General features: G+C 39.7%; 2 protein-coding genes across 3 annotated transcripts in view; both read left to right on the forward strand.

Annotated features, from left to right (window-relative positions):
* The first annotated feature begins 1,241 nt into the window (after positions 1-1,241).
* Positions 1,242-81,416, forward strand: XRN1 (5'-3' exoribonuclease 1). 2 transcript variants are annotated; one of them, XM_075201938.1, is made up of 43 exons: positions 1,243-1,413; positions 8,419-8,651; positions 16,672-16,769; positions 19,342-19,451; positions 19,577-19,687; positions 20,330-20,415; positions 21,517-21,604; positions 21,695-21,863; positions 22,433-22,500; positions 24,501-24,635; positions 25,738-25,798; positions 26,384-26,486; positions 27,322-27,411; positions 30,760-30,916; positions 31,008-31,127; positions 36,257-36,426; positions 36,929-37,049; positions 38,734-38,832; positions 38,941-39,044; positions 39,183-39,314; positions 39,618-39,780; positions 39,903-40,016; positions 40,292-40,390; positions 42,064-42,179; positions 47,565-47,711; positions 49,395-49,484; positions 49,564-49,699; positions 49,985-50,041; positions 50,290-50,422; positions 50,639-50,708; positions 50,802-51,027; positions 56,565-56,648; positions 57,835-57,921; positions 59,280-59,391; positions 59,788-59,831; positions 61,859-61,957; positions 62,097-62,225; positions 65,986-66,106; positions 66,505-66,680; positions 67,179-67,292; positions 68,050-68,167; positions 70,355-70,497; positions 77,662-81,415. In XM_075201938.1, exons 1-43 carry the CDS (start codon positions 1,339-1,341, stop codon positions 77,953-77,955), a joined length of 5,202 nt encoding a protein of 1,733 aa, XP_075058039.1. In that variant the 5' UTR covers positions 1,243-1,338; the 3' UTR covers positions 77,956-81,415. The 2 variants fall into 2 exon arrangements, with proteins under 2 accessions (XP_075058040.1, XP_075058039.1); XM_075201939.1 differs by lacking the exon at positions 56,565-56,648 and having other exon boundaries at positions 1,242-1,413; positions 77,662-81,416.
* A 50,914-nt stretch (positions 81,417-132,330) lies between these two features.
* Positions 132,331-144,179, forward strand: part of LOC142143792 (guanylate cyclase soluble subunit beta-2-like) — a 51,734-nt gene continuing 39,885 nt past the window's right edge. The window contains exons 1-3 of the mRNA XM_075201940.1: positions 132,331-132,434; positions 134,801-134,874; positions 136,442-136,536. Coding sequence (XP_075058041.1) covers positions 132,432-132,434; positions 134,801-134,874; positions 136,442-136,536 — 172 coding nt within the window. The 5' untranslated portion in view covers positions 132,331-132,431. The remainder of the gene's footprint in view (positions 132,435-134,800; positions 134,875-136,441; positions 136,537-144,179) is intronic.

The following is a 144,179-nucleotide window of genomic DNA, read 5'->3' on the forward strand; positions in this document are numbered from 1 at the left end:
GACCCAACAAAAGCTCTACAGGCTCTTCTTCAATACATCGGCAGTCCTATTTAAAATCTTAAAAGAAAATTACATTTAAATTATACTTTCTATTTGACACCATGTAAAATCTACTGCAGGAAAGACCTACCATATGTCTTCCCAACTTTAAAATCTTCTATCTGAATTTGGCAAAATATCTACTTTGAATATAATTCCCTTCAGCACTCGCAAGACATCTCCGAAAAAGGAGCATTATTATTTGTAGAATTTGTGTCTTCCCTTCGTCTCTTGACCTCCATCAGCCAACTGGAAATCACAAAGCACAGGCAGACAAAATTCCAAATAAATCAGGCTGTGCTCTGGTCCTCCACCTGAAGTAGTTCCTAAGGGCAGCCCCTGTGCTTTGCTGTGGCCAAATCAATCTCCTGAAAGTTTTGGGGGCTGCAACACAATATTTACATAGGGATACAGCCGCAGTACCCCCCTCCCCTGACAACTGCTGGAATAGATAGATATGGGGTATGCATCCGACTCATGTAAAATATAAATCACATATTTACCATGTAAAAGCACAAAGTGCTGCATAATTTGCTGACACTTTATAAAGGATAAGTATATTGACTAGTAGTTTAATTACAAAGAAATTAAAAATTTATTATACTTACTATATTGGGAAAGTATGCTTTTGTACACTTAGGTTTTCTTTAATTATAAAAGAAAACAACAAAGAAACACAGAAACCAGTTCACAATATTTCATTACTCAAATAAGAAAAAGGCGAAAAACCAATTCGTGGGAAGTTTACGAGGTTGAATAAGAAGCTAACTTCAGCCTTGTGGACGTTTGACACTGTGAAACAATGCACTGCAGCTAAGCCTAGAATGATACACAACAACACACTCAGAAGTGCAGCTGTAATGAATTACTGAACTTAAAAACAAAGTCCGATGATAGTTTCTATAAGATTTCACAATAACACATCTGTAAAATATACAAACAAAATCACTTCATAGGATAATAACGTTTACGAACCGTACTTAATAGAAAAGGAAACTTTGGCATGTATTAGTAATGATAAAACAGCACATGACAGGGTTTGGGGAGTCTTGCTAATTTTGTTGACTTAATCGCATTTTAAAATCAGCAGCCTGCGCATCTCTGCGGTAGCCGGTAGGGTGTAGAAAGATGGCGGCTGTACACGTGACGCCTTATTCTCCGCCCCGCCCCTCGCGGCATGACGTGGCGGCATTATGACGAAGGGTGATTATGACGTAGGGACTCGCGCCGGACGTGACGGTTGTGTGTTCGGCTGCTGTATGTCTTGGATGTGGCAGTTCGGTCCCGTCTAGTAGCATAATGGGTGTCCCCAAGTTTTACCGCTGGATCTCGGAGCGGTACCCCTGCCTCAGCGAGGTGGTCAAAGAGCATCAGGTAAATGGTCCAGAGTGACAGCTCTTATCTCTTATGTTATCTGCCCCCACCCCACCTCCTGTCTTGTGCTGCCCCCCCACCACCTCCTGTCTTGTGCTGCCCCCCCACCACCTCCGGTCTTGTGCTGCCCCCCCACCACCTCCGGTCTTGTGCTGCCCCCCACCCCCTCCTGTCTTGTGCTGCCCCCAGCTTTCCTCTTCTAACCATATAGACTATAGCAGTTTATTCTAGTGGCTATAATATGTCATCGTTATTGTACAACAGGAACATAGCAGTTGCCAACCGTGCTGCAATATTTTGACAGACTACTGTGACATTGCATTACAATAATAACTATGTATGTTACACAGCTTATTTCAATACTTTAACATTAGCTGTTGACAAAGTATCAGTTTTCTATGGTTTTACTCATTAAATTGGCACTAGCTCTGATCTATACAGATCCCTTCAAAGTGGACACATTCAGTGCATGCTTGCACTTTACATGGATGGACAGATGTTAATGTTACAGAGCTACATTTCCCATTCTGCTCAGCCAGCCCCTGCACAGAAGTAGTGATATTAGCAGGACATACTGATTATTATGGATAAGAAATAAAACATATTAATTAACTTTTATTTATTTTTGTGCCAGAATAAAATAATACATTTGCTCCACTAGTCTTTATAGGACCTAGACAATACTCAATAAAATATAGACAGGGCTGGAAAGTCTGCAATAATAACATTGATTTTATTATTAGGTTGACATTTCTAATGTAGACCTCATTATTAGGTTGACATTTCTAATGTAGACCGCATTATTAGGTTGACCGTTCTAATGTAGACCGCATTATTAGGTTGACAGTTCTAATGTAGACCGCATTATTAGGTTGACAGTTCTAATGTAGACCGCATTATTAGGTTGACAGTTCTAATGTAGACCGCATTATTAGGTTGACGGTTCTAATGTAGACCGCATTATTAGGTTGACGGTTCTAATGTAGACCGCATTATTAGGTTGACGGTTCTAATGTAGACCGCATTATTAGGTTGACGGTTCTAATGTAGACCGCATTATTAGGTTGACGGTTCTAATGTAGACCGCATTATTAGGTTGACGGTTCTAATGTAGACCGCATTATTAGGTTGACAGTTCTAATGTAGACCGCATTATTAGGTTGACAGTTCTAATGTAGACCGCGTCATCAGGTCATCGATAGTTCTAATGTAGACCGTGTCATCAGGTCATCGACAGTTCTAATGTAGACCCCGTTCTCAGGTCACGGACAGTTCTAATGTAGACCCCGTTCTCAGGTCACGGACAGTTCTAATGTAGACCCCGTTCTCAGGTCACGGACAGTTCTAATGTAGACCCCGTTCTCAGGTCACGGACAGTTCTAATGTAGACCCCGTTCTCGGGTCATGGACAGTTCTAATGTAGACCCCGTTCTCGGGTCACGGACAGTTCTAATGTAGACCCCGTTCTCGGGTCACGGACAGTTCTAATGTAGACCCCGTTCTCGGGTCACGGACAGTTCTAATGTAGACCCCGTTCTCAGGTCACGGACAGTTCTAATGTAGACCCCGTTCTCAGGTCACGGACAGTTCTAATGTAGACCCCGTTCTCAGGTCACGGACAGTTCTAATGTAGACCCCGTTCTCAGGTCACGGACAGTTCTAATGTAGACCCCGTTCTCAGGTCACGGACAGTTCTAATGTAGACCCCGTTCTCAGGTCACGGACAGTTCTAATGTAGACCCCGTTCTCAGGTCACGGACAGTTCTAATGTAGACCCCGTTCTCAGGTCATGGACAGTTCTAATGTAGATAGTTTAAATTCTGTTCTTTAAGATGTAATAATCATGAAAAGTTGAAATACTTATTCTGCTAATTATTAACCTGTAATGTAACAGTCCGTGTTATTTTACAAATAATTAGAAAACCCCCACCTACCTCTTTTCCTAATATGGTTATCCTGCAACGTTGTACAATCACATTGACCTGCTCCTCTCTGTCATTACATTATTTTGATATTAGTGGTACTATATAAATAATTGATTATGATATTAGAGAATTCACATTGCAAGTCAATTATGTAGAGATTTTCCTTGAAAATATTTTTTTGTCTACAATGTTTATTTTAATGCTTCCACAACAACTAAGTAAAAATTTAAATTACTTTAATTGACTTTCAAATGAACACTTTGTTCACTTCAAAATATGACAGAATAAACGTTAAGATTACATAGTTAAAGCAATTAAATGATCATGTTAAATCTAAAAAAAAAAAATTTCCTTGAGGAAAATAGACATTTTAGTAGCAGTTCTCTTCAGATGTGATCATTTCCTACTTTTTTAATATGGAGTGATGATTCAGTTAGATAAAAATACCTTTTAAAATATTGGCATTACATGTGTTTTTGTTTTGTGTTTTTTTTAAAAAAAATAAAATATTTTATTAATTTTTACAAGCGAAAAAATATAATGCCTACTAAACAATACTTGTTATTAATAGAAGGCAATGTGTTTTATAAAAGTGACATTATCTTTTCACATGAACTAAACCACGTCTACTTTTTACTCATTAACATCAAGAGGCAGAAGTAGTAGAAATAATATAACTTCATAGGCCACTTGTGTAGGTACACCTGCTCGATAATGCAAATATCTAATCAGCCAGTCACAAAAATCAAAAGTTGTGTGCAAAATCTCTTCTGGATATCGCATATCCCTGAAGGATTTAGTAGATTGCTAGCTTGTGTCTGATAGTTAGCCTCTGTATTCCCATAAACTGACCATTTGATATATTGTTGTTCCACGGACCATAATGATTACTACTAAAACCCCAATGCAGTCAACTTTTTTGGTGTCAATATACCTCATCTTCTGTGATGACAATATTCAGGAAGTCAATCTTTGTGGGTTGAAGGTTCTCATGAAATTCAATTAATGTGAGTTAGAGTTAAGATAATTTAAAAATAAAAGTGTTTTTTAAATGCGTATACCCATCCCAATGAAAAATAATCCATGTACCAGCCATATAGTACTAGGTTCATTTCAAATTGCTCTTCCCACATGTACTCAAAACTGGTCCTATATAGATCGGCAAATCAAGGAGGCAACACAGTGCCCATGGCAGTACTGGCCATCTATAAATAAAAAAATAAAGTTGTCTATCAATCACTTCCACTCTTATCTGTGAGGTATGCTGCTGTAAAGTGACTGACTCTACGTCTCATGTCAAATACTGTATTACATCCGATCAACATTATTGGTCAAATTTAAGATTTTTGGTCCTTAATGTAGAACTTTAGACACAATACGGGTTTGTAAATAATCAACATGACATATTTGTGATTGAGGACCGTACACTGGGAATAATAGGTTGATCCGCTGGAGTGATAAGTGATTTGTGTAATTTTGGTGAATTGTAATATGTGGGTATATTCGGGTGGTACATAAAGAAAATTCCTTTCCTCTCTGAATATTGCCTCCTCAGCCAGAGCCTGATCTAATAATGCTCTTATTTATTTTTAAAGTCAGTTGGATTTGAAGATAACTTGAGATAAAATGAATCATTATTCAGCTGTCTATAGATTTGAATATAATCTTCCACATTTTGAATCCCTATTGCACCACCTTTATCTCTGGGTTTGATTGTTAGCCCTGAAACCAATTCCTTAATCTCTTTCGTTTGAAGAATAGACACGTTGCTCTTTAACCTTTCTCTCCTTTGACACATGTTCTTAACATCTTCCAACGTGGCCTGGTAATAATCCTTCTAGAATTGTATTCTTATTTTGTTGTTCCTTATAATACAATTTAATTTGCTATTTGAGAGTGCAGCAGCTGTGAGATATATCCTTATCTTTGACACATGCCCAGAATATCTTGCACAGTATATACACCTATTCTACTCACTGATGTATTATAATGTTATAGAATAACTACCCTAAATAAGGCCATATTTCAGTTTCTAGTTCTCATTCATCCTTATGGGAAACACTAGGGTAAAGAGGGCGATGACAGGAGCTTGGACACTGTAAATATACAAGCTCTAGCTCCTCCCCCTCTATAGCTACATGACTACATTGGACTTCAATCTTTCAGTGGCAGACTCTGAACTTTTAGTATGTTTTATTTTATTTCTGACTATGCTATTTTAGCTTGGAATAAGAATTCCGCAGGTGAGGATGCCTGAAGGGGCTGTGAATGTTTAGGCACATTCTGCTGCCTACACCACGCTCCCAGAAAGGAATAACAGATAGTGACCGGGATCCTTGTGCCAGCCAGCTTCATCAGGCACCAGACTGTGGTCTGTCTTCTTGGGGCTGCTGTTTGACACCCAAAAACAGAGGATATTCCTGTCAGAGGACAAATTCTTCTTTTTACAGTGACTGGTGAAGTCCCTTGGCTCACTGACTGGTGTCTGTTCACTCCTTGCGTAAGGCGTTTGGCAGTCCCTAAGCAGAGCGTTGCAAGGTTGATTACTTCCATAATTCTTACATTGGGGCAGGACATCCTGTTCCTGAAAATGTGAGAACTGCTATTTTGGTGGGTACCTCCTGGGTGGTGCAGTATGCGACCTCATCTGAACACCTGTGCTTGGCAGCTACCTGGTCTTCGGTGCACACTTTTACAAAGTTCTAAAGATTCAATACTTTTGCTTCTAAAGATGCCAGTTTTGAACATAAGGTGTTGTGCACTGAATTTCTCAGCGTACCCTCCCTTATGGACAGCACTGGAACAATCAGTGTTTCAATGACCCCTTTAAGATGAATGAGAAAATTGGATTTTTGTTCTTGCGTTAAATTATGCTCTCTGTTTGAATAAGTACTAAAATCCCATTTGTTTTGTTTTTCATTGTTACAATAACAACAATTAAGTGTTTTTATTTGGGGCTTTATTTTTTTTCTAAATTCTTTATTTTGGTTGGTCATATAAGCAAATACAGGGAATGACACTGTGTTATTGTTGTACAGATGTATAGAAACAGAGTCAGAACAGTCGAATCAACATGTCGTACATAGAGGCTTATAATGAAAGGCAACCATTTTTACAATTTTATATGCAGTATCAAAATATATATAACTGTAGTGAGAGTGTGAAATATGGGAATGGGGTGGGCAGAAGGGAGTCGGAGGGGAAGGGGGGAGACCACAGAGCAGGGATATGAAAAAGCTCAGGAGGTGGAGAGTGTGTAGATGACTCGGGACGGTAAGGGAGCAAAACGTGTGAGGGATCCGATTTTACCACGCATGGGTCCTCATCACAGGGCTAAATGTTAGGGGGGCGCGAGCTTTCTACAAACTGCCATGGAGCCCAAACCTGGTTAAAAACATGGCCTCTATCATGGAGGTAATATGTAATCTGTTCCATGGCTGCTACATGCCAGATTTGTTTTTTAAGGGCTGACAGAGAAGGAGGGGAAGTTTTTTTTCCAGTTTAGCGCAATAGGGGATTTAGCCGCTGTCAGTATGTGTGAAGCTAGTTTTTTGGAAAATTTGTCGAGCTCTGGAGGAGGATAACATAGTAGAAACACCCAGGGGTCCTTTGCAACGGGAGCCTCAAATAGAGAGTTTAGAATGCCACATACCGCATCCCAGAAGGAGGCGATAGTTGGGCAGGTCCACCATATATGGAGCATAGTTCCCCTGTGGCCACAGCCTCTTCAACAATAAGGTGAAGAGGAGGGAAACATGCTGTGAAGTCGAGTAGGAGTATAATACCAACGATAATAGATTTTATAAGAGGTTTCTTTAAGTTTGGTGGATATGGAGCTTTTGGCTATCCCCAGTCTCATGTCATCCCATGCTTCGTCCGGAGGGGGACCTAGATCCCTTTCCCAATCAGCCTCATGTGCCCTAGGAGTAGGAAGGACAGCGGCGATAAATATACCATAAAGTTGGGATATCATGCCTCTGTCCCTAGGGTGATTTGTACAGAGATCTTCAAAGGGGGTTAGGTCTCGTAAAGCATAAGTAGGTGGAAGGGACCGCAGAAAATGGCTAATTTGGAAAAACTCAAACGGACTAAGTATGCGGGATGGGGAGTGACGTTGAAGTTCCACCAGTGGGAGCCAGTGGTTTACTTTGGTAAAGTCTATCGGAAATTTAAGGCCAGCTTTAGTCCAAAGGCGAGCTCTCGCGGCTGAGAGTCCAGGAGGGAATACTGGATTGTTATTTGGGGCTTTTTGACATTTCATGGTTTGATATTTAGGGCAGTGATTGCTCAGGTGATTTCTTTTTTGTTATTTCTCCACCAACTGGGATTTCCTTTCTAAAATTCTGACAGACCTAGGTCTTTGCATAAGAAATTGTGTGTAAATTTATCTCGGTGCCTCTATATTCCTAACTAATTTTGTGGTTTATTTGTATGCATACTGGCACAGTGAAATGATTTAACTTTAAAGATTCTTAATGTTTTCATATTTCAGAAGCCTAGGTAGAACTAGGTGCGTGTTTCCATGTCACCAACTTGTGCTCTTCCCAATCGCTCTGCTGACATTGACTTTATTCTTATAAGGGTAATCAAAACACTACACTAAGCACTGTTCATTGAAATATCTCCAGGTACCACTTCTGGTGCTGGCATCAGTGAATACTTGGGGGATCCTCTAATGTGATTATTTAACATGTTTGAACCTCTAGTGGCTAGATCTTGGGAATAAAACTACTACTACTACATAACTACTACTACATAATAAAAACTACTACATAATAAAGAACTGCATAAAAATATTGTTCTTTATTTATATTTAATATTCATGTAACATGTTTATTTTTTCCCTTTTTATATTTTGGTCTTTTCCTTAGTTTGACCATCAGCATTATATAATTGTGGAACACGCTGAATGGATAAAGGGAGATAATAGCAAAGATAGCATATTTCATGCTTTAGGCTGGCATACTCGTTTATAGAAGCCACTAAGTTCTATATGTAATCAGCTATTTTTTTTTTTTTCTTCTAAATTCTAATAAAATACTGAATGTTACAAACTTTTGTTTTTATTTCCCTCTTCTAGATCCCAGAGTTTGACAATCTGTACTTGGACATGAATGGCATAATCCACCAGTGCTCTCACCCAAATGACGACGATGTGCACTTTCGAATTTCAGAAGATAAGATTTTTGCCGATATATTTCATTATTTGGAGGTGCTTTTCCGCATCATAAAGCCAGGAAAAGTTTTTTTCATGGCAGTGGATGGTGTTGCTCCCAGAGCGAAAATGAACCAACAGCGTGGGAGACGTTTTAGGTGATTACTCTTCATCAAAAATATATATAGATGAAATTTAATTAAAGAAGTATGTTGAATGTAACCCTGTAAACTTTGATTTAAACCTATGTATTTGTTTATCTATGTTCTTCTAGAAGTGTTTATTTGTTTGAAGTGTATATTTGATTTTATTTATAATTGCTTACCTCCATAATAAAATAAGACTCAAGACTGCTGCATCCATATACAGCTCTGAATATCCTTTCTCTTGCTTTCAAATTAGAGGGGCACAGGCCTTTACTAATTTCAGGAGATTGCTATATATTTATCACTGATGGAATGGAAGTCCCTACCATTAAACCAAAGCCACACTTACAATTGTTCTGTTTATTTTGAAAGCTAGTGTATCTTCTTGCTTGAAAATTTCCTTATGCTTCACTTTTGTCTTTTTGTTTTTTTGTGTTTGTAATAATCAGTCTATGCAAGTTCCATATATTTGTGCAACAATATCTAGCTTACCTGACCTGGGACCCCAGCATGCGTGACCCATTATCTTTGCACAGCTGCATCATCGTTGCTAGGCTCAGTGTCGTGTTTCATGGGTTTGACATCAATGCGCAATGACAAAAATAAATTCTCTTGACTAAAATAAATCCTACTTGTCTAAGATCAGGCATTCCAGTCTGCTTTACTGTAGGATATGTGTTTTGTTCTTCTTTTTCAGGATGGAAAACATCAGCATAAGCTTAGTTTTCTGTTTTTAGGTTCTTTATAAGCTAAGATTTTGGCTGTATATATTCTGTAGGTGCCATATCCTGTATTTTATTTTGAATTGGTGCTACTACACTGACTTATTTCCAGTCTCCTCTGTTACAAATAGTAACTTGTAACCCACAGCTCTTGGACATTAGCTGAAAGGATGCAAATATAAGCCTAAAAGACCAAATGTCAGTTATGTTTGCTGGGACATCACTGATAATGTCTCAGTTTTGCTTCAGGTGTTTTAGGCAATTGAAATGCTTAGTACAGACTTAAGTATTAAGTCATTAACACCCTTCTAAACAAATATTTTAAAGATATCTGATCACAGCAAGAGCATGTAATAGATTACTTATTAAAGTCTGTTAGTAAGCAAAAACATACAGATTACAACTGCTGTACCAGACTCTGATCCCTATACTTGACTCCATGATTTGCCTGAGAGTGGGTGTAATATTTGATCCCCACACTGCAAGCCTGTTCAGGGGAGTCTTATTGTGGAGTGGTCCGGAGGTTTTTGCAAACTGATGTGGTTGATGGGACCCTCTCCAAGTGCTATGATAGTATACTGCAGACCTACAAGCAGAAGTTTCAAGGGCAGCTTCATCACCAAAAGGAATTCAACACAAACTGCTGCATCTGGTTGGCGAAGTGTAATCACACACCTGGGTGCTTCAAGCTACTGTTCTGCCCTGTCCCTGGCAGCTATCAGAGATGACTGGAGCCCAGGCTGGAGAGAAAATGTTATGGCTCTGACAGTTCATCCTCAGGTGACCAACCTTCCCAGACAGCCACAGCCCCTGCTCTCCTAATCTGAGTCCTGGTGCTTGGCTTACCTGACCAATGGAGATGAGTCTGATACTGCTCCCACTGTAATCAGCGCAATGGAATGGGGTGTGGAAAAAAGCGTGTTAACACTTGTAGGGGAAAAAGGTCACCACCAATTAAGTGGAGGCACCTGCAGCTGGTGTAAGTGGGAACCTTGCAGGGAGAAGGACTGCGAGACTTTGGGCCTCAATCAGGATGGTGAACCCCCACCTTGTTGAGCCTGTAGCTGTATTCTAGGGCCACAATTCCAAGTTACAGTAGCATTTGGACTCCATAGAGAAGTGCTCTTGGCAAGGGTATGTCTTGACTAAGGAGCTAACAAGTAGACCTGAGACCTGAGTCAAGCTGCCAGACTACAACCTCCAGGAGGAGCTATGACAACATCACATAGCCCAGAGGAGAGAAGACCCAAGCTGTCAGACGGCAGGCCTCAAGTGGAGTTACCACAGCATCAACCAGCTCTGATGAAAAGACTTGAGCTGCCACACCATAAGAACTAGCCAGGAAGCACTTTGCCTCTGGAGAGACAATGTTCCTTAGCAACGCAGAAGGTGTTATTTTCAACCAGCCTGATCCTTTGGAGTTGCCCAGTGATGCCTCTGTGTCTAGTAGGAAGCCAGCTCCAGCAGAGAGTAGTGATGCCCACCATTAACTCCCTATGACTGACCCTAGTCGATCAACCTGCAGAGGTTTCTGACCTAACAGAAAGGAAAGTTCATGGAAGCTCATAAGGAGTTAGTCTATCCAGAGATAGAAGTGGGGAGTGTGACCTGAGGAAAGGGCTAATGTACAGGAGACCCAGGAAGGTAAAATTTGATAGGCCTATAAGGTAACCATGTCCACCTGTGGTCACACTGAAGCACCTGATACAGAACTTTTTTTGGCCTGTATGGACTTCAAAACCTGCTGTAAATCTTGTGATGTGTGTCAGTAGCTTGGTAGCTTTCATGCTTGTGCTACCCTAAGCTCCTTGCCAATAGTTGGGGAACCTTTTCACTTACTGATCAAGTGATAAACTGGTCTGATCTTGGCAAAGTGCAGAGTAAGTCAACTCCACAATCCCTAAGCCCCCCCCCGGCTACAACCTGATTGACAGATTGTAAAAGTAGTTAAATAGAACTCCACAAGACTTGTTATGATGAGAGTGTATAATGTAGTTTTTGAGGTCGGGCAGAAGGTGCTTCTGTTGATGTCCATATGTTAAAACAAGTGCTAGGCTGCCTATGTTGGACCATACGCCGTCTTTAAATGCCTGAGTGGCATCAACTATGTGGTGTCATTTTATAGCAATGGAAGACGGCAGTGCACATTACCATCTAAACATGAAGTGAAAAGGGGAAACCCCAGGCATTGAATTCACTGAACAGCAGCCATAACAGAAATCAAAGTACCTCCTACTTGTAAGAAACCATGAATGGATCTGATATTGATGCTAATCAAAAAGATGTATACAGAAAAAACGTCAATACAGAAAAGAACAATATCTAATATATGTGTATATAGAGAAAATAAAACCATATAATAACACATAACTTATAGCAGCACCAAAAATCAATGTCGAAACAAAAATTGTTGTCTGTATCCACAGATATGTGTAAACTGTATACCTAGGGTTCCAAATGATGAATATTTGTCTACAACTGAAAAATAAATGGGGGAAAAAAGCATATAGTTAAGTTCTGTGGTGGAGGGAGTATAAATGATAAGAAAAATTGCTCTCATATGAAATGATGCATGAGCCTTGTCCCACTCAACAGTGTGGAAACTTCTGTCCAGGTATTAGTATCTGCTATGGGTCATCCAATAGGTTTTTTCCATGTAGTTATCCAGCATGAAAATGTGTAATAAGTGAGAAATATAACTGTGAAATACTGTGAGGTTTTGAATAGGTTAATGAATTACCATGAAATAATGTCAATGCACACACCACTTTTTATAAAAAATGAAACAAAAAAAACCGGCAATCTCTAATTTGAACACTCTAATACCACTTTCACATCGCCGCCCCTGCAATATTCTCGTTTTTCAAGCCGGGTTTTTGCCGAGTCACAGAGCATCCCCGCTGCAGCATCCCATTCATGCTGCACCTTGGACCTGGGAATTTCCCTAGTCGAATACGTTCATACTGAACCTGGGTCTGCCCTGAAAATAAAGTATCAGTCATCACAAGAGGAGTTTTGATTGGCTGAAAATGGTGAGGCTGAAATCCAAGACCGTGAGGAGATCCCAGGACACATTATTAGGATGCAGCTTATCCCTTTGTGGCAATGGTTGATGAAGGGCTTCACACAGCAACATCAACTTTCTGCACAACAAATTTGATTCACCCATACCTTCAGCTCTGCTCGGATGGCGGTGGTAGAAAATGCCTTTGGACGATTGAAAGGATGTTGGTGGTGGTTATTGAAGCGCAATGACGTTGATACCAACTTTGTGCCCATTGTAGTTGCTGCTTGCTGTATTTTACACAATATTTGTGAAATACAGAAAGAGCAGTTTCTACCAGAGTGGAACGTACAGGACTCTGAACTATATGTGCTGTCTGTGGATTCTACAACTTATGAGGGAGAGCGTACAAATACCTCTGCAGAACTCATTCGTACCGCCAGTCTGTCATTAATAATCGAGTAGAGAGGACAAAGGGTTACATGAACAAAATATTTTTATTCAAAGTGTAAAAAATGCTTTTTAAAGGGTACACATTGCGTCATATTTACTAATATAAATACATTATAAATATTTATTTTTTTCCAAAAGGTCACAATACTATTGTAGTTTAGTTTGGACATGTGCTAATACAGTAGTGCAAAATTAAACTTAGACTCCGGGTTATGGGGAGCCATTTGTGGAAGATGATGGATGATTAGTGGCGTACCTGGGTTAGGGGGAAATATTTGTTGCACTCTGTTATAAGGGTAAGGGCCCTCAATGTGGTATGAAAGTTGTGCATATCCTTGAATTCTTGGCATAAAGCGATCTAGATAAACCACCATGCATTCACGGTTCTCCCTCAGAATCTGCTCCTGCATACCCATTATTTGCGTTATGAAAGAGTCCTGCAATTCGCGCTCATTGTCCATGAAGCATTGGAGACGTGCATCTTCTTTGGCCGGCAAAGTCCTATCCATTTTCTTGAGCTGTTCTACCATTACTGTGGTCATGGTTTTTGTTGCTTGTTCCATCTTATTTAGCTCTTTCTTACTTTTAGGAACATTGTAAACTGCAAATGGGAAACAGAAAGGAAATACATTAGGGGCACTGAGGATGAATGAATATTGCTGCAAAATTAAATAGCATTGTTGTAAGCTGATGTGATCTTGAGGCCTCCTCTCGCTTACACAGTAGCTTAATGCTGCAAGAAAACGTGTTCATGTTTTTAGGTTTAGATTTGGTGCTTTGCAGTTTTGGTTAGTTTTTAGTTTAATAATGTTAAACTTTCATATATTTCATTTACTTTAACATTATTAAACTCACTGTTTGAACTTAATGTTGGGTTCTCTGATGATGTTGAAGGTTGTGCCGCTGGCAAAGGTTGTAAGTCTGCCAATTCCTCAATGATGTCACCCTCAAGTGTCCCTAGTCTCCCAATCAACTTCTTTATGTGAGACCTGGGTTTAAAGACATGGGAATAACCCTCAAAGTCCTGGGTCATCAGACCCGGGATTTTGCACTGACCCCCTTTCACACGGAGTCTCGACCTGGGTCTTCGGAGCTCGCCCCTGCAAAAACCCGGAATTTTTAGGCAGTGTGAATGGGGTATAAGACACACAAATTGAAATGTTAAAAACGAAACATCTATCCCCAACTAGGGTGTTAGGACTCCTACCAGAAATGGGTAGTCAAGAGGCAAGAGATAAAGTGATATGTAGATGTGCACACTCATTAAAGCTAAAAATCTGTATACCTGGCACTGAACTCTATAGTATGTACCGGTATCCTACACGTTTACATACATTGTATATACAATGTCATATATTCAAATTACCAGTTAGAATAAAGATATACATTCCCATGATCATGTTTATCGCAGTGTAGACAGATTATTTGTAGAATGTACAGAGTCACTATTTTTTCAGCAGATGATTGAGAGATGCAGATCTCAGATCTGATGGAAATCATGTAGGTGTGTACGCATGAATTAGCATGCTCATCAGGTCTTTCAGTTGTTGGTAAAATCATTACAGAAATCATGTCTGAAGTAAGATTACAGTAGTGTGTACCCAGTTTAAGGTAGTATAGATGGGACTAACATTCTAGGGAACACAAGGCCATGTGACGATCACTGACAAGTTCGGAGGAAGTTTGTTAAATTCTTGACATAACCCCTATTTATATATGTGAATGTATGAAGTTGTAAAGTAGCATTAATAAGATTGGAAGAAACCTTTAATAGGCCGAGAAGGTATCTTTACCATGAAGAAAAAGAAATCTCAGGAGAGCCTCCTTCGTGTCAGAGGGAAGTGAATAATCAGATTTATTTGGATTATTCTGAAATAATAGTTTTGATGTGAGATGCAACCTATAATTGTCTGGTGACGTGAATGCTGCCGACATTCTTTTCAGGGATCCATTCTTAAGAAAAAACATTGCAGCAAGTTTAATGGGAAATAACCAACTTGCTCTCCTGTACTATATGTATTTTTACAATGCAAAGCAAGGGGAGACTGCACCATATATTTTTGTAAATGTTTTATATATGAAAAAATATTTTTTTGCCTTAATTTGTTTAAGTATTTTAGAAGGAATTGCCAGGTAAAACATTATTGTGGTAAATGTGTAAAAAACCATCTTTCTCATACAGTGTATTGGAAACAATACTTTCCAAAAAGTGGTATTTAAGTTCTCCTTTTTTGTTTTTGGTTCTCCTTTATCCACCAGAGACACACAGTAAAATTAAAATAAAAGTAGTCTAAGTTAAGAGCTATTAGTAACATATAAAATATAATGTGATAGGCAATAGACAGCTCTATTAGACAACCAATTGCTTCTTGCTCAAATAGAATCACACAGTTTAGTGGCCCTTTTAATCTCACACACTGGAGACAGAGTAGATAATATAAAAAACCTGTTTCTTTAATATACTTTGACTATTGTATGCGTTCATTGTATGTAGTCCATTATTTCTCCAGGTGCCTTTAAAAAACATTATTATTTTTATTTTAGTACTAGTCCCAACCATGTTCTAATGTCACTTCTATGAGTAATCCTTGATTGGTGCATAAAGCAGGTCCCAACCTCGAAAAGTGCAAAATATTCAAAGCGGAGAATGCAGACATAGCGGTCTTACTTGGGTGCGAATGTATCAAATAGGAAGTGATGTCATTAGATATGTGCTTTCATTGCTGCCTTGATAGACTGTATCCAAGTGTCCAAACTGTAGTTCCTGTTTAAGTAGTGAATTCATTTTTATCACAAGAGCCCAGCCAATCTTTATTTGGAGTATATTTGACTCTTAATGGCTGGTTTTTGCATTAGGAAGCAGATATTATTTCTTTTAGGAATGATAGGTATTTGGGAGATGCCTGGTTAGCATTAGTTAAACAATAACATGTACTCCCCCATCCCCATAGAATGAGGAGCATTAACAGTCTATATCATCAGTTTTTTGTTGTTGCTGAATTGTCTTGTAAGATTTTCTATTTTACTCATAACATTGCAGATTCAGCCTTGCATATTTTGAAAAAAAAAAAATTCAAACCTCTCTTTCTGCATATTGAACATCAACAAAAACATTTCTGCATTTCTTTTGTTACAAATCCCATACATAATGCATGTTCTGCCAGTACTTGGGGAATTAACAGAATGTGGATACTCCAATTAAGGAGTTTTTAGCTCACTGCTCTCCCTTCACAACTTGGCTGCGCTTTTTAAGATTCATATATTTTTATTTATTTTTTTCATTTCTTTTCCTTTATAATTTATTTTGTAAGTATAAACTTTATATAGGAAGTATATTTTTTGTGCGACTGTAAATTTTTTGTCTGGGCTTAATATGTGTCATGGACGTTGACAGTTGCACTCTAACATACCATGGCTATTTTGCAAGGTTCACACTGGCCGAACCAATAAATTTGTGAGTTTATTGGAAATAAAATGAGTTTTGTAACATTACTCTTAATAGTTTACAGTATATAATGCTTTCATTTAAAAAGTAAAGTACTATCTTTTTTGAAATGCATATGTAAATTATTGCTTTATTCAAAGATAAGTCAGCCTTCAGTACTCCAGTTGTTGCCAGATGAGCTCTCCCTTGATACTCAGGAAGCAACACAAGCAGGATTGCTGAAAGTTGCTATCTTTACCCTGGATACTGCTGCAGTGCTGGGATAGAATGGATTGTTTGTGTTTATTCTTTATTTTCTGCGCTCCATATTGGGGACATGTAACGTAACATAGGCGATGCTCACTAATGAAATAATTTATATGAAAAGTTAGTGTACACACATTCATGTGATTTCTTTTTGTAATTTAGATCTGCGAAAGAGGCAGAAGACAAAATAAAGAAGGCTATAGAAAAGGGTGAGGTCTTGCCAACAGAATCCAGGTTTGACTCCAATTGCATTACTCCTGGTAAGAGAATCCTTAGTACAGCTGTAGCATCAAAAATGGTCCAGTAACTAACATTGTGCTGTGGCTCCTTTACTGTTGCTGTAATCTCCTTTTTTATACCCTTAATTTCTATAAATGTTTACCAATTATATTTATTGGCGTAAATAGGGTTTCAGAGCCCCTGTCTTTATATGTTTTAATACCTCTCATTTATATTGTATATATTTTTATTCCTTACCAATATGGAAATCTTCTGGGTTTTTTTTCCCTTCTTCAATTTCATCTTGAATACTTCTTAAAACTTTTCAATACCTTTTTGAGGTATATATTATACGGGTGTAGAAACCCATAAAGTAGATGTTTGCATATGTGTGGAATCATTCATGGTTGGTGCAGGTACAGCTAAGTTGTGTTCTGATAACTTGACAGTGTTCTGTGGATTTAGTAAAGGGAAAGAAAAAGCACCTGGAGGCACAGTCTCTCGAATCAACAAGGTTTAGCTCTGTTACACACTCTTAATTAGTGGTCCCGTTTACATACACTGCGGCTGGGGGCTGACATTGCGCCTGTGAAGAGCCTCAAGCCAGCGGCTGGTATATGCTTGTGGTCACCGGCTGCCCAGGGCCGGGAACGAACACCGTATTGGTAGCTGTGGGATATTTGTGTAAGCAATCCTGGGTGGGGCTCTCAAGAACTGTATGTCTCTACCACTAGGCAGGTAAGGAGAAGTGTGGCTACAAGCTCAGGAGATGTAGACAGTAGGATTATTAAGTTGGAAAAGGCAGCATCAAAATAAGCGTGCAGGGGACATAAAGTATCACTGTAAATTACATTGGAAACCTTTTTTTACTAGAGCGATTGATCGCCTGCTAAAGCTGAATGCAGCCTGTGCAATGATAGCGGTTATCTTTTTAAAATACATTTTTGCATTCTTTACAATCATGTGAAATCCTCATTGATTAGTTGTAGTGATATAGGCCTATGTCGCTGCTAGAATTCACCATTATTTTCTAGCCCTAAATATTGTAATAAACTGTGCTATGTTAATCCCATTAAATATTGAAACATTCAAAGTATAAAACATTAAAAATATGTTGTTGTATGAAAACAACGTTACCTTGGTAATTGTCTGCGCTAAGTCTTGCTAGGTTCTGCCTCCCCTTCCTCCTTCTTCTTTGCTCTTCCCCTTACTAACATCCCCTCCTCCCCCCCCTCCCAAACTGCCTCCCCTCTATGTTCCTCTTCCACTATTTCCTCTCCCTTTCCCCCTCTCCAGTTTCCCCTCATGGTACTCCGGATATCTCATAACCATATCTCTTGACTCTCGTTTATCTGCATATTACTAATCCCGCGGACCATTAAGTTTGTGGTGGCTCCGAGTTCTATGCCTCACCTGTTTTGCAAACTCTTGTTGTTAATATTGTTATGAATTGTTTGAGCATAACAAATACTGTACCGTTTATACTTGACAAAAATCTGAATAAAAATATATATAAAAAAAAAATAAAAAATATATGTTGTTGTAGCCATATTGTTTTGAGTCACAATATGTTGTTGTTTCTCAACAAAAATGAGTACATATTATTGCTTTTATGTCTTGAAATGTGTTTGCATTTACAAAATCACTTTAATTGTTTACTAGTTATCAATTAGTGGCTCTAAATTGAGTAAAACTTTTTATAAACCTTAAGACGATGTAATAGCGAGTGCATTTCAAAGACAGATATTTTTCCTTAATACTACGTGTACCCTTATTTTCGCAACTTCTGCTTATCTGAGAGTATTTACCCATCCTGTACTATTTATCTGTTAGAAAGTGAACAAGTGACTGATCTTCATTATATTAGTCAATGTATGTGCACCTAATGTGCAGATTATTGTTTTATAAATCACGTGCTAGAAAAGGTTCCCTCTATTTTACTTTAAATTCTGCCAATGCTGCACACAGGTACTTCCCAGTAATGGGTTTGTTTATTGATGTAAGCACAGTAAAGGGCAACACTGTGCTTTCTGTGTTCTTTTCAGTGCTTGCATCAATAAACCTGTTTCTCATGGGAATGAATCGGTAACTGGTACTCATGTGCAGCCTTATGTAGTTTTGCATGTTTACTTTTGGATGTTCTATTTGGGGAAGAACTAGTGTTTGCAAGGACTATGCACAGAGTTTACTTGTTGCTGTGCTCTGTTCCTGACCTAACTATTGAATGACTTTCCATTCTACACATTGCTAGGTACAATACAGCTGTAGTAGTTGCATGAAACAAATCTGTAAATTGACATTAACTTCTTTTGCTGTTTATTAAAAGAACAGTATGTCTTACTTTTTCATTTGTATTGTGCATTTTGCTGAGAAAAAAAATCATCATTTTAATGTTAATGATGGAAAATGTACAGGTTTGGAGAATGCAATTGTCTTTGGAGACTGTGCTAGTGACAATAGTCGTATTTCATGCCCTCATATGAAAAGATACTGCAACAGTATTCAGGGAAATGTCTGCATTGATCATTTGGCTATAAATTAGGTATTCAGGAGGGTGTCCTCCTTAAAATATGTTATATAATTTAGAATTTATTTCTCTTTTTTTCACTTAAGGAACGGAATTCATGGTTCGCTTGCACGAGCATCTGAAGTATTTTGTAAATCTAAAGATGTCCACAGACAAGTCCTGGCATGGAGTGACTGTCTACTTATCTGGTCATGAGGTCAGTTGGTGCTTCCCGCACTCATGAAAAGTTCTCTTAAAGTACATTAAGAGCCTTTTTAAGACTCTGGACATCCTAGGACATTAAGGTACGATCCTAATGTCTTTCTTTTGATCTGTTTACAGACCCCAGGAGAAGGAGAACATAAAATAATGGAATTTATACGATCAGAGAAAACCAAACCACATCATGATCCAAATACAAGGCACTGCCTTTATGGATTAGATGCCGACTTGGTATGTGCTTGTTTGTTTTTATTTTGTGCCGTTTGTCATGGTAGATACATTACATAAAGCTAAATGTTACAATATGTTTCTCCAGTTACTTCACACCAACAAACCTAGAACATTCATTTAAAAAGGGAAAGTAGACCATGAACAAGTACATTAAGAAAATGAGGGAAAAAACTGAGTTTTAATATATTTAATGCCAATATGAAAAACAGGTTATTTTTTATGGTCTTTTTACCCCTTTGTGCTCTTTAGTGTGTGAAGTATGGAACAACTGGAGAGAGGGGGAGGGGTTTTAAATATGTAATTCTTCATTGATCCAGGGGAATTATGTGTACCTCACTGTCACCAGAACATGGAATTCAGTTTATGTCATGATTTCAGTGCTAAAGTTCTTCAATTTTGTGGTTGAGATGGTCTTAATGTGGTAGGTTCTTGAAAAAATCGACATGCAAAATTAAAATGGTTGGATTGTGTGGTTAACATTTTTAAAGTGTTCATTTCATTGATAACTGTTCACATCTACAGAAGCTCTTGTTGCAGCATCAGTCTGGATAAACAATCAATTATATTTTTGTAAAAACAAGCTAAAATGTAGATAATAAACAGTGTGCTGGACTGTAACTTTAATAACTGTTGTTTTTTTAGATAATGCTCGGTTTAACAAGCCATGAAATTCACTTCTCTCTTCTAAGAGAAGAGGTTCGCTTTGGTGGGAAGAAGAATCAAAAAAGGTAGACCATCATTGTAACCTACATTTCATTTTTGGCATATGATTTCCCTGACTTAAATCTCTTTATTGTGTTTAAATGTTTTGCTTTCTTTATAACCACACAAGTGTAAAACTGTGCTCATCAGTTGATAATTTATGTTAATGGCTCTTTGGACCTTTAGCCTGGGCTTTGAGGCTCTAGAGACATGGTTCTCCCTTTTAGCCCATTTGTTCCAGCCACCTGTGCTTTCTCACTTGGAATGTAACCTTACTTTCAATGTTGTAATTTCTGGGTTTAACATCAACCAAGAGTTGGTGGTGGCATCCTTTGTGCCCACATCCATCAATACCCTAAGAAGGTGGTGCTTGACTGACTGGATGTGCTACATTGGCTGCACATGTACTTGTCCAAGACACTGGAGATTCATTGATTGAATCCTCAGTTAGATGTTTTTGGTGGCATAAAAAGGAATGTGGCAACTCCTTCTTCTCAGTTGATTTACCACTGGATTCAGATGATAACTTGGCAGCCCAGTTCTGCAAATGGGGCATTGGTCCCCTCTGGGCTAATGGCACTAAACCCTAGTGGTTAGTCTCATCTGAGCTGTGCCTTACAGGGCCTTAGCAGACCAGTCACTTGCTTAGTCAAACATACTTTTTCCACAAGGCGGACATTACCACTTTTGCGGATGCTGCTTTTGGAAGGAAGAGCCTCCATTTGTATGTTCTTTAGGCATTTCTCTCCTACCTTGTAGTGGGCTTTTGTGCCCCCCTTAGTGCAGAAGGAGAAAAGGGGATTTTTTTTATTTCTTATTGTCTGTCCTACTGTGCTCCTTCTATTGTTCTTGTCTCCATTGCTGGGCTGCTGGTAAATGAAGAAGGAGCAGGACAATAATAAGGGAGATGAGGGCTATTTTTCTCAGTGCCCTGCCTTCTAAGGGGTGCATTGTCTGTGTTCCAATGAATACTTTTGAGAAAATAATAAAAAGTTCAAAACAAATCCTTTCTATTCTTCAAAATGACCCATAAGCAACCCCAACCCCCCCCCCCTTTTTCTCTTCTAAAATGTGGCATTTCGTACAATTTGATTAGATAAATTGTGGCATTTCAATTGTGTTTTCAGAGTTTCTGCACCAGAAGAAACCACATTTCACCTGCTACACTTGTCTCTTATGAGGGAGTATATTGACTATGAATTTTCCTCATTGAAAGTAAGTGGTATAGAGTTAAGGTATTATAAATGCAATTGAAGTAGTACAATATTTTATGCATAATAAAATCAAACCCTTTCTTCGTTTCAGGAAAAGATCTCATTTGAATATGATATAGAAAGAATAATTGATGACTGGATTTTAATGGGATTTCTTGTGGGCAACGATTTTATTCCTCATCTACCTCATTTGCATATTAACCATGATGCACTGCCTCTGTTGTACAGAACCTACATTAGTGTCTTACCAGATCTTGGAGGTATGTTACCCTGAAATATAGTGTTGATCTGTTAAATTCAACAGTCTATTAGTAATGTACACTTGTGTGGGTGATTGGAGGCCGGTTGGAGGCCTTATTCTCATATATGTGTGGATCCCTAGAGCTCTCACTAATTTTTCAAACAGGTTAGGGTATCAAGACACAGGCGCTTGCTATGCATCTACTTAATGGTTTGTCTCTGCTTCATGCAGGCCAGTTTAAATCGCTGTTAGAATAGGGATAACTGTTAGCACACAATGCAGTTCCCAGCACTTCATAGACTAAACATAGAGCAGTTGCTTTCCTGGTCCTTAAGTGTTTTGAAAATCGCCGTTGTTTACGGACAATCCTGTAGCTCTTGAAGACTGGTGTTAGGATTATTGCATTTTGTAAAGAGTTTTACACTTTAATTATTTGTTTTGGGTAGTAATATTGAGTTTTCTTGCATGAAAAGAGTCAAAGAAATTATATAAATATTTCTTAGTAATGATTCTGTAACTGAATAACAATAAGCTTAGATAATTCTAACTAGTTATATTAAAACCTTTCCTCCTCTGATTATCCCATAGGTTACATAAATGAGAGTGGTTATTTGAACTTGGTTCACTTTGAAAAGTATCTGGCAAAACTTTCAGCTGTGAGTATTTTTAGATATTTGAATTATAAATGAAATGTGATGAAAACAGTCATACCATTCAACCCAAGGCTGAAGAGATAAAACGGCGGTATAACTCCTTCCTACCTTCTGCCATGTGTGAGATGCTCACAACTTCTCAAGCAGGAGAAGTGTGAAAGTCAGGTGTTCAAACACTATTCTGAATCCTGTCCATCCACACACTCGACACAAGAAAGCCGCATTGACCATGTGGGTGCCAGGGGAGAAGTATCTCACAAATGGCTAAGGTTCCAGGCACTGGTCTCCACTGTTTTGTTAAAGGGGTAAGGGAAGTTGGGGGTGGGAATGTTTTTCTGGGTATAGTTCTTATTTAAAGAAAAATAAATGCCTACCCATTGTCATTTGTAAAATCTACCCTTTTAACTTAGTTTGTGTTTTTGTGACAATAAATAGTAGACAAAAAGAGAAGAAGAAAAAAACCTAGGCTGATGACTAGAAGGATCAAGGCATGGGAGGAACAATGAATTTAGAATGGGGGTAATGAGTAGGGCCAGCAATTAAAGGACAGTTTCTATGCAGCACGGTTGCTGTGTGGTTTTATCTGTTTACATTTCAAACAGATATGTTTTACTTATCAAGGCCCTACAGGTCAATAAAGCTATTTTAATCCACTTCTTATCTATGAAAGGTCTATGGAAATTCCTGTTTCCCAATATTGCTTTCCTCCATGCTGACAGATTTAATGTACTACAAAATTCCTGTGCACAGGTCAGCCCAGGACTGAGTGTAAAATATGGTAACGTTACCAGGGATAATATTGGTGATCAGTAACTGATCTCCGCAGTGAATAACAATATTTTGCACACCTAGAGGAATGAGCTGTGGTCTTATAAAAGGTCAAACGGTGAAGCAATGAATGTTTGTTGGGAAGAGATGATAAAACTGACTGGCCTAGTAATATCACCAAATACTGTAAGGAGTTATTAAGACTTGAAGGTAACCCTTCAAGTGGTACGAATTCCATATATGTGAGCAAGCAAAATTCAGCTTAAGGCAAGACCTATGACAGACTTAAGAGACATGAGACATAGGGTAGAGAGGACCCTATCTATGAGAGCTTATATTCTTGACATTACATTGTCACCCCTGCCTTATGTGAAATGAGCATGTGTCTGACTAAGCAGAGTGTGCATGTCTGACCACAGTGGACTGCAAAACTACCTCCTACACTGGCACTTAAAGGATATAATGTATAGTAGTGCCAAATAATATATTACCTGGTTGTTGAAACCATATATTTCTGGTGTCTGTCTTTCAGTAACTACTTATTAAGATGTATTTTAGAAAGCGAATATGTACATTTGAATTACTTTTAAATATCACCACTGTATTATTCCAAATGGAGAATAGATCTCAAGCAGTGTCTGTTCCCTAAGACAGGCTTGTAGCCCAGTGAGAGTTTGTGGAGAAGTCTGTTCATATTAAGAATAGAGGAGTTGCCTACAGCCTTTCCTGGCTCGAATTATATTGCCTATCTTGTCATTGAGGAAGGGCTATTCCATGGTACTATACAGGAAGGGAAGAGAGTATTTTGCTTACTTTCTGTATAGAAAGGGTACTCTTCGTTGGACCTTTTTTGAATCCGAGAAATGGTGGCCTTGCTCTCTTGCATATTTGAAGATGCCAGTGCCAATCTGTCATTCTATATGGGCCTCTCGCCAATGTGAAGGCTATGTTATTTGCTTTCTAAATCAAGAAATGAAGGGTGCTCCATTTCCATTATATGGTATGGTGCTGCTCCCTTCTCTAGAGGGTCCCTAGATGAAAAATATCTGGATGGAAAGGCAACGTTTACAGTTAAACCACACAACCAGACCTATGTAAGTGTGCGGCTTTAACATCTTTTTTCTTTTGGTTAAAAACGTAACTTGGCAACCAAGACATGTGAATGCCGTTATCAAGTTTAATTATTCACATCTTTGTATACTGTCTCTGAATCTTTTATTGTCCTTTATTTCTAGTTCGATCGAGACCATTTCAATGAAATCTTTGTTGATCTAAAATGGTTTGAAAGCAAAGTGGGTAATAAATACCTCAATGAAGCTGCTGGCCAAGCTGCTGAGAAAGCTCGAAACTGTAAGAAGAAAAAATCCAAGGTCAGTTCTGTTCTAGGAAACTGTATTTCAAGAAACATCAGTGCTGGTTTACATCAGTGCTTACATCACATACATGCTGCCTTTCATTTCCTTGTTATGTCTAACTTATTCAGCAGTCCAAGTGAATGGCAGAAGGTGAAGACCAGCAGACCCATAGAGTTATCATATCACAAGGATGTCAGGCTGCACTTATTTCTGGGTACTATGCTACCTGAACATCATGGTGTTTCCTGTGCCTCTATGGGGTGCAAGGAAAATCTGTGAGGTTACATCACCACAGATTGCCTTCATGAATGTTACGGAGGCACTTCACGGCACGTCACAGGGAATTGAATTCCTCCCTCTTATCGCTTGTTCTAATTTGTTATTGTAGCATTTTCTATATTTCAAGTGTAAAATAATAAACTTGTATCACTGGAAATTTGGTCTAAGCATCCTCCACTCCTGTTACAGTAAAATCATATTTTCTAGCTGTTGCTATTGACTGTCTTTAAGCTGCTTTGCTTCACCTCCCTTGCACTTCACTGAAATATATAATAGTTCAGTATTGAATATTTCTGCATCCACAGGTGTACTTTAAAACTTTATATTTTAATCTTTGTATTTGTTTGTCTTTTATTCTTAATTTAGGATATGATTATGTATGTTGCTACTTTGTGGTGCTGCAGTTATTATATTTGTAGTCCCCTAACCTCCTCAGTATCAATGCCTTGTTGTTTTATACTGATGATGTCTGCATTGTCAGTAATAGACTGGGTGGTTTGTAGTACATATTCTGCAGCAAACCCCTCATGTATGCAATAAAGGTACCAGTGGCCAGTTAGTCTATTATAAATTAAAATAATTTTAATTAAAAGCATTATTTTATTGATTATTTACTTGTAGGTATTTTAAGTCTGTTACGATATGTTTTATATTTAAAGCTGATGCACAATTTGTTTTTGTTTATACTAGATGGGAAATATGGTTCTGCCAGAACAATTCAGATAGTTATTCCATGGTGGTACATTACTTTTGAGTATTGAACTAGGAATACAGTTGACCTCTGCTTCTGAAGTTAAGATTGAAATGATTCACACATTTTGTATTTGTGTCTCCACAGGGTTTCGATGACTCTCTCTGTTTAGGTGCGTTGGAGAAAGATAAGGAAGAAAATTCTAAGTGTAAGTAAATATCTTTTCTTGATCTTGCCAGTCTGTTTTTATCGCTATAATTACAATTGTAAGGTCCTTTTGTGCCAGTATGCTTTATCTTAAAAGGGAATGGCCAGTTTTTCCTCTAGGCCAACTGCTTTCCCATGCAGCAATTGGGGATGACCCTACCCTGGGATTCTCTTCATGATGGGGAAATTATAAAGTGGGAGGGTCCAAAATTAAATATGACTTGTCAGCTCCTGTAATGTTTGCATAGGACATATTTTTTTATAGGTTGAAAGCCCTATACTGTTGCACAATGTCTTGATACTGAACATGCTAGATGAATTTGTTCAATTCCACGTACTATTACAGTTACTATGGTAATTTCAATGCTGATTTCTGCTTGCAGCTTTGTGAGCCGCGACCAGAAATCCGGGTTAAAATTACTGTGGTTACGGTAATAATGCGCACTATTACCATAGTAACTGTAATAGTGCGCAGCTCTCCTTGTTCTAAAGAGCAGTGAGGAGAATTGAATCTACCCCTAAATGTCTGATTACTTATTGTCTTTTCCAAATTTAATAGATTCTACTTTTTTTTTACTTTTTTTAGGTTTGGATGAGGACCCAGAAGATGATGATATTTTTGAGACTGAGTTTAGACAGTACAAAAGAGCTTACTATATGTCAAAAATGGGAGTGGAAGTCGTGTCTGAGTGAGTATCTCAACTCATCCGGTATTTGTACCAGTATGCATAAATAGTATTCGGAAATATTTATTACATTAAAATATTACTAAAGATTAGATAATTAAAATTTAAAATAACCAGATAATAGTAATTTTTTTAATTACCTGTTTCATTTTATATTTCTTCCACATGTGGACTGCACTGTGGTCTGAAGCCTTATTGAAAAGGTGACTTTCTTACAAGTGGCCTTTCCTTGGTGACCGTGACATATTTTTAAATTAATTTTGGTTATCTAAAGTACATATAACTAGTATATTTACTATTATCTTATAATAAAAGAGACACTAGTTATTTGCTCTATGACTGTAGTCTTTAAGTGAAGTGAAGACTTTTCAATTGTGGTCTGAATTGTATTGAATTTGGGGCTTTTACGGAATAAGAACAGTAGGGAAAGGGACAAAAAGCTAAACTACACTCCTAAAACAAAATGATGTTCTAATTAGATTGTTTTCTTGTTTGATTTGGGTTTCATTTTACCATTAATGAAAATGTATTTATATAAAAAGAAATGAAAGATAAGTGAGCTTTGATCTTATCTAGTACATGAATGTTTAAAAATTATTTCAGTTTAGGATATTGTATTTGTGACTCTCTTGATATCTTTGTACCGGTCAGCCAACTTTATAGTACAGTACCTCAGTATCTAACACATCCTAAACATTCTACTCATAACATAATTAACAGAGAGGCAGGATTTATTGTAATTACACCCATTTGTGTTGAATGTGAAGATATTTTTACTTCTTATTAATTCCTGAATTTTCATTGTATTTTGTTTTCTTTTGTACTTTCTCCATTTAAGTGAGTTTCTGGCTGATCAAGCTAAATGTTATGTCCAGGCTATACAATGGATTTTGCACTATTACTACCACGGAGTCCAGTCCTGGAGCTGGTGAGTAAAATGTGTTCTTTCTCCGAGTAATATTCTTTATTGAAATGTTTTTTCTTGGAAGCTGCATTCCAGCTGTTTGAAGGCATCCATGTGTCTTATGTATAGAAGTTAGTGAACCATTCTCCATGGATTCCTAGTCTGTTAGAAAATAGGGCAAGTGGCTCTCCAGACTGCTGTCCTTTCCTTGACAGCAGCAGTATCTTCAGCGTTTCACATCTGTTTCCATGGAGAGATTGTTTCTGCTTTGCAAGTAGGTTGTTGAATGGGTAATGTGCTCACTCGTAGAATATTATGTGAACAATGACTTGCTTCTGAAGTAAAAGGCGATTATGTTAAGCATATTATAAAAGTGAAATCTGTCTAACTTGCCAGAAAGGCATTAACCATGGAAGTATCGCATGTGTGTGTATTAGTGTTGGTGAGTTACTGTACAGCTATATATATATATATATATATATATATATATATATATATATATATATATATATATATATATATATATATGTATGTATATATGTGTGTGTGTGTGTGTGAAATATTTTGTAATCACAAACAATTTTTGGTGTAAAAAATAAACAAAATACACACTGTTTTATGTATGTAGAGGCTAGTAAACTCTGTGTGCTGTGCCAGCCAATGACAAATAGTGTGTATGCTATGGAAAATATGAATAATCTGAGCATAGCTATGTTTTTGTGGATGATGTGAAATATAAAACAGTGTTTGCTATGGTGATATTACCCTAAATATAACTGCGTCAGGCAGGGCCATTTTAGACCCAACGGAGTCCTCCTGCATGTTGAATGCTGGGCTATCATTTTTACATGCCTCACTGACTTTATGGCACAGATGAAATGCCCTCCATAATACAGACCTCCCCCCATCGTGGTTTAGTTTTAAAAGTTGTTTTATTACAACTGCTCCTCCAATGCAGTTAGACAGCAGGCGCATTGCTGCATTAAAGTAAAATGATCTGCAGAGCTGGTCATACTGTAGGAAGGTGGATTGTCTTGAAAACTACTGTCAATCTTTTTTTTTTTTTTTTTTTTTAAAGTGGAGGTGGAAGAAGCAAGAGGGATCCAGGTCCCCAGCTAATTGCCATTTTTCTATCCACACAAACACCAGTCATGGACTGTACCAATACATTTCTGAACCTTAATGTTAATGAGAACTATTTCAACTACAGCCCATAGTTAATTGTAGCAGTATCATGCTTCTCTCTCTGGGACACTGCTACCATGGGGTTGTGAGAGTGGAGGTGGAGTTGGCACTTAACAGGTTAACTTTGTTAATGTATGAAAGCTGACAAATCCCTCCCCTCTGCAACCCCCTGTAGCCTCTCCAGTCTTAGTGAAGTGCCCAAGGGAGTTGGGCTTAGTTTTATAATAGTAAGAAATTATTCTATTTTTTCTCCCAAAATGTAACTTGTTGCAGCAGTGTGCTCTGCTAACAGTGCTCTTTGGATTCTTACCACCTTCGAATCAATCTCCTATAGATATTGTATGCATTATAGTCCCCCACTTGACTCTTTACTCCCTGAACAGAGCCCTTACAAATTGGAATGGGAGAGAGACTGTGAGGTGGGGGGGAGTTAGGGGATATGACTCACAATTTTCTTAATATTATGATGGAAGCTCCAACCACCAATGATCAGTGACTCTTCATTCCAAAATCATAAGAATTATTAAAGAAAAAAAATAGGCCTTGCGTATTTTGGCAGATGCAAAGTGTCCCAACTTGGATTTAGAAAAATCTGCTTCCGTCTTAATCACAAAAACGTAAAAAAATTAAATCTGGCATGGAAATAATCAGATATTACCTAGAGGCCATTTGTTCAGACATGTGTGATCCATGTGGCTCTATAGAGTGAACCACATTCCCCATAACTTATATATTCATAATATTACTATAACCCGGTCCATTAGCTGGATCATCACATTTCTCCTATCCACTTCAATATAAAAATTACTTATCTCACAATATAATAACTAGTAACCTGTGATCCTTTTACACAACTATATTAAAAGTATTACTTCCCTTATGGTTCTACAGAAACGCCTGCAATACCCCCCCATCTTCCTCCCCTCCCAACCATCCTTCTCCTTTCCTTGACTTGTGTTCCCCATTGAGGTAAAAATGAGACACACTCAGAATTGGTTGATTTCAGAATGTTATGGTTATTTGATTAACTTTAAAAGTACTAAAACAGACTCCATAAAACATGGTCCATTATGGCATTTATTTTCTTTATTTTTAACATGTTCTTGTTGACCTAATATTATTATTATTATTATTATTATTATTATTATTATTATTATTATTAGTAAAATATGCAAAAAAACAAACAAACCAATACATGTAACATTCTTGTGCATATATCTCTTTTTATGTAACTGACTAGCTTTAACTTTCTCTGTCATCCATTGGAGACTGTGGGGTGTATAGTGTGGTCGTTGGACTACTGGCACTTTCAAATTTAGCACTGAAATGCAGGCTACTTCTCCTCTATACCCTATCAACTACTTTCTAACCTCAGTTTTTGTTAATGTTTCAAATGCACATATTCAAACGGCTTTACGTATATTTTCAGATTTGCACAAGCATAGCTGATCTTACAAATGAGTTGTGAAATTGTAATTACTTTTAAAGACTTGTATTACTGTAGATCCAGAACCAATAAATTAGCAATTTTCATGTTTGTCCGCCTTTATTATTTACTTCTTTGTGAAAGTCTACAGAGGCAGCAACAATTTAAATGTTCTGGATATTAGCACTTAAATATTAAAAGTTGTCCCTAGCTTTCAAAATGGGAAAAAGCTAGAGATTTAAACCAAAGGGATTTCCTCTGTGGTTAGCGTAATTTTATAACTATGTGACCTCAAGCAGAACTTTATTTCTGGCATTTTATACTATCAGTTTAAGAAATCTGCAGATATTTGTATGGGTATAGGCAGTGTGAGTTTTAGCTTTTTTACCCCGTTATAAATATTAGTACTGTGTTTTTTAAACCAGTATGAAATATTGCCAGATGAAATTGTGCCATCACCAAGCCCCTTAAGGACAGGGAGGACTGAATAATAAGATTTATAAGATCCTTAGGGCAAGTAACTTTTTGTGTTTTCAATTGTCTGTCAATGCATTTTTTTTTTGCATTGTACATCCCTGTAGTCTACTCTATACACAGGGATACTGTATACCCAAGCTTGCAAATTAATTTAGAGAGGAGCGTTTCATGTTTTACTGTAGACCTCACTTTATGTATTGATGTATCTACCTTCAGATATCGCACAAGTAGCATGGCTAACCTGTCCTTTGTTCTAATACTAAAATGTCTGATTTAAATTTTAGGTATTACCCCTACCATTATGCACCATACCTATCTGATATTCAAAATATCAGCCACCTGAAATTGACTTTTAACTTGGGGAAGCCCTTCATGCCATTTGAGCAGCTACTTGCTGTCCTACCTGCAGCTAGTAAAGACCTGCTGCCTCAGGCTTATCAGGTAAACCTTTCATTGCATTGGACAAGACTTCTCATGAGATATGTATATATTATATCATTCTTATGTAATAAGTATATTTCTCCATCTTCAGAGCTTAATGACAGGTGAAGAGTCTCCAATTATAGATTACTATCCGCAAGATTTTAAAACTGACCTTAATGGGAAGCAGCAAGAATGGGAAGCTGTGGTACTGATTCCTTTAATTGATGAGGCAAGTTGTATTCTAAGTATATTTTCATGCTTATTTGTTTATAATGCCATTCATGTAGCTATTCATGGTATACATAAATAATCACTAATGTTTGTACTTTTAGTTTGACAGCTAGGTTTGTCCTAACATTTTGTTAAACATGCAATATATTGCAGTTGTTTTTTAAAATAAAAAAAAAATCTACCATCCATATAGTACAGACTTAATAAAACCCTAATTGTAAAGTACAGTTACCAAAGTACATACCGTTGTCGAGAAATTTGGTCTATAAAACTGCGCCCCTCCCTGTTTGTGTGGTAAGTTTTGTAATGATGCCTTTTGGCATTGTTTAAATAAGCTGTTGGTGTAGGTAGAAATTCCTGTGACCCTAATCATTTATGTGATCCTTAAAAGCCAGTTCTGGCAGGTGGATGGCCGTTTTTCTCAAGATAGTGGGCATGCTTCTGCTAGTAAATTGGATGATCACAAGCTCATATTAATACTCATCTTTGTATCTGCCCAGAAGATGGCAAACATCAAGTTGAGATGTAAAATATCAGCTCATATCTGGCTGTAGTAACCCTTTGGGCATTTACATAGGTGAGTAAGCATGTTGTCAATTAATATTTTCCACACCTGCAGTATGGGGTGGGGTTAGGGTACATCCAAAACATGGTGATGGGTTTGTGAACAAACAAAGATTTCTGTATAATTTGTTAGAAAATGCAGTTATGGGGGTCGTCTATTACACCAAGGATTCATGATAAAGGGGAGTGGGGCTGGGAATTCCTGGCACAGTGTCCAGTGTGTCTAGAATCCATGAAACTGGTACATTGCTAGGGGTAGTGTTCCTAATTCTCAGGCTGATATGTAGCAGTACAGTAAATGGGGGGGTGGGGTGATTTGGCTAAAAATTCTGCCTAAGCTTTCATATGTCAGTTTATAAATCAGATACCCCAATGCCATCTGGAGCATTCGTGAACTGACATTTGGAGCTAGGACTTCTGAAATAATCTGCACATGCTTATATTCTTTGGCTACTGTGCTTCAGTATTGGCTGCGACCTCCACTAGGTCTTGCAGTATGGCCTTGTCTGCACAGCATTTCTCAAGCTTGGCTGTAAACTCTGGATCGGAGCAATATTCTGTCTGGGCAATGTTGGTCTGTTAGCTAACACAGGAGGTGATTTTGGAAGCGGCTGTCAGTTCTGCAGTGCACAGCTCGGGCGGCTATGCACTGCTAGGAGCGGGGAATCGGAGGTACAGAGGGGATGCCTCCACTACTGATCTTCCACCAATGGGCACCTCCGGAGAAGCCGGCCACTGTCTTCGCAGACTGTGCCCGGCGTTCCTTGGCTATGGCTGAAGTTGAGCACAATGTTGCAAGAGGAGTACTTAAGAAGCTGCGGTGGCCCCCAGGTACTTCTGTCTCTGTTGGTGCGGACTTCAGTACACGGCCTGGTTTCGGTTTCCACCTCTTTAGAGAGGATGTGGATATCCACTATGTCATCTTACTCGAAAATTCACAGGAGGGTGGTGGCCTCCCAGCCGGGGAATGAGTCAGATTCTGACTGTTCTTCCCAGGAAGAGGGCAAGGTGCTTGTTGGGTCAGATGTGAAAGACTCCTCTTTTGGGTAGTCAGTCCCCTCTGAACGTCAGGGGGTGGAGGAATTTACACAAGCTTTGCACCAGGTGTTAGTCATTCCAGAGGTGGTAGTCCCTGAGACTGCAGAACCTTCTCTGTTTACACAAAGGTCAAAAAGCTATTTCTCTCTTCCCACTTTCCCCAACTGGAGGACTTGTTAGGTGAGACCTTGTCATCAGATAAGAAGTTTCATGTGTTCAGTCGGCTGCAGTCCTGTTATCCTCTTTCCCCCCGAGGTTATCGCTAATTATGATGTGTCTCCCAAAGTGGGTGCTCCTGTTGCGAGGTTGTGTAAGACAACTGCCATGCACATTCCCAATGCAGCTACGCTTAAGGATGGGGTGGACCATAAGGTTCAGAGCATCCTTAACTCCATTTTCGTGGCAGTGGGTGCCTCCTTAAAGCCAGTCTTGAAATCTACTTGGGTGAACAAAACTTTTGAACTCTTCTGGTACAAGCAGTGTTCAGAGGGTTTGTCAGCTGGCAAACTGGGATTTGAATTGCTTTTTTTGGTGGAACAGATTCAGAGGGCTATAGACTATTTGGGGGAGGCCGCCCTGCATGGATTTCTGCCTCTGTAGTTTTGGCCTATCTGACTCTCTGGCTTAAGTCTTGGGAGACTGATGTGGAGTATAAGAATATTCTTGAGTCACTTCCTTTTTAGGGGAGTGTTCTGTTTGGGCCAGAGCATAACAGCATTATAAGTCAGGAAACTGGAGGAAAAGGTGCTTTCCTCCTTGTTAATACTCCACAGCTGAAGGTGTCCAAATTTCACTTCTTTCGCTCCTCATGCATGTCATGGATTCGGCACTCCAGAGGACAGTCATCCGCCCCTAGAGCATGGTCTGCTAGGCATCTAGCAGCCAAGTCTGCCAACAAGTAATGACTGCATGATGGGTGTTCTGCCCACCCAGGATCCGCTGTTGTGGGAGCCTGTCTTCACCTCTTCAGGGATCAGTGGTTTCAGACCACCACACATGCCTGGGTAAGAGACATCGGGGATCTGGGGATACATGATAAATCTCCTCAGGTATCCCCCCAGACGGTTATCTTACACAGGACTACCTATAGATCGGACAAAGCGTTTGCCTCTGCCAACGACCATCCACTCCCTGATTTCTTCAGGGGTGGTTATACCAGTTCTGGAAAATCAAAGAAGTTTGGGAATTTATTCCAACCTGTTTCTGGTTTCTTCAGCCTGATTCTGAACCTCAAATCCTTGAACACCCAGCTGCGGGTGACCAAATTGAAAATGGAGTTCTTGGAGTCGTTAATTCACAGCATGAAACAGGACGAGTTCATGGTGTCACCGGACATTAGGGATACATATTAACATGTTCCTATCTGGGAGGGCCATCAGTCCCCTCTCAGGTTTGCTGGTCAATCGGAACATTACCAGTACAGGGCTTTTCATTTTGGTCTTGCCACAGCTCTGCGGGTCTTCATCAAGATCATGACTGTAATGGCGACACTGTTGAGGTCAAAGGGGGTTATGATCATCCCTTCCCTGGACAGTCTTCTCAAGGCAGAGTCTGTGCTTCTGGCCCATGTCCAAATCCTCAATTCAAAAAGTCCATATTGACTCCGGATGATCTCTTTGGGTCTACTCTGACACGCAAAAACAGAGAGTGTTCTTGCCACCCGACTATTTTCAGGCCTTAGATAAAATGGTATGGTCTCTCTATTAGCTGTCATATAGGCTTCTGTACACTTCTGCATGAAGTTTCTGTGTAAGATAGTATCAACTTTCGGGGTGGTCCAGTTTGCTCAATTTCATACGAGAGTGTTTTCTGGAACTCCTTCCAAAGTGAAACAGATCTCATGTGACCCTTTCCAGTCAGGTGTTTGTCTTTACCCTTGGGCGGGTCAGTTGCTCCTTTTGGTGGCTGCAGAAGGACAATCTCTGCAGGGGTCCTCCTTTTCTCAATCTGGGATTGGACCGTGGTGACCTCTGTGTTGGCAAGCTGTATGTCTTCACACCCAGTTTCAAGGTCTTTGGACTCTTATTGGAAGCTTGGATTCCTTCCATGTTCTGTGCTCAGGTCAGTACGAAACATTTGATGAAGGGCAGGTGTAGATACAGTCAAACAATGCCATAGCGGTGGTATACCTCAATCACTAGGGCTGCGACAAGGAGTCCTCCAGACATGAGAGAGATGCACATGATCTTTCAATGGGCCGAAAAACATGCTAGGGCAATCATGGTGGTCTTCATCCCATGGTTGGAAAATTGGAAGGCCGACTTTCTGAGCTGGCAAACTCTTCACCCCTGCGAATGATCTCGGGTGGGGTCAACGGATGTCGACATTATGGCATTTCAGTTGAACCACAAGGTCGAGATTTTGTTTCAGGGTAAGAGGTCCTTGAGCAGTCTTGGTAGACACCATGTCCGTTCCTTGGCGGTTCCACCTGGTTTATCTGTTCCCTCTGGTAGCCATGCTTTTGAAGGTCTTGAAGAAGCTGAAGAGAGAAGGTTTTCTGGTCATTCTGGTGGTGCCAGATTGGCCTTGTAGGCCTGGTACACCAATTTTCTCTCTATCAGTCAGTTACTGCATCTGCCACTGCAGCCAGACCTACTAAGTCAAGGACCATTTTTTTTTCATCTCTGTTTAGAATATCTGGCTTTAACAACGTGGCTGTTGAAGCCATGGTCCTTCTGGCAAAAGGCTTGTCTGAGCATGTGGTTTACATCATGCTTTGGACTCGGAAGCCAGGTTCAGTCAAAACTTATCATCTGGTGTGGAGGAAGCATATTGCCTGCAAATCTATTCTTCTAGTTTTGCATGATGATAGGATGGTTCTTTGGACCAGACCTTCCTTCCTAAAGTGGTTTCAGTTCCACATTAATCATGATATTGTCATATAATAGGAGAGGAGTATAGAGGGGGACTAACTATGGACAGCTGTTTAGATTCTTAAAGTGCCCAAACGCCTGGATCCCCTACCTACAATATGCCCCAATGTACCCGGTGTTTCCCAGTGGACTAAGATAAATGGTATTAACGGAAGTATAAAAATCCTATTATTGAGAACCTGTTGACTTTTTATTCCTTTTTCACTTATTTTTGAGATAAAGTATAATATATTGAGTGTAAAGATACAATTAAGCAAATAGCTAGAAACCACAACACATTGTGCTTAAAAAGCAAAACAAAACTGCAGCATTGTAAAGGGAAATGGCATTAACCACATTTTTCATCCATGAAAGTAATTGATTGAACAAACAAACAAACAAGAAAAAAATGATGGAAGTAATAGCCATTTGGCCTTAAGACCAGCTGAGCAGAAGATGGCATTTTGCATGGGGTTATGAGTTAACTTGAGATGATTGGATGGTTTAAATTAAGATAAATAAAAGCATGTTTATTGAAATATGGGCACACGAAGTTGTGTGCTGTGCTGAGCACATCTTGAGGGATGAAGCTGGGTAATTGTGTCTGTTGGGTTATTACATGTGAACTGTGTTTTGTAAAGTCGAACTGCATGCTAATGCTCCTGTCCTGCAGACTCGATTGCTGGAAGCCATGGAGCCCTGCAACAAGTGCCTGAGCGAGGATGAGCACAAACGGAACAGACATAGCGAGTGCTTAATGTACTTGTATGAAAATGGGATTGACTTCAAATTAAACTCACCCTGGCCAGATAAATTTCAGAGCATTGAACGCTGCCATGCAAGGTAAAGCTAAGGTTATATAATATTGGTTATGGACGGAATATGTTTGTCTGTGTGTGTGTGTATATATAGATAGATAGATAGAGATAGATATAGATATAAACAGATATATACACACGTGTGTGTGTGTATATATATGTGTGTATATATATATATATATATATATATATATATATATATATATATAATCTCGTGTGTGTGTGTGTGTGTGTGTGTGTTTATATGTGTATTTATATATGTATGTGTGTATATATGTATGTATAATTAATTCGAAAATACCTGGTAGGATGAATAAAAAAAAATTTCTTCAGAGGCCTGGGGCTACGCTGCTTTTTACTGTTGAGTTGCTATATCAGTTGAATGAGTACTCTTCTTTATGATGGACCCTATTCCTCTTTCTCATATTGCATTTTTTATAATCATAAATATGTTTAAAACAACATGAAACAAAATTAGCTATTCTCAAAAAGTAATAAATAAATCTGTTTATTTACTTTCTTGACAGATGTAAAACCATTTCACTGGATGCATGGCATGTGGATATGGTTGATAACAAGATCACAAAAGTGAACAAGAGCGCTTTGTATTTTTGTGGCTTTCCAACTCTGAAACACATTAAACACAAAGTAAGTTCTGTCATATATAGGCACTGCAGGTTACAGTAGTTTGGTTGTATTGTACCACCTGACATGTTCCTATACTATTATCTACAAAAAAATTAAATAATGATTTTGTGTAAGCGGCATTGTATTCTTTCATGCATTTGATCTCCAGTATCACCTCTTTGCTGACAATGCCCAAAACTACATGTCCTCCCCTGCCCTCTCCCCTCCTCTACTATCTCTTGCGAACCTTCATCTCTCTGCTGTCTCCACATGGATGTGCCAACACTATCTGAAGCTCAACATGTCCAAAACAGATCTTATTACCTTCTCCCCTCCCAGAGTGGCCACCTCCCTTCAAATCACCTTTTCCATAAACACCACCACAATTTCCTCATTCTCTCACTGCTGCCTTGGGATGACATTTGACTCCTCCCTGTGCTTTACTCTTCACATCTGTCTCACAGACCGTGTCGCCACCATCTTCAGAATATTACTAGAAATATTTTGTCAAGGAGGAGCAGTTTCTGGTATGGGGCCTTTTCTTATCCAAGATACAACCAAGATTCTAATTGATTCGCTCATCTCCTGTTTCCACTTCTGCAGCCTCCTCCTTTCACTTCTGCATTCCTCTCACCAATCTCTCTCTGCTACAATCCATCCTAAATGCTGTGGCAGGACTGGTCTTTCTCATGCTCCATATCTGCCATACAGCTCTGCTTATTCCCACATCCTCCAGAATCCAATACAAATTACTTACCCCTATCCTACAAACTCTCAGCAACACTATTGCTCAATACATCTCAAGCCTTATCTCAAAATACTCAAGTTATCATCATCGTCACCATTTATTTATATAGTGCCACTGATTCCGCAGCACTGTACAGAGAACTCATTCACATCAGTCCCTGCCCAATTGGAGCTTACAGTCTAAATTCCCTAACAAACACAGACAGACAGAGAAAGAGAGAGAGAGACTAGGGTCAATTTTGATAGCAGCCAATTAACCTACTAGTATGTTTTTGGTGTCTGGAAGGAAACTGGAGCAACTGGAGGAAACCCACGCAAACACGGGGAGAACATACAAAATCCAAACAGATAAGGCCATGGTCGGGAATTGAACTCATGACCCCAGTGCTGTGAGGCAGAAGTACTAACCACTTAGCCACCGTGCTGCCCACCTCGTATTTACCTCTGACCTTCATTTTCGCTCTTTTGTTCTCCACCTCTGACTAGTACCTACAGCTTCTCCTGTGCCACTGCCCACTTATGCAATTCCCTAACCTGATAAGACTCTTCACCTAGCCCTCAAATCTTTAAACTCTCTCTGAAAACCCACTTCTTTATTGGAGCTCACCCTGCTCCCACAAATACAAATACGAATACTAGTACACCATAACTGTGACAACCTCCACTCTGAGCCACACTCACTCCTCTTGTCAGCTATGCTGTAGTCCCACTAGATTGTAAACCCTCTCTATCCTTTGTTTTCATATCTGCATTTATTTTGTGAAGCTTGTATGTCTCTGTTTACTCCGTTTTCACCACTGTCCAGTATTATAGAGCACTGTAGCTACCTTACAAATCTCCAACTGTAATAATATTTGCTTTATAATGCCAGTCTGAAAACGTTGACTAAAATGTTTGTTCTATGTATTTTTAATTACTCTTTGTGACAATACTGTGTGTACTTTTGGTCTTTTATTAGTTCTGTATGAAGAAATCAGGAGTTCAGGTTTTCCAACAGAGCAGCCGAGGAGAGAACGTGATTTTAGAGATTTTGGACAATGAAAATGAGGAGCAAACTGTAAGTATCTTTGTGTTGTCGATTGGACATCCAGTACATAGATGTCTGTCACATTTGTTGTATTATGTTTATGCATTCATATTTGTCATGTGTCTGCTTTGTCTTCAGGAAGTGGAATCTGTGGCCAATGCAGTGCTTGGGAAATCTGTATTTGTTAACTGGCCCCACCTTGAAGAAGCACGTATTGTGGCAGTGTCAGATGGAGAAACGAAGTATGTAAATTCTTCCGATTTGTAACAGAAACGTTGAAATGCAATATGGAGAACACTGTCTTAGGTGTAGAGTTACTATAATACATTTGTAGTATCTTTCTTTATTGTGTGGATAATGTTACATTTTATGTGTTTCAGGTTTTATTTGAATGAACCTCCTGGAACCCAGAAGCTCTACACTGGTGGATCAGTACCACCTACTAAAGTAGCTTATGTCGGTGACAAAGAGCGAAACCTCTGGGTGAAGGAAGTGCAAGGAATCTCTGAATAGTGAGTTCACAACACAGGGAAAATAAGTCCATAAGCGGTTTTGGTCACCATTCAGTTGTAATCAATGGTTGAAGTGGGCTGGTATACAGTGGTTTGCCATACCGCCATTTCTCATCCTACCTTCATTGTAAAACTATTAAACTCCATTCACCTACATTTCCATGACCACTGCTTGTAATCCCATTTCCCTTCTCCCATCAAAGATAAAGAAATCCCAGTCCAACCGAGTGTATATTATTGTATTCTATCTTGGTTTTTTATTAAGATTTCATAAGAAGTTTTTTTTTTTTTGTTTTCTTAAAGCTACCAAAGAAGAAAAGGAGTGATTATCAATGAAACATCAATAGTGCTAAATGCACAGCTGCTTACTGGTCGTCGATACCAGATAACACAGAATGGGGAGGTCTATCTGGAGAAGCAGTGGTCCAAGCAGGTTCTCCCCTTCGTGTATCAAGCAGTTGTCAAGGTGGGCAGCGCCCTGTTAATAGCGAATGTTGCAGCAAACAGCTAAAAACATTCTGGCATTATATCATTGGTACGGTGTATAAAACCATTCATATTTAATGACTTTTTTTCTTTTTTTTTTAGGACATTACTGCTTTTGAATCTGACTTTTCGAAATTCAAGACTCTCTGTGAACTGTTCTCACCTGGGAATACAGTCTTCATGCTGAGCATACCTTACTATGGTTGCATGGGAGAGGTACAGTAGATTTTAAAGGATTGTGTATGTTGTAATGATTCTTAACTTTATTAGAATTTCACATGGGACTTGAAAGCCTACCTAAAGGTATATTATCACTATGCTGATTTTATTCCCAATTGCGTTTTTTTTAAGTTTTTTGTGTTTGTTTTTTCTTTACATTGAGATTGAGTCTATATTATCATGTATTTCTTTTGAAATGCTTCTTCTTTGCGATGTTTTCACACAGCTTTCTGAAGAAAATTCTATTTTGTCTAATTTTTTCACACCTGTAGGTGCAAGACTCATCTGATATTCTCAGTGAGAACAGAATCCGTATTCTGTTTAACATTCCCTGTGAGCCTGAGCTAGATGCCTTAATACAGAACCAGCATGTAAGTTGGCAGAACTCCCCTGCTTATTATTCTAGTGTGTGGTGGCCCCTCTTGTTGCATTCATTAATAACTTTCATAGTATCAATTTCTTTGCTACTTATATCCAATCATTGAATCTTTGATATTAAATTCATTATAACAGATACCATTTCCCCTTCCCCGCCCCTGTCCCACTATTCTCCCTCTCTCCCCTGCGTCTCTCTGTCTTTCCACCCCTTCCCTTAGATTGTACGCTCCTCTGAGCAGGGCCATCTTTCCTCCTGTTTCCACCACTTCTAACTCTGCTCTCCATCTACTTTGCCCTCCTCCTTCGAGGACCCTCCTCCCCCCGTCCCCTCTGGGGGTCTCCCTGTCTTCCGCGCCCTCCTTCTTGGGCTCCGTTGTTTGCCGATCCTCCCTCCCCCTTTCCCCGCCCTCTCTAGCTGTGCATTGAGCTTACTGAGTTACTGTGCTTACTGTTTACTGTACTGTGCTGTCTCACCTTGTATTGTAATTCGTTTTGTCCCTGTACGGCGCCACGGACACCTTATGGCGCCCTATAAATAAAAATTAATAATAATAATAAAATAGTGTTCAATGTGACCCTTTTTTTTGTCCTTGCTGATTTATACCTTTTAATATTCCTTGTGTATGTCATGGGTCTGTCTGAAAATGTCCACTAAGACACTCCTAAACAAGGATTACATGCAAACTTGAACATTTAATGTTATTATTATTAGTAGATAAGAGGAAGATCTATTGATATTTGCATGAAAAAAAGAGAAAATATTGTTTTTTACTTCCTGTTAGCAGCATGATGCTTGATTTGTAGTATTCATAGTAATGCTCAGCATAATTGCTGTGACCCATACAGACCTGTCTGCTTATACTGCTAACAGAAAGCGATATTTGCCTCCTCATAGCCTGCAATTGCAGTGTTTGTGCTCTTTTAAATGACTGTGCCAACTGTAGACCTTCGTGCTTGTCAGAAATAATCCCCTCCTTACCTTACTCCTTGATTGCGCAGCACTGCTGTGTAAATAAGTTCTCTTTGGCGTTATTAGCTGATGGTGTTGGGTATATACCCTACGTAGCCTGAACCAGATTTATATGAATGAAAGGAGTGGAAGATATAGTGAGACCTGGGTGCTCTTCTAGAGCAATGTTGGTGGATCTTTGTGAAAACTGTTCTACAGGTAACTGTGCAGGGGGTGTTGCCAATAGCAGACAGTCAGATTCTAGCTGCCATTCTTCTAATGTAGCTTGGAAAATAAAAGTGATTGGTATGGGGAAAACTAGATTTTCTATAGAACTTTTTCATAAATGTCATTCAGTGATTCTAAGTAATAAAATGGTGTGACATTCATAATGAAGAAAAAAAAAGTGCAGTGTCCCAAATGTAAAAATATAAAAACTTTTTTTAACAAATATCCTCAGTTAATTAAATTTAGTAACATGTTACAACATAATTTGAAACTAGATGTACAATGATCTGTGCAGTTTGTCCTTAGAATGTCTCTAAATCCAGGAAAGATTTCACAGAACATGTTTAATTACTGGTTCCTCATGCTATATACCTCTGATGATAGTACACCAATATAATTCTGTATGAATGTGAAGCCTGGATGGTGATATTGTAGCAGGTTATACGATTAACGTTATTCAATTTTATTTTATTTTTGTCTTTTCTGTAGAAGTTTTCAATAAAATATAATCCTGCATATGTCTTGGCAAATCGCCTAGGAGTCAGCTCATATCTTGTTTCAAGGTTTACTGGAAGTATTTTCATTGGCAGAGGGTCCAAACGAAAGTGAGTATAAATTACTTTTACAGGAAATTTTATCTGATGGATAACTTCTTCTTTACATTTTGTTTTTCACCTTCAGATGGCTTTACTTTAAGACTTTTATATAGCCTCCTGCAACTTTTACAAACTATTTTGTTTTATCTTACTGGTTTACAGATGATGATGATGATGATGTATTTATATCATTGAGCAGGGCAGCCCCCCTCCTTCCCCATAATGTTCTTTGATATGATGCTTTGCTGTGCTCTCTGCATTGTATACATTGTGTCCATAGAGCAAGTTATTTTGTGTGCCTTGGATATAGTTATAGTTAATCACATACTCAAGTTTCTTGTCCACTTACATCGTTGACCCGCATAAGAAGCTTTTTTTTATTACTAAATTGTGTGCTTGCCTTTACAATCCATAGGTTTACATCTATGTATTGGTACTTTTACCATTTTTATTTTTTTGATTCATCCCAATGTGGGACACTGAAGCAACTGCAGTGACAGAAGCTTGGACACTTAAAATTTACTGGCTAAAGCTCAATCATTTCTCCCTCTACAACCCACTGACTTCCTGCTACTCCAGTCTTTTTCATTGCAAGAGCTGGGTGCTTTTACTGTGGCTGCCTAAAACAGCCTGAATTTTGGGTATTTTTTAATTTTAGGGAAAAAAAAGTTTTATGTGCTATTTTATCTTGGAATCTGCATTCCTCAGCTGCAGTTGGGGATGCCTAGTGTGGGCTGTGGATATGCTCCTAGCTGGTAGTGCCTTCATCTGGGGATCTGGTCACTGCTGCCACTGGTAGTGTCTTGGATCTTCATGCAGGCACTGGGAACGGTACCAGACAGCGAACTTAGACACAGCTTATATGTAAGTAGCTCCCCTCTTCTCCTGGAATAGTGGTTAGCCCCTGGTGTCGAGATCTGCACAGGAGGAGTGGGGGATTCAGGTGGTGGTGGTGGGGGGGGGGGGCATCCATTACAACACCACACTAGGCAGGGGGCACACATGGGGCTGTCTTTATGGACGTTGTTGTCAGCCTCCCTATTTGCTGGGTCATGGAGGGAAGTGCTATTCCTGCACAGGAACGTCTCTTCCCACACTGGTAAGTCCTCCAAAAAATCAGCATAGGACCAGCAGCTTCTTTTCCTTCCCTTTTGCTCTCTTCTCTGCAGCAAGCTTCCCTCATCTTCACTATGTCTGGGAAGTGGAGTGCTTCCATGGCTTACTGTGGAAGAGGAATGGTGGCAGAAGGTTTTGTCTGTTCTCTGTGAAACTGTAAATTGCCCTGTGCCCTGTTTGGACTGGATGCCCTATGCACAGCATGTATAGCAGAGGACTATCGACATTGTTCGCTTTGGGGTGCCTCCATTGATTTGGGAGAACCAGACAGGCATAATCTTTGACATTGGCCATTGCAGAGCTCACGCAGCTTGTTGCAAGTTCTAGGGAGTTGAGCAGGGATCCTCACTTCTCAACCCCTCCCTCAGGTGCCACAGGGAGTGACCCTATGTCTCTGGATCAGAGAACTTTGGGACCCTCCCCTGCAGCACCTGGCTTAGTTGGTGCAGCGTCTGGTAAGGTTTCCTCTTTCTTGGAAGGAATCTTTGATTCCAAAAGCACCTCCAAACCCCGAAAATGTCAGCCTCCGGCGATCCATCAGTCATGGCAAGGATGCGACTCCAAGATTTCTCCCAAGTGGCTGAAGAATCTATGATATTCGACCCTGATCTGGGCAATATCATTTCCTCTGACTACAGGGGAAAATTGTACCTGACAGGCCTGACCTCTGTCTACAACTCCAAGGTTGTTGTCGGTGTTCTCCTTCTATCTTACCATTCTATTTCTCACGTGTACAAGTCAGAGGAAATAGGCTGAAATAGTAGGATCAAAGCTCAAAAATCAGGTACATCCTGCGGACAGGGTTAAATTACCACTTATTCTTTCCCACAGCACACAGGTGCACAACATGGGTGCGCTTGCTGTGGTATGTGTATAAAAGGATTGTGGGATCTGGTTGTAGGGACTTCCGATGCTGACAAGCAGCCGGACAATAGTGAGAGCTCACTCACATGATTTGGGCGCTGAGAGGTTATAGATTTATATTTATAACCACAAAATACCTGAACCATCTAAAAAAGAAAAAAAGACCAGTGTACCCAGGTTTATCTGATAGGTCTGGGTGCGATCTAGTGACTGTGTAAACCACCTGAGATTCACCTGATGAACCTATCCAGATTTACTGTGTGTGTCGTCGTCTTGTGGTGCAAGGAGGAGTATAGCTTAATTTAAGGGTGGTGCAGGGGTGTATTATAATAATTACAGGCAACTATCAACTAGTAAAGCAAATGTAGTGCAGCGTATCTCATGTGTGAATGACAAAACAATGGGAGTCCCAGAGTGGATGCAGAAACATGATCATGTTTAAATGCCTGTAGTCTTTCTTATGTCCAGTTTAATGGTTGAGGCTTTGTAGACCGCAACATCTCGCGCAAGGGATGTATAAGTCTAGCATACACAGGGATCCACTTAGTATGAACACAGTTTAGACTTATTCCTGATCAATGGAGCTTGTGTTATAGTTGTTGTGTGTGAGTACTACAACTTTGCCCATATGAAAGATTGTGAACCTTAGAAGACCAAAGCTGTAATTTATCCTTAGACACCGTTTGGTTATGCAAAATGGTTATCCAATAAAATTGTGTATTTCTTACACATGCCTGGATCACAAAATAAGATAACAAGTAAAGCATCCATGTACTAGGCCAGGAGAACAGAAATTGAAAAGAAAGCCAAACCTGGTTTCTTAATGGGATGCATCATGGTGCTAACAGTACTGGAGATAGGTATAACCACCTTTTGTTATAGTTGATCTGTAATCACAGGTAATATGCCTTGTGTCACATCTAGCTTCAGGTTATATTATGGAAACATGGGCAGTTGTTTAATTGGATTAATTTTAACCTTCACTGTGTCACTTGTCATCTTACCGTTATCATGGGGACCTGTGGTCCATTAGAAAGTACGAACATCGACAAGGGTGCATTGCTGTTCTTCCTTTCAGACAGAGGGACTGCTGAGACAAGACATTATAGACATCATCAGCACAGGTTTCAGGAATCTGCAATAATGCTTCATAAGAAGTAAAATGCACAGTTGCTCCTACATTTACACACATATACAGTTTTAATCTGTCTCCTGGAGGATTAAGATGTTATATTATTGGTAGAGTAGATTCCAAAGTACATCTTATGTAAAAAATTATACTGTTAGTACTTTATTTTAAAATTCTATATAACTAAAGTTGGTTCTGCATTAACAGTAATGACTTCATTAATGTTCTTGTATGTACTTCTAACAACATTGGATAAGGTTGGGGCTGCATTTTCTGCAGCTATGTTGCATCTTGAAAAGTGCCCATACAGAAGGGGGGGGCGGGCCTGTTGAAGCGGAATTCTGATGTTTTAATACATAGACCTGTTTCAAACATTTCAACCAGCCACTAGCTAAAACATATCAGATCTTGCCTAGTATTTTCAAACATAACGTTTTCTTTTTTTTTTTTTTACAGAACACCAGCATAAAACATTCCAGCACATGCATACTTCAACACACTTTCACCATATTACCAAGACAAAACATATATTTTTCCCTGATGACAGTCTGGGAGAGCAGTGAGGGGTCTTGCACTTATTCAGTTCTTTGTAATTGTTAATTATTCAGTCTAAATCAACCATATGCAAAGGCAGGTATGTTTATATAAATATATAATCACAATCTGCTGTCTCCCAGCACATTGCAACATTGTTGGCAATGTGCAAGTTTGTCCTGCTGTAGATCAGTGTTTAATGTCAGCTTCCTATCCCCCTTCCTTATTCAGCATGTAAGTAAAAAGAAATGTCTTCAACATTCAAGGGAAATTCAACTAAAGTTATTGTCACAGAGAGAGCCTCTTTGGGACATCCTAAACTTTATCACCAAAAATGATAAATCAAATCTCCAGCTATTGGTGAAGCATTATCCGTTTATTGCAATAAGGTGTGCAGTCAACAGTGATGGCACTACTGGGCAGACAAAGCAAGTACTAAGATGCTTTAACATTCTGTTTCTCTTCAGCTAGAGACTATCAATGAATTCATTGTAGAACATAGCTCGACTGATGGGAGGCTTTGGTGCCAGGAGCAGAAATCCCCTCACCCTCAGAGATTTCTGTAACACACAGATTCCACCAGTTTTGCACACTATTGTAAACATTACATAAACACCATCAATACCAAAGCTGTTCAAAAACGGGTATCCTGTAATTGTTTTCTCTCAACTGTCTTAAGAGGGCCAAGTTTTTTCTTTCAGTAGTGGCATCCACATAGTATCCATGTAACAAAAGATTTTAAGCTTTTTAATTTAAAAACAAACACACTTTTCCCTATCAGCATCCAATTCTGTGCTTATGCCAGCCTTTTCCACCGTTTGGGTGACAAGGGCGACCTACAAATGGAAACAAATGTTGAGCGGGTACTTCAAGAACTAAAAAGTCTTGGCACTGACCGGCAGATATCACAACCAAAAAGAAGTCACTCTCAGCCCCAAAGTGTCACTTGGTGTCTTCAGACATGTGATAAGTGATTGCCTATTACTCTTGGTTGTACTTGAGCTGTTGCTCAATATAATCACCCGGAATTTTGTGTCGCCATTTCCCAAAGACAAAGTGCTCCATCCATGTGAGCTGTTCAGCATAATATTACTTTTGTTTTCCCACAAGGGAAGAGGAATTTCTGGCTTTCTTGGGCAAGGAGCACCCATGCTGCCTCAGGTTCACCTTCCATGGGATGCACTCCAACTTTGGGTGCACCTCTTTGGCCAATCACCAGATCATGGCAGCGAAAGTAGTGCTTCTTTGTTACCAAAGTATTGTGAATATTCCCTTAACTTGGTTGATTCAGTATCTTAGGTTGACCATTCTGACCTTGATAGCACATGGCTGGCCACTTATATATTAATCATTATTTTGTATAGTGTCGCCACATTGCTTTGGCTTTCACATCTCATTGCTGTCCTCTGCATTTGGGGGGAGGCACAAATAGGGATTTTTTTTTATATATTTGCGATTAAATTCTTGTTCTTATGCTGCAGAGGGAATGCTGAATCTTGTTCTTATCTGCTTCTCTTTTTTATTCTGGTTACCGTTAGTGGTAAACTGAGGAGGGACAGAGTTAAAGAGGAGTTGTTGTTTTTCCTTACTGGAACATAACCCGTTGTTTGTGTCCCACTATCAGATAAAAATTTACTTATTTTTTTTATTTATTTACCCCATACTTTCTGTTGTGTAATACTTTTGTATGCAGTTTAGGTAATATTGTGTTTTAAGTGAGATAACTTTGTTCAATGTGCCCTTTCTTTCAGTCCCCATGGAGAACAAAAAGCAAATGTAGGCTTAAACTTGAAATTCAATAAGAAGAATGAGGAAGTTCCTGGCTACACCAAGAGAGTCGGTACTGAATGGACATACTCCTCTGCTGTGGAACAGCTTTTGAGTGAATATATAGAGAGGTACGGGATGTCAATTGGAAAAATCGAATCTTTTAACATAGCAACTATATGCATGATACCCTCGTAGTCTTCTAGAGTCATTCAGTGGGAGGGGCTTGAATTTTGGGTAAAACCAGATGGTTGCATCACAAAATATATGTGTGTGTATGTATGTATGTATGTATATATATATATATATATATATATATATATATATATATATATATATATATATATATTATACAGCAATAAACAATTGGCGCAAACAACAGTATTGTGTGTATATATATATGGTATTTCAAAAGAGTCCACAAAAACACCTCTTCCACGTATGGAGGCAGCCTTCCTTAAAATGGGTGGTAAGTCCAGAATAAATATATAGGTATAGTGCAGGAATCGGCGCTCAAGGTGTGACAGTATTGGCTAATAAGCCATAGTTCAGTGGAAAATATAAGTCATAAATAGATAGATCTTTCAAGATTCTGGATAGTCCTCTTGGACCAAAGTTATAAGTCCAGTCTTGTATATATGTAAAAGACAGAAAAACAGAAAAATCAGAGGACTAGTGTGTGTATATGTGATAGCCCATCACCATAATAAACACCAGAAAATTAATAAATTAGCTTATCTGCATAGACTGCTCTTATTCAGAGGCAGGAACCGTTTAGCTGTGTAGCAGCTTCCAATATAATAATATAACCAGCTTCTCCGGTGTCACGATGTTCTCCAAAAGTCTGCATAATCAGCACATCTGTATGTCTGTTCCTCAGTCATACACCAGTCACAAAACCTCTCCTCCACTCATCAGATATGGGGAAACAAGATAATGTACCATATGGTGTAGTATTTCAAAAACGGATATTTAATTAACAAATCATATAGAGTGTGCACTCACAATAAATCAAGTTACACTGATTGCTGTAGAACCAGCCCCTCGGGTGTACACAGGAACTTCCCACAGTCTCCGCACAGTAAATTACATTCCTCCTGAAGAAGTCATTAGACAAAACGCATTGAGGCCCTTCCACTGACTGTACATCCCTGTACTGAGTTTACCTGGAGTATCTGACCATCGAGTTTTCTGTGCGGAGACTGTGGGAAGTTCCTGTGTACACCCGAGGGGCTGGTTCTACAGCAATCAGTGTAACCTGTACAACAGATAAGCTTGTTTTTGAATGATTTATTGTATTGATTGATCTATCTATTTATGACTTATATTTTCCACTGAACTTTGGCTTATTATCCAATACTGTCACACCTTGAGCGCCGGTTCCTGCACTATACATATATATATATCAGAAGTCTTTTGCTCTTCTTAGTTGCACAGACTCTCTCTCCTTAAACATCCAATCAATTTGGGTTGTTTGCTCCACTTGTCCAAATCTCTTCCTGTCCTCCAGGCCCTCAATATTTTACTGATGTTTATGCATTTAACACCACTGAATCCAGTCATGTCCTCATAAGATTTCATGGCATTGATAGACTGCATGAATGTCTACCTTCCTAATCTCATATGGGCTGGACACCAGAGAGGTTTCTGTAGTTTGCTGTGCTCTACAGCTAGTGTCTTTAGGATAGGATACTGTTTTTCTTTTTTTTCTTTTAGCAAATGTCTGCATAGAGTGTATGCTTAATATTAAAGTTGGAGTAATGCAAAATAATTGTATCTGCACATTACATCAATTGCATTGTTTTTTGTTCTAGTTACCATGAACTTTTTCAATACATTTCAAAGTGCAGCCAAGATGATGTGTTCTATGAGGATGACATCTGGCCAGGAGAAAATGAAAATGGGTAAGAGATCTACAGTTTTACACATGCTGTGCCAGTATCTGTTTCTCTGCTGTGTAACACGTTCTCTCCTTGTGTACAGTGCAGAGAAAGTTCAAGAGATTGTCTCCTGGCTGAAGGCTCATCCTGTCAGCATGTTGTCACGCTCATCATGTGATTTGCAAATCTTGGATACTGCAATTGTGGAGAAAATTGAGGAGGAGGTTGCAAAGGATAAGGTTAGACTCATTAATCATAAAAAAGTGATATTTTATCAAATATATGTGATTATATATTATATATATTATCAAAGTTTAGAGATTAATTTTTTTGTGCATATATTAGATAGATATATGTATCTATTGTGTGCATGTATGTGTGTACATGTGTGTATATATATTATTGTATATACAGCAATGTATACCTGATCTTTTATTTACATTTGTGTTGTCAATGAGTGTTTGAACAGTGATCTAATATAATGTTGCATCATTTTCAAGAGGTAATATGTTCATTCTCTTCAGACCAAGATGAGTAATAAGAAGGTGAAGGTGACGGTGAAGCCACATTTATTGTTTCGGGTAAGTTTTAAGGTTGAAATATGTTTACATGTCATACATTTCAGGCTACATTGATATTGAGTGAAATTTACCAGTCAGTATATTTCTATCTCATGCACTGCTAGATATAAAAAAAAAACTAGTTGTTTTATAGTCGTCAGTGTAGGAATTTTAGCTGCAAACATGTATTTTTTGATTTTTTTTTTTAAAATTTAAACAAATATATATGGTTATTTATTTATATTATGTGTCATGCTTCCTTTTGTCAGCCTCTTGCACAACAGCATGGGGTAGTTCCAGACAGAGATGCAGAGTTTCGACTGTTTGATCGAGTTGTCAATGTGCGGGAGAGCTTTTCTGTCCCATTAGGCCTTAGAGGAACCATTATTGGAATTAAAGGAGGTAAGGGAAATATTTCCATCTGAGGATTTTAGTCTGTAGATGGCTGGCTGTGGCTGGGGATGTTTTTTTGTTTTTTTTTATTGATTTTTTTTTTCTTTTCATTCTGATCAAAGATTGCCGAACATGCAAATCCACTTATTTAGAAACATCTCAAATAAGTGTTGGTATTAGGGCCAATTTAATAATATGCCATTGTTGTGTCCATCTATTTTGCAGCAGAGCGTGATGTTGATGTGCTTCTTGAAGTACTGTTTGATGAGGAATTCCCTGGTGGTTTGACAATAAGGTACTGATATGAAATACTTATTGTGCTGTTATCTGGTAAATGAGTAAAGAACACTTCTCCTCATTGCGTCACTTTATACCTTGGTTCTTACAGGAGTTCCCAGTTCAGAGGCTACCGTTTACCAACAAGTGCCTTAATTAACCTTTCTCACGGTATTCGTACAGAGAATGGAGGACAGAAACTGACTGCTATTGTAAAACCACAGCCAGCCATCAATCACTATGCCCCTTACTCCCCTGAATTATCTGCAAGAGGATCACAGAAAGGCCACCTTGGTGCCCTAAACCACTCTCCACGCTCCCTCTTCATTCCCACTCGGGTAAGACCTTTTTACTGGTAATAATCGGCAAATGTAATGGACAGCTGTAGACAGTGTGTGTCAATTTAAATTATACTGAACAAAAGGAACATTTTCAGATGCTACATACCTTATGTGTTCTGAAGAACCTTATACTACAAATCTCTCTGCTCCAAATTACTTGTTTGCTTCAAAACACAATTTATTTTAAATATATTTCTTTGTTTGTTTGCAAAATTCAGAATTTCTAAAGTATCACACTTCTAGGACTCAGGGGATGATAGAGGACAACAGGGCCGAAAAAGGGACAGTGTGTTTTGCGATTAACCATTCCATATGGACACAATTCTTGTAAGAGGTCACAGGCATTGGATTATGTTTCATTCCTAGGTAGCAGTGGAGGGGAAAGAACGTGCTCCTTCTCCCCCTACTATTCCCCTGCTCATCCTCAATGCTCTTTGCATGCCCTGCATTAGAGATTGGCACATGGGTTTTTTTGCCGTTCAATTTATTTTCCTTGCTTACTTAGGAACAGGACTACGAAGGTAACAGTGTCCTGTATTCAACACAGGACAGCCAGGGGTTCGCTCTTTTCTATAGATCACATGAATTCAGTACATAATAGGCATTATGCAAGAATAGAGCAAGGTATTATAGCTTAAACGTTATACATCACGACAGGTAGTGTCGATAATACACATACAGATGGAATATACAGAAGATATGCAAAACATGGGGTTTTAGTGCCCAGATTTTACTTACGCTGGCAATTGAAATCTAGACCTCTATTCATTTAACCAGTCCAGCTTGATTCACTTATCTTGCAAGTGAATCATCATCTTGTCTCTGGTTCACACTTTTAACATTGTGCTTGTGGGGATGGGGACTTTCTGGGATGTACCTCGATAATCAGAGGACCGCAAGGGAGAGTTAAAAAAACATTAGGTGCTCTGTGCCAGACATTTAACTAATTAATTTAACACTGAAGGCGCAGTAGCACTGAACATCAACCTAAGCAGGTCCTGGTCACCACTTGTTCTTGTCAGAAGGGTGGGAGAGATCAGAGAGGGAGAGGTACAAGAACAGACTTCCAAGGACCACTCATGACTGCCTATTTTATGTGAAAAGTCCACTCCATTCTGCTGCATAATGTGCCTCATTAACTGCTAACATAGTAGGTAAAAGCTTTAATACTGGGGAGCGTAAATGTATTAAACTGCAAATTCGTCAGTTGCGCCATGTTTTGGCTACTTTGACATCCATATTAAAAACGGCAGTTTTTTTAAAGGCAAAACCTGCTGAGCTTTGCCTTTGATAAAATTGCAATTTTAAATATGGCTGTCAAAATCTGTGTTTTGACAAATCCACAGTTTAATACATTTACCACAGATCTATATTTTTACATGAAAATGTTGCTGGAAGCATCACTGTTCCATTGACTTCCATGGCTGTTGTTTCATCAGAAAATAGACAGGGTGGCAAGCACCCTTCATGGTTAAAAAAAAAGGATTATCTGTGTAGTATAAATTGTGCCATTGTCTTTACCCCATATACTTTTGAGAAATGGGTTTATTTTGCAAATAAAAGAAAATATTTTTTTTTTCCTATTTGAGGGACATGTCTACCTTGGGAATATAGAGGGCTTGTGCTGGAGGAAGCACTTTAATTTGAATATCTTCAAGGTTCTGAAAGTGCCTCCCCTTCTATGCCCCATCTCCAACAGAAACTCTGCTTAACTTACAGTGCTCATAGGACACTTTTATTATGTGCTGCTTATAGCAGCAAGAAGATTATTCCTTTCTCTTTTCTTTTTACATAGTCAATGTTGCTTCACAGCATGCTGAGGTCTGGAGCAGGTCACAGGCGTCAATCGCCATCTCCCATAATTTCAGTTCCCAACGTGGCCTCATTGAAGTACAACATGAATAGGAAATGTGACGTATTTCTAAAATAAGCTGGGGCTGCACTCACACCTATTATGGCATCTCCATGGATAAACAAAGCTGTTGAGAAATGGGCTGAGCAGATTGCAAAGGGCTTTCAATCAGGTAAACTAAGATCAGAGGAGTTCCCCATGCTAGGTCGCTGGAGGGAAGCATCCATATATTTGGGCAAGGTGGCCCTGGATGCTGGTCTGATTCAGTCCAAAAATTCAGGTTCTAGTAATTGCCACCAGGCGTACACTTTGACTCAGATTCTGAAAAGTTGATGCAGTGTCTAAGAGTACTCTTGTGTCTCCCTTTTGAGGGAAATGTTCACTCTGGAATTAGATAAAATGATTACCCAGGCCACTGGTAGCAAAAGCTCTTTCTTTCCAATGAGTTCTTCCAGACCCAAGGGCCCGAGATTTCATTCCTTTTTGTTTTCAGGTAAAACCAGAGGATCCTTTTCGATTGGCCAGTTCTTTGCCTGTGCAGAGGCCGCCCAAAGAGCAGTCAGGCATGGTCAGCTAAACTGCCAATCTCAAAGCCAATTGAAACAGGCCGTGTGACAGGTTTTTTTTCCCCCACCCAGCAATGTCTGTGGTGGGAGTTCACCTCTTGCTCTTTCTGGACCAGTGGATGAGAAACCGCTTAGAACATATGGGTAAGAGGTATCATGGAAAAAGGCTACTAGTTGTACCTCTCTGGGCCTTCACCCAATGGTTTTTTTCCACAAGTCTCCTGGGGTACAGGACCAAATATTAGCTCTAAGAGAGTCCATTCGGTCCCTAGTTACCTCAGGGTAGATTGTCCCAGTACCGGTAGAACAAGAGGGATTAGGTCTTTTCTCCAATCTCTTTGTTGTGAGAAAAAATTAACATGACCTTTTGACCCATCTTGAACCTAAATTTCCTAAACACTCGACTTTGGGTTGACAAGTTCAAGATGGAGTCTTTTTAAGGTCGGTCAAAAATGGCATGGAGCAAGAAGTGCTCCCTAACTAGATTATCCTTTAATAAAAAAGAGACCTTTTTCCCTCCCGATTCTATTACGGATAAAGGTTCGGATGCTGAAATCCCATAATTGGATAATAATCTGTCAGAAGTCGAGCTTGGTTCTTCCCTGGCGCATGATTTTTTAAACTTGCCCTAAAGTAAGAGTCTCGCAATTCAGAAGCGTGTGAGATCTCTCTTGACACTCAAGCTTGTATCAATTTTCTTGTGTATGACAATCATTGGGAAAATGGACTGCACTTTCAAAGAGGTACAGTTCGAAAGCTTAATTACAGAATAACATTTTAGTGGTCCAGGTCCAATCTTCCATTTGGAACACTTCTTGTTTTTTTGTGGCTGAGAAGAGAAAATCTCGTCAAGGGCTTTCTCTCTTTATATTCGGGACTGGACCATAGTGGTCATGTGCTCCCAAGGCTCATTGATGCACGAGGGGAGCGAAGGCTAGTCCGTCTGGTCCAATCCCACAGAAGAGCTACTGTAGTAAAAATAGCTGAAAAAAGTTGATGTTGGCTATGATAGAAAGGTATCTGAATACACAGTGCATTACAGCTTTGTGCGTAGCTGCAGACTCATCAGGGTGCCCATGCTGACACCTGTCCACTGCCGAAAGCGCCAACAATTGGCACATGAGCCCCAGAACTGGACCATGGAGCAATGGAAGTGTATAAATCACATATTCTTTTAAATCATGTGGAAGTCCCGGTGTTGTACCTGGAGAAGAGATGGCACCAAGATGCACTATGGGAAGAAGGCAAGCTGGCAGAGGCAGTGTGATGCTCTGGGCAATGTTTTGCTGGGAAACCCTGGATCCTGGCATTCATGTGGGTGTTACTTTGAAATGTACCACCTACCTAAACATTGTTGCAGACCAAGTACACTTTCATGGCAATGGTATTCCCTGATGGCAGTGGCCTCTTTCAGCAGGACACTGCACCCTGCCACACTGCAAAAATTGTTCAGGAATGGTTGATGAACCAAGTCCGAGCCATGGAGGCCCCACTTCGCAATTTACAGGACTTAAAGGATCTGCTGCTAGTGTTGCCAGATTTCACAGGACACCTGCAGAGATCTTGTAAAGTCCTTGCCTCGATGGGTCAGAGTTGTTTTGGTGACATGAGGGGGACTTTCAATACTAGACATGTGGTTTTAATGTTGTGGCTGATCGGTATGTATGTGTATATATAATATTTCTGCCGTTAGCCCTGCTACTAAAAATGTGCAAAAAGGTAAGGTGCTCCAATAATTCTAAAAATGGCGATAGGGCATCCTAGAGGATGCCTCTATGAAGTAAGATTCTAATTCAGAGCCCCCTTTCTACACCAATGCTTAGTTCCTTTGAGATAAAGGTTTTTCTGAGGCGGTCAATCAGACCATGAATAAGTCCAGGAAACCAGTCTCCAAAAACAAGTACCGCAGGGAGTGGATATTCTGGTGTGAAAGGAAGGGTGTCCGTAATTTTTCATTTTATTTAGCTCATCATTTTATCCTTACAGGATGGTTTTGTAAGCTGCTTGAAACTTACTTCAGTTAAGGTCCAGGCATCAGCTCTGTCAGTCTGCTTATTTTGGATGTCCAGACGTTCTTACAGGGAATCCTGCACGTTGAGCCACCTTATGTTACTCTAATAGCTCATTGGGATCTAAACTTGGTTCTCTCAGCCTTGCTGCATCCACCCTTTGTGCCATTGGAGTCTGTTGAACGCAAAATACTTATGTGGAAAATGGTAGCCTTCTAGTTCTTTATGACACACAGAGGGGTTGGCCAGCGACTAAGCAGACCATTTTGAAATGGATTAAGGCTGTGATTCAGCAGGCTTTTATCAGTGCATGCTCCAGAAAATAGCAGTCCACTATACCAGATTGGTGAGCTCTTCCTAGATGGTGCTGCATTGAGCTTCTGCTGAACAATCGGGCAGACATTTAATGCTTTGTCCATATCTTCACAAGGTTTTACCATTTCAATATATTTACCTCTAAAGAAATTCACTTTTGATGGAATATTTTGTGTATAGCTGTGTCTGACTGTACACTCCCCTTGGAACATCCCCAAGGTGGCATTGTCCCCCGAATAATTATAAAGAAAAATAGGATTTTTGTACTTGCGTTTAAGTAATTTCTTTGATTCCATTTGGGCGACAAATCGTTTGATGCCATTTGTTCTATTAAGGTTGAATATTGTGTTCTCAAAGGGGAATTGTTATGCTGTTTGGTTTTATTCTTCTGTCATTTCCTATGGGACTTTGTTATTTAATTACGGAATTTCCATTGGAGAGGGGGCGTAGAGGGGGTGGAGCTGTCAGAACTTTAAAGAGTTTCTATTAAGTGTGTACTTACCACGAGCCTCTATATCCTGAATGTAGCAGTGTCCACCAAATGCAGTCAGAGAAGTGAGTTTAATGTAAGTACAAAAATCCTCTCATCTAACTGATATTGGGTTACAAGCTGTAATAACTGGATCCCTATGGCAATAATCAGAGTATATACAAAATGTAAAGTCATTAAATGTGTGACAGAGAAGATTGGATTGAGAAATTGAAGATAAGAAAGACTTTATATGGAATGTGAGAGATAAATACCATTTTTCCCATCAAGTGTTTACTTGTTATTTTCTGTCCATTATTAAGCAACCAAATGGAAAGCAGCAATTTCAGGGAAATGCAAGCTCGTCTCACAAAGGTTTTGTTTCATCTGGAAATCAGAAACAAAAGGCAAGTTAGTTTAAATTTTGTTTAAAACAGTCCTGTCTGGTCCATTATTTTAGTAAATATCTCCCACTCCATTCTAAATATGTAGCAGTCAACCACTTACCTTATCACTGATTACCTTGTACCTCAGCCCCCAATGGCCGTTGCCATATTGCTGACCAGTGCTTGCATGAATATTTATTATCCACTCACTGCTTAGATTATCAAAATCACACGAATGCTCACTGTTCCCAACAATGAACAAGAAGGGTCCCATATTCTGCTCAGAGACTAATATTTATGCAAAACATTATAGAAATATTGCACTGCTTTACCAAATACCCATAGTGTTAAGATTTTCAGTAAAGTGATGGTTTATTTCTCTTTCATCCTATGGGAACACTGGATACGCTGGGGTATAAAGTGTGGTAACAGGAGCTTGGGCACGTTTAAATTTGCCTCCAAAAAGGAAATAGTAGATACAGACTGTTTCCTTCCTCTTTTCACCTCAGTTAGTAGCGTACCCTGCCTTAAGGACAGCTTTGGGGCATCCCCAGAGTATTTTCCCCATAGGATGAAAATAAGATATATGTACTTGCGGTAAAATCTTATTCTCTGAGTTCCGTGGAGGGGACACTGGACGTCCACTCTTTACACTCTTTGTTCAATTCTTGTTCTTCTTGTTAAGGTGGTTTTCTTGGATAAACCTCGCTCTCTTGTTCTGTACCCCTGTTCTGTCCTGAAGTCTGGGTATAAAAGTGTCCCAGCTTCTGTCAACTGCACTCTATACCCCCGTGCATCCGGTGTCCTCCATTGGACTCTGAGAAAACGGTTGGAATTATGCTCCTATGCTTAGAATTATAGAATTTCAGGAACAAAGGAAAATATATTTATTATATAACCCTTTTGAATGTGATGTTAACAAGGCTCTACCTTGGGATTGGTGGGTATATTTTTTTCGGTAGTGAAATATTTAAAGGTGTACCTGTCAGATATCCATAGTGTACACAACCATTTTATGGCCAAAAATAATAATCGTCAGAACGCAACCTTTTGATTCCCTGGGAACTTAAAAGCATATAAATAAATGATGATGATGATTTTCATGAATTAGTTATGCAGAGGCAACAAGAAATGTCACAGTAGTTATCTACATTCACCTGTACCTGTGATCATGATATATCACCTTTTTACATGTTCTCCTCCTTAGCATAAACAAGACGAGTTTTGCAATGTGTGGCATTCCTTGCAAGGCACCGTGGGACCACAGCAAGCGTCACAAAATATGAATGACAAGGTTTGTTAAAGGAACTTTAACCTTATATTTTTATTACATTTTTTTTTGTCTAATGCAAATATTGAGGGATGATGCATAATGGTGCTAGCAAGGCTCCACATTCATTAAACTACCATTGCTGCCTTATATACTTCTTCCAGAGCTCTTCTGTCAATATTATTAGAAGTGTGAGTTTTGTTTTGTCACAGTAACTTGGGGCGATTCCTAGTTGTTATGAATATGTTGACATCTTTAGGAGTGTGGCCAGTTGCGGAAAGGACTGTAATAAAAAGGAATTTATAGTAAACATCCAGGTTCACCCTGCACCTCTGTGACTATCAGTAGACAGAGAATAATCTTTCAGTTTTAACTGCCTTTGTAATTTAAACAAGTCCACTTGAATTGTATTTCTTCTGAGAAAAAGTTAAAACTGAACACCATAATTTCTCATGTGTCCCCTTGTGCTTGCCTGTTTGATGGTGCTTATGCTTTCTCCTCCCACATCTGGTTGATTTGAGGGGATTTTTTGTTTTCCCCTGGTGAAGCGGCCTTTCCCTGAAAGACTGGATCTATTGTGAGTTGTATGATCTCTTGTGTCCCTGTCACTCTGTGATCTTTGAGATGGTTCTTTTTTATTGTTGTGATATACGGATGATGATAGTTGGTGAATTGTTTGTGTTATGGCTACACACCCATCTTGTTGTTGTTTGTTCCCCTAGCATCCCAATCCTGCATGCAGTGCATCTCTGACGTGTTTTCTGTGTTGATGGTTGCTTAGATACAGCCATGCGCCATGATATTTAATCTACCAATGTCGGAAATTGTGGATGTGGGATGCAGCACCATTCTTGCACAAAAGTCACTGTCTCAGATAGCATTCCAGAATATCCCATGAAAGCGTGGGTTCAAATATGAGAAGGCCAAACCATATGGGTAACATTATACTCCTCAAACCATTGAGCAGTGTGGATGGGATTGTCATCCTGAAAGATGCAACTTGGGGTGAAGATGATCACTCAGAATATATCATTAAGTAGCAATTAGCATTGATCTTGCCTTTTGGGAATTTTGTCAATAACTTGGTAAGGGGTGATTCACCTTCCTCCACTGCTGAGTACGCCCGTTTCCTGTGCTCTTTGCACCATTGAACTCTGACCATGCTGGGATATTGTTTGGTTAGTTAGCACATCGCACCTTCTAATATGACCCCATGTGTTTCCATTTTTATGTCTATTGGCTGGATTTTTTATCTGTTATTCTCTTGTACTAGGCACCATTAATCAAATATAGTTTTTGATGTTACAGTCCCTTTAATTTGAATGGTAACCAAATGTGACATTTGCTTTTCTCATATAAATTAACTTGTAAATATGTTATAGAGTCTACCTCAAGAAAAAAAACCTGGCCAAGCTATGCACCAGTACCATAAATCGGGGTATGCTGAGAACAACTCAAAGTTCCAGCAAAAAAAGTCAGACCCAATAAAAAAAGGTAAGCGAGAAAATATAATGAAAACAGAAGTTACTGCATTGCACTCTGTTATCAGGGGGATATTACATAACTTTGTAGACCAGTCCATGGTACATTGTACAATAGAAGATATGGAAATTTAGGGGTATGAAAAGTTTTAAAAGTTGCCATTTGGACAAACCTCCACATTGTACTGTATAGACCTTTATAATGTGCTTTTCAATGGTGTAATGTCACATATTTTTAAAGTCAGAAGTAGCCAACCATCTTTTGATGGCATTTTACTTCTGAACTTGCTCTTGATACTGTGAAATGTTGGTGATTTCAGATTCATGTAACCGGATGATTGTATGTGCAGATGTTAAATGATGCACTAAATCTTGCTACAATACAAATGATAAAATCTATTCTCTTTAGAGTTTTCAAAGCAGGAGAATCGACAGCAGGATGTAACTAAACAGGTAAGCTGACATTTATTTCGTTTTACTATAGCGCATGCATATAATACAGTGCTTTACAAAGAAAATGTAATCATTCACATCAGTCCCTGCCCCAGTGGTGCTTCCAAATATGGTTAATTTTGTCAGAAGGCAATTAACCAGCCACTATGTCTTTATAGGACAAAACCAGAGGCTGCGGAGGAAACCCACACGGGGATAACATGCAAACTACACACGGATAAGTCCCTGGTTACCCCAGCTCTGTAATGCAGCAATGTTGACCACTGTGTCACCATACTGCCTTACTATTTATTCATTCAAATCAAAGGTCACTTTTTCTCATTGAATTTAGGCACCCATATTGGATGGCTTACTTAATATTCTGTGTAAAATTGAATATATTTAAAATTTTAACATTACATATAGCGAGAAGTTTGAGACAACTTGGTACAAAGGTGAACACAGCAGTAAGCAAGTAGGCCTCCTCCAAATCTGGATTTTTGAGTTTTTTTCCCCACTCTTTCAGTTTCAAAATGGGTTTGGGGTCTCTGTATGCACTGCATGCCAGAGATCTTCAATTATATTCAAGTCTTCAACCTTCATCTGTCTTTTTTTTTTTTTTATATAAATAACTTTATGGTTAATTTTAAGGTACGTTCTATATCATTATGTCATTGAAATATCCAACCTCTTCACTTATCCTGAAACCTTCGCTTCAAGATTTTCTTGAAAGTCAAATCCATTCTTCCTTTCATCCACATATTTTCTGTGCCACAGGCTACCATGTTTTGCTCCAAAATATTTCAAGCATTTGCTTTTATATTTTATATACACCCATGTAGATAATTGCTGTTTTGTCAACTTTCAAAACTAGTCCAGAGGCAACAAGGCTTTTCAGCAGGTTTCTTGCAGATATAACCAGGTTTCGGGCAGTTCTTGCCTTAATTTTAACAAACCCATATAACTTTTTTATTTCTTCGCCACAATTCTGACAATTGTTCTCATTTAGAGTGTCTTACTGTACTTTGTAAGAGTGAGACCTTATGCCCACTGGCAATTGCAGGATTAGAGAGGTTGCAAGGATCACCATATGTATCCCTGAAATTATCTCACTAGTAAGCTTAAAACTCCCCTAAGCCTTAACAACTGAAAACAAGTTGAATGTATGAAGTTTCATATAGAGATGCGTTGGACACTGCAATCTTCCTCCATTTTGTCATGGATGAGCCTTCCTCCTATTTACTCTTCAGTAATATGTTGTGACCTACTACTTCTACTGTCCAATGCTGTCTGTGGCTTCCTGATTGCCTCCATTCGAGCTTACATCACCACACTACCCTTGTCACATGCAGCCCTGCCCTCACTTACACAATCACGTGAACAGGTCATTGACTCCCACAAGATCAGCACATTCATGTCATGATATACTTTGTGCTGTTGTGATGGTTCTGTCTCCACCCCCAAGAACTGGGGACATCCCAGATGAGTTGGAGATTGAAGTTGCGCAGACCATAGCCAAAGTCCTTGGCAGTTCTATCGTGTATGCACAATGTTATACACTTTGGCATATTGTAAGCCTTTATCTCCGATTTGAAAGGGTTCTGCTATAATCTACATGGAATTGTGATTAACCTTTTAAATTCAACTTCTGTAATAGTAACCAAATATATGTATATATTACTATTGATATAAGAGGAAGCCAGTGATCCGAATCTTACTTTAGTGACTTTGAGACTGTTCTGTATACTGAGAGGGGGGAGGGCAGGCTTGGCCCCCCAAACATCTTTATCAAGTTTGCCTCACTGAGCTGGTCAAAATCTGTATGCTGTCTGCACTGCAGCTTGTGCTATTTTTTTTAAATGTGTGTCCTGGGAATCACTCTATATGTAGTACATTTACACAAAACAGAAACCTTTTAGATGTCAATAGAAGTTGGTGGTAGCATAGTGAAATTAGGCATGGAAACTAAAAAAGCAAATCTTAGATTTCATAGAAAATCAACTTGCATGTTTTATTTGCAGTGCAAATATTTCTAATATGTTTTCTAGAATATCTCTGAGCCTGTAACACAGATCAAGCTTTTGAAGAGAAATGACCTATGTGAGGAAGAAGGGGAAAACTCTAATGCCAGGATCATAGAAAGAAAGGTACTGCTTATAAGCTTACTGTAACCAGAACGGTCCATTACTTCCCAGTATATTTCACATTGTTTAGTGCGAGCAATGGTGCAAGCGCAGTGGCAGAAATTGATTACATGCTGACTTTTTGTGATTTATCTATTCTCAGCAAAACAATGAGTTTGAGAACTTTGTTGCATCCCTGAAGATTTCAGGAGAGGAGCAAACACAGCCTGCACCCAAGACAGAGGTGCGGGATACTACCGAGGAACACTTGTCACCACAGTCCTTCGCTATGGTTAGTAAGCATGGAGCTTTCTGGCTCATTTCAGGGGCATGTTATCTATTAGTAAATTACAACACTTCTAATGGTTGGTTGGTAGGGCATGCTGGTGGTAGTAGTTTAACAGATGCACAGCATAGTACAGCTATAGACAACCTCATACACATCGGGGGCTGCATGACGTGGCCCTCTAACTTTCAAAAGGGCCGCACATTATCCTTCATCTCCATAATAAGTTAAAACAATACATTTAATCATAGAACAATACCTATTTGTAATAACATATCAGTAGACATGTTAAACAATTGTTACAAGCTATAACAAACAAATCTGACACATGCCTGTCACTGGCATAAGCTGTCTCATTCAAATCGGATTATTGAAGTGATAATTGCTTCTGTATTTGTGTAAACGTTTTGCTACAAAATAAGGACATTTTTGCTATGAAAGGTACTTAATCACTTCATGTAAAACCACAGTGTTTTCACCCCTGAATATGACACTTTTTGTTTTGTTTCTGGTAAGTGTAGTATTCTTCTACTTGTTTTTTTACATTTTATTCTCAGTGACTGGGTTTCTGAATAGCACTACAATGCCCAGTCTAACTAGTAATTGGTTGTTTGATTTTTTAAACCCAACATTTAAGATAATGTTAGAAGGGAATTAGGAAAGTATAGGGACATAAACTAATGTTTAATTTTTTTTTATTAGTGGTCAGTCTACCAATAGGTCCTCAACTTTTTTTTATCATCATCTATTTATATAGTGTTGCTAATTCCGCAGCGCTGTACAGAGAACTCACTCACAGCAGTCACTACCCCAATGGAGCTTACAGTCTAAATTCCCTAACATACACACACAGACAGAGTAGGGTCAATTTGATAGGAGTCCGTTAACCTACTTGTATGTTTTTTTTACTAATAGATCCAAATAAAGTGGCAGTATAGATCTAATGAATTTGCATGGTATAACTGATTCAGACATCTTAATGTGTAATTGCAAATATGTAATCCATCCAACTCTGCCAAAATGATTGTTTCCATTGGATAGTGTGAAATATAATCAGAAAATACCAGCATTGAGTCAAATATACATTTAGAAATTGAGAGTAAAATTCACCAGGACACCCCAGCCCTGAACTCCGGTGGTATGTCCCAAGGAGAAGCCCAGAGAATATACTTTATAGGTGCCTCTCAAGCAATTCTCCAAAAATATGATGGTGGAAATCTGATATTTTCTGTATACGGTAGTATGGGTGGATTTACAATGATAGGTCACTTCATATATAACTACACTATAAATATTACATTTAAGCCCTGCTGTCTAGGGGTTTTGAGCCCAGAAAATGACCTCTGGTCTACTGTTAGATTTTTGTTACCCATCAGTTTAGTATTCCTATGTTCGTCCTTTTATTCATTTCTTCCTTGGTGACTAGTTATTTCTGAGACTGTGCTCCTAGTGATAAGCTCCAGCTTTCCAGATGACCGCTCTCTATTCATTTCCTTGACACTCAGACTCAACATCAGACTTTGGTAGGGAAACTGATAAAATATCACTGAAAGCATTAAAGCATTCTGTGTCCTGGATGAGAAGTCCTCAGCACAGCTAGTTAATGTTTGCTTTTTGTCCCTTTTTTGTTTTATTTTATTTTTCTCTTTTTCCTGGATATTGTTCCCCAGTTATGTGTTAGAAAAATGGAAATGAGATCTACATACTGAAAATTTGTATGTGCTGCATTGTTGCTTTATTTTTTGCCCGTTTTCATTGAATAAGTGAATCTCCCCTGACATCTTTTGATCTAAACGTGTGGTCCTATACTTAGGAGTGCAGTACAGCCACAGAGTAACTAAATGTTGTTCTTCCTTGTAGACGTAGTTGCTGTTTCCCAGTGATTCCCAGCTAGTGCGTTGGGTGTATTTGCATATAATGTCTTAAAAGAAGCTGTTCAACATAAGCATTCAGGATGATGGGAAATAAGTGTTTAAGATCTGCCTTAGTTTTTTTTTTTGTTTTTTGGTTCTTCGCCGTGATTCTGGACTCCAGTATCACAGTATTCCCATGCAAGGCTGTCTTGAATGTATTAAGTAATGAATTGGCTTGTCACAACATACAGGATAAGAACCACTATGCTATACCTAGTAGTGGTTCACAACCCCCATGCATTATGTATAATGCTAGTGTTACAGCAGGATGAAATGACATTGTTACCTGATTTTAGTGCCATTTCTTATTAATCCCTTTAAGACTGGAGATGGTTTACACCTCTATGATCCATTCCATTTTCATAGTTTGAGTTGCATCGGTTTTTGGCTGGATTTACTGTAACTTTTCTTTCTACCCCAGCAAATGTTATACTGTTTTCTCTTTCCTACCATTGGGTTTCACTGCAGGGGTTTCTTTTGGTACCACACTGAATAGAAATAGTTTGCTTGTTTATTTAATGGTCATATGTCAGTGAAAACTAGCTAAAAATCACACAAAAATATGCTCTTCCCTAATTATCACTTACATCCACTTTGGGGGACAGTGCGACCGTGTTGGTATACTGCCCAATGCTGGAGATGGGCACTTAGGAGTTGTTAACTCCCAAAAAATGAAAAAAGCTCCCCTATATAACCCCTCACCAACTACTGTTCAGGTTAAACTAAGTGCCCTGGATATTGTGAGATTTATCTGCAACTGGAGACTGGGGCGGCCCAGTGGTTTCTCTGTCTCAATTCTCTCTCACTTGGGGAGGGTTTCCTAGTCCACAGTAGAAGCGGGGACACGGGCCCAATTCACTGAATTCAGATTCACTAAATAATCAGTGTGGCCATACTCGGAGCCTGTGGGAGGCATTTTACCTAAGGCTCCTTGTGATCCCTATAGGGATTGAAACAGCCATTGCGGTCGGCTATCCATTCCAATTCCCTATTGAATAGGGAAATCTGTTTATTAAGAACAGCTGGGGCAGGTCAGGCTTCAGACCTAAAAGAAAAAGTGTTTCTCAACGCTGGCACATTTTGGCTGGAGGAGCTGTTATTTACTGCAGCCATAGCTAGCCTGGATCACAGGGGAGCTCATGGCACCTCCTCCTTGGCCTCCTCCATTTGATCGACTTTTGCAGCTTAGCTTGGAAGATTCTTCACTGAAGAAAAAGCTCCTCTCCTGATGAACAGCATGTTGTGAGGCGTTCATAGATGGGATGAGCTTTTTGTTTTGAGTTAATAACGTCTAAGTGCCCATCTGCAGTATTGGCCTCTTTATCCCCAAATGACCTCTGGGAAATCATCAGTGTCTCCAGTAGGGCCTCAATTATTACTTTTTTTATTACTAATAAAGCCATAAACTAGCAGCAATGTCAGCATGGATCGCCTAGTAATAGTTAATGCATTACATGGGATAGCCGATAACAAGGATCAAGCTCTGCCAGCTTAGACGACACCTGTAGTTCCATCACAGATTTTCTGTGACCGTGCAATGCCATTCCTGTGCTATCACGTTGCGCCACATACATTTAGTTCTCAATGCATTATTTTTTTTTTTTTTTTTTTTTTTATATATATGAGATTCCTGGGCCAAAACCTGAACAAAACCATTCCGGGCTTAATCACTACACTGTGTCTCATTGACAGTCACAGTCAGGAGATGGAGGGGCATGCAGGAATGAGGTCAATACATCTATGTTATGACTTCAATCTGGGGTATTGTACCAGCAGATGGAAGATTTTTAAGTCATTTTTGCTACAGGGTGAATTATAGTATTATATTATGTTAAATGTTTTCTCCATCTTAGAAAGGGACTCAAATGTTAAAAGAGATCTTGAAGATTGACAGCTCTGATAGCCCAGACCAGCAGAAAGATGTCAAGCAGGATCCTGTAGCACCTGTCCAGCGCAGGCACACCAAGCAAATGGGTATACATTTTGATTACTTCATAATGACTATTAAGAAAATTGTGTTTTCCTTGTATTATAAGATGTCAGTTTACATATTAATGGTCTTATAATGTATATAGTTTCTCTTAATGAAATCGGATGGATTGCAAAACGATACATTTTATTAAATTAGTCTGGGAGAAAAAAAGTGGTACTTTTTGTATTAGTTATATTATGTCATTTTCCTTCCCTTCTGGTTTGTATATAATTAATAATAAAAAAAATAGATTTATATCGGTACCTACATTCTTAAAAAAGAAGTACACAGTAATGGTAGATGGTGGTAGCCGTTTTTAATTGCATTACATACATTGTGAATTACTACGTCCTCATGTAACAGCTGATACATGGTAATTTGTTCTTATTTTGTGATACAGCAGCTCATATGAACAGACCGCATGGAGCAGGGCCATCTTTCAGCACCCCAAATCCAGAGTTGTTGCGTCCGCCTCTTCTCCCTCAACCTCTGGCCACACCAGTTTCTGAACTTTGCCGTATCTGCTCCCTTGTTGGAATGCATCCACCAGAGTTTACGCTCCTAAGAGCACCACAGGTATAGCATACATTTTACTAATGTGCAAGCTATTGTTATCTGTTAACCATTATAGGCTCAAACAGGCTGAGGCTAGATGTAGCATCCTTCATAAAGGTAACAGAGTGGACATTTGATAGCAGATCATAACCAATTGAAAAGTGATTAAAGTACACATACGGTAGCTCACAAATTTATGTAACAGTCATACAACAATGTCCATTTTCTATACTGCCTATTTGTCACTGTATTTTCCAACTATAATATGTTACAGTATTCTATGAGAGGCAAGCCCTTATTAGCGTACATATAAAAGGTACCTAGAAATAGAAGTTATTTATGGTTTAGCACTCCCCTCCTGTCATAAGAGATTCTGCATCTCTCTATCACTGTATAAGCATTTTAGTATCTTGACATCTAGTAATGTCCTATCCATCTTATGTTTCTAAATAAAGTTCAACACCAATTCAAGTTTTCCCAGTGTTTTGATGTGACTGGAAGGTGTTCTGTTATTTACAGGCATTGACAGTCTGTCAAGTGAAGCTGTCAAATGGTTTGGTCATACAGGGACCTCAGTGTCATGCTGAAAATGAAGCAAAGGAGAAAGCAGCATTTTATGCATTACAGAGATTGGTAAATACAGGAAAAATCTTTATTTTCTATTAAAAATACAGCTACAAAACCTTAATTAAAAATGTTTTTATTTTATATATGTTTTGTTAGAATGCAAATGCCTAAGTTTTTTGTTTTTTTTATTTATTTTTATTGAAGCATTGTGTTACAATACAAAATAGTCCATAATTTACATATGAATAGAATGCCATTATAGAAATATTAGCAACAAACCTTTGTATTAATTAAACGTAAGTGCAGTAGAGACTTTAGTCTCCAGATAGCACTTTATTTACACTCCCTAGAAGATACTTATAAAGTAGTATTTGTTTATTAGTTTCCACTGAACTTTTTATGTTCAGTAGCAGTTGCAGAAAGCTAATATTTGGTTTAGATTTACTCCTGCCTCTGTATTGTCATCTCATATGTCCATGTGTTAAATACGTTATGGTAAGAATTACTTTTTACAGATGGGACGGGCGTTATTTTATCACCCAAGTCACTCATCGCCACCAATTGTACAGGTCATTATCAAACCTTTCCCTCTGATATGGATGGGTATAACTGTAACCTGGACACCACAGAATGGGCTCTATAGTGTTATGCTTTTTAGGTGCATTTCTTCCAAAAGATGCTTGTCCAGTCCCGTCTGTGCTTGCATGACTTTCAATAAAAGCAAAAACACCCTGTGAGGATCACTTTAACTACAATTGTATACAAATGTGAGACTCTTCTGTTTTGGCAAAAATTCACGTCAACATTGTTTTGTTTTCCTCAGAGTTCAGTTGGTGCAAACTTTACTCTGCCGCCACCGCCGCATCTCTTTCCAAACTATCCGGCTCTTGGAACCGGTGTGCCTGCCGGACCACTGTCGGCAGTCTTTCCTCAATCAGCAGGTAAGTTATGCTCTTGGGACAGTACACTTTTTAGCATGATGGCACTTTTCTGGCCAAATACTGTAACTAGAATGAAACCTTAATTTTCTCTGAAAAAAGGAATTGTCATTTTATTTGAACAGCTATATGAATCATAGATGAGCACTATTGAAAGGTGTGCTTATATCCTTGTTTATTATAGAGCCAAATCTCCCATTCATCCACAAACTCCCTGAATTGTTTTGGTTGGAGATTTAGTTGTTTTTTTTAGGGTTTGTTGGGGTGGGATAAATGGGTTTCTGACAGAACAAGAAACATTTGGTTCCTGAAAAAATGAAATTCAGTTGTCTACTCCCTGGGCTGAACCTAGTATATCACTTGAATAGAAAGGTATTAAACATGCACATTACATTTGTCACATATATAATGCAGCACAAACAAATTAGCTAGTCCTCACCCCTGGAAGACCCCGTTTCAGACACAATGCAATGCTAGGATACAGCTTTATCCTGTGAAACTTTTCCTATCGTTTTGGCACATATATAATACAGTAGAGCCGTTCTAGCGAGTCTTACCCCTGGAAGTGGCATTTTTTGACACAATGCAATACTAGGAAAGTGTTACAGAAAAAAATCTGTAGCTTATCGTTTTGGCACATATATAATGCAGTACAGATGGACCAGTGGGTTTCTTACCCCTGGAAGTCCCTCTTTTTTTTTTTTTTTTTTCTTCTATAATATACAAGGCTAAACTACATTATTGGCTATATATTTAAAATTATATATATATATATATATATATATATATATATATATATATATATATATATATATATATATATATATATATATATATATATTTATACCCAGTCTATATACTAAGTAAATCCTGATTGGCCATTCACTCCCTGAAAGCAGTTCTGTCTGTTTAAAGAACATAATATTTAGGAGGAAACACCCCTTTAAACATTAAAATGGTCCACAAAAAGAGGTACCATTAGGAGAGGCTGAGTAGGGAAACATGCAGCGCCATATGTATAACTGCACCAGGTTCAGAAAATGGCTGCCGTCTGCTGAAGCCCACCAAAAACTGTAGATGAAGGGGGGGGGGGGGGGGAGTTCCGCCCCCTCCGTAATGGCTGCCTCCATGCGCAGTCGAGCAGCCTATTTATAATATGGCAGTCGGTTGGCGCTAAACACTACAGGTATAATATTTAGGTGCCCAGGCTTGCAGCTGTCTGTCCGATTCTCCGGTCACCTCCTGTGGAGTGCGATCGTGGCCTGTGCCCCCTGCTCATTGCTTAAGGGAAGATGCTGGCAATTCAGTCGGGGCGGGAGGAGAGGCTATTAACTGTTTCACTCCTGCCCGACCTATGATCCTTTAGTCATGTCCTGCCGATATGGCAGGCTAAAAATGTAAGGACCCTTTAGCTTGTTCTGTCTAGGGGCAGAATGCCGGCATCTGTGCAAGGGGTGAGTGAGCGGGACGGCTGCTGCTCCCCCTCCGCAGGGACCCAGACTGAAGGGTCGACAGGATATTTACTCTCCTGAGTCTTTTGAGGTCCCTGTGCTGCACCTGGAAAGGAAAGGAATAAACTAAAAACATGAAAACTAAAACTAACTAAAGTATAGGCAGGAGCCTATACAAAAGTGACCTATCTCCTACCATTTCGCAAAACTGAGGTCTGAGCGGGAGAGGAGGGGTAGTAGGGGAGGAGTGTGGGGAACAAACAAGTGTGATAAGTGCCTAGACTCCTAGTCCCACCTACTATACCCAATGTCTTGCAGTGTCCCCCAATGGTAGGAAAGAGAAATACAGGATTTTGTACTTCCACAAAATAAATAGGAATATATTTTATTATTATTTTCATATAATCAGTGTCCACACAGAAATATACCTAGAGTAAAATAATTCAAAAGCCAATGTGCGTATATCCTATTTTAATTATATGATTCTAATAAATAAATAAATAGCTTTTTAAAAATGTAACCAAATGAATGTCCCCTTTGTCATGAAAACAAAACTCCTACAATTCAATATATTATAACAAAGATAAAGTTGTTCTCCTTTTATCCGGCACATAGTGACACATGCAAAAATGTATCTGGTCATGAAGCTGCAAAGTCCATTAATAGAAACTAGAAAAAGAAAACACACCTAAGTTAGAGGATTATTTCATGTCCACAACGTTCTTTTTTTCTTTTGTAGCTAATATTATGACTCCAGCACCGCATGTATTTGGTGCTGTTTCCTGGAGACCAGCAATGTCACTTCATAGTAAACCATACTACCAAGGATCCTATCCTGGGCATATGCCTGCTGGTAGTCACAACCAGTTCATACCACTACAGGTAAGAGAATGCACTTGTGCTGTAAGGAAGTTTGAATTCTTACATTACATGCTTATAGAAATCTCAAAACAGTGAATGTGAAATTGAGCCACCCTTTCCTCCATATCAGTCTTCATACATCTGTGTGTTTTGGGCATTTATCGGTTTGTGTTATTTGTATGCGCCATGTATGTCTCTTAGTATTATACCTTAACAGTGTTTGAGAGAAACCTGAGCTTGACCCTGGATTTTAAAGAGAATAAAGTCCATTTTACATGGTGCCCTTGAGTAAAGTGTGTGACTAAGAATGTACCTCTACACTGCTTAGTTTGCCGCGAAGAGACCAAGAAATGTGTGCCAAGGCTATATGCAGAATGTCCTCTGTACAGGTGGACTCGGACAGCTCCCTCCTATAACTGCTCTGTGCTCAGAAGGTCAGGGAGATGTCACGTATTTGGAAACCGCCCAGAAGTCCATTTCCACAGCCAACATTCAGTATTTGCCTTTAATGCAGGGAAACCTTTTATGCTCCGCCACAACCAGAAAGAAGAGTGTGATTAGGGGTTGGTTCTTTCTAGATCATTCACACACCGTGCACTAGGTAAAAAGGAATTTAATGACATGTCATCTTTAATTAACCATGGCACTTTAGGAAATTGATATAAGTGACAAGGTGATTTAATCACACAAAAATTTACACCATAGAGAATAACATTTTGTTAAAAGGGTATCCTACTATAGGCCCATCACAGATATGCCATTAGGTGAAAAACATACATTCCACAAACCTTCCCCTGAGCGAATTACATATCTAGTTACAGGACCACTAAACACCAACACTGACATTTTGAGATCTGAACCATAAAGGTAAAATATATTGTTCAGTATTAACCTGTGATTCCACTGCTGCAATGATAGAAAGTAGTACCTCCCCACTCCACCACAGACAGCTGAAGCTCCTCCCACATATTTAGGGCACGTGATCAAAAAGCAGTTTCTGCAGACTTAGGTTGCTTTGATATTATTGTCCCTACCTCTATGTATTAATCAACCAGCCCACACCTAGCACTACAACTATTATTATCTTTTATTTATGAGGCGCCACAAAGGGTCTGCAGCGCCGTACATGGAGGTTGGGCTAACAGTATACAAGGTAGCACAAAACAAAGTGCAGTAAGAGCAAAGAGCAACAAATATATACAAAGTGCAAAATGTATAAAGAGGTTTCAATTTAGCAGAAAGAAGTGCACAGGGCAAAGAGGTAAAAGTGAATTCCGATGTACAGAAAGGAAGGGAAGGAAAGAGGTGGGGCAGTGAATAAAGGGATGCGCCTGTCAATGGCTGTAAAAACTATTCACACCTTTTAGTTATTTTTCACATTTTTTTTCCTGTTATGGAATCAAAATGGATTTATTTGGGAATGTTTTCCACTGATCAACACAAAATAAAATGCCAGATGCAAGCAACTCTGAAGTGGATGTTAATTACAATAAAAAAAACATCAATTGATGGGAACACTTATGTAATTATCACCTGAATTACCCTGGTGTAATCCTTTGTCCTCAGAGGTAATTGATTGGAGATTAGGATTTGAAATAGATACACCTGTCTGTGACAGGTCCCACAGTTGGTTAGTGCATTTTCAAACAAGCTTCATTATCGAAAAAGCATTCAAAGCAAGTCCTAGAATTGGCTATTGAAAAGCACCCATCATGTGCAGCATGTAAGAAGACTTCACAGATATGTAATATGCTCCAGAGCACTGTCAAGTCTTTGATAAAGAAATTGAGAGACTATGACCCAACTGTGAACTTGTATAAAAACAAAACTGAGCCTCCATGTGGTAAGGATGCCACCAAGAGGCCTATGGCAGTCAACAGATTTTTCTATGATAGAGGTGGGATAAACTGTATAGGCAACAATAATAATCAAAATCTTTATTTACCCAAGGGCACACCATTGAACAAGTTAATTTAGTATTTATATACAGACAAATACAGTGGATGCAATGGTACAGGTGAACCTATGATAGGTATATATCTTAATGACTTCTACCCCATTATTATGCATATTTTGAATGCACATATTTTATTTTTCTCTCTCATCCAATCTGGGGGACACTGCTACCATTGGGTTGTATGAGGGCGCATGGAGTTGGCACTTTAATATTTAAACTGTTAATGTCATTGTTGACAGAAGCTCCTTCTCTCTGCAACCCCTGTGGCTCCGCAGTGTAATTTAAGTTCTCAAGGAGTTAGGCTGTATTCAGTACTACTCTGCAGTACTTGCTGTTAGTTAGATTAGATTTTCTTGTATTTTTTTTTTTTTTTATTGCTTATTTTTCCTTAGGACGGGATAAGTGCTGTCCACCCATAGGACTAAACGGAGCACCACTCCGTTCATTTCAGTTACGCTGGAAGATGTCTTCAGTTAGAGGCAGTGACAGCCGCCTGTCACTGATTTCTCATGACAGGTCGGCGCTGCCTCATACATAGAGCCTTGTGCCCTGATCGGTGAGCAGCCATTATAGGGAGATACCAAGTCCCCCCCCACTGAGGCGGAGAGGGGAACTTGGATCTCAGTGGCCAGAAAAGTGAGAGCGCAAACAGTGCGGGGAGTGAGCACAGAGAGGCTCCCCCCACAACACCTAAATGACAGACGCAGTTTACTGCTCACCTCACAGAAGACGGGGACATCGGCTATTAAATTACAGCGGCTGGCTCCTTCCCCCCTCATCCTCATACAGGCCTCAGCAGCTAAGTACCCCACTGGGGAATAACTAGTTAATGAGGTTCCTTGTTGTTATAGAGAGAAACCTGTCTATATATATATATATATATATATATATATATATATATATATATATATATATATATATATATATATATAATATATGTTTAGAGTTTTATTATAGAAGGCTCTAAAGTTAATGGAGACAGTATTTTACATGAGTGTTCAGTTAAATTATTCTGAGACATTCATTTTATTATCCAGATATTAATTTCCATACTGTTTTGAGGAATTAGCCAGGGTCAAAACAAAAGTGATTATACAAACTATTCTCTCTGGTGTGATTGTTTACGGCCTGTCTGTTTTCCTTTTAAATAATAACACATTATTTTTACTTGACAGATACAAGTGCTATTATACACATAAAGTGGATAATAACTAAGGAGGAGCATGTCATGTTCATATAGGACTGCTCCCCCGTCACAAATTGGTATGTTCCTTCGAGCCAGTGCAGGAGAAGTGACAGATGGATACAGTTGAAAATTCTCCAGAGCAGTTTTACCTCAGACACTGCAATAAAATAAACAAAACAAAAAAAAAAACTAACTCTGCCCTAGACATGGTTCTGGAGGGATGAGTACATTGCATCTGTTTTTATCTATCTGTACAATATTTACATACTTTTACTAATTCCTTCACATAGATAGTCTTACTGTTGAGATTCTTTCTATTGAGAGGTTTATTTTGTTATGTATATAAACACAAATTGTGGTGGGGAGTACAACTCTGGGTTTATCCTTGTACAGGTAGTAGATATGTATGTGTATTAATATAGAGACATAACTAAATATAACTGTGTGAGTGTGTATGTATATATGTATGTATATGTATATATATATATATATATATATATATATATATATATATATATATATATATATATATATATATAAAAATACACCCTTCAGATGGAGGATGCAGCGTAGGTTGAATGCGTGGCGGCGCTATTTCAGTTGCACTCCCATCCGGCGGAGATGCCCGCAGGGATGCGATTATCACTCTGGCTCAAAATGTATCAGTGCAGCCTTCTAAGACTGCTGTCCTTACGACATCTTCAAAGGTTGCAGGGGAAGATTCTTCTGCCTTTCCAGCTGCTCTTGATTCCCATGGTCAAATTCAGGTGGATGTTTCTTGGTCTCATTAATTAATACATAACCTTGAAAAATTAAATGCATTTCTTAAGTCCACGAGCATCTTTGGGACCTCTTGTTCAACTAGTCGGGATCCCACCTTCAGCTGGTCTCAGATGGGCCAGTTGTCTCCCAGGAAGTGCCTTTCCCTTGGTGGGTGGGCAGGTCACTTGACGGTGGGCAGGTCCTTTGTCTTGTGGTCCTGTATAATAGTCACAGGAGTGTTGGAGCCGGATGAAGGAGACTCAATGGTTATTGTTCTAGGTGGAAATGTATGTCCAGGCAAATTCTGCGATATATATCCTGGGTATAGAAAATTTGGAGGCCAACTACCTAAGCAGACACACCGTGTTGCTAGGGGAGTAGTCTCTACTCATGGAGGTGTTTTGATGGTTTGTCCACAAGTGGGAACCTTTTGGATCTGGGCCTCATGGCGTCTCGCTAAAACCGCTAGATGCCCAGCTTCTGCTCCAGGACCAGGGACCCCTTGGCGTGCACGGTGGATGTCATGAACATGACATGACATCAGGCACTGCGGAATTCCAGTGATCCTGACTGCACTCAGTTGACCATGTCAAGCCTGTTATGCGGACGTTATGCGCATGACAGTCCGTAAAGGGTGGTCTACTGTTTTAGGGGCCATTTCAGCACCCTAACCCCCAACGTGGTTGTTGCCATGTTGAAGGCAAATAAACCGGTCTCTGCCCTAAATTATCATAGTGTGGCAGACCTACGTCAGTTGGTGCGAACGCAGCACTTGTCATACAACAGCCTTTCGACTCTCCAGGTTCTTAGCTTTTTCGCAGGATGGTTTGAAGGCAGACTTTCGCCTTAGTTCCCTGAAGGTGCAGGTATCAGCCCTTTCAATATCTACTTTGGAAGGGGATTTATCTCCTAGCCATCACTTCTGCGATGAGAATTTCAGAACTTTGCGGTGTCTCTTGTCATTCAGCTTATCTGTTATTCCGTACTGACAGGGCTGTATTGTGCAAGATACCTTTCTTACAACCAAAAGTAGTTTGATTTTCATCTTAATCAAGAGATTGTGTTCCCAGTCTTCCAGGAGGTGACTGCCTCTTCAGATAAGGGATCCTTAACTTGATTGGATGTGGTCCATGTTCTAAGAATGTTTGTGGACAGGACGTCCACTATGCGGGTGTCAGATTCCCTTTTCTTGTATGATACTCACAAGACGGGCTGGCTGGCTACAAAACAAACTGCTGCTAGGTGTTCCCTGTCAGGCAGGCTTATATTAGTTCTGTTCAGCCTGTACTTGATCATGTCGCGGCATATTCCATCCGTTCTGTGGAGGACATCTTGGGCTACTCGCAACGGTACATTGGCAGATCAGCTCTGCCTGGTGCCAACCAGGTTCTCTGTCCACACCTTTACCTGGTTTTTCTGTTTTCATGTTTTTGTATTTTCTGACGCAAGTTTTGTCCGCAAAGTTTTGCAGGCCGGATTGACAGAGCTTTCCCTCCCTCAAGGAGCTACTTTAGAACGTCCCCATGGTAGCAGTGTCCCCCAGCTTGGATGAAAGAAGAAAAGAGGATTTTTGTACTTACGTTAAATCCTTTTCTCTGATTCCATCTGGGGGACACTGTGTTCACGCCCTTTGCTCTTGTGTTGCTTTTGTTGGTTGCATGCTATTCGGTTTCCCTTCCTTGGGGCTTTTTAATTACACCGTGGAGCTACAGGGGATGCAGAGGGGAGGAGCTTCTGTCAACATTAACAGTTTAATTTAAGTGCCAACTCCATGCGCCCTTATACAACCTCATGGTAGCAGTGTCCCCCAGATGGAATCAGAGAAAAGGATTTAACGTAAGTACAAAAATCCTCTTATCCTAATGCAATAACGTACATGGTTTAGTATTCATATAAATGCATCTTAGTCCAACAAGAATATTAGTTAAAGTGGGTGCTGCAAACAGTGTTTTTATTACTTTGAATGTTTTTCTTATTTGCTATAGCACGTATATTGTGTTAATCAGTGGTAAGAGTTCCATGAGGTCAGAAAACTTTAAATGGGAAAAACGCCAAAACCACTATTTCAAGAATGCATGTCTGTCAATTACTGTATTCCTGTTTAGAGAAGCACCTCTCTGCTAACATGACAATCTGCTACAGAGAGGAAAGAGCCTGATAGACATATTTACTTGGTTATAAGTCCTTTAGTTATTTCATGTATATTATTCAGATGAGCAATACACAGCCTTTACAGTGATGACATCAAAGACCATTTAGTCAGTAATTATAGACCAGTATTCGTGACCTGCACTGTTCCCTCTAAGATGAGTAATCTGGATATGAGAGTTAAGGGCTCAGTCTATAAGGGGTTGATCCTGAAGAGCTGCATTCAGAATCTGCTGGATACTTCCTTACGAGTTCATGTTTTATTAACATAGAATTCCGGGTAGCTCGTTTTACAGGGAACAGTGATGTCATGTATTTGAGTAGACCATGTGTGAGCTGTCTGTGACTAGGATGATGATCTGGAAGGTTGATGTATACTGGAAATGTTTCTTTGGGTAACTTCTTCGCAGTCTCTTTCCAGTAATGTTATGTCTGTTTTGGCAAGGTGTGTATACTGGTATGTTTACCTTTTTTTTAAAAAAATTATTTTCTAAACAGTATAGCATATTTAAGAGTTGATGAGAGAAAGCTAAGTTAGAAATAAAAACCTGCTAGAACAAGTGCATTAAATGTACTTATGGCATTTGTAGTGGAAATGATGAAGAATAATTATTTTTATCTATGGTTTATGTCATTATATAAAACTGTTAATGCGCATATTAGATAGTCCATTCACTTATTTCCCTCTGTCAGCATTAGTATCCTATTTAATATTTGTTACAATGACCGCCAGGGTGCTCTAATTCCCCCCTCTTGCACAGCCATTGCAAGACCAATCACAAGTAAAATAAATTCTAATGGTGGCCACACACAAGCTCAGCTAATTGGTTGTTTCTGACCACTTTAGCTGGCAATTGATCATTTGGGGGTTACACTGGGGAAACTATGATCAGCAGGGTAGAAAATCTAATCAGTTTGACACCCATCTGCCCATGTGTGATATCAGCTGAACAGAAATGTGGTGGTGAGATATTGCATTGCAATCCATTGGTCAGATCTCGGTGTGTTTTAACTACAACTTGCTCACAGATCGGATTATGTAGCATTAAGTTTGTTTTGTTTTTTTGTTTTATTTTTACTTTATACTGTGTTTACAATAAAAATAATGACACTTTTTTTTCTTTTCTCCAAGGTAACAAAGCAAAGAGTAGCTGTCAATAAGAATACTGATGTCAGAGAGCCTTCAAGTACATCACAGAGTAATTTAAGTCATGAACAGAGATTGGTTCCTGATGTGGCCAGTCAGCATAGCTCGAACAGCACTGTCAATTTAACTTCTCCACAAACCACTCACCCTCCTGTGCTGGACAGGACAGCATCATCTGGCTCGGTGACACCTCATAGTAAATCCACCCCAGGTTCAGCCAGCAAGAGGAAACCACGAAAATTAGCAGTGAATTTCAATGCCCCAAAACCGACTGAATAAACTGGGCTTTTTGGAAGTTCTGTTTACATCATTTGAATTACCGCCTTAACATTGCTGTGTACAAACAGCGTGAGCTGCTGTCTATTTTAAATTTATTTTTTTAATTTTTTTCTCATCAGAGGTGCAAATGAGTTCTCCAAGTTCTTAACTGCAAAATAACAATACAGGGTTTAAAGTAATGGTGATTTAAATTACACAATATGTTTACTAGGGATGCACTGAATCCATGATTCTTTTCTGGACTCCGCCAGACCACAAGTGTATTTGCAAACTTTAGGGTTGGATACAGCCAACCAAATCCTCATTTCCTTGTCCGGTTCGAGTTTCAGAATCTTTTGTAACAGGATTTGGTATTTGGCTGAAATGTAATATTGAACAGTGGATGCTTCCCACTTTTTTTTTTTTTTTTTTTCTTTTTGTATTTTTTTTTTTTATGTCCCAAATTAACTTTTGTCTCCAGGAGCCTGCACTGAAAATCCCTGGTTTCTAAAATTGAAAAAAAAACAGCAACTAAATTTGAGATCTTATGTATAAAGACCAGGTACTTTCAGGAGCAGCTTTTGTGACTTAATATTGTTATTTGCTTGACAAATAATATTTTAACAAAATGTATGCTCCCTTTCAAAAGAAACTAATTTACTAACAAATGTGCAGTAATTCATTGCAAGAAATCAGACTAATGAAAGCAAATATCTAATTGCACTGATTAAAACAAAATGAATGCCTATGGTTTTCTGCACATTTGCACTAAGAAATCACTCATACTACTGTGATCCATCTGCTTTTCTAATTGTGACACTGAGCTGCTATAGAAGGATGTTATTCTTATAGGGCTATTCTTTATTATCATGTTTGCAAAATTTGTTTTACCCAATAGGACATTTCATATCTGTTTCCCCTCCGTATGTTGTTGCTTTCTTAGTTTTTAATGCCACCTATCTACCCCGACGGTACCTCCACAGAAATGGTATCCGACAATGCTTAAATATTGTACTGCGGATCTCCTATGTATAATATGTTTATTCTATTTGCCAATATTTGTTTGCATAAATGATTTTATTAATTGTTCCACAATTATTTTTTTAAATACTGGAATTTTTCATTGGGTCTTATGCAGACTAGTATTTTATAAAAAAAAAAAGACTTTTATGTGCTCATTACTCTAGTTTCTACATTTTTAAATGGATTTTCACTGTATTTACAGTACAGCGCGCAGCTGTTTCGTAGCATTCGCTGTTTATTGTGTGTAAAAATTACCGTGCAGTTCAGGATCCATGGCATGCAGCTGCTCTGCACATTTGGACAAAAACAAATTTTGATTTTATTAAAACAAAATGTTGATTTGCAGAATTGTACACAAAGTAAATTAAAAGTATATGCAATGTTAAGAAGCGTTGTCTTGGATCTTTGTAAAGCAAAAAGATGTCCCTCTTGTTTTACCCATTGTGTGTTACCATTTTCTAACTCTGCTTTGCTATTGAAATGATTCCATTGCAGTGTGACTGTGTAGTTGTCAATGGGTGTATCCCATTAGAGGCACAATTGGCACCTGACTGCAGCTCTGATGTAGCTTTGTTATAGCATAGGTGACTGGTCCCGGTAATTTTAGGTTCAGAAAGACTCCTTTATTGTCTAACAGGCTACAAGATAGGACGTTTTGCTTTGCATAGGAGAAAGAGATTTCCCTCATATAAGATTTATCTGTTTTCAGTACCAGTGGAGATTGTCACACTGTAATAACATTGCAATATTCCCACAAGCTACCAGGTGTTATGCTACACGGATAGGTTTTGAAATTCTGAAAGTCATCCATTGGCAAGATACTAGTATTTACATTGGAGTTTGCTAAATGTGTCCACTATGCTTTGTCTATATTGCTGTTATGTCATTTTTAACACTTAAAACCTATACTGCCATTAGGATACACATATTATTTGCTCTGTTGCGACAGAAGCTATTTGAAATGTGATGTCTATCAATATGTCACAGTTAATATGTCCCATAGTAGCGCTCTTAACCTAGTGAATATTGATATATGGAGAGAAAAATCCAAAAACAGAGAATAAAATAAAAAAAGTAGCAGACTTTATAAAAGTAGACAATTGCAAAAGCAATAAATAATTAAAAGCAGCAAGGAACTAATTTGTAATTTTTTTAAATAAGTGTAATAGTGTAATATTCAGGACAATGGAAATTTTATATTAATGTAGCAATACTGCATACTTAAGTAAACAATGGTGGGTTTATCTGGTTATATATCCTGATCCACAACCCCCTTAATGTCGGAGAAATAGAGAGGAACAACACCCAAATGGAGATCAATGGTGTACAGTCATGACAATGAACTTTTCCCCCCAAAAAATATTTCCATTGTATTTCAGCCCTGCCACAAAAGGACCAGCTGACATCAGGTCAGTGAATCTCTCGTTAACACAAGTGAGAGTTTTGGTGATGACAAGACTGGAGATCACTCTGTCATGCTGATTAAGTTAGAATAACAGACTGGAAGCTTTAAAAGGAGGGTGGTGCTTGAAGTCATTGTTCTTCCTCTGGTTACCTGAAAGGAAACACGTGCAGTCATCATTTTTTCGCACAAAAAGGGATTCACAGGCAAGAACTTCTAGGAGTGAGGTTTAATAGTTGTGAAGAAGGCTTCAGCACGCCCAAGAATGTCTAGCAAGCGCCAGGACCGTCTCCTAAAGTTGATTCAGCTGCGGGATTGGGGCACCACCAGTGCAGAGCTTGCTCAGGAATGGCAGCAGGCAGGTGTGAGTGCATGTGCATGCACAGTGAGGTGAAGACTTTTGGAGGATGGCCTGCTGTCAAGAAAACCAGCAAAGAAGCCACTTCTCCCCAGGAAAAACATCAGGGACAGACTGATATTCTGCAAAAGATACAGGGATTGGACTGCAGAGGACTGGGGTATAATCATTTTCTCTGATGAATCCCCTTTCAGATTGTTTGGGGCATCTGGAAAAACGCTGTGTCATGCCACCAGTAAAGCATCCTGAGACCATTCATGTGTGGGGTTGCTTCTCAGCCAAGGGAGTGGGCTCAGGCACAATTTTGCCTAAAAACACAGCCATGAGTAAAGAATAGTACCAAAACATCCTCCAAGACCAACTTCTCCCAACCATCCAAGAACAGTTTGGTGACGAACAATGCCTTTTCCAGCATGATGGAGAACTTTGCCATAAGGCAAAAGGTATAACTTAGTGGCTCCGGGTATAAAAACATTGAAATTTTGGGTCCATGGCCAGGAAACTCCCCAGACCTTAATTTCATTGAGAACTTGTGGTCAATCCTCAAAAAACCCCCCACAAATTATGACAAACTCCAAGCATTAATTGGGCAAGAATGGGCGTCCATCAGTCAGTATGTGGCCCAGAAGTTGATTGACAGTATGCCAGGGCGAATTGCAGAGGTCTTTAAAAGGAAGGGTCAACACTGAAAATATTAACTCTTTGCATAAACTTAATGTAATTGTCAATAAATGCCTTTTACACTTATGAAATGCTTGTATTTTTGCTTCAGAATACCGTAGCAACATCAACATCTGATGCAGCAATCTTTGTGAAAACCAACACTTGTGTCCCTCTCAAAACGTTTGGCCATGACTGTAGTGCTTTAAACCACTGTAGAATATTCATAAGTGATGAAAGCTGCATACTTAGTGTGAATTCCATAGGACTCCTCTGTGAATCATACTCTGTATGGCTCTTCCAATCGACTATTTACACTATTATTTAGCTGGTTACACTGATCTTTAATACATGCTCTATAAAAAATAAACCGTCCCAACGGTCATCTATAGTGTAGCATAAAACAATTTATTACACAGGGGCACACTGTTTGACATCTGATGGACTTGTCTACATATTATTCCATTCTTGGACTTTTACTTTCCCATCCACCACAAGATGTGAACAACCAAACTAAGAAACTGGCCTCCCTCATCCTCATAGCCCCAAAATCGCTAAGGGCTACAAGCTGGAAGTAACAAGAACCCCCTCTATCCCTGCTCTTAAACATCCTAATTTGGCATGTCATGTGCATGAAGAACACTACATACTACTTGCATGATAAGGAACCCAAATTTGATGCCATATAGGCCCATTGCTATTTTAGAGAGAAGAGGAACTACCAGTTTTCCACAGGGGTGCCAACTTCGACTTGAACTGAGAATATGAAAATGATGTCCTGAGTACATTAGCATGCGCCTTTGGGTCCCCAGTGGGGCTTTCCAGGGTTTGAACCCTTAAGATGTAAAATGTCCCGAAACTGTACTAGAGCTATTCATTTGAATTAACCTGTGGAGTTTGAAGGTTATGTACCCCCCTCCCCCCCACCTTAGCTTTATCTAGGAAAGCAAAGCAAAACATTACTGTTTGATGTCTGTTTAATGTTCACTTGTTAACAAGGTTCTTCAATAAAAAAAAAATATATATATAGTTCAAGAACAAAAAAACTTATACATTTTTAGATAAAAACCTATCCTGAACAACAATTATTAGTGGTCCATATGAACTAGTTATGGCATCACTCAGGCTTATACTAGTAATGTCACTGTCAACAGCTGCCCTGGGGACAAGTGACCAAATAATTTTGCACAGAGTTCAAAGTGAGCAGCTCCATGCAGCTTAGGCTTTCACATTAGTTAAAGGCCATCATGGGGATTTCATGGATGTGGGTAGGCTCTCGCTTTAAATTGCCAGGTCTTTCAATCTAATATTGGGTATTATATTGATATTATAAATGTGGTGGTACTTATGAATTGGTGTCAGGCAGCATTTGAAAGGCGGCTGGGAGGATTTATTTTAGTTTTTACTTTGAAGATCTTCCCTTGCCTGTTGTCACCAACATAAATATAATAGTGGCTAACGTGTGGCTTTGTTTCTTATTCAAGGACACTTCGTTCTGGGAATTGAAGTTTATAGCTGTCCATGAAAGGCCTCTCGGAAGTGTAGTTAGCCTGTATCCAAGATGTGCATCATGCTGGATAAACATTGCTGATTGCTTTTAATCATGATTTTTGTAAAGATGGGGTCTCTGAATCTGTAACATCATTTAACCTCGCATACATCCAAATCCAAGTATATACTTACCATATCTTAATAAATAACTTTAAAACTGTATTTTCTTGTTGTACTATTACTTCACAGAATCTAGCAACCTAAATCATTTTGTACTCCTCCACGGAACAAATGTTTAAAATTCAGATTATAAAAAAAGTAAAAATGTATGCACTATAATTGCTTGGGGTTATAATTGGGTCATAGTAACTGAGAAAAAAATAGGCAAAATTATCTATTTTTCCCCTGTTTTTGAGTGTAAAATGTCTTAAAAATATATTTGCTTCAGTAATTTAGCAATAGAAAATCCTATGTGTTATGAAAAAAGAACATTACGTAGGCTACATAACCTTTTTGAAGACATAGCACAGCTAAAATGTGGTCTGGTTCTGGAGATTTAAATACAGTAAGATGTTTAACCTGGTCACATTTTTGCACAGAGCATATGTTTCTGAATGTAATACATGCCTTAAACACAAAAGCTTAGTAGCAGGCTGTGCAGCTGCTGTTGTTCCCATCCTACCTGTGTGTTTTTTGGGGGTTTTTTTTGTCCTCGTGTGGTAAATGAGGACCCTCACAAAATTTGGCTATGGAACTGTCACGTTCAGAGAGGAATTACTAGCTGGTATTGACGCAGCTGAACAAGGAGGCACGGAGTCTAACGCACCCCCCGGTATTCAACAGGGACCCCTGCAAGGTAGTTTGGACTTTGCTGCAAGAGAGTGCGCAGGTCGCGGTTCTCTGAGACAGCCACCAGTGTAGTAACTAAGTGGACAAAGCATAGTCAATCAATCCGGGTCGGAACCAAACTAGCAGCAAGGTACAAAGCGAAATCCACAGAAAGGTCAAAGAGATAATCGGGTCAAAACACTGGAACAGCATCAGGAACAAACAGGTGCTGGAGCAGGGTGGAACCAATACTCTGGCACCCTAATGGTACCAGAGACTCCTATTTATCCCCCAGAGTGGTCCCTGATAGGGAAACGGATCTGTCAGCGGCGCTGACCGGAGGTCGCGCAAGGTCACGTTGCCTTTCGCGAGAGAGACCACACATGCGCAGCCGCGACCAGAAGTGGGGGAAGCATCCTGTTCCTAGGCGACGGAACGACACGATCGGCAGAGTACAGGTGACGCCTGACAGGAGCACTCAAAGGTTTAGTTACGCCCCTGCTTAAAAACTCCTGAGCCATGTGCCGTTAAGTAATTCTCCCACTCTACACTTGTCAGACGCTGTCCCTGCACTGTCCATAGGTGCCAGGGACGGACGCCTGTACTCCTGTAGGGGCCTAACAACGGGACGTTTTCCTCTTCTGTTTATCGGTGGTCAGGTGCATCTGACCACCGAAATCAGCACCATCTTATCAGACACAGTCCACCACTATATTAAGCACTTCCTTCCCTCAGTCTGGTGCCAGAGTATTGGTTCACCAGCTCCAGTATCCCTTCCTCCAGTTACCCTGTTCCTGTTGTTATTATTTGGTTCCTGACTCCTGGCTTGTTCCTGACCATTCTCTTGTTCTGTGCTATGGTACTGCACCTTGTCTGGATTCTGTCTTCTGACTCGTCTCTGACTACTCTTCTGGATCCTCCCTGTGTACCGCACCACTATTTGGTATCTGACCCAGACTGCACGACCATTTCTGTACTACTTCCATTGCACTGGTAACTAACTTGGAGAACCGCGACCTGTGCACCTCACGCAGCCAAGTCCATTCCTCCTTGTGGGGGTCCCTGGTGAACACCGGGGGTGCGTTAGACTCCGCGTCTCCTTTTTTAGTTGCGCCAATAACAGTCAGTGGCATCGATAGTGTCATTAACGTGACACACACATCTTATTAACATATATTTCTCTCTCCTACCACTGGGGGACACTGCCAGACATTGGGGTATAGTAGTGGGATTGGAAGTTTAGGCACTAAAAGCTCTTTGATTTTTACTCCCCTCCTCTGCTATGCCCCTCCTCTCCTAGATACCTCAGGTTTTTTTAGTGCCTTAGGAGTTAGGCCAGTTTAGTATAGGCTCCTGCCTATATGTTATTTAGTGATAGTGTTTCACGTTTTTATTTTATTTTTTTCTTAAGGGTGCTTCGCGGGGATCGATCCTAAGTCCCCGCGCAAGGTAAGAAGTGGCTGATGCCTGGGTCTTCCTTCACCAGTCTTGCCAGCAGTTCATCCCCTAGAAGCGAGCTGTAGATGTGTGATAGCGCCATTAGGGCTTTAGGTGCCCACGGAGGTAGTCCTCTTTAGCGGGCCACAGAGATAGGTCGCGCGGGGGAGATCCAGGATCCATCTCTCCCCGCCGACGGACTAGCCGACAAGCCCCCTCCTCCATACCCCCACCTCCCTTGACAACGAGCAGCGAGGGTCCGTTAGCGCTCCCTCTATTATAGAGAGCGGGGCTGCAGGAGGAGGGCAGAGACACACACGCTACCTGGGCACTGTAACAAGCGTGTTGTGGAGAGATTACCGACAGCCATATTATAGATGAGCTGTTCGGTAACTTAGAGAGGAGGAGACATTTTTTTGATGAAGGCGGACCTTCGTTTCCCGCACTTCTCAGGATACTGCACAGCGGAGTCGCCATCTTTAGCACAGCTGCATGTCGCTTCTCTCCTCTCATTTACCTCTTCTGTGACTGGTATCGTTAAAACCTGTGTTTGTGTACAAAAACAATTTAAACATTCATGGTTGATTGTTCTCCCTAGCGGGAGAGGTTTAAAGTTACTTTGGGGCTAATTTGTACCCGGGTATATAGATCTGGCTACAAATTGTGTATTGCTGTATTCTGACATTTACTGTTTAGACAATAATTTATCTGTCTAGTTATAATCAGTTTATACTGTATTTAACCAGTGATGTCTAACAAAGAGTCCTCTGACAGGGGATCCTCTGGAGGGTCTGCATTGTATTTTACTTGTGCCATGTGTAAAGTAAAACTTTCAAAAGGACAGCATGACAACGGTGCCCTTTGCGCTGCTTGTGAGGCCGGATCTCAGGAGCGTCCCGCCCCAGCTCAGACACAGGTAGCCATGGTAGAGCCGCCTTGGGTTAAATCCTTTGCTGCAACCATGGAGAAGTTTACTACGGTGATGTTACAGGCTGCAGAGATACGTCAGAATGTTGTTACAGACTCTCAGGTATCTCTCTCTGCAGGGCAGCGCTCCACACATGTAGCAGGGGGGAGTGACCTGACAGAAATTGCAGGCACATCCTCACAGAGTTCTCTAACTCATAGTGATGATCGCCTACTTGCGGTCTCCCACAGAGCCAAAAGGGCTTCACTGGATGTTAACCAGGGTCGTAGCCCAGGCTCAGATATCCCATCAGATGAGGATGGGGATGTAGTCTTGGATACTCAGGAGGAAGACTCACTGAGTGTTATGACCACTTCGGTGGGTAATATTGAAAGTCTGGTGTTAGGTATTAGGCATAGCCTTGGTTTTGCTGACCCTGCACCCTCGGCTCCCTCAGGTTTCTCCATTTTCAAAAGGACTAAATCTCAGGTTATGTCTTTTCCACCGTCATCAGAGATGGTGCAGATTGTGACGGACGCTTGGTTAAATCCAGGAAAACAGTTCGTTATGCCGGGTAGATTTAAGAGTTTTTACCCGCTTTCACCAGAGGATTGTATTAAATGGGAGGCGTCTCCTAAGGTGGACAGACCAATTATCAGATTGTCCACTTCCTCTGCCATTCCTACCCAGGAGAGAGTATCTCTCAAAGATCCCACTGACAAAAAGTGTGACAATGCTCTCCGGTCCGCTTATGTGGCTTCCGGTAGCTTGTTTAGGCCCACTATGGCAATTGCATGGGCAAATAAGGCGGAGCAGGTATGGGCAGAGCAGTTGATCTCGGCCATCCAGAGTAATGCTCCGCTACCTGATCTCCTGGTTCTCGCTGAGCACATTCAGGAGACGGCGGATTATATGGGACAGGCATCCATGGATGCAGTAGCAGTCAATGCCAGAATTGGCGGCCTTATTATGGCGTCACGACGTTCCCTAGGGTTACGTTCGTGGACAACGGATGCTGAGTCAAAGAGGTCCTTAGAAATCCTGCCTTTTGATGGAGTCACTATGTTTGGGCCGCAGCTTGAGAAAGTGATTGAGGTAGCCACAGGAGGTAAGAGTAATATTCTTCCCATGGGCTCTCGGTTTCGGTCCTTTCGCTCCTTCTCTCAGGGCCGTGGCGGCCAACCAAGGGGTCAGCCGGCTGTTTCCAGAGGAGGTGGCGGCAGAGGTAGGGGCGCTCCCAGACGGGGAACGTCGCGTCCCAGTGAAAAACCTGCAGCATGACTCCTTGGCCCCCACGCGGGTACCCGTGGTGGGGGCACGGCTTCTTCTCTTCAAGCGCCAGTGGTGGTCAGTCACGTCGGATGCTTGGATTCGAGGAGTGGTGTCGAGGGGTTATGTTATAGACTTAATCCAGTTTCCACCAACAAGGTTCCTTTCCTCACCGGTGCCCGCTTGTCCCCTCAGAAGTCAGGCCCTGCTGGAAGCAGTGGCGAAACTTCAGGGTGCGGGAGTGGTGGTTCCGGTGCCGGGGACAGAAAGGGGTCAGGGGTTCTACTCCAATCTCTTCTTGGTTCCGAAGCCGGACGGAATATTTCGCCCTATACTGAACCTCAGGTCCTTGAACAAGCAAGTGGTAGTCCAGAGATTCAAAATGGAGTCTCTACGGACAGTCATTGCAGGGATGGAAGAGGGAGAGTTTCTAGCTTCCATCGATATAAAAGATGCGTAGTTACACGTTCCCATCTGGGAACAGCATCATCGGTTCCTGAGGTTTGCGATGAGTTCCGATCATTTTCAATTCAGAGTCCTCCCGTTTGATCTGGCCTCCACTCCTCGAGTGTTCACAAAAATCATGACCGTTATGGCAAGTGCCCTGAGACGAAGGGGAGTCACGATAATTCCATATCTAGACGACTTTCTCTTAAAGGTGAGGTCTGCAGAGATTTTATCTCGCCAAGTTCAGACCACAATGGAGTTATTGGAGGACCATGGGTGGATTCTGAATGTGCCAAAATCGTCTCTCATCCCAGCTCAGCGCATGCGCTTTCTGGGATTGGTGTTCGACACAATGGTTCAGAGGGTGTTCTTTCCTCAGGAAAAGATCATCGCCCTCCAGCGGAGAACCAGAGTATTATTGGATCGCCCTTGAGTGTCCATGCTCTCCTGCATGAAACTTCTAGGGACCATGGTGTCGGTGTACGAGGCGGTTCCGTTTGCCCAATTTCATTCCCGGTCTCTTCAGTTAGAGATTCTCCGGAAATGGTCGGAGTCACAGGACCAGTTGGACAGGCAGTTTATCCGCCTGTCTCCTTTAACTCGACTGTCATTAACCTGGTGGCTCTCCACGAGCAATTTAAGCAAAGGTCAGACCCTCAAATCGGGCCCCTGGACCTTAGTTACCACGAACGCAAGTCTTTCGGGTTGGGGAGGAGTCACAGGACCGTTAAGGTTTCAGGGACTCTGGTCTCCCCAGGAGTCAGCTCTTCCCATGAATGTATTGGAGCTGAGAGCAGTTCCCAAGACTCTGTTAAAAGCTCAGGGGTTTCTGAAAGGAAAACACCTGCAGATACAGTCAGACAATGCCACGGCCGTGGCTTACTTGAATCATCAAGAGGCTGTGTCACGGGCACTAGGAGTCTTTGCCCAGGATATCACCAGATGTAGTCTTACCAGAGTAATGTATACACACAGCGGTCCTCTGATAGCAGGGTGACTAGCGGAACAGGAGAATCAGCAGATGGTGAGAGGATGCTAAAGGAAAGTCTATGACTAGCAGCAACTGGTTATGGATTAGACAATATGAACACGAGAATCTTGATGGACGTGAAGACGTGAGGAAAGTCAGTGGTCTGCGTACAGCAAGTTGTACCACTGCTTGTAGTGATGGGACTGGTTCCAGGTGCAAGTAGGTAACGGGGAAGTCAGTGGTCTGCGTTCAGCAAGTTGTACCACTGCTATAGGTGAGGATAGGCACTATTGTAGATGAGTGGAACATAGAAGGTAACACGGAGAGCACAAGGAACTTGATCCCAAATGGTATACACGATACAATAGCAAATGACAAGCGCCGCTTGAGAGATACAAAGTCACTACTGAGATCCAGGTCAAATGAGACAAAGTCAATAGCATCAATATCTTCTGAAGATAAAGGACTCCGTAGATGAGCAGGACACAGTCCAAGCGGATATGCAATAAACTAGTAAAGTCAATAGAAGGTAAGCATACCGCGATTCAGTTGAGCAGGCTGTCACAAGAGAAACACAGGGATAGCTGAGCGGCTGAACGCCGACACGAGTAGAGGCCACAGGAGAGTGGTAGCGGTAATCCGTGTCTGTGTAGCACACAGGCAGAGAACTTGACACGAGTGGAGCAATGATGATTCATGCAGAAATCAGCAGGAACTGAAGACACGATGAAACACAGGAGATTTGAAGCGGTCTGGAAACCGGCAATGCAATAGTCAGGAATCAGCTGGGACTGAAGACACGAGGAGAAACACAGGAACACCTTCAGAGACTCACAGGGAATGAGACTCCAAGATCAGGCCACGAGGTAATGACCACAGGTGCTTTAAATAGGGAGTGTTGCCTGATCAGCCAATTAACTAAAAGCAACAGGTCTGAAGGGTTCATAGAGGCTGCGCATGCGCAGAACATCAGGATGGCGGACGGCCACGGTTCCTAATAACAGGAGAAGAGGCACTCACGGTCCGGTGAGTGACAGTCTGCCAGGATTCTAATCTGGGCGGAATATCATGTACCCCAGATCTCGGCGGTATATATCCCAGGAGTGGACAACTGGGAAGCCGATTTCCTCAGCAGGGAGAAGGTTCATCCGGGGGAGTGGTCCCTGTGCAAAGAGGTATTCGCTCTTCTAGTCCAGAGATGGGGTCTACCAGAAATAGACCTCATGGCTTCCAGACTGAATTGTCAGGTCCCTCGGTATTGTGCAAAATCCCGGGACTCTCGAGCATATGCAGCAGATGCCATGGCGATTCCGTGGCGCTTCAGGCTGGTGTATCTGTTCCCACCTTTTCCGATGCTGTCTCGCGTTCTGAAAAAGCTGAAAAGAGAACGCGTTCAGGCAATCTTGGTAGCACCTCATTGGCCTCGCAGGGCGTGGTTCTCAGACATCCTAGGAATGTCAGCAGATCAGCCGTTTCGTCTGCCCATGCGGCAGACCTGCTAGTTCAGGGCCCCCTTCACCACCTCGAATTAGATCGGCTGGCTTTGACGGCGTGGTTACTGAATCCTTAGTTCTTGAGGCTAAGGGTTTTTCGTCACGGGTTATTGCCACCATGATAAGGGCAAGAAAGTCATCTTCGGCTATTTATCATAGGGTCTGGAAGATTTATATCCTCTGGTGTGAATCCAAGGGTTTCCATACTTCCAGATTTAGCCTGTCTAGACTGTTGGCTTTTTTGCAGGAGGGCCTGGATAAGGGACTCAGACTAGGTTCCCTTACAGTTCAGGTGTCTGCGCTGTCAATTTATTTTCAGCGAAAATTGACGCCTCTGAGTGAGGTTCAGACCTTGTTACAAGGGGTCCTTCATATTCAACCCCCATTTTCTCATCCGGTAGAACCTTGGGACTTGAATTTAGTGTTGAGGGCTCATTGTCTTCCTCCATTCGAACCTCTTCAGGCAGCAGAATTGCACCATCTGTTTTGGAAGACGGTTTTTCTTCTAGCTATATCTTCAGCTAGGAGAGTGTCAGAATTGGCAGCGCTCTGTTGTAGCTCTCCATTTCTGGTGTTTCATGAAGATAGAGCGGTGTTACGTACTAAACCTTCCTTTGTTCCAAAGGTAGTGTCTAGGTTTCATCTCAACCAGGAGATTGTGGTTCCGGCATTTCGTCCGGATTTGTCGTCTTCAACTGATTCTGTTGATTACGATCTTCATCTGCTGGTTGTGGTTAGGGCTCTCTGGTGCTATGTGGACCGCACAGCCTCAATTCGTAAAACAAAGGATCTGTTTGTTTTATACAACGTTAAGAAGCGTGGTTGGCCGGCGTCTAAACAGACTATTGCTCGGTGGATCACTTCCACTATTAGTGTGGCTTATGTCCGAGCTTCTCTGCCAGTTCCTCAGACGCTTAGGGCTCACTCGACCAGGGCTGTTGGTGCGTCCTGGGCGGCGCGCCATGGGGCTGCGGCTGAACAACTGTGCAAAGCGGCCACTTGGACGTCTGTTCATACTTTTGTAAAGTTTTACAGATTGCAGGCTTTCGCATCTTCTGATGCGAGCTTTGGCAGGAAAGTATTGAGTGCAGCCGCTCCAGAGCATTCCCTCCCATAGAGGCTGCTTTGGTATGTCCCCAATGTCTGGCAGTGTCCCCCAGTGGTAGGAGAGAGAAAAGAGGATTTTTACTTACCGTAAAATCTATTTCTCTTTCTCCACTGGGGGATACTGCGCTCCCTCCCTTGCTCTGTAGACGATCTGATTGTGAATGTTTTTGATTTACATTCTTCTGCCTTTAGGCAGCTCCTTATAGTATACTTGGTTAGTCAAAACTGAGGTATCTAGGAGAGGAGGGGCATAGCAGAGGAGGGGAGTAAAAATCAAAGAGTTTTTAGTGCCTAAACTCCCAATCCCACTACTATACCCCAATGTCTGGCAGTGTCCCCCAGTGGAGAAAGAGAAATAGATTTTACGGTAAGTAAAAATCCTCTTTTTATGCAACAGATTATGACCACTATTATATTGCTAAAGTTGACCAGTACACAGTGCTACACTATCTCACAAGCAAGCACATATTTAATATTTAGATTTGGTGGACTTATCCTCTAAGGATAGAGTAAGTTTGATATAACAACGCTGGCACTGTCCACATATGCAAATTCATAGCAATCCTGCAAACATTGGCAAGAGAATAACCACCTGGGGAGTCTGTATCAGGATTCTGTCTGTATAGAACATATATCAATTGATAATTAATAGGAAATGTAGTGGTGTATGTATGTTAATAATTTAAAGTCTGGTAAGAAAGATGAAGTAGTCAATGGGATCAGTTTTAATGTTGCAGAGCTACATGTAGAATATTTCAGATGAGAAAAATAGGATAATTTTGTTGTATTATCTTACAAACCTCATCATATTAATTAAAAGGATCAGTTGGCACAACTATTAACAGGTTTTTCTTCCTCAGATTCTCTAGCATCCATTACAAATGGTTCTGACAGACAAGAAGAGGAAATGCTACACCAGATATATAACCTGTCTCCCCTTTTCCTCGTGTAGTTTTACTGTTTCTCCAGCTGAACAAGACAGATGGTGTTGAGGAGTTTTTGTTATTTCATGCTAAGGGACTTGCCTTTCTTTTTCCAGAAGGTCTCGTTGTTGTGTCGATGTTGGAAAGCGAGCTGAGATGCAGGTGGCTCTCTCTGGCCAAAAGTATGCTCGTTCTGATGCAGCAATGAGGGGGGGCATGATGTGCACCTCTCTAAGAATAAAACAGTAAGCGTGGCCTGGTCATCCATGGAGTAGCTCATCTTGCTGCGAGCTCTCCGTCCTAACTATACGACTACTTATACTGGTGCAGTGTTCCTGGACTCCCCGGATGTCTACGGTGAGGGACCTGTATAGTAGAGCATCGATGCCTGCAATGCGTTTCTTGGTGGCTGTTTGTGACCAGTGGCTGCCTGTCGGGTGCCTGGCCCCCTGTCTGTCGTCCTGTTGAAGGTACCAGAATGCCTGGGCTGTGACCGCACTGCGACCATCTCTTTTTCCTGGAAGTCACTATATTTACTGCTGCTGCTCTCTTGGGGATTGATGATTGTGGTGGAAGGATCTTGTGGGTGCTGACTCTGGGTGCCATTTTGGATGCTGTCCTTACAGGTGGCTGTCCCCAGTTTTTCATGTTGGATATCGCAGATGTACTTTTCCACATTAGTGTGGTGCGCCCTGGCTGATAGGACCTGTTAGTACTAACTAGCAGAGTGATTGCTACTGCATTTGAAATACCACTGCTGGCAATCACTGGCTTGCCTGATGAATGCAAACTTTGTGTGACACTTATAAGTGGATGCATAGGGCAGTAGACATCTATTAGGCCCCTTTGGTCTTGTACTGAATTGCCTTATAGAGCCTGTTTCCTGTGCGGGACCTGCCCTACTTGAGTGTACATATATCCATATACACAGTCTGAAAGAACCTGTCTGCTTCTGTTCTGTGTTCCTGTTGCACAGGCATTCCCTGTTGTATGGCCCGACTGCTGTCATTGTTTTTTGTTTCCAGCTGAACTTAGACCTTGGGCTGACATTTCTTTGACAAATTACCCCAAGTGTGTTATATCTTGCACTTGGGGCCCTGTTTGACTTCCTGTTCAGTTCAGATATATTTCTATTTGTAAGCAAAGTGCATACCGTAGTGATCCACAACAGGGGGGGGGGATTCTCATACTACTGCTGGTAAACTGAAACGTTTTGCTCACCCTACCTCCTCCTCTGCTGCTAGCAATAGCCAACAATCTGCCTACCAGAGGCCCCCACTGGGGCACGAATCACCGTCTTCTGAAACTGTATGGTACCACTCATTTCTTCGCATCTCCACAGGCCGTGGCTGTCTGGCTTGACTACAATGTTCATCGTTGACTTTGACCTGGACTATCAGCAATTATCCTGATTGTGTTTACATAACCTGGCTACGATGGTCTCTTATTGGGTATCTTATTACTTTGCTCATGTATTCGTATGTTGTTTACTCTTAACATATTTTGTACAGATGGTTGCCCTTTTAGTTTATTTTCTGTGAACTGTTAATAATTTTCCTTGATTAATCCTGAAAGTTGTGTAGGACCCGAGACACCCCTTTTGCTTGCTCTTCATTCGGTTCACTGTCGCAATATTGGGGCAGAGAGATCAGGATGTTAGGGCCAGTTACACCTTTTCTCATTCCCTCACCTAATTTTCTCTTTTGAGAGGATGGTTTATTGTTTATTTGGTATCCAAGTGTATCTAGGTTTGGTTGGATATGCAGGGTGGGGGGGCTGTTTGGTAGGGACTGTGGGAATGTGTTACGTAGAGTTGGGTACAGTGTCATGTTTGTTGCTAGCAATCATTTTCTAATGTTGCAATACTTTGTTATTATTTGTGCTGCTGCTGCTGAGTTGCTGGGTGTCTGTTCGGGCCCAGATGGGTGGTGGTTCTCCACTAGCAACTGTTCTATGTATTCCCTGGTATTATGGCGAGTGGGAAGAGAAGTGGTGGGCCCCTTTGTTTCTTGACCCGGAACATCCGGGGCTTCAATGATTGCCCGTGTCCCAGCTCTTACCTGGGCAACAGCCGGGACGCTTTCCCCTTCACCACCTCGGCCTGGCTAAACTGACAGCTGGATGCATGCGCACATCTTTGAATTAGTGAATCCGTCCCAGGAGGCTGATTACTCAATCATGGCACCCTCTGATTGGCAACACTAGGTATTTCAGGCAGGGCGAGCTTAGCCTCTCTGCCAGTTATAGCATTAGTGTTTTGTCCTGATTGCTGACATTGCTGCCCTTTGGGTACTTGGCTGTCCTAAGATTTGTTTACCTGTTGTGACCTATTGGCTTGTTTACTGGACTCTGCTTTTACTTCTTTGCCCCTGACCTCAGTCTGTTTCTGGACTTCCCTGTTTGCTACCTGCCCCAACCTTTGGCCTGTTTCTTGGACTTTCCTGCTTGCTTCTGATCTACGACCTCTGACCTGTCCCCGGCTCCTGCCTCCAATATTCTGGTTTTCTACTCCCTGTGCTACAGCTAAATTGATAAACTCTAAGTTAGTAGAAGTTTAAGTCCTGGGGCATCCGAGTACCTCAGAATGATTCTAGTTCTACGGGAATGGCGTCTGTAAAGGTGACCTCTTTAGCTTGGTTCTAAAAGTTTATTCTCTATGGTCCTTACAACTTGTCTGACTTGTCCCAACTGTGTTCGGGTCACATGATTCTGCACTATTGTCATGCACATTGACTCTGCTACGTATGTCTTCTACCCTGTGGCGTGCCCTCACTGGGCCACTGACACTCTCTGCAGTGACAGAATAAATGTTTGTATGCCCTGTGTTTTTTTTTCATTTTTTTTTATGTACTGCACCCTGGTTGCTGAATATCTCCTGTCATTGTTTTACTCACTGCTGATTTTCATGACACTGTTGATGCCCTGAGAGGGCTTTGTTTAGCACGGTTACTGTTAAGGATAAGAAAACTTTCAATAACATTTTTTCTGATTTAAAAAAAAAAAAAAGAGAACGGTAGACACGACCTAGCGCATCTTCAGTAGGAGCATCGCACTTCCAGGTTATACAGCATATAAACGGCAACATGGAACTGCACAGGCAGCTATTTGCAGGAGTTTTACAATAGCTTCCTGCACAAGTGTTATAGATAGAGGCCCAGAGCCTGCCCCAAAGAAGACGAAAAGCACCAAACTCAAAGTAAGCTACTAGTAGGGATGTTTTTGTTCTATTAGAGAAGTTGGTAATTCTTTTCCTCTCCAGTACCCTTTCAGAGCCTGCAGAAGGCCTGCAATTAGGAAAACCCACAGTAGAGTAGAACATGTTTGTGATAAAGAGCTAGCAGTGGATTATAAAGCCAGTCTGCTGTATTTTATATCACAGACCAGTGAAGCTATAGATCAGATTCCTGAGCAATTTAATGGAGTTATGAATGCGAGAATGAAAGCTTTTACAAGTAAGGAAGACCTTTTATGCTTGCCAAGGAATGGAAAGGACCAGGGGCTAGATTTACTAAGAATCGTGTTTGGCGACCGTTTAGAACTGCCGCGCATGGCCGCCATTTTCAAGTGGTTTTTGTGGGCAAACCGCCGCATTTACCATTGGGTGGTTTTAAGGTTCAATGTGAAACCGTTGTCGATGTATGGTGGTATGTAAGCCACAAACCTGCCGGTGGTTTTGATACAAACATGGCGGTTTCGTTTATTGGTGGGATTTGTAATTAGTCACCTTTTTCCTGGCATTTTTCTATTGGCTATTTTCTCTGTCAGGAGATTTGACATCATAAACCAGTGCACTTCCTCTTTCACTTTGATAGGTTTTGAGGAGCAAAGAGAGAGGAGCTAGGAGTTTGGTGTTTAGTGAGTGAGGTATTTTGGTGGTTTTTCTTGACATTTATCTGATTGGAGTCTGAGTAGTTCTGTGCTTTTTTTCTGTGCTGTTTGGTTTATTTTCTGTGTTCATTTCTGTCTTGCTTTTTTTGGTAATTTTCTAGTCCTTTGCCTGTATTTCTTGTTTGTGAGTGTGGTGTGAGTGGCTGAACAGTTTGTATAGTTAGTCATTTGTGTTTGTCTGTACTTTAGTGTTCATTGTTTCCGGTTTAGTGTTTGGGACATTGGAGAGAGCTAGGAGGGGGCAGAGGCTGAGGAGAGGGAGCTGGAGGGGGCAAAGGAAGCTCAGGAAGGCTTATAGGAGACAGGAGAGGGGGGAGGAAGACTGAGGCGGACAGGAATATAAGGTTTTCATATGATGAGAATTGTGTGTTAGTGCGTAATATTGTGCCTTACTATGAAGTCATTTTAGGGAACCTTGCCGCCCGTACTCCGCTAAGGCGGTGGCGCCAATTATGGGGCCAAATATGTCAGGCAGTGAGTGCCGTGGGTCCTTTAAAGAAGTCAGTGCCTCACTGTAGAAAGCGTTTCTCTGACATAAAGAGGTGTCTCAAAGAAAAACTGGCTGAGGAGAGGAGGGCAGAAAGAGCCATGGGGGTGGCCCACCACTTTGTGTGGGATTCACTACATATAAGGAGGAGCTGCTGCAAATATTACCCCCAGAAATTGTGGAAGGAATAAATGTACAGGACACTGATGCCCCTACTTTTCAACTAGCATCTGGTGAGTTTTTTTTTTTATAGTATTTGTATAAGTGTTTAACAATGATACAGCCAAGTACCATTTTGTATTAGGTTTATTTTACTCAATCGTAAAGTGGACTGTATACATGAATCAAGTATTGTCACTGTTAACATTTTTTACACATTCAGTAAGGGCTGTAAGAAAGTCCACACCAAGCACAACTCCTACTTCTCTACCTTCAGTCGGGTGTCGCCTCTGAAGGCCAAGTTCATGTCACCTGTTGTGAGAAAATAGTTTTTTTTTTTTTTTTAAATGCTGTTGCAAATATGAGAGAGGTATGAATACATTTATTTGATTATAGCTGGATGTCCTACGCAGAGACTCACCTAATAGTTAACACCACTCCACCCTCATACAACATTTATCTACAAGCAGCAGAATAAATGTAGCATTTTTTACAAGGTTTTTAAAATGATCCAAAATAGAGGGTAACTGTGAATTGCTTAGAACGATAAATCACTACCATTCACAGGGCGGCCCTATATGTGTAATAGTCATGATAACAGAGAATGTTAACTGATCTGTAGGTCATTTTAAAAATAGTTTTTTGAAACTGTTAAAAAAAAACCAAAACCTGTGACTTTGAATATACTTACCATTTTAATTTTTCTACAGGAATATCCTCATATCAAGCAGGTCGCCTGGATCTATCGCAGATGTCATCTCCTGCAGAGCCAGAGGAAGAGACATTAGTCACATTAGAACTGGTTGATGTACCCATGTCTAGGCACCATGAACACCCCACTGCCCCTGTGGAAGAGTCACAGCAGCAGCCAACTCCACCTACTCAACTTGATACAGGCTGAGAAATGGCCCAATCTATAGCCAATTTCCAAGTCCAACAATCCCATTTTATAGAGACCCAAACGAGACACGTCTCATATTGTAGGTCATTTGAGGTGTGGCAAAATAGCTGAAACAGTATGCAGTTTCATCAGTCTCGCCATTCACAACCACCTCTTTTATTTTGCCCGTTTGGATGGCTGTTTTCAGGCGGTTTTGCAAACCCCAACTTAGTAAATTTGGCTATTTATTTGTTTCATCATTCTTATAATCGGGATGGTCAGTTGTAAAATGGTGGTTTTGAAAAAATTCTGGTCGTTTTAACGGCGGTTTGGGCTTTAGTAAATCCGGCGGTTTCAAAACCGCCTGAAAAATAGCCGAAAAGCGTAGGTTTGAGCAAACCTCACTTTACTAAATCTAGCCCCAGGTCTCAAATATATTTAGAACCTGGTGATATGCTAGGACATTTTAATTATGACATAAAGGAATCATTACATGAAAATAATGGATCACCTGAAAGTGATGGAGGAGAAATCATCATCATCAGCTATTTATATAGTGCCACTATTTATATAGCGCTGTACAGAGAACTCGCTCACATCAGTCCCAGCCCCATTGGAGCTTAGTCTAAATTCCTTAACATATATACAGAGAGAGAGAGATTGACTGATTTGATAGCAGCCAATTAACCTACTAGTATGTTATTGAAGTGTGGGAGGAAACCCACACAAACATGGGGAGAACATACATACGTCACACAGATAAGGCCATGGTCGGGAATCGAACTCATGACCCTAGTGCTGTGAGGCAGAAGTGCTAGCCACTGAGCCAATGCTGGCCTACATAATACAAGAGTCAAGGCCCTTTAATTTGGAACTAGTATAAGTCCTTCTTAAACATTTATAAAGCTATGAGCATACAAGATGTAACACCCACAAAGTTCCTAAAGGGTTCTATGTTTGAGGGCAATCAAAGGAAATGCAGGGTCATCTTGGTGCATAAAGTAATTAAGGATATCATCTGTAAAGAATGGAAACAGGTGGAAAGGTGTCTGTCAAATCCTAAAAGGTTGGATCGCATGTATCCTTTTCACGATAAGTAGTCTCTAAGTGGGATGCAATTCATAAAGGGGATGCCGCTGTGGCTAGTTTATTGGCAAAGACTACCATACCTTTCAAAGATGGTGGAATCCTATGGATAGAAGATTAAGAGATGTTTCAAGAATTTACATATTTCTGCAGGAACAGCAATTAAAGCAGGGTTTGCAATGGCTTCTGTTTCCAGAACATTGAAGATTTGGAGGAATAGTTTTATGCGAAGTTGCTCAGGAGAAAATTTGCAGAGTATCCTTTTAGGAATATGGATATCACGCGAAAAGGCATTGATTTTCTGTGTGATGCTTCTTTGGATATAATCACGCGTTCAACTAGAAGAGCCCTTTGGTTAAGACCTTGTGCAGCAGATGCACAGTATAAGAATATACTTGCTATACTTCCTTATGAAGGTTCATTACTCTTTTTGGAAACAATCTTGATCTAATGATTCAGAAAATGTCAGGTGGTAAATCTTAGTTTCTGCTACAGGACATCGGAAGATCTGTTCCCTCCTCTTCTTTCAGTCAGCGCTTTAAGGAAGCAAGAAAATATCATTCTGACAACCAATTTACAAGACAACGTGGAGGAACCTTATCCAGACAAACTTTGCTCATTTAGATCTACAAATACAACTCAGAAACAGTGCAACTTCCAGAAGTTACAGTAGATGACAGAGTTGTTAAATATTCTGTCAAAAGGTTATAGAATACAATTTTGAAAGGTTCCCAGGAGGAATATCTTTGTGGAATCCAAACACCACCCTCCCTCTCTGCATTTGGAAGATCTGTCTACAAACAATTGAACAAAAGACTCATTTCACATGTCTGATTATCAATCAACAATGCAGGGGATTTTACTCCAAACTTTTCCTAGTGGAAAAACAATCAAGAGGTTTCAAGGACTATCCTGGATCTAAGAAGACTCTGAAATGTAAAACAAGGCACTTTCATGTGGAGTCAGTGAACTCAATCATCAAGGCTATAGAGAAAGGGGATCTCTTAATGTAAATAGATCTGCAGGATGCTTACCTACATATTCCCAGAGCAGAACACCATTATTATTATCGTAGATTTGTAAGGTGCCCCAGAGCTCAGCAGCGCCATACAGCAGGGATACATGACATACATAAAACAAGGACATACAAGTCAGACAAAATAAATGCAGACATGAAAACAAAGGGTATGGAGGACCCTGCTCATTAGAGAGCTTACATTCTAAGTGGAAGAGGGCACAGCGAGGTTTATTCACATGCAGATATTCACATAGATTTGCTTGGGAGCAGTCTAGCCCAATATATAGTCAGAATGGATAGAAACAACAGCGCTGATATAGATATATGGCAGCCCTTATATGGCTACTCCTATCCACAAAGGAGTAAAAATAAGCTCAATATATATAGTACAATGCCACAACTGACGGCTCCTAATATCGTAACACACAAATTTTCACGGTTATAACAAAAACGACATATAGACAAAAATAGTCCTAAATAGTAGCAGCTCTTAAAAGCCGTTTGTTCCAAATGTATAGCCCCTTTTTAATGATTATACATTCCGTCCGGATCCACACGAAAAAAAAAACCCTTAGGGAGATGTACTCAACAGAGATAGGTAGTACATCAGCGTGTATAACTATAGTTAAGATGACGCCCTCTGCTGTGAATCCCATCATCGGACAGGGACAGAAGATGGGGGGAGTGGTCACGTCTTCCGTTTTTTCACTGATCCACGATCCTCTGTATTTTAACCACGATTTTCCTTTAGTAACCTCAGCAAATGATATCCATGTGTTTCTCCCGCAATCACTTGCTTAAGTCCTGATATACCGAGTTCCTCGTAATACGGATCCACCGAATATGATGTTAAAACGGGGGATACAAGGAAATGCTAATAGTGCATTAACTCTTACATAAAATGGTTTATTCAATAAAAAAAGGACATACACAAATGTGTCATACAATAAACACTCCTCTCATCCGATGTACCCTTACCAGCATAAGGTGGTATATATGCAATATATATTTATCCTCAGAATCGCCTGCAACTCACGGGAATAGCTATATACGGTAAGGGACATACACAGTGAACCTCCAGCCCAATAATCAAGTTTGTTTAATATGTAAATATATATATATTTTCATTTATACTGATTGCACTAATTATTTATTTGATAGCCGGGTCTGGAGGTTGTGTGTGCTTTATTGACTTGATTCTACTGTCAAATAGATGACGGAAGGTTGTGGTGTTAAATGCATCATATATGAGACACCAGTCTTACCTCCATCTAGTATCAATCTATATTACAAATGCTTTTGTTAGTGCTTTTTTCAAATAAAATGTTTAGATATTGCAGTTGAGCTTTGTAATCTATATAAATGGATGCATTTATGGCAGCATGGGCACCCTAGTGAGCTTTCTAGTTTCTTATTCATACAGACTAAATGATACATTACTGTAATATAGGATTAAGGAAATGAGAATTAATTCTTTGTAATAAGCCATTCACTTTTAGCTTCAATGAGAAAAGATAGCAGTTCTGTCTTATAAATTAGTGTGGTCTTTTTGTACTTGGGGGAAAAAAGTATCAATATCAGATGCTACTGTGTGAACTGGTCTTTTCTTCACCATTCTTATAGACAAACAGTCAATCTTCAGACTTGTAGAAGGACCAAACTAATTCCAGACTTTACAGTTATAGCTGGGGAAATTCTCATGAAATTGTAGTTTGCTGAATGGTGTCAGAGCCTCCTTTAAATAGACAGTGCTGCTCTCTCATTGGTGGCAGTGAATAGGATGGCAGAACAGCTGATTCCCGAACAGCCAGCATCCCGTTGCCTAGCAACGAAGACACGCACCTACTGCGCATGCGCCTTCTGGCCGTGACCAGGAAGAAGAGATACATCCCATTGCTAGGCAATGGGACACGACGGTGCTGCCACAGAGGAAGGCGACCATCCCTGGCTGCGGGTAAATGTGCGTGGACGCTGCCTGACAGTACCCCCCTCTTTTCTGGAAGAAGGTTTACTCGAAGATCGCTCCTGAAGAAAGTGAGCTAGTAGCCGAGGGGCATGGATACCTTCCTCATAAACTCACAATCTCTCTTCAGGGCCATATCCTTTCCAATGAACAAGATATTGAGGGCCACCATGAAACTGATGTGTCCAGGATGTGACTAATCTCAAACTCATTGTCAGAGGCGGATACTGCAGCAGGCGGTGGATGGTACTGGAAAATTTGGTGAGTACCAAAGGTATGAGTAGTGAAATAGGAAAAAGTATTATGAATCTTAAGAGAGGGGGGAAGAAGGTGCCTGTAGGTCACCGAGTTGATGACTTGGATAATAAGAAAAGGACCAATTTCATGGATGGTACTCGGAGCAGGGGATTCCTGGTGCAAAGCCATACTTTGTCTCTGGATTGGAGAATAGGAACAGTCCTACGATGGCGGTCAGAAGCCCGTTTGTATTGTTGAGCAAATTTTAGTAATTTGTCTTTGGTAGAAGCCCAGATGTGGGACAGTCCCGGAACCAGGGAATTGTTAGCCAGAACAGAAGAAGCAGGAAAAGAATCAAAATCGGGCACAATGGGATGGGTACCAAACACTGTAAAGAACGGGAAGGAACCTAAGGAGTCATGATGTGGTAATTATGGGCGAACTTAGCCCAAGGTAGTAGATTGCACCAGTCTGAATGATTCCCAGAGGAGAAGCAACAAAGAATAAACTCCAGGTCTTGATTAACACATTCCGTATGGCCGTTGGTCTGGGGATGGTATCAAGAGGAGAATTTTACAGAAAGCTTTCCAAAAAGTGAGACAAATTGGGCACTGCAATCCAAAATAATTTTCTGGGGGCACCCATGTAGGCAAAAAAATCTCCTTAATAAAGACTTGAGCCAGTTTCGATGCCGAAGGTAGCCCATTTAATGAAACAAAGTGAACCATTTTTGAAAAACCTGTCCACAACTACACAGATGGTATTGAATCCATTACTGAGAGGTAGGTCAGTGACAAAATCCATTGAAATTTTAAGCCAAGGACGTTCTGGAACAGGAAAAGGTATAAGTAATCCAGCAGGAGAACGCCTAGGTGTCTTATTCCGAGCAGAGACCCCGCAGGAGGCTACATACTCTTGAACATCGGCACGCATAGCGGGCCACCAAAAACACTGAGAAAGAAGAGCATAGGTATTTTTTCCCCTGGCATGCCTTGCAAATTTGGTACTGTGGCCCCAGCGAAGTGCCTTGAGACGCAAAGGAGGATCAAGGTAAGAGCAGCCAACTGGAGGAGTCCTGGAAGAGTTTCTGGTTAAAGCAACAATGCTGGAAGGCTCAAACATAGGTAGAGGCACTGGAGTGGGACATAAATCGTAGTCATCATATGATAGAGATAGGGCATCAGCCCAGAGATTCTTGGAGCTGGATTGATGAGTGAGCTTAAGATCAAACTGAGAGATAAGACGACCACCCGGCCTGGATTGAGGCAATGGGTGTCCCTGAGATAAATAAGATTTTTGTGATCAGTAAAAATGGTAGGAGGATGGGCAGCGCCCTCCAAGAGATGGCGCCATTCTTCTAGAGACAGTTTGATCGCCAGTAATTCTTTGTCTCCGATAGTTGTGTTCAGAAGGAGTACATTTTTTAAAGAAAAATCTGCGGGGGCGAATGTCTCCGGAGGCTGACTCTTGGAAAAGTACAGCTCCTACACCGACAGAGGAGGCATCCACCTCCACAAAGAAGGGTTTGTCCTGATCGGGTTGAATAAGAACTGGAGCCAATGTAAATGCCTTTTTTAGAGCCTCAAACGCAGCAACAGCCTCGGATGGCCACCGTCTTGGATTGACGGACTTTCGAGTAAGGGCAGTAATAGGAGCGATAAGAGTAGAGATGTGTTTGATAAACTGCCTGTAGTAGCTGGAAAATCATATAAACCATTGTACCGATTTCAGGCCAATAGCTTGTGGCCAGTTGGTAATGGCCAAAACTTTCTCAGGGTCCATCTGGAGACAAGACCCCAAGACCAGGTACCCTAAGAATGGAATCTGTGAGACTTCAAAGTAAAAATTTAGTTTGCAGAAAAGCTGGTTTTGTCGAAGACGAGAGAGTACTTCAATAACATGAGACCGATAAGAGGAAAGATCAGCGGAGAAAATTAGGATATCATTCAAATAAATTACCAGCGATTTGTAGAGAAGGTCCTGGAAGATCTCCTTAATAAATTATTTAAATACCGCCGGAGCATTAGAGCCCAAAGGGCATCACAAGGTATTCATAGTGACCATCGCCTGTAATGAAGGCGGTTTTCCATTCGTCTTCTTCCCTAATAAGGATCAGATTATACGCCCCTTGTAAATCCAATTTGGAAAAATTTTGGAGCCACTGATCCGTTCGAACAATTCAGAAATGAGGGGAAGTGAGTAAGTATTCTTAATGGTAATTGCATTTCACTGGCGGTAGTCGATGCAGGGGCGGAGCGATTCGTCTTTCTTCTTTACAAAGAAAAATCCAGCCCCTGCTGGCGACGACTACTTCCTCATCTACCCTTGTTGCAGGTTTTCCGAGATGTACTGAGACATGACACGGTTCTCCTGGAGAGAGGGGATATATCCTACCTTTAGGAATAGGTCTACCCAGAACAGAGCCGTAACTTAGAATTCTAGTGCCCTGGGCGAGAAAGACAAATGCCGCCCCCCTAGTCCTCAATTTTAACCAAATTAACCTAAAATATTCCTAAATTGCGCCCCCCTTCAGCATTGCGCCCTAGGCGGTCGCCCCTGTCGGACAGCCCTAGTTATGGCCCTGACCCAGAATAAGATTAATGGAACAATCCCAGGGTCGATGAGGAGGCAGAACCTCGGAAGCAGTTTTACAGAAAGCATCTTTAAAAGCAATATAGGATGTAGGAAGAGACTGCTGAGAGGGAGAGCATGTGGCAGGGGACAGCTGTGGAAACAGGTTTCATGGAGGATAGACATTCTTTGAATCTTTGTGTACCCCATGAAGTGACTTGAGCCAACTCTCAATCAAACTGTGGTGCATGAATTCTGAGCCAGGGAAGTCCCAAAATGACCAAATTTACAGATTCCGGAAGGACCAGGAATTCAATCCATTCAGAATGTAGCACACCAACAATCAGTCAAAAAGGAACGGTAACCTGGGATATAGTACCATTAGAGATGCGATTGCCATCCACCACAGAAAGAAATAATGCCTGTGACAGAGTCCGGGTAGATATATGGAGTTGCGATGCCAGAGTGGCTGAGATGAAATACCCGGCTCATACGGAATCCACAAAGGCATAGGTAAAGAAAGGCCCACTAGGACACTTCAGAGAAATAGCAATAGAAAAGTCAGGTCTGGTGGAAGTGTAGGGAGTGATAAATTTGATTCCTAGGTCGGCCTCCCTGACACCAGCTAGGAGGAAGTGTTTTCCAGTCTCTTAGCGCATTTGGAAATCAGATGACAAGATTTCCCACAGTACAAACAAAACTTTTGTTTGATACATCCCTCACGTTCTTATAGAGTCAGACGTGAGCACCCTATTTGCATAGGTTCTTCAGTTGGTAAGGGTGGGTTCTAAAACTGAGGAGCCAGACGTGGGGAAAAATGCCTAACAGTTGCTCTTTCCTAATTGCGTTCCCGTAAATGCAGGTATATATGATTGCAGAGTGAAATTTGGGCATCGAGAACAGCAGGTAATTCAAGGGAGACCAAATCAACCTAATGATCTGCTAGGTTGCCACTAGTGCCTCATTATTCCACTTTAATTTGGAAGCAAACGTGCGCTGTCGCGGAGACCCACCCAGGCTCATCGAAGACTTTGCAAAAGGCTCCAATGTTGGAGTAGGCGTTTCGTAACAAGGGATCGTCTCGTTCCCAGAGAGGGGAGGCCCAGGCTAAGGTTTGTCCGAAAAGTAATGAAATTATAAATGCCACTTTAGTACCTTCCGAAGGAAATGATTCTGAGTTGATTTCAAACTGAATTGAGAATTGATTCAGAAATCCACACACTTTTTAGAATCCCCACCAAATTTTTCGGGTGGAGGAATTAGTAGCAGAAAGTAGTAGCCGATGCTGTTGAGGAGGTAGCGACAGGCTGCGGCACTTCTGAGGTAATAACAACCGAACGGCAGGTAGTTAGCAAAGCCTGCAGAGTATCCAGCCGGGAAGCTACTCCCTGGAAACATTGAAGTAGCTGGGCCTGTTCGGACTCCTGCTTCTCAATACGGTGAGCAAGATAGAGTAACAGATCACGAGCCAATGGTTCACTTGTGCCTTCAGTGGTCATTGCCAGAGTATACTGTCACGGCTAGCAAGAAACTGAGGCCTACTTACTGGTATTGGCACTGCTAAACAAGGAGACATGGAGTCTAAACATGCCTCTGGTCCTTGCCAGGGAGCCCCGCAAGGGAGTTTGGAGTTAGCTGCAGAGACACGCAGGCCACGGCCTTCCTAGTTAGCCACCAGTGAAGTAAGAGGTGAATAAGCAATACTCTGACACCGGAATGACGCCAGAGCCTCCTTTAAATAGACAGTGCTGCTCTCTCATTGGTGGCAGTGAATAGGACGGCAGAACAGCTGAATCCCGAATTGCCAGCGCCCCGTTGCCCAGCAATAAAGACGCACACCTACTGCACAAGCGCCCGCTGGCATGAAGAATGTGCGGGGACGGTGTCTGACATTTCTCACCAAAAATGGTGTTTTGGACAAATATCCAGCTCTATATTCCATCTTGCTAGGGTGGATATCTTAGTATTTTCCTATGTACAGGTTTAGGAGTAACACCTTGTTGTGAATCTACTAAAGCACAAAGCAACTATGTAAAGCACTATTTTTAGCAATTTACATGGTCTTCAAACAGCCATAGAAGTTACTTGTGTTTTTTTTTAAACCTCTCCGAAAAATTGCAGATTTCTAAACTCTCTAAATTCTTGGTTTTTTAAAATAAAATTGTACAGATTGCCTCTTTCACCCCAACTGTCAGTGGCACTCATGTTGGTGGTGACAGGGAACTCATGCTTGTGGATCTCTCTGACCCTGCTGGGCTGTAGAAAAATTAACAAGATTTGGACCCCTGGAGTAACAACTTTGCATTCCAGTGGCCCCACTATAATGGGCCAGGATCCCTAAGACCCCAGCCCATCATACCAAAATAGTAAATTATAAAAACTATAAATAAGAGACTCCCCAAACCATAATTTATCACTTTTTTATTTATTTATAATCGTCAGGATCTGCATGCAGTTTTACTGCAGCTGCCTCGGCATGCTACTTCTCTTGGCAGCTCCTGTCTTCGTCTACAGTCATGGCCAAAAGTGAGAATGACACAAATATTGGTTTTCACAAAGTTTGCTGCTTCAGTGTTTTTAGACCTTTTTGTCAGATGTTGCTATGGTATACTGAAGTAAAATTACAAGCATTTCATAAGTGTCAAAGGCTTTTATTGACCATTACATTAAGTTTATGAAAAGAGTCAATATTTGCAGTGTTCACCCTTCTTTTTGAAGACCTCTGCATTTCGCCCTGGCATACTGTCAATCAACTTCTGGGCCACATACTGACTGATAGGCGGCCATTATTGCCTAATAAATGCTTGGAGTTTGTCAAAATTTGTGGGTTTTTGTTTGTCCACCTGCCTCTTGAGATTGACCACAAGTTCTCAATGGGATTAAGGTCTGGAGAGTTTCTTGGCCATGGACCCAAAATTTCGATGTTTTGATCCCCGAGCCACTTAGTTATCACTTTTGCCTTATGGCAAGGTGCTCCATCATGCTGGAAAAAGCATTGTTCATCACTAAACTGTTCTGGATGGTTTGGAGAAGTTGCTACTGGAGGACATTTTTGTTTATTCATGGCTGAGCTCTTAGGCAAAATTGTGAGTGAGCCCACTCCCTTGTCTGAGAAACAACCCCCACACATGAATGGTCTCAGGATGCTTTACTGTTGGCATGACACGGGACTGATGGTAGCACTCACCTTTCCTTCTCTGGACAAGCATTTTTTCAGATGCCCCAAACAATCTGAAAGGAGATTCATCAGAGAAAATGACTTTTCCCTAGTCTTCAGCAGTCCAATCCCTGTACCTTTTGCAGAATATCAGTCTGTCCCTGATGTTTTTCCTGGAGAGAAGTGGCTTCTTTGTTGGCTATCTTGACACCAGGCCATCCTCCAAAAGTCTTTGCCTCACTGTGCGTGCAGATGCACTCAAAACCTGCCTGCTGCCATTCCTGAGCAAACGCTGCACTGGTGGTGCCTCGATCCCACAGCTGAATCATCTTTTGGAAATGGTCCTGGCGCTTGCTTGACGTTCTTGGGCGCACTGAAGCCTTCTTCACAACTATTGAACCTCTCCCCTTTAAGTTCTTGATGATCCGATACAGGGTTGATTTAAGTGCAATCTTACTAATAGCAATATCCTTGGCTTTGAAGCCCTTTTTGTGCAAAGCAATGATGACTGCACTTGTTTCCTTGCAGATAATCATGGTTAACAGAGGAAGAACAATGATTTCAAGCACCACTCTCCTTTTAAAGCTTCCAGTCTGGTATTTTTACTCAATCAGCATGACAGAGTGATCTCCAGGTTTGTCCTCATCAACACTCTCACCAGTGTTAAGGAGAGAATCACTGACCTGACGTCAGCTGGTCCTTTTGCGGCAGGGCTGAAATGCAGTGGAAATGTTGTTTTGGGGATAAAGTTCATTGTCATGGCTATGAGGGACTTTGAAACTAATTGCAATTCATCTGATCACTCTTCATGACATTCTGGATTATATGCAAATTGTCGTCATAAAAACAGGCTTTGTGAAAAATAATATTTGTGTCATTCTCAAAACTTTTGGCAATGACTGTATTATGGAGTTGTTACTTTGAATGTATCCTGCAGTAGCTCTAATCCACCAGAGGTGCTGCTATTGTGCCTTGTCTTGTCTCTACTCACTACCAGGGGTTAGCCTGCTGCAGTAGCTAATCATCTGCACCTGTTGTCTCCTTATTTATACCTGCCTGTCTCAGTTTTCTTTGCTGTCACTGTTTATTTGCTCTCACTGATTTAGAGGTATCTGTGATCAAGTCAGATGTTGAACTCAGAAGAACACTTACATGCTCACACAGCTCATCTTTTATACCGTTCAGAAATAGTCTATTTTTAGCCTCAGGATGTAACCCCGTTTACCAAAACATTGATTTAAATACATTGCAAAGCCACTAATATTTATACTTAGCTATGAAATTCTTAAAAACCTTGCTGTGATTTCCTGCATTTTTGTTTGAGACGCAGGAAATGTAGCAGCACGTTTTAAATTAAACCTTCCTGTCTCCAAGTTAAACCTCACACATCAAAAGATCTAATTAACATGTGGCTTTTCATCAGACCGTTCGGAATACATATTCACACAGAACAACAAAAGGACCTACAACAAGCCACTTCCCCAAATCACAATACACCAAAGGCTTGGTAAACACATTACTCATTGTAGCTCATTGTATCAGATATATACATCAGAAATAGGCATTTCCTATAGCAAGGTTAGACAAGAGACAAATTTCTTCCTCTGGTCTCAGAAATAACGATTACCTATCTTACAATATACACAATATCAAAAAATAAGTGCAAATGCAATTACATAAATAAGTGCCCTGCGCTATTTGCTTTAAATAAATTTTTACCAAAAGTTATTTAATAGTGATCCAGTCACACCATTTTCTGCATTATCTGGATGATATCTGTTCAATAAATATCATAATATTATATGCTTTCACCATATTCCAGGCTTCATACCTGTCATTTCCAGCTTTTAGCATTGAAGTGTGACAATAATCTTCTTTACTTCTTACTTGATTCCACATAGTCCAATGGCAAATACCATTTTTTTCTTCCTCCTTGATCTGCTTAGTACAAAGTGTTGGCCAAGTAGATAAACCTGAGGAAAAAAATGATTTGTCTGCACATTACCGCTGCCCGCCACTACATGATTAAAGGAGGGAGTCCCCTGTACTCCTCTTTGCCGCCAGCCAATTACAAGTATTTTTCCAAAATGGGTGGTGGTGAGGGGAGCCCTGTGCACTCCCTGATATTACCCCACATCAACAGAGACTGATGGATTCTTTATTGATGGGAAAAATAATTAACAATGCTGTGGCGCTCCATTCATTTCATTCGTGTTTAGACATGTAGCACATGTACTGAATGTCCTATTGAAATAGAAGGTGCTCTGCTAGCAAACAGTTACTGGTAAATCCTTTTTTTGTTTCTTAATCACCCCTAAATCACCACAATGTTCATGATTTTGATAAAAAATCACTGTTTGGCAGATTAGAGAGTGTGAATAATAAATTCACATTTCTCCCAACAATGACAATTTTGCTTGATTTAAAATTTACTATATTCCCCCGTAGATCTGAACATAGCTCCCCGGATGGAGTTAGTTTCATTCCTAGCTCCTGCTTAACACTTATTTTCCAGATGCAGCCCTTCTGCTGATTTGTACCCCACTGTGATTAGCTAAAAGCGGTGCCAGTTATCAAGGTCAGGAGACTGACTTATTCCTTTCTATACAACAGGATATGCTATGACAGTCCTTAATCCAAGTATATCATCAAGGCCTTTGACTGTTTAGAAGTAGCTTAGGGGGCTTCCGGCCACAGTAAGGCTACCATTACGTATCTGTAAAAAGACCAGTTGTGTAGGCCTATCTTCTGCGGCCTCTCTAAATCAGATGTCCTAATGGGAGGTTCTGGGAACCCCCCATAAAGCCTGGCAGGTTTAGAGAAGTCTGTCTACAATGCTGCTCTGGGACTTGTCTATATGACCAAACATGACACCCCACTTGGATTCTGTAGCATAGTAAAGAGCTATTCATTGTCAGGTTTGTAAATCATTTCAGCACTGGACCCGGGTGTTAACGAGCCTTTACCAAATTTCTTATGACATTGCCTATGACCTTACAGTTTCCTTGTAGTATTGTATTGGTATCTGTGGCCCGGTAGGACAGTTATTTGTTTAGCCAAGTAGTGTTATTTGGCTAGTCTCACATTTATGTTTGAGGTTTGTTTTCTAATGTCATGGAGGTTACATTCCTCAGCTGGTAGGGATGTGCAAGCTTTTTACAGCACATCTCTCAGTACCTGACTTGTTTGCATATTCAAGGCTTTGTTATTCAATAAAATGTATTTTTAACAAAGTTACTAGCATTGTGAATGTTTATGATATACATGAGCAATCATGGCGAGTAAGTAAACACTAGTCTAGATAAAAGCCAGCAAACACCTGACAAAGTGGGCATCAATATCCATAATATGTATTAAGGATATCCATGACACTCCTGTAATTTTACCAGAACCAGTGTTTAGTTGGTCACCTGCAGCTGATGATTTACCTCAAATCTAAGCAGCCTTTATGTCTTTCTTTCCTATTGTTGTTGTTGTTATTATTGGCAACATATCACACTGTACTTTATTTTAATCCTTCACATTAGTTTCTGCCCCAGTGGAGCTTAGGGTCTAAATTCTATAGCAAACATACAGACACTAATATTAACCTATCAGTATTTTTTCCCTAAGGACTAAGCTGCACAAGGGATTTTCAGTCACTTTAACATGGAAGTTTAATTGCTCCCCAGCTATCGCTTGTTTTACTGCAGCTTCATTCCTATGGAGTAATCTACACTTGAGATTGGTAATCACTGTGTAGCACGACCATCGCCATTTAATTTGGTGTTCAAGCAATTAATTACATCCATTGACTAGAATACCATGAGTAATTAATTGATCAATCATGCAATTTTTTTCCCATCAATTCAGGGCAGTAAATACTAATTTGACCTGTACAATGAGATTTCGGAGAGATTAATCTCAGGTGAATACTTTCGCAGCATAAAATATTAGTGTCTTCTAAGCCTGTGTAGTTTAGAACAAAGTGCATGTGTTAAGGTTAATATTCATTTCATCCTTTTTTTCAATAAAAATTATTATTGCAACACTTTACCCCCCCCGAATTGCTTTTATTTTCGGATAGAAGCCAACACCGCTCAGCACAGGAAAAGTGGGAATGCAGTGCAAGATAAGGATCTTTGGACTAGATGCTTTTTATGATGTTCTTAGTCTTTTAAGGATAGAACTTGTTTTTCTATTATTGTCATTGAACACGGTGAAGTGAAGCACTGCAATTTATCTGAATAGAATGAGATGCTTGGACTGATCTATCTCAAAGTCTGTGCGAATTCCTACACCAGTGTCTGACCATCTTATAACCTTTTGTACATGTCAAGCAATTTCATTCCATTACCAAGTGTGTGCTTTCCGTTACTATGCCTGTCTATTCTAAACTCTTTCACACTTCACTGGTTTCTTCTGCACACAGTTGTATTTCTGTATAACATAGCATTTCATCTGCATAGACCATTTTACTCATTATGTTATAAAAAAAAAACCTCACCAAATAATCATCATTCTTTATATAGCATATACCGTTTTATGGAAGGTATTACTAAGCCCTGTTTTCCTGTCTAACAGAACTTACCATCTAGGGGTTTCAGGGAAACAAACACTTGCTGCAATAATAATAAAAATAGAAAAGCACAATGTATATAAGTACAATGTACATAAAAGTATATACATGTAATAATGCTAATAAAATATACATGGATAATATCGTCTTATTTAAACGCTACATTGACGATATATTGTTGATTTGGAGAGGTACTGAAGCTGATTTTAATTCTTTTATTCAGGAGATCAATACTAATGAGTTTGATTTAAAATTTACATCTGTGATTAAGAAAGAAAAAAAAAAAAAATCTAATTTTTGGATCTGGTTTTAGATACTGCGTTATTTGATGAAAGAAAAATGATTGATACTTATACATTCATCAAAAAAGTTGATAGCAATAGTTATTTTGATTATAGCAGTTGCCATTTAAAAAGATGGAAAAATAATATACCCATCTCCCAGCTAACAAGAATTAGGCGCAACTGTGCAGATAGAGAACTTTTGAAATACAAGCATCCACCTTAGTAGATAAATTTTTAGAGCGTGGGTATCCAGAAAAACTTCTGGCAGATTGTTTACAACAAGTTAGAGGGTTTGATAGGACTGAATTAACAAAATATAAAGCAAAGAAGGAGAATAAATTTGATATATCGAATTGTCCCTTTGTTACAACTTATAATATAGCTAATCAACAGATAACGAATATTTTACATAAACATTGGTCAGTTCTGAAGCTAGATTCGCTATTGTCTAACACTCTACCGGAAAAAACGCTAATTATTTTTAAGAAACCTAAAACACTTAGATCAATACTGGCCCCGTCACATTTGAATGACAAATCTAACAAAAATACAAGCTGGTTGCTCTCGACAAAAGGCTTCTATCCATGTGGGCATTGTAAAGCCTGTAAATATGTACATAATAACCACAAAACGTTCTCTGATACTTCAAGTAAGAAAGAAAGAAATATTCAATGTTTTATGAATTGTAATACCACATACGTGGTGTACTTATTGGAATGTGGATGTGGAAAAAAGTACATAGGGAAGACCAAGAGAGCTGTGAAAATAAGGGTGTTTGAACATTTACGCAATATTAAACATAAGATTGAAAATCATAGTGTCCCAAGACATTTTCTCGCCTGTCATAATGCTAATCCTGATACTGTCCGATTTAAGGCAATAGAACATATTGAGGCGAATGAAAGAGGAGGAGATTGCCTTTTAAAATTAGCTCAGAGAGAAACTTACTGGATCTATACTCTGAACACATTTGTACCGTGGGGGTTAAATGAAGGTTGTGAAGTCACACCCTTTTTATAAGAGTTTATATTTATAATAGTTTATGTTACGCTGCTTTTATATATTTTATATATTGTGTGTATTTTTTATCATGTTTGTTTCTAACTATTCTGCATTATATCTATGTAATTTGAATAGTATGGATATTGTATCTTTTAAAATTGATATGTGCATATGTTAAGTTAAGTTAAGCTAACTAGTGAACGAAGGTTTGTCTCGTTCACCTGTGGTGTCAATTAAGATTACCCTAGAAATGGGTGAGCTTTTGAACTTAGAACCACACCTCCTGACGAAGTCCTTGAGATGAAACGCATAGAGGTGTTTGTGGAATGCTAACATGTTATAGCCGCTTCGAATATGATGTCCGTGTATGCAGACTAGAAGTGACCTATACTGTAACCTATGCTTGAAACCTTTGATTATCTGGTACGTGCAATTTTATTCTTTTGAATAAATCTTTTAACTTGGATAACACACCATGGAAGCGCCCCTGTTTGTTTGATGTTCTAACATGTAATAATGTATGTTAAGTAAACAACATGAGCTGTACAATAAACAATCACAATGGCCATTTTGTTGAAGCCAAAAGTTCATTAAAACATATGCAGGTCCACACAAAAACGGGTCTTAGTCTGGGTACACACTACAGAACTTTTTGACCAATGTGTTATCTATAATGATTATACGAACGACTGAAAAAAAAAAAGTCCCAATCAGCATGCTGTTTCATGCGTACACACTTTACATGTTTTGCAAAATTTACCCTCAGATCAGTGCTCTTCATCTGTCATAACCGTCGGCTGAAAAGATCATGACTCTGTAAACTCTACTGAGATCCTAAGCATGAGTGCATACACACTGCAGGATTGTAAGGATGTAGTTCCATAGCTGAACGAGATGTTTAGTTCTGCTGAACAATCAAAACAAATGATGGTCGGTGCTTTGGAATGGCTATTGTTCATCGTCTAAGTGTACACACTAATGTAATATCGGGCTGAATGGTCGTTTATCGGGTGATTGGCCCTACAATTAGCTGAAAACACTTTAGTGTGTACCCAGTTTTAGACTGCAGACTGTTATAGGTTTTTTTTATGCAGACAGGAGGAGGAGGTTCCTATAAGCTCTAAATCACAGAACTGTTGTGATTCAAGTGTATGGGGGTTTCTGGGCAATTAGAAACCCCCCTAAAGTCACCTCTGCCATCCAAGTTATATACCTGGGTTTAAGGGTTATCTCAGCTATATTAATGTTATTGTTTTAGTTAGTACACTAAGCAACATAGCCACACCTTGTAATGTAATAATCCCTACATCCTCTAGGTTAATTTTTCCACAACCTGCCCACTCCTTGTTGCTCTTCATTTAAAATTAACTATGAGGTCATTGTACAGTTATTGTACCAACAACCATATGCCATTGCTACCCTGTGCTGACCACAGCCCTACTCCAAAAAGTCATGCCCCAGTCTATATCTGAGATGCAGTGTTTCTTGTATGTTTCCTGTATGTTTTTGATCCAATGTTATATAAACATATTTTTATCTTGCTTGGAGAAGACTGCATAATTTTACTGCATCTGAATTTGAAGTTCAGTTAAACTCAACTCATGTGTGAAAAAGGTTATAAACATTTGTACAATCCCTACTAATTATACACAGTTCCTCCTTCATGTACCTACTCTCAGTGTTGGAAGTGGTAATCATCTAAGAGGTTCTTCCATTGAGTATGCAGCTAATTCCCTCAGGAGCCTCATTCTCGAAGCCCCACCTGGGAATGTGGCGGATGTCTAACTAGCAAGGGATGCACAAACATTTTAAAAATTGGGCAGGGTATATACGTTGCAACCTTGTATATATAACCTGACATTGCCATATAAAAATAGCGAGCTACAATTTTTAAAACAACATTGTCAGGAATAATCTTTCTGCTTAAACTATTGATATGCTTGATTTATCAGCATTTGAGAAGGCAGATGGAAATGAAAGGGTAACAACATAATATGAATTTGTTGGTGGTGTTGTATAATAACTATTGTTTTATGAATTGTTGAATCAAGAAATGTTAATTTATGATGCTGCAGCCAAACTCCAATGCACTCTCCTTGGAAAAATAAACTGTGCTAGACAGTAAATTGTTAGTTCTATCAAATATCCCATCACTCACACATTCACATCTGTTGAAGTACATGCTATCCAGATTTTCAATCCATTCTCATTTCTTATCCATCATCATTATGGGTGATTTCAACATCCCAATTGATGATCCAAATTCTACTTGTGTCTCCAAACTCTTCCTAACTTCCTTCCTCAGCCTCTCCCTGAGGACTAATTCCTCTACTCATCAGAATGACCACTTTCTTGATCTCTATCTGTATTTTCTAAACTATGCTCAGTTTCTGAAAACCTAAACAGTCCTTTCTCCTGTAGCTCTCTGCTGCATTTAAACCTGTTGACTATTCTCTTCTCATACAAATGCTATGATCTCTAGGTCTTCAGGACACTGTCCTATCCTGGTTCTCATCCTACCTATTCAATCACTCTTTCAGTGTTCATTTATCTGGATATCTTGTGCTTCCTTTATCAGTAGGAGTACTACAAGGCTCTCAGTCCCAGGTCCTTTGCACTTCTCTATTTATACCACTTTTCCTATAAAATTAGTAAGCTCCATTGGATTTCAGTATCATCTCTATGCAGATGATACCCAAATGTATCTATCCTCCGAATTGTTCACCATTTACGTTGGCCCACATTACTGAGCGTATTTTACGATTTCATCTTTGATGTCCTCTCACCACCTCAAACTCTATTTTACAAAAACAGCTGCTGATATTCCCACCAGCCAACAGAAGTAACCCACCTGACATCTCTATTTCTGTTGACAACATGACAATAACCCCCCTCCCCAAAGCTCACTGCCTTGGTGTTATCCTCGACTCAGAACTATCCGTTCCCTACATCCAATCTAAATCTAAATCCTCTTGCATACATCTAAGAAACATTTCCAGAATACACACATATCTTGCAAAAGACACTGCAAAAACTTTCATTCATGCACTCATCATGTCCCGCATTGACTATTGCAATACCCTCCTTGCTGGGCTTGATATATTACTGTGTTTGGTCCTAATTGTAAAGCGCTATGGAATATGCTGGCGCTATATAAATAAATTATAATAATATTTGCAAATAAATAAAGAGAAAAGTAAAAACATTTTCCCAGGACAAGTTCAGCTCTTCATTATTACCTGAGGACGAAAGAAAATGTTGTCTCACTATGTGAGACATCTATGTTGGAATAAGCTCACCTGTCTCGACGTTGGCAGATGAGCTTATCCCCATATATAGATATATTGTGCACAAAATTCTCCTATTTATGTACATGTTGACACATAGTGATGTACGTATTATTTGCTTTAGAGCACAGACAACATTTTCTTTTGTTCTCACAATCACAGTGGTCTTAATAGTCCTGGCTGCACTTTTACAAATGATTTTATTCACTTGTACACATTTCATTAATTTAAAGAAGAGCATCGTCTTCTTTTTTACTTCATTATTACCTCTCTTAATATAGGATGGGAATTCAGTTGAAGTTATGATGAATCAAGAAAAAAAATAAATGTGAAACAAATTAGATTTAAATGGTTAAAACTAGCTTAACTGTTTGCCAACTACCTACTATATGTAACGGTCCTGTCACGCTGTGCATTAGCCTGACAGGACATTTATTTCCCTGTGCTCACTTACAAGCGAGCTCCCCCCAATGTGACACTGCCATCTGTACATGACCCAGGTTACATGGTGATCCTAGTGACCATTATTACAACTGTTTGCAAATGTTGCCACAAACTTAGTAGCAGTTCCAGCGCTCACCATTTTGTGTCTGAGAGAGAGAGGAGCTGCAAACAAATTATTCAACCCTGACCCACATGTTCCCCATCCTTAAGCCCAATCATGGCAAGTAAATATATATATATATATATATATATATATATATATTAGGAATTTAGGTTATTTTATTAGAATAGATTTCAGAAGTTTATGTGTCGGTTAGATCTTAGTTTAGTGATGGCATTTTTGCAGTATAGTTTGGAAATAAAATACTCCTACTACAAACCATTTACAATCTATATTGTGCACAGAATAGGAGAACAGTGGTGATAGAGTATACTTATCACCGATCAGGAGAACCAAGGGCTAGAATAAACAGTGTGGCTAATACAGTGGGGAGCAAACCAGACAGCCTCAGATAGCTGAAGCAGGCTAATTTTATGTTCAACAATTTGTAGAGGCAAACCCCACTTCCATCTTTTCAAAGGCACAATACTGAAAGCCAACTAAAGTGCCTGCACGTAAAAGATTTATGGGGCTTCCTTTTTATGTGGGTATAACTAAGTAATCTGAAATGCAGTCCGTACAACTCAAACATAGCATGCCCATTATTACATTATCAGTAATGCCCAGGCCACAGTAAAAGGGTTTAATAAAGTTCATCCACTTGGCGATAACCACTGTCCCAGAACAGATGACCCCACACTTGGCAAGTTATTGAACTTATGCCACTTCTGTCCTACCTCACTGCAAATTGTGCTGAGGTTTATACACCTAGTCAAGTAGTACATGATTCACTTGTCGGTACTAGCAAGTGAGCTAGGTGTGCAGTAAACTGTATAAGCTATATGAGAATGGCAGGTGCTATTTATATGCTTTTCATTTCAACTATATGAGGAATAAGACCACTAGCTCCATCTCCCTTGATATGACCATCATGGATCTCCATTAGTCTGCTGCTGCATCACAGTGTACATACAGTTTCTACACCAGTGTGCCACTTTTCCTCCTGTCCCCATTGCCAGTTATTTAAAGAATATATCAGCCAATTAGGTTATGTGTCCAAGATTGACATGTATATTATCCAATCTTATTCCCATCGGCGTTACTGTTCTGTAATTTTCCGTCCAGATTCTATTAACTCTTCCTTATCTGAACTTTTTGTTTGTTAATTACATTTATATCTGAGTTAAGTTTGACCTCAAACTGTGGATTGAAATGTCATTATTTAAATGTAAAAAGAAAAATGAAACTAGATTTATAGATTTGTCAAGAGTGGGATTTGATCAGAACGATTCTTCAAAAACATTGGCCTATTTTATTGACTGATACTTATTTGAAGGAGATATTAGAACCAAAGATCTCTATCAGTTGCAGACAAGCTACCAACCTAAGATATAAGCTAGTATATTGCCATTTCACCTCACAAAAAAATCCCAATAAAGTTGTGGTTTCTTGTTGTTCTTGCAAATACAAAGCCTGTGGACACATGGTGCAAACTTTGGATGTCACTGACTGATATAATAAAAATCACTGTATTAACTGTGATACACGGGGAGTGATTTGTGGATTACAGTGCCCATATGGGGGGCACTGTGGTTTGGTGACTTCTGGTCTAGAAACAGAGTTTCCGGCCAATAGAGGACAAGACCTTACTTCTGACCTTTTGAAGACTGAGGGGTAAATTTATCAAGCTGCGGGTTTGAAAAAGTGGAGATGTTGCCAATAGCAACCAATCAGATTCTAGCTGTCATTTTGTAGAATGTACTAAATAAATGATAGCTAGAATCTGTTTGGTTGCTATAGGCAACATCTCCACTTTTTCAAGCCCGCAGCTTGATAAATTTATCCCTGAGAGTAAATGGATATTTTTACTAGATCTTCCAGCACCAAATGGTCTGAAAGAGAATATTAATCATTCATCTTTCTTAATCTGAATGAAATAGTAGGTTTTAATAATCCATTGTATTCTGGGTATTAAATTTCATCATTGTGGCTACAATGTCCTCATAGTGTTATGTACTCTGAACATTATTATTAATTTTAACCACTACTATTAAAAGAGCAAAAATGTCAGGATTTAGAGAAATAGATTAATTCATTCGGTTCATTGTTAAGGGATCGGAAATAATTATATAAATTGTGATTCATAGTTTGGGTTATACACTATTATTATTCATATTTTATTTTAGTGGACACTTATATCGTATTTAACACATTTTTACACTATTTAATTATCACCATTTCTTCATTATTATTAGTCTTCATTATTAGTCTGTTAGAGCGCAGGTGCAAATACATGCAGCTACTGGTCTCCAACACTAGCAAGCCGCTTCTAATTGCTGATAGTCCTCTGAAGATGATAGATGCTTTCTTCATTGATCATACATATATTATATGATTTGTGATTGTATTTTAAATTAATTTTCTGCTACTTTTATTTATGAGCGAGACAAAATTTATTTGCTGTATTATATCAAGGCTAATAGCGAATGTGTTTTATTTTGCTATGAAAACAAATCCTAACCCCTGATGAAGTTCGAGAGAACAAAATATGTAGGGTCTTGTCCTCACAGTATTATCATCTTTTTAGAATGATTTTTTTTTACTGCAAGTGCAATATTTGGACATCTTCAAGTGTTCCTCCTTGGTATCAACATCACCGTGGACTCAGATAAGCGCTGTTTTTATACTACCTTTTAAAATGTAGTGATTATAATTGATAGCTGAGGATTCTGCCAGTAGTACATCTATTGAGCATTTGACAGATAAGCTTTATTGGGAGGGGTACGAGTTGCCGAGGATGGTAATTTAGACAACCGTTACAGCGCCAGTAAAATGTCGATTGCAGTAATTGCGACATCTACGAAATGCAGACTTGAAGCAAAAGTGACATAGAAGAATTTGACGTAAGCATTTCACAGATGTCGCAATTCCAGCAATCAACATTGTACTGTCACTAACTGCTGTCGGAATTCCCGTCGTCACACCGACTGCCTCCAGCGTTATTTTCATTAGAAAAATGTACGTTGCTTTCATTCAGTAGTTTCAGTGATTGTACATTAATTACTATACCATGAGCGCTCTTCCGTCCTATGTTTTTTGATCCTAGATGATTCTATTTTGGATGTGGATGTTTAGAAGAAAGGAGCTGTTATTTGCGTTTGGACTTATTTTTTGTGGCTTATCTGTAGTAAATTGTTTATGAATTTGTTGCATATAATTTTTAGCACATCAAGGAAACTAAAAGATTATATTCAAATACATACACTTTAATATGGAGTTGGTCCCCCTTTTGCAGCGAAAACAGCTTCCACTCTACTTGGAAGGTTTTCCACAAGATGTTGTAATGTTTCTGTGGGAATTTGTGCCCATTCATTCTGTAGAGCATTTATGAGGTCAGGCACTGATGTTGGACGAGAAGGCCAGTCTCGTAATCTCCTTCCCAGTTCATCCCAAAAGTGTTCGATGGGGCTGAGCTCAGGGCTCTGTGTGGGCCAGTCAAGTTCTTCCACACTGAACTCATCAAACCATGTCTTTGTTATCCTTGCTCTGTGCACTGGGGCACAGTCATGTTGGAATAGAAAAGGGCCTTCCACAAAGTTGGAAGCATAGCACTGTCCAAAATGACTTGGTATGCTGAAGCATTAGGATTGCCCTTCACTGGAGAAAAGGTACCTGGACCAAACCATGAAAAACAGCTCCATACCATTATCCCACCTCCACCAAACTTACAGTTGGCATAATGCAGTCAGGCAGGTAAAGTTCTCCTGGCATCCGCCAAACCCAGACTCGCCAATCCATTAACTTCCCGCCTTACAGTTTTTGTGCTTACATTAATGCAAGTGGAAGTTGGGAACTCTTCAGCTATGAATTCAGCAGAGCGTTGGTGTCTTTTACACCTCATGCGCCTTAGCAGTCGCTGACCCCGCTCTATGATTTTTTTGTGGTTGTTGTTGTTCCTAAACGCTTCAACTTTCTTCAATAAACACTAAATATACACTAACCCTATAGGTTGTGTTGAGGCGCCAAATAGATGTGTGTATTCTCACAATTATCATCAACCTTCTATAAAAAAAATAGCTTTATAAGGCTTACAAATAAATACTCCTGCAGCTTCTATCCAAGAATTTTATGAGCAAAAATCCACAGGTGAAAACTTTTTATAATTATGTTTAACAACCTGAAAATATTGAAAAATATTGTTTCACCATCCACATAGTTTAAAATATACATATATATATAAAATGATAAAAAAACATAAAAATTCCAAAACAATAATAATAGAGTTGCCACTCAAACGATAGTGAATATGTAAGTGGCAAGTTGATGTGTGCACCATCAACTTGCCACTTATATAATCACTAGTGTTTGAATCCTAGATAGGGTTCATGCAGTTTTGGACTCAACCAGAAAGGCAGGGTAAACTGCCAACCCCAAAAAATGTTGCCTAGCGATGGAAAAGGCCTCCTGAGGAAAGTCAGTATATCTGACTGAACGGGTCATTTGGTTTCTGTCTCTGTGATGCTCAGTATATATAGTTATAAAAAAATATATATATTTTTTTCAGGTTTTTTGTTTTTCAACAGTTGTGCTGGTTTTTGTCCCTTCTTTTTAAATGGGTCACAGGAATATTGCACCCCACACCCAAACCCTAGCCCCTTAGGCTGCTGCCTAGTCAGCCTATTTGATATTCAGGCCCTGTATTAGTTAGTAGAGCATATGTGGTCATCACAAGTTTAGGGGTCATATATCAATGTATTCGCCACTTGATAATAATCTCTTTTGACCAAAAGATTGGAGCGCAATATATTTAAGTGCGCAGACTGCACACACTAGCGCTCCCATGACATTAGAGTGCAGTGAGCAGGATTATATCATTTACCACTGAAACAATATACAACAATAAAATCAAGAAATAAATTGTACACTCCGTTTTAAGGAAGGCTGAGACTAGATTGGAAATGAAATGTTTCAGTTGACTATAGGCATCAATCCTTGCTTAATATTTGAGAGCGATCAGTGGGATTATTTTAATGTTCCTGATATAATACGTGGGCCATTTTTAAACAAGGAAGATCTCCCTTTGAACAGAAAGAACTATAACATTATATATAAGAACAATAGGAAGGAGTTTTTGAATGAGTACCCTAACGAGGTGTTGAGAACCTTTCAGGTATTATAATTATTCATTTTTGTTATAAAAATGTATATATTCTTCTGTGAGAGCACCCACTGAACTGGAGAGTAGTAAAAATAGAGCATATGCAGAAATAAGGACAGGAGTCAAATTTGGGATAAGGAAACTGTAAAGCAAGTCAGTTAATCAGTCTAGTAGGAAGTCAGTTTACAAGCTAGTTAGTGCTGCTAGGACCAGGAGAGAGACCTCCACCGTAATCCAACTAGAGTAGAGCAAGGGGCCACATTAATGATCAATGCCAGTTAAATGCACAGGACATCAGTAACGACTCCATCTCATTAAGGGCCTCTTTATTAAGCCGGGGGTGATAAAGTAGTTTTCCTATTGCTGCCGTTGGCTTCCTATTACTATGGCAGTAGCAGCATCGGTACACATGTAATAATGCTTTATTAGTTAAACAGGCATTTTCCACAGACCCTTGCCACAGAGACCCAGCGATAGTTACCGCCAGCAGTAGCCTTTAATAAATAGGCCCCTAATTATGAGACTTCTGAATGGATAAATGTCATCAGCAGATAAAATTTCAACTTCACAAAAGTTTCAGCCCTCTCATAGAGAAGCACTGGCAAGATGAAATATTGCTAGAACTGGGATACAGAGGCATTAAACCTAAACTAACTGGATTAAGATAATAAACATTAACTAATGGTCAAATAATGGACTTTAGAGAGCATTACTAGGAATTCTACTTATTACTAAATTGAGGATAAATGGAACTAGACTTAATTTGAGCCAATGTTAACACTTTGTGAGAGGCACAATATCAAGTGACATATATTTTGTAAATGTAATATATATAGTATAGCTAACTGTTGTTAAATGATAATAGAAATTGTAAGTAAACAAGGACAAAGCTGAGACACTACACAAGTGGCAGTTAGCCAATCAGACTCCCTGTTGGCTGCCCTTTTGCTAATCCAGGTAGATCCTCTGTGACTCTCCTCAGGATAGTGTTCTGCCTGATTCACTTCTCGTGTACTAGTTACTTGCGTGTCTGATCAAACTTGTTTGGATCCTGATTCTGTGCCTTTCTGCCCGTCAGTGTACCAGTTGTCGGCATGTCTGACATTTCTCCCGGATTCTGATTTTGTACCTCACTGTCTCCAAGTGTACCATTCCTTGGCCAGCTGACCTGCTTTGGATTTCCCCTATCTGTAGTCTCCGCTGTGTTACACATGGTGACTGTCCAGAGGGCTGTGACCTGCGAGTTCCCGGCTGCGAAGTCTATCCTGCCTTGATGAAGATCTTAGTTCACACGTCTATCCATCAACTCAGCATTCACTACATCTGTTACAGGCTTGGAACAACAAGAGCATATAACTTTATCAAACATTATGTAAATTGTGTAAACAGCAATTTTTAGTCTGTTCATAAAGAGTAGATGTAGCCAATTGTTGTTCACCTTGGAACTACCTGTAGAGGAGCCTAAAAATCAGTTTGTCTCCCAGCAAAGTTTTTAGTGATGAGGTGCGAGACAGAACTAGGGATATAACCATACAGGTAGCACATAATATATATCAATTTCAGCATATATGTAAATATTATTTTTTTTGGGTAATGATTTCCGAACGTTTTAAATAAGTAACAAAACGAATCTATTTCTAACTGAAGCTCTCACAAACGTAACTATTATACAGTAATTGCTTTCTGATGAGATGATGTTTCCAGAGCTGAAGGGCATCAGGCAATGAAAGTCAAAACCAAATTCTAATCATTATCTTGGACTAAATATATTGGTTTAATAAAGCTGAGGAAATACACTGTTTAAACTCTATAGAAGGCCTGGGTAACATGGCTCTTTGTCTCTTTGGGATTCTTAGTTTAAAAACAATTGGAGAGTCAGCATTTAAAAGAATTTTATCAAAATTGTTTGTAAAATCTATTATTCATGTATTTTTTCCAGGTATTTGTTATCATGGAGGTCTAGATCATATGCGTAGAAAAATTTAAAGTGCATATTCCTCGATATTTGCCTTCAGATGAAGTTACCAGAGGAGGAGCCAGGGAAGACCTAGGTCATGCACACATGTTAATCATTACAATGGAGAGCATTGTGCTGCTCTCTCCCCTCCTCCCTGTGTCACCTCTGAGGTGGTGAAGGTAAGCTCTGCTCTGGTTTTCAGTAGCAGTGTTGCGTTAGATGAAATAACTAAATATTCCATATGGTACTACTCTGTTATAAGACAGAGCGCTGGGGTTCTATGTTCTCCAGCACTTACACTGATCAGCCACAACATTAAACCCACTGAAAAGTGCAATGGATAACATTGATTATCTTGTTACAATGGCACCTGTCAAGAGGTGGGATATATTAGGCAGCAAGTGAACAATCAGGTCTTGAAGTTGATATGTTGCAAGCAGGAGAAATGGGCAAGCATAAGAATCTGAGCGACATGGACGAGGGCCAAATTTTGAATGGTAGACTACTGGGTCAGGGCATCTCCAAAACACCAGTTCCTGTGATGTGTTTGCAGTATGCAGTGGTTAGTACCTACCAAAAGTGGTCCAAGGAAGGACAACCGGTGAACTGATGACAATAATGGATGCCAAAGGTTCATTGTTGCGTGTGGGGGGTGAAGGCTAGCCTGTCTGGTTCAATCCCAAAGAAGAGAAACTGTAGCACATATTGCTGAAAAGCTAATGTTGGCTATGATAGAAAGGTGTCCAAACACGCAGTGCATCGCAGATTTCTGCATATTGGGCTGTGTAGCTGCAGACCGGTCAGAGTGCTCATGCTAAAGCCTGTCCACCACCTACAATGGACACGTGAGCACCAGAACTGGACCATGGAGCCATGGAAGAAGGTGGCCTGGTCTGGTGATTTACATTTTCTTTTGCATCATGTGGACAGCTGGGTTCATGTGTGTCATTTACCTGAGGAAGAGATGGCGTCATGTGGATGCTATTTTGACACGTACAATCTACCTAGACATTGTTGAAAACCAAATACCCCCATTCATGGCAGTGTATTTCCTGATGGCAGTGGCCTCTTTCAGCAGGATAATGCATCCTGCCACTCTGCAAAAATTGTTCAGGACTGGTTTGAAGAACATAACAAAGAGTTCTTGGTGTTGACTTGCCTTCCAAATTCCAAAGATCTCAATCAATTTCAGCATCTGTGCCATAGAGGCCCCACCTCGCAACTTACAGGACTTAAAGGATCTGCAGTTAACGTCTTGAGCCAGGTACCACTGGACACCTTTAAAGGTTTTGCCTATGTCTCAACAGGTCAGAGCTGTTTTGGTGGCACAAAGAGGACCTACACAATATTAGGCAGGTGGTATTAATTATGAGGCTGATAGATGTATATGACTGTGAGGATACCAGGTTTAATGTAACCTTCTGCGCCGCACAGCTGGCCTATCTGGTACCAATCCAAGGTTCAAAATCACCCAGGCAAATATCCAAAATAAAACAAATAACTTTATTTAACAAAATGGTAGCACAAAAAAGCAATAAGCAGATGTAAATAATAACTTGCAACAAATAACACTACAGTCTAGCATAGACAACATACAGGGTATGATAAAAACACCTCACCAATATCCTTGTTACTTTCAGGGACTGCTGCCTCTCTCCTTTAAGACCACCAGCAAATGCAGTGGCCCTAAGTAACTGTCACTCTGCTTTCGGCGGACACACAGCTCCCCAAGACCTGGAGAGGTAGATCAGGGCAACGGCAGTAGTCCAGGGACCGATTGTCCCTTTCCTGTCAGGGGCAGAAATTAATATATCTCATTGCCAGCCTGAACTCAGCTATCACTTTGTAGTGAATGCCAATTTACTGTCCTCTCTAGGTGTCTATTAAGCCCAGAAATGACCTCATCAGCAATTCCAGGACCAGCCTGATTGGTTCTTTTTGTGTGTTTACCTTTTCACAGGTAAACATACAGACAAGGAGAAAGCAGATGAGTCACTCCTGCATTAATTAGGAACAGGTATTCTTATGTAACTATACAGCAGAGTTTGCGTAAACAGGAAAGATCACACTACAGACACACTTACATTTAAATACACAATGCCATCCTCTGTAATTAAACATAGAGCTCTGTCTGTGGACCCTTTTCCTATGCTAGCACACATAGACCCACTGCTAAACGAAGATAAGAGACCCCCCTGGTGTGATGTACATTCATACAGGACTGGTGGACATTAATCCTTTTTGCCTAGACTGAAACAATGTACTAGTCTGCATGCCAACAGAATATACACAAGCTGAAATATGACTGACAAATATGGGGGAACCAGAGGGCTAGAAAAAGTATATGTTGTATAGTCCTCTGTCACCTCCTTCCCTCACAATGACTAATGTCGGCCTTGCTTCAAAACTTCTCCTTCCACATGCATAATAGCACCTTATTACACAAGGTAATTCTAAATACCATATAATTACTTCTGTGCAATTATAAAATACTATGGGACAAAGAAATAAATGTGTACATTAGGTTCTTAACTTTATATTTGCATCAGATATTAGGAAACGTAGATCTATTTTGGTTCACCACTTGCATGACAGAATGGTAAACATGTCCTCCAACACTGATAAAGACAGTGTTTGTCGAAACATGCTGGATCATGCAAGCTGATTACAACTTTATTGTTGAATGTAGTCTGCAACTCTTCCGTAGAATGGGGATTTTTTTGGCTTTCTATAATTGGATATCCCGGGCTCTATGTGGCGAAATTACCAACTGCCTATTATTCTCATGTATCTAGTAGGAGTGCATGACCTTTTTCCTTTTGGATTCTATTGTCTTTTATTTTGTATAATGTGAGTGTATCCTATTTGTGTGAATAAATACATTTATATTTACCAAACGTTATCACACTAGATGCACTTTATTTTTTTCCTTTTATGATATGATGATGAGCACGTCAGGATGTATGGAGGAAGAATATAAAGAAAAGGAGATAAGGAAAGAAAATGATATTGGTGTGCCCAATTTTTCATAGACTTCTAGCGAGTAGCCCAACACTAGGGGGCGATAAGCTGAAAAGAAAGTGTGGGATTTAAAGCATCAAAAAGAATTATATCTGGGATTTTGTTACATATGTTTATATGTTCAAACTATATTGGACTATTGTGATTTCTCTTTTTTCACGCATATGATATATGAGAAGAGCATCGCTAAGAATCAAGGACTTTGAGAACATCATCATAAACAAAAATAAGTATATTTCTCTATAATTCTGTGGAGAGATTATAACAGCGCCTGAAGGGTTTCATATTGTCAGTATTTGTTGCTATTTATGTCCTCCAACATGACAATTTCCACCCATTATACGATGTTCTGCTGCTGAACTCTTAATTTACTATTGCAGTTACCTTCACTGAATGTATTATTTGATGTTGAAAAAAAAATATTAATTCAGCACATAAAACTGCATAGGACCTTAAGTGTGAAGTTTAAGAACATTTTATATTCGATAGAAGGGTAATGTTGGAGGGTCTGCTGTAATCATATCTACTAACAAGCTCATCCGAGATACACTGGTTCTCTGTTTGGGGTGTGGCCATTGTAGTATTGTGGTCTGACTGACAGCTGCAGGTGTGGGCTGGGGGAGAGGACACATTTTGTCCCTTTTTAGTGAAATGTTGGCTTATGTAACTAGGGGATAAATCATAAAAACGTGTTTCCTATGTTTGTTTTGGCAGCACAATGGAATAAACATATTTCTGTACATTAAATTGGATAAAAAAACAAAGTCCAATCTGTCCATAATATTAATATAAATTTGCTGCTATAAGCTAAAAAAAACAACAAAACAAAACAATTAAAACCACTCCCAGTAAAGTTTGGCTGTCACTAAAACAGTCTCTGACATAAAGGGAATAATGAACATAGACAATTCTTTAAAACATGGGGCTGTCTATAAAAGAATTTTGCCTGTTATAAATTATTGAAATGATGTATGTTTTAAAATCTGCACTTTATTGCTTGTTTGAGGAGCTAAGTAAACAGTCTTGTTCGTAGCTTATTTTTAATGTAATATTGTTATTATTATTAGTAGTAACCTTTATAGGGCGCCACATAAGGCCCACCGTACAGAGGGAAAACAACAAGGCAGTACATGGTATAACAGTACAATACAGTAAACAAATAACACAGCTACTAGGGTGCAATACTATATGACTATATTATATGACTATTACTATAGACTTTCTAGTAACTCACAGATCCTCCAACATTAACTCTTTGACCAGGTGCAAAATTTTTGCTTACAGTCTTACTGAGTAACTTACTATTGCTGAACAAATTGTTTTTAATAAGTAGTTAATTAATTTGGCCCAGGTAACTGCTATATTAAAATAAGTGGGAAGTTTGAGAGTGGATAATTTTATATTTGATCTAAGGGGTTATGTTGGAGGGGCTGCACGCCTAATAAAACATGTGCATATTCCAGAATGTAGAGATGTTCGTGTTAAGAGAGCAGTGCTCCACCTTCTATTAAGAATAATTGAGGACGGATGTATCATCATATATTTATATAGCGCCACTAATTCCGCAGCGCTGTACAGAGAACTCATTCACATCAATCCCTGCCCCATTGGAGCTAACAGTCTAAATTCCCTAATATAGACACACACACACACACACACAGACACAGAGGGAGACAGACAGAGACTATTAACCTACCAGTATGTTTTTGGAGTGTGGGAGAAAACCGGAGCACCCGGAGGAAACCCACGCAAACATAGGGAGAACATACAAACTCCACACAGATAAGGCCATGGTCAGGAATTGAACTCATGACCCCAGTGCTGTGAGGCAGAAGTGCTAACCACTAGGCCACTGTGTTGCTCACAAGCTACATCTGTTCATTTCTGGTGAAGTGCACTAAAGTAGCTTAAGTGTGGTGGCTTGGTACTCAATGTAGGACCTCCTAATCTACCCGCACAGTATATAATATAATATTATATCCTGGGGAATTGGAGCTGCTCCACATACACATCATTACACAGTGACATCCAAGGAGGCCATGCCTCATTGCATAGGACACATTGCCAGTCACAACTGCACCCACCCCTATAGCCATTTCATGCATACATCTGTCTATGCAGCAGTGCAGTATGTTCGTCATTCACCTGGAACATGTAAGCTTACAGTCACGTGTAATCAGGGAGTAGGAATGAAGATTTTCATGGGGGGGGGCAAGAGGTCACGGACTAATATAGGGTTTGGAGCCCCTTTTTCTTGCGTTTGGTATCTCCTTTTATGACAGTTGTAACAGTGACTGTAGATATACAAAGACTTCCAATCCTATGTTATTTTTTGTCACTGTTTAGGGGTTAGCCAACTCCAGTTTCATTGTTAATTTTACTATAAAAATTTATTTATGCATTAAATAAATATTATTATTATTAATACTAACTACCAATTAGTACAATAGCTGTTAGAAAGATAGATAAGTTCAATTGTTCATCTTAAAAATTTACATTTTTCATAGTTTTTACCCTAGTTTTTATTCAGATTTGTTTAACAGCCTAATCTCATTTGATTGGAAGCATTTTTAAATCTATAGGCAGTCACTGCCTCACTGGTTATGGTATGTGCTATGAATTCAGATCGCTATATCTCATGTTTGTTACTGGACGCACTGCACGTAATTCAAGGTTAAAGTAAAGTGATTAGTTATGCATCATCAATACAGGTTATTTATTAAATGTTTATGAACAGAAGATTTAGAGATTGTTTAATAAATCAATCGATCTGTTTTATATCCATACAAAGGAATTCTATAGTAAAGAACATCTGATAGTTATACTAAGACAAAAAAAAGTTTCACAAGCTTAGAACAGATACCATGACTTCAGGAAGTAGCATGAAGGCTTTGTGTAGAAGTCCATGGTGGGGGGTGGGGGGAGGGGGGGGGGCAAAACACAGTCTTTGCCCACCCAACAGAAATCATGGGAGGGCAACTGTCCCCTTTCCCCCCCCCCCCCCGTTCCTACACCCCTGCATGTAATGTAGTAACCCTTAATATTGTAGATGTCCCTTGGACTCTGCTTACCTCGATCTCTCTATACATCCTGACATGAAAAAACAGCCAGTATTTAACTTATATGCAAAATAATAAACTAATTTGCACCCCTTGCATTGTAACATGGTTTGTCCAGGAGAAAACTTACTCCTTTTTTTGCCTTATTTTTCTTAATGAATCAGGCCCTTGATGTCTACTGTAATTCTATCTGCTTATTTGTACAGTGCACCCCTACAAGAAGCAATTTGATATTCCCTCCTTGTGACAGCAGTTCCAAGTTGTTTGCTCCAGAGGAATTGCTATTTTGTTGAGTTTTCAACAAACAAATTTTGTAGTTTTACATATTGCAAGCGCTGGCTTTGTAACCTACTTCTGTGGGTAACTTTATCTCATTAACACACCGTTATTAAGTCAGGTCACTGTGTCTGCTGAAGGATCTGCATATTAGTAATGTACCTTCGGATAACATTGTGAATGTTCATCAGTTCATTGAACTTCATCTATCACACAAAGATGACGTCATGCAGTTAGGTGTGTTCACTAATAGTCTATTCGTAAAAATCTCAGTGGCATTACACTACATACTACTAATAATGTTAGAAGGAACCTGCCTATATACTATTCTAAATTATCATCATTTAGAACTGTTGACTTGTAGTCCCTTTGTAATGGATTTGCAGTGAGTGAAAACACGCGTGGACGATAGGGTTAAGACCGTAGGGTATTTCTTAGAATTTACAAGATTTACTTAATATGCTGCCGATACCCAGATTCAAAGGTATGCAACATAGGACTCTCCAGCTCTTGTGTCATAGACTGGAAGGGCATGTTGGCACTTATAGTTCTACAACAGCTGAGCAGCCACACATTGCCTAAATCATGCCATAGTTAGCCAACGACATAATTTGGCAAACTGTCAGATTAATCAGAATATCTCACACCATAAGAGGTAGCAGGCTTTTGTGTAATATTTTCCTAACATTTTGTACTACAGCTATTAGACAACAAGCACTGCAAATATATGCACTACGGTTTACAGTTATAGGCTTTGTTATGTATCGTAATCATAGCACATTGACTGCCAGCGCTCTTAGGAATAAATTATTATTAGTGTCTATGATTACAATTGCCAATGAAAGGGGACTCAGGAGAAGAATACATTATCCTTGTGTCAAAGCTCTCCAACAGACTGTGACTTGCATAAATGGCTTGGAATTGAAACAAGACCATAACCGTGAAGGGGATATTTCATCCGCACAGACGCTGGGTCAGGATGCGCCTATGCAGACTGTTTAAACGCGTAGAATTCCACAGGAATGAATAATTTCAGCACCATGAGCTGTGGACAGCAGCCTGGGCACTGACTGAGGACGTGGGGAGACGTACGCTGAAACTGATACAATTGCTTTGCCTTGAAAATCCCCACACGAACACCACACATGAATCGGAAGGTCACACAGACAACACATCACCTGAAGCTTGGATACCCACCAACCCGCATGGTAATTGTTTGGCACTCGATGGATTTCTTTATATAACATATGGGATATTACAAGAATGTGGAAGTTTAATCTGTGAAACAGACAAAGCGATTCATTCAGCAATACGCAATCTGCTCGTTTTGCTTTCTGCGAGGAGATGCTAATCCGTGACATTATTACAAGCCCCCTTATTGATATTTTTCGGATTGTTACTACAAGCACATTCAAAATGCATTACTAAGTTGCGTTCCTGTAATCAGTTTCCAATGGGTATTCCATACTGTGTGTTTAACAGTAACGGATTGTAACTTTATGGCAAGTCTGAGCCTAACGTTTATTCAACAGGAATAATCAAAATTTTGGATTTTGCATTGTAAAGTGCGACAGACTACAGGGAACCAGAATGGTAAGTTTTCAAATAGTATTATAGATGTTTTGTATATTGTTGTAAAATGTAAAAAGGGATCTTTACCCCCTAGATTAAATGATGAGGATATTGGAGACAGCATGTATTCTATATACTTGATGTGTATACTGTGGTCTCTCTTACTGTTTAAATCACTGCCAACAGTATAACTATTAACAAATTCAAAAGGCATTTGCTCAGTGCAGCAAAATCGCATCCTGCTTTAGAATGGTAGTTTCACATTGAGGTCTGTAGCATTCCTAATATACAAATAGAGGAGTATATGATTAATTTTATCATGAGCTAAAAGAAAGTAACAGGGCACAATTGTAGGTGTTTCTTTGCAGCTTTGTGCTATCACAGAATATACACATGAAAAGATAGATTTCCCCTCCAGATGTGGTAGTAGCTTTACTTATGTTAGTAGGAACCTGTCTGTATGCATAGTATATGGAAGCTATTGCACACTATGTAGTTGCATTGTGCTCTGAATAGCATACATTAAAGGAATATAAACCTTTGTGATTTTTTGTTGAATTTGATGTAATAGTCTCTCTCCAAGGCAAGTACCTATATCACATGCATCATTGGTTACATATGCTCTGGAGTGTATCTAATAGTACATGAGATTGCAGAGATTGAAAACCCTTCTCTTGTGGGGGTGGGGCATACAGGCCCCACCCCCTCTGGAGGGTCATATTCTGACATTAGCTATTTATAAATACCAAAGTAAAAGTTATTTGCGACAAGATGTCACTAACATAAACAGATGATACATTGCATATTATTGCCCACCCTCTAGAAAGAGTATAATCTTCAATTTGTTCAGATTAAGACACTGTTAGATATACTGTGCTAGGCAGTAATTAACCAATGATGTAAGTTAGGTAAGGCGCACTTATAACACTTAAATTAAACACAACAACATCATCTCTTATTTCCATCATTTATTTATACCAGTTTCATGGTGAAACAGCTTTCCTATAGAAATAATGGTCATTGCTGAAGTACAACGGAGCTGATCTCATTGAAAATGTAGCATGTTGCTCTTAGAAATTTACCCTAAAGTGTCTATATATAGTCCCTGTAATTAAGAATATGAGTCTACTTTCTTTTACTTGTATAAACAAATCACATCTAGTTGGAAATCATAAAAAAATTCAGCCTGAAATTCCAGTAGTAACCTCAATGTCATAGTACAGTGTTTGCGATTTTGATGAAGAAATACATATATTCTTAAGTGCCAAATCTCTTTTGGGCATTGGAGGGCTAGTACAATGGTACACGATGATGATGATGACTATTAGTAGCACTATCTAGATGCTTTTGATTGTGTTTTGACCCACCTGATGGTGCTTATTTTATTCTATATTACTGAATATGAAGAGTAGATCATTTATTCACATCACTTAGTTGACATTTCATTTTCATTCAGGATTGAAGAATCTCTATGAATTTTTAAGGGGTAAACAATAAACGGATGTGGAGGTGTTGACATTTTATATGAAGAATGCAACATTCCCATTTATTAATAACTGTCAAGACCATATTCTCCTTGTGTATATTACATTATTATATTGTGTACCAATAGGGTAATGTGACTAGCACTGCTATCACTGTAATACTGCCTCATGGGGCATAAGTATCATCATCATCATTTATTTATATAGCGCCACTGATTCTGCAGCGCTGTACAGAGAACTCACTCACATCAGTCCCTGCCCCATTGGGGCTTACAGTCTAAATTCCTTAACAGACACACACTCACATAGACAGACAGAGAGACAGACTAGGGTCAATTTTTGATAGCAGCCAATTAACCTACTAGTATGTTTTTGGAGTGTGGGAGGAAACCCACGCAAACACGGGGAGAGCATACAAACTCCACACAGATAAGGCCATGGTCGGGAATTGAACTCATGACCCCAGCGCTGTGAGGCAGAAGTGCTAACCACTTAGCCACCGTGCTGCCCAGTATAAATACTTTTACTCCTGATTTGCTTCTGCCACAAATGTTACTGTTCTCCCCCCGATGTACGTAATTGGATTGTGCGTTTTTCCTTGTGTGTATCTTCTATCACATACATTCGGTGCGCAAATACCTCTGATCAGTCCCATTGTGTTTTGCTACACTTGGCCAGGATATTATTGAGATACTATTTGTACTCCTTAAGTACTCCAGTCTATCCTATTTACCTCAATATGGAGATTTTACTTTTATTTCTTTACAGAAATCACAGCATTGTATTTATCATGTGAAAATTATAACACTTCATATGTTGTATTATATTCAGTACATCCACTTGCTTAATTTTTAAGTAAGCCCTGTTGAATATCTTTGTTAATACACTTTTATTTCCTACCAGTATGGATTCATTAACACCTGCTTGAAGTCACTGGTTATCGAGAAATATGGTGAAGAAACATGGGATTTACTAAGGTGATTTTGTATAATATACTATGTATAGCCGAACGTATTTGCCTCTCACTGGTATATTCAGATGAGTTCCTGTGAACATAATGATTACATTCATGTCATAATGATCACATGTAATAGACATACAGCCCTCTAGACTTATATTAGCATCGATACATAACAACCCTTTCATTAATATCATAATTTGAACATTATGGGTATATATATATATATATATATATATATATATATATATATATATAAATATATATGTGTATATATATATATATTGCAATTTAATGCCTTAATACTCTGGATCAGTGCTATCAGGACATACAGATTGAAATTTGTTCTTAAGAGATATTTACAATGTATGTAGAAAGATTATTTAAAAGCATACCAGTGTTTTGTATAAGCACTGTTGTACTCTGTATAGTTTTGTTAGAGGAATCCATCAAATAATTGCTTGTGCTACATGAATCATGATCACTGAGCTGTGAAATGATTGTAATGTTGTGATAATAGAGCTTACTAAATAGATGAATACTGAGTAGATGCTTGGTATATTTAGAGATGTATAAGAAGAGTATTTCAATGTCCATATAACTGAAGTGATGTCACTTAAGAGAACATACAGCGTTAGAACACTACATACAAAAGACCATATTGCCTCTTGATCCACTTGTCTGTACACATATTAGGAAGCACTTCCCTCTTGTATAACATTACTCAATCTGAAAGTGCTCTCTGGTTGTAAGTCAATAAAGGGTAATAGAAAGAGCTAAACATTGACCCAGGTAGCTGACGTGTCCTATGATAAAAATAATTAACCCAGGTAGCTGACGTGTCCTATGATAAAAATAATTAATTTTATTTGGCTCATTATTTTATAGATGTTGTTGAATTCGTAGCCATAAAACTGTGATTGTAAATGTGATAATTATCTTAGTGTAATATAGAGATTGAGTTTGAGACAAATGGAATGACGCATCAGAATACAAGATACTGTGTTGTCATATTGGCTCCTCCCAGTGACATACAGTGTGGTAATGCTTGGAATGGAACTGTTTACACAACACTATCCACTTGCTCTGCCGTTATTTGTATACGGTATGAGAAGGATACCATTTAGTGGCCTCTAAGGCAGTAGAATGGTTAGGTACAACCCTGGCCTTCTAATCTTTAGTAAATGCCTTATTCATAAGTGCAAATTCCTTTTTCTGGTATGGCAGGGGGATGTGAGTAGGGGGATGTGAGTAGGGGGATGTGAGTAGAATGTGAGGCATTACATTTATACTGGTAATTTACTGCCAGTGCTTGTGCGATTGAAATAAGCACTGAAGGAATTTGGTCAGCTCCTTGTAGACAACAATGGCAATTTGTGCTTCCTCTACCTGCTCAGGGAATTGAGAATGTAAATGAATTCAAACTGCTTCCCTGTGTTTCTGGGCATACAAATCTATTTAATAATGATAATTGAATATACTGTAAGCCTAATTTGTTTTATTAATTTACATTTGTCTGCTAATTTATATTTCGAACAAGTCATAAATCTATTTGCCAACAAAATTCATCCATGTTACTTCAACAGAACTAAAACTGGAGTACAAGACACGTTTATGACCTATGAAGTGTACAAAGATGAAATCACATTGCAGCTAGTTGAGAAAGCTTGCCAGATGCTGGGTAAGTTTGCATGTACAACAGGCTATAATATGTGTACTATACCAGTAAATGTCTGCTATAGGACATACAATTAATGGATATAAAAATGGATGAGAGGGATATTTTAGATCTGCAATGCCCAGCATTACCTGTATTTAAAATAATTATTGTAATTGCACAGAGTGGATGTATAAGGTGACACTAAATGGCACATATTCTCAAAATCCAAACTCTTCAATACAAACCCTAACTAAGGCACTTTATTATGTCATCAATCGATCAAATATGATCACATCTCCACCTGAGAAATGACAACTAGGGGCTCATTTATCTCCTGCACATTATTGGCCTGATTCAAATCAGAAAGTAATATAAGTACGCTCTGCCTAAACGGAACTTGCTGTATATTAACAGACAGAACAGAGTGCAGTATGCGCACATATATATGTGCAAAATAAGGTAACATCAGAACACATAGAAGAAATGTGTACATTTAATACATAAATCAAGATATTCTTAATGCTACTCTACATACAATGCGTTTTTGTAGTCTATCTCACTTGCATACACATGTTCTGTGCTATTTAGTGCCACGCATATGTGTACTTTTCCAAACCAACTCTATGCTGTGTCAGTCATCACTATCAGTGGGACTTATACCTGCCTTGTTAATGATACGTCTAAAGCCAAGCGTACTTAGGGTAAACCCAGGACTTGAATCGTGCACATCTGCTTTGGCACGTCCTTACTGTACATTGCCTACATTCGTCTGCCCCTCCCCACACCCTGTTCTGCCCTTCATGTTATAAATAGTAGTAAGTGTCATTTGCGTTCATTAGTGTAAGGTCCGTTTCTGAGGATGCGTATAGCCATTTCATGCAAGATATGGCACGCAAACGAACTTACGTCTGAACATGAATCAGACCATGTATCCACATAGCACAGCTGGCTACATCTTTCTTCATGGACTGACAGTGCTCCATACTATGGATTCCTATCTGTACACTTGATCTCTCTTCTGCTGTACGGAGGACTCATAAAAGTTAAAACATATCTTTTTCCAAGCCCTTTCAATGAAATTTAAAAAGGATTTATGCCACATGTGTAATTGAAATCCATTTAATTAGCAAGTCATTTCTTAGTCATTCATTTGTAAAGTTGCCTGATGAAGGGGCCTCTGTGCTCTGAAAGCTACTTGCACAATGAAACCTCTAGCATACTTCCGTTATATTGATGATTTGCTACTACTCTGGACTGGCTCTGAAGATGAGCTGCTGACTTTCCATAACAACTTCAACAAATGTCACTCAATCATTAGACTCACTCTTAACTACTCACGATCTCAGATACATTTCCTGGACATGACCCTATACAATAAAAACAATACTATACAAACATTAGTCTATCATAAACCTACAGGCCGCCCAGCATATCTGAGATAGAACAGCTTTCACCCAGGACACATAAAGAAGTCCATCATTTACAGCCAATCCCTGAGATACATTCAGATTTGCTCAGATAGTGAAGACAGAAAACAACACCTGGTATCACTGAGAAATACATTCCTACAACAAGGATACCATCCAATAGTTATAGATGAACAGATACACAGGGCCACAAGGATCCCAAAGAGTAGTCTCCTGGATTACAAACAGAAGGAGGCTAACAGCAGGGTGCCCCTAGTGGTCACTTACAATCCCCACATGAACATCTTGGGGAAAATTACTGCTGACCTTCAACCCGTATTTCAGAAAGACAATAGACTGAAGGAAATATTCCCAGATTTATTTCTCCTTTCACACAAACAGCCTCCAAATTTAAGAAATCTCCTCATTAGAAGTGCCCTCTCATCAACATCAGAGACTGGCACCTTCCCTTGCAAAAACAAAAAATGCAAAACCTGCACCCATGTCCTACCAACAAACACAGTCCACATACCCAACACACAACGGGACTATAAAATCACTGACTCCAATGTGGTGTACATGATACAGGGTACAAGGTGCCCTGAGGGAATTTACATTGGAGAGACCAAGCAGAAACTACAATCCAGGATGAATCTACACAGGCACACAATAAAGAAAAGTCTGGACACGCCTGTGGGTAAACACTTCTCTGGACCAGGACAGAGTATGACAGATTTAAAAGTCCTAATACTGAAAGGTCTTTTTAAAAATTAGAAAAATCTGGGAATTTAAGCTGATAAGAACAATCCAGTCATTGACACAAGGGCTCAATCTAACACCTGGATTTATGACCCACTAGTTGGACACACTTCACACACCACAGCAAAGTGACTCCAGATCTCTGAACTCATAGGACTTTACACTTCCATCCGTAACGAAAACCTCAGTTTTATTACTTTATCTCTTCTTAATGATATATTCCCCCCACCCTGTACAAATTTCTTGATGTAACAGCTCTTAAGTGTTGTGTCTGTTTCTTAGTCATTCATTTGTAAAGTGGCCTGATGAAGGGGCCTCTGTGCTCTGAAAGCTAGCAAATAAAATAATATTTTTTTTGGTTAGCCAATAAAGGTATCACTCCTATAATACTTTTGTTTTTTTTCACTCAAAAGTATTTAACATCACATAGTGCAATATATCACTCAATATATCACTCAATATATCACTCAATGTGATTACCTGTGTAAATAATTAGTGGGTCTCCCGTTCTTAATTCTTTTGCGTAAACTTTTTCATTGGTTTTAAAAACAAATACATTCAGTGTTCGCAAACAAATAAATAGGGTATGTAGAACGTAAAGCTCAGGATACAGTTACTGGTGAGGCAATGTGATATACAAAATATTATTTATCTTGAAAGGCCCAAGTAAAATTCGAGGAGGAAAGGAACCTGAATTATTTTGTAAATATAAGTAGACATATTTGTGTGAGCTCCTATGGAATGGTAGAGATAGGCATTCCAATAAGGTTATAGAGAGGCACAAATCCTGGGAAGGCTACCAGACCATTAAAAAGGCATTTAACATCCCTCTGGGCTCAGTGCTGTTTATTATACAGAACTAGAAGAAGTATCTGTTCTCTCCCACATAATTATAGCCTGACAAATATCAAATGGTTAAAACTTTGTGAAGGCAGAGGGAAATTACATTGTGGTGATGAGGAGGGTCATCACACCAGGACAAGGTGTTGTCATCTCAGTTCCTCCTTTGGTGATATCCCCTGCCTCCTTGGGGCAGCACGGTGGCTCAGTGATTAGCACCTCTGCCTCATAGCGCTGGGGTCATGAGTTTAATTCCCGACCATGACCTTATCTGTGTGGAGTTTGTATGTTCTCCCCGTGTTTGCGTGGGTTTCCTGCGGGTGCTCCGGTTTCCTCCCACACTCCAAAACAATACTAATAGGTTAATTGGCTGCTATCAAAATTGACCCTAGTTTGTCTGTGTGTGTATGTAAAAATGCTTCCAATCAAATGAGATTAGGCTGTTAAACAAATCTGAATAAAACTAGGGTAAATACTATGAAAAATGAAAATTTTTAAGATGAACAATTGAACTTATCTATCTTTCTAACAGCTATTGTACTAATTGGCAGTTAGTATTAATAATAATAATATTTATTTAATGCATAAATACATTTTTATAGTAAAATAAACAATGAAACTGGAGTTGGCTAACCCCTAAACAGTGACAAAAAATAACATAGGATTGGAAGTCTTTGTATATCTACAGTCACTGTTACAACTGTCGTAAAAGGAGATACCAAACGCAAGAAAAAGTGGCTCCAAACCCTATATTAGTCCATGACCTCTTGCCCCCCCCCCCCATGAAAATCTTCATTCCTACGCCCTGATTACACGTGACTGTAAGCTTACATGTTCCAGGTGAATGACGAACCTACTGCACTGGTGCATACACAGATGTATGCATGAAATGGCTATAGGGGTGGGTGCAGTTGTGACTGGCAATGTGTCCTATGCAATGAGGCATGGCCTCCTTGGATGTCACTGTATAATGATGTGTACGTGGAGCAGCTCCAATTCCCCAGGATATAATACTATATTATATACTGTGCGGGTAGATTAGGAGGTCCTACATTAAGTACCAAGCCACCACACCTTAGCTACTTTAGTGCACTTCACCAGAAATGAACAGATGTAGCTTGTGAGCAACACAGTGGCCTAGTGGTTAGCACTTCTGCCTCACAGCACTGGGATCATGAGTTCGATTCCCGACCATGGCCTTGCGCCCATGCAGCACAAATACAGAAGCCCACTCCAGAACTATAAGGGGAAGGACACTCTGGTAAGATAAATAGTGAAGGGCAGTTATGGTTTCCAGCAGCTCAATGCCTCAGTGGTCTTTTCTTACTCCATCTGAGATGCAACACCGGTATCTGCACAGAAATATCAGTCACCATGAACTGCTTTATTTTTGGCAGCTGATAATGCTACTGCCTTACAATAGCCACACACACATGCACCATCAGCTACAATTGTTATTCCACTACCTTATGTTTCAAATGTTCCCTATATTGTAAGCTCAATTGGGCAGGGCCATCCTTACCTTCTATTCCATGTGAATTTATGTCAGCTGTTTGTGACATGATCCCTGTAATGTACAGCGCTGCATAATATGACGGCGCTTTGTAAATAAAATATAACAGGTAATAATAAAGTTTAAAACTACAGCCACACTGCCCTCATCAAACCTCCTCCATAAACTTTGTTGATGGACAAGGGGTATTACTAGAAAAGCTACTGCGAGGACAACTTGGCCATTCAGGGTCTATTTCATCAAGGAACACAAAGTGAACGCAATTTGTGTTTTTTATAAATTGGACGGAAATTGCACACAGTTACCCTCTTATTCAAGTACACATATATCCGAATAAACATATCTAGTTAAATACGGGTGTAAGTACACTCTGCCTATATGGCACTTGCCATATGGAGTCAGACACAACACACTGCTGGATGCACACAATGCATATCTATATATAAAGTCCCATCACAACGCACAAATAAAAATATATATTAAAGATATTAACAGCTTTTAATAATGTTTCATTTCCCTCCCCATGAAATATATATCAGGATGTTCTTAATGCCTACTGTACATAAAATGCAATTTTACATTTGCTCTTCATTGCTCTGGTATGCATATGCGACTGTCATCACTATCAGTTGGCACTTACACCTGTCCTGTAGCTGGTGCCAGTGATATGGGTAAAAATCAGAAAATCAGAGATGCCCGGAGCTTGAATCGAACAGATGAGCATGCGCTCAACTTTGGTTACGCCCTTACGTACATTAACTAGGTGCATATGCTCCTTCCAACCCCCGTTCCACTGGTAGGCTGTTGGAATGTCCATTGCGTTCAAAGATGAATTGCATGCACTTGCGTTCACTGGCTTATAGTCTGATTCTGGGTATGTGCAGTGCAATTTTTTTGCAAAATACATCACATATTAAGATTTCAGTTCCTTAATGAGCTACAGAAGTCCAGGGCTGCGATGGAAGATAATGTACATGGTTCAAACATCCCCAAGGAATCCACAGAAAAGCGGGGTTTTTTTGGAGGGTCAAAAGGAAGAATCCCTGGATTGAAAAATCCCTTGTCATTGCTTATAAAGAATATCAGCCAGGTACCATCAATCCTAGTAGTTAAAAGACAAAAACAGCAACAAACCAAGTAATCTATTTAGCAGTGATTAATAATAAAATATATTAAACAAAGTGAAAGGTGAGCCCAAGCTGAAATCTATTATTTGTTATATAAGTGTATTATATATTAACATAACTAACTAAAAGAATTAATAGTATCACAGATTGAGGATAACACATGTAACCCCCTGTCTCAATTCTGCTTGATGTCCCGTTGGAGCCTTGTGGGATAAGGCTCCACTGGATGTATGGCACATAAAACATTGATGATTTCTCCTTCCACCCCATAGGAGTGTGAGTAAAAATCAGCGATGTTTTGGGTATCATAGTAACTGGGCATATGCCCAGCGGCGCGTTGCCCAAAGCTCCTTCAGGACCAGAACACTCTCCTATGAATCCAGAAAACCTCTCTTACATAGAGCTTCTCTCAGTCATATTAATAAGTTCTATTCCCATCAATTGTACATTTTTTTTATTTATAGGATGATGTCAAACAAAAATGTCATGGGATACTATGTATTGAAATCTTATTTAAAATGTTTCTACAGTGTTCAAGAAACCTAACTTTTAGAAGTCATTTTGTTCATAACATATATTGGAGATGATAGCTGTACTCCAATAAATAAATGACACAATGGGCCTGTTTCATTAAGAAAAGTAAATCAAAAGAAATGAGTAACTTTGCACTTGGGCAAAATCATGTTGCGTTGGGGGGGGGGGGGCAAATTTAAAATGTGATGACAGATTTATAGGTGGGGTAAGGCATGTTCTAGATCAAATTTAAATTTCAGTGTACAAATAAAGCTATCAAGTGTTTGTGTGCAACATGAAAAAACAGCCAGTATTTATCTTATTTGCAAAATAATAAACTAATTTGCACCCCTTGCATTATAACATGGTTTTGTCCAGTAGAAAACTTTTTGCCTTTCCTTAATGAATCAAGCCCAATATATTTACTAGTTAAAAATTGATATGTTTTAAAAGGAATTTTGTGTGGTGTTTGAGTTAAATTAATTTGTTTTGTTCACTTACAAGTAATACTCGACAGCTTACCACAATGAAAACACCCCAGAGGTTAGGGGGTAATAATAGTGCCTGAGATAAAATAAAGTTTGTATGAGATTTAAACCTAAAATAAACTGGGTACCAGTATAATTTTAAGGGTGCTAGCTTTATGATGGAATGACGGTCAGCTCGTAAAGGCTTATATAATTTGTGAAATTTAGGAATGGAATAATATTTATGCACAATTTGTTTGATATGATGAGACCAGGCTTATCACAAATAGATAAGGGCTACATATTAGATTGCTCAAATAACAAATCCTCTCTATCAAGTCTAAGTGAATCTGTATAAGCTGTCTGTAATAAATCAATAAGATATTTCTTATCTTTAAAAGCTTGATGTAAATCTTTAGCTTTTTTATCCAAAGTAGAGCAATTCCTCTTCGGTTGATGTAATTGTCCCTTAGGGAGATTAATGAGCCATGATCTGTGATGGTTGCTATTAAAACGTAGGTAGTTGTTACAATCTGCACTCTTGTTGTAGGCCTCAGTATGGATGTATGTGATGGTAGGACCCTCATGTAACTCCTACGCACTAGCCAGTGACAACCACTTTATGCTGCCTGCTTGATTAAGTCTGGTGTCAATGAAAAAAGTCCCCATAGATAATTCTAGGGAAGGACACCCTTCCCTCCTATCAATTACCTCCTGCCTCAGCTCTGTGCTGCTCTGCACTTCCGGCTCAGGGATCAAGGGACCAACTGAGTTCCCCACTCCTATGCACAGAATTTACTGTTGGAGCCTATAATGCAGACTCAAATATAATTATTATATGTAAAAATATAACCCCCTGTTCTAATTCTGCTTGATGTCCTGTTGGAGCCTTGTGCAAAGAGGATGTATATGACATTCTGTGACTTCAAATTCCATGCGATGTCTGCGGTCACACAGCAGGGAGTTAATTAAGCTTCTTGCTGACCTCAGACACCACACGTTTCTTCTTTTCTATTCTCTGAACACAGAGTTCAGAAGA

Source organism: Mixophyes fleayi, chromosome 3, assembly GCF_038048845.1.
Source record: "Mixophyes fleayi isolate aMixFle1 chromosome 3, aMixFle1.hap1, whole genome shotgun sequence".
NCBI lineage: Eukaryota > Metazoa > Chordata > Amphibia > Anura > Limnodynastidae > Mixophyes > Mixophyes fleayi.

Excerpts from the sequence above, each read along its gene's own strand:
- XRN1 (XM_075201938.1), top strand. The coding sequence starts at position 1,339 with ATGGGTGTCCCCAAGTTTTACCGCTGGATCTCGGAGCGGTACCCCTGC. Across the intron at positions 36,427-36,928 it reads ATTGAACGCTGCCATGCAAG|ATGTAAAACCATTTCACTGG; the intron begins GTAAAGCTAAGG and ends CTTTCTTGACAG. Across the intron at positions 68,168-70,354 it reads AGTCTTTCCTCAATCAGCAG|CTAATATTATGACTCCAGCA; the intron begins GTAAGTTATGCT and ends TTTCTTTTGTAG.